Raw genomic sequence first — 144,179 nt, forward strand, 5'->3', positions numbered from 1 at the left:
GGATACATTTTTTTGACTTTAAAAAAATCTCTGAACAAAATATTTAATATTATTAAATTTTACATTTTAAAAAGGATTACCGAGATCGTTTTCAGGCATTATCAGTACACAGTGGCTTTTATTTAAAAATAAAAGTAGTTGGACGCATTACATTACTATTTGACGGGGTATAAATAATTATTAGCATAAAAAGTCAAGTTTGTCTTGTGCTGCGTATAAAAGTGATTATATACTTGATTATTTGGTCCATAAGAAGAAAAACAGCTTTATTTGTATATTTGTACACAAGATAGTCCTTGAATTAAAATCTTTGGGCTCTGCAAGCATAAAAATATTTTATACATCGCGCTGTTACGTGTGATGATGGCCTTATAATTTATTATATATGACTTTAACATTTCGGTAAAACATAAAAATTTCTACTCGAGGAAGAACCATCATTTTTATGCATTCAGTTCATCTAATACATGCATGATTTGACAGACAATCATACTAGAATTATTGAATGATTTTCGTAATAAGTACTGATCATTTATTAAAATATTTATATGCCACTAACGTTCTCTGATACTTCTTTTTCTAGATGAAAATTGATACTTCTGAATTGCAGAATACCTTGATCGTGCTAATGAATGACTCCGAAGAGATGAAACAGTTTCTTAAAGTTAGCATTATGTTAATTTTGGTTATTTTGTTTTGATAAAAAATGTTTGTAGTCGTGAACTTGATTAAAGAAACAAGAACCACTTTACAGATTTCACGATCTGAAGATAGTTTTTGCTAAGCAGTTTTTATTTATTTGTATACGTTTTTATACTACTTTTGTAATCACAGTAATTGAGTGTGCGATACGCTTTTAAAAAATATCCTTGTGGTTTGTAACGGACAACATTCAATGGATGATTTTTTTGAGTGAAAAAACAAAAGCTGATGAATTTTTCTCAAACAACTACATTTCTTTCAACTGCCTATTTCTCGTAGTGCAGAAAATTACGGGTATAAATGCTCGAGAGCTTAGCGAAGTTTACCAAATTGCAAGGGATCGAGAATTGATTAAAAGTTATTTTGGAACTTGGGATGAAAAGAAAGGATTAAGGGCAACTAATCTGACTTTTGATCAGCGCAGAAATGATTTTCAAGGACAAATAATCCGAGTCGGTTGCTTTAAGGTATTTTACCATCATAAAGAGGTAGAAAATAATGAAATGTATTGTTCGACGAGAAATTCTTTAGTATACAAGTTATTGTCGGTATCAATAAATGTGTGTTTGACCTTGTTGTGGAATTATGCATTTTATTTTTTACATCTTTAAATATGATTAAATGTAACAGCGAGTATTGAAATATTAGAATAATTTAATTTGGACAATTTTCAACAGAATAGGAGTTATATTTCATATGCAAGGTTGATTAAATTGGTATAATTCATACAATTAATACTGTACTTCAACTCAAATAAATAATTACAATATGAAAGAGTTATACAACAGTAATATAGAGATCTAGACATGCTGTTTATCTTGTTCTCCCATTTATGCGTGTTATTAGTGAATACCTGGAGATAAGCTTGTCATGAAAAAATCCTAATTGTTTTTTCTTGTCACGGATAAATTTTTCGTTGTCCGAGCGATAGAGTCCTGAGCGAGTATACAAACTATCTGTTTGACTTTGTTGCAGATTCCACAAATTCTTGAAATAGATACCGATGCCACTGGCAGGATAACCGTACGAAATATCTTTTTACGAGCAGTACTGGACAATTTTCAGAAAAACACGAATTGCTCGTCAGTATTTGTCAATTGAAACTGCAGTTTGAATTTATTAAACAAAATATCTGATTATTTGTTGGAAGAATAATTTTAGTTTGACGTTCATCAAAAGAGATACCCTATCGGAGTGCACGAATAATTAAATCCTATCTGAATTATTATCATACATTAATTTTGTGTATTAGTAGAAACTTGGGAGACGCCATATATTGTAAACCGTATCATCTCGTGATTGTTTAGAAAAACGCATGTATAGACGAGACGAAAAAAAAAATTGACTACTTTGACGATGAGAAAAAAAAAAGATAAAAGTAATTGAATTAACGAGAAACAAATAAACGAAGAAACAGAAAAAAGTGGCACCTCTTGTACGTATTTAATTGTGCGTGAACCCTCTCGAGCCTACGGATTACGATGTAGTAGATGGGGAAGATACGTCTGATTGTATTTACACAATACGCACATTTGACTGATCTTCAAACCTTCAACTTCCTATCGATGATGATGATGATATAAATATGTAGGTACGGATGGACAGCGGAGGCGCGTAAGTACACGTTACAATGGACACGTGCTCAAGCCTCGTCGTGTATACACATACACGTACATTTGATTCGAAACAGCCTCTTTCGGACTTGATTAACCGTCATCGTTCACAACGACCACAATACAATATCCTGTGTGCAGAACAACGCTTTTTATTATTTTACAAGTGAGCTTATACTTATCATAGCAAAGCTTATATGCCATCTATAGTGTGGAAAAATAATTAGTGATGAACATAATCTGATCTGGTAATTAGTATCATTAGCATTTTTCAGTCGGTCGGTCAGATTTCCATCGAGTTTTGTATATCTATATACCAGCGCAGCGTCGCGGCGAGTTGTTATGATAATATATAATAATAATTATGTACGTATAGGTATACTCAACACACGGAGGGATCCAGCTGACCGGCAAATGCACTTGCTATACCAACAAAACACGTGAGGCACCAGTTTTTGGTAAATTTTCAGTTGAAGATCAAAGATTCATTTTCTTTAACAAATAAATACGAAATATCCGCTCATTTGTCATTCAATAGCGCACGTCATACGCTTTTCATTTTAGTCAGCTGCACATTAGCTTCAATGTTACTTACGTAGACGCTTTGTTTTTCTCACGCAACGGGGCGTAGAAGATAAAACATATCATCTAAAATGCGACGCTTTTAACATCGCGTTGGCTTTTTGTTGCCACTTTTCTTCCAGTGTGATACAATATTATAAGATGATACGTTGTAATTATTTTAAGCAAACACCCACGGCTACGTTTGCACATCATTATGTGTCAGCTGGGTCTCAATCGCGTTGCAAAAACGGCGCTCTCCAACGAGAAATTTGATAACTATGTGGGCCTCGCATGATATCAGTATATCTGTATAACCGATTACAGTCAAGTTGGTCGGGCATATAGATATACTTACCGATACGCCAAGCAATCAACACATACACAAGTATCTCACTTACAGGCATTTTTTTATCTATACCAAACTAATGATTGAAATTTACTATTAAACAAGCCGGGCCGTAAGAGCTCAGTAGCTGCGTGGTTAAATGCGTATGAAAGCTTTAGCTATCAGATATTGAGTTGCCAGGGGGTCCGGGTTCGCGGCTGACCTTCGACGTAGTTTTTAAGCGGTGTTGGGTAGAAATTAATTAATCTATAAGCCTTAGTCAGTAAGCAAATAGATTTTAATGTAGAATTAAAAATCGTAGACTTAAGGTAGAGTAGTAAGACTAGATGTAAGGTAGAACAATAAGAGTAGATCTTAAGGTAGAATAATATTAGAATAATAATTAGAAATAACGTAGAATAAAAAAAAAGGTGTAAGATAGAATAAGAAAAATAGAAATAAGGTAGAGTTAATACCTAGATCTAAGGTAGAATCATAAGTAGCACATTGAGGGGTTGTAGGGTCAGATAGAAAGTAGGATAGGGAAACTGAGCCAGGAGCCTCACTTAGGGTGTTAGAAGATTGTAATAACAACTACTAGGGATGACAGGTCAGCTAATACCTGGCTCAAGCGCGGTTGTGCGCACCCAAATTTTTGCAATTTTTTTTTTTTCAATCCATACCACGTGCTTAATAAACTTATTGATACCATGAAAATCTATTTGCCGATGGTAAAAATATGTTTTAATTAGATAGAAGTCTTTAAATCAAGGGTAATGAAACAAAACTTTTAGTTAGCAACTGGATACATTTTTTTGACTTTAAAAAAATCTCTGAACAAAATATTTAATATTATTAAATTTTACATTTTAAAAAGGATTACCGAGATCGTTTTCAGGCATTATCAGTACACAGTGGCTTTTATTTAAAAATAAAAGTAGTTGGACGCATTACATTACTATTTGACGGGGTATAAATAATTATTAGCATAAAAAGTCAAGTTTGTCTTGTGCTGCGTATAAAAGTGATTATATACTTGATTATTTGGTCCATAAGAAGAAAAACAGCTTTATTTGTATATTTGTACACAAGATAGTCCTTGAATTAAAATCTTTGGGCTCTGCAAGCATAAAAATATTTTATACATCGCGCTGTTACGTGTGATGATGGCCTTATAATTTATTATATATGACTTTAACATTTCGGTAAAACATAAAAATTTCTACTCGAGGAAGAACCATCATTTTTATGCATTCAGTTCATCTAATACATGCATGATTTGACAGACAATCATACTAGAATTATTGAATGATTTTCGTAATAAGTACTGATCATTTATTAAAATATTTATATGCCACTAACGTTCTCTGATACTTCTTTTTCTAGATGAAAATTGATACTTCTGAATTGCAGAATACCTTGATCGTGCTAATGAATGACTCCGAAGAGATGAAACAGTTTCTTAAAGTTAGCATTATGTTAATTTTGGTTATTTTGTTTTGATAAAAAATGTTTGTAGTCGTGAACTTGATTAAAGAAACAAGAACCACTTTACAGATTTCACGATCTGAAGATAGTTTTTGCTAAGCAGTTTTTATTTATTTGTATACGTTTTTATACTACTTTTGTAATCACAGTAATTGAGTGTGCGATACGCTTTTAAAAAATATCCTTGTGGTTTGTAACGGACAACATTCAATGGATGATTTTTTTGAGTGAAAAAACAAAAGCTGATGAATTTTTCTCAAACAACTACATTTCTTTCAACTGCCTATTTCTCGTAGTGCAGAAAATTACGGGTATAAATGCTCGAGAGCTTAGCGAAGTTTACCAAATTGCAAGGGATCGAGAATTGATTAAAAGTTATTTTGGAACTTGGGATGAAAAGAAAGGATTAAGGGCAACTAATCTGACTTTTGATCAGCGCAGAAATGATTTTCAAGGACAAATAATCCGAGTCGGTTGCTTTAAGGTATTTTACCATCATAAAGAGGTAGAAAATAATGAAATGTATTGTTCGACGAGAAATTCTTTAGTATACAAGTTATTGTCGGTATCAATAAATGTGTGTTTGACCTTGTTGTGGAATTATGCATTTTATTTTTTACATCTTTAAATATGATTAAATGTAACAGCGAGTAGTTGAAATATTAGAATAATTTAATTTGGACAATTTTCAACAGAATAGGAGTTATATTTCATATGCAAGGTTGATTAAATTGGTATAATTCATACAATTAATACTGTACTTCAACTCAAATGAATAATTACAATATGAAAGAGTTATACAACAGTAATATAGAGATCTAGACATGCTGTTTATCTTGTTCTCCCATTTATGCGTGTTATTAGTGAATACCTGGAGATAAGCTTGTCATGAAAAAATCCTAATTGTTTTTTCTTGTCACGGATAAATTTTTCGTTGTCCGAGCGATAGAGTCCTGAGCGAGTATACAAACTATCTGTTTGACTTTGTTGCAGATTCCACAAATTCTTGAAATAGATACCGATGCCACTGGCAGGATAACCGTACGAAATATCTTTTTACGAGCAGTACTGGACAATTTTCAGAAAAACACGAATTGCTCGTCAGTATTTGTCAATTGAAACTGCAGTTTGAATTTATTAAACAAAATATCTGATTATTTGTTGGAAGAATAATTTTAGTTTGACGTTCATCAAAAGAGATACCCTATCGGAGTGCACGAATAATTAAATCCTATCTGAATTATTATCATACATTAATTTTGTGTATTAGTAGAAACTTGGGAGACGCCATATATTGTAAACCGTATCATCTCGTGATTGTTTAGAAAAACGCATGTATAGACGAGACGAAAAAAAAAATTGACTACTTTGACGATGAGAAAAAAAAAAGATAAAAGTAATTGAATTAACGAGAAACAAATAAACGAAGAAACAGAAAAAAGTGGCACCTCTTGTACGTATTTAATTGTGCGTGAACCCTCTCGAGCCTACGGATTACGATGTAGTAGATGGGGAAGATACGTCTGATTGTATTTACACAATACGCACATTTGACTGATCTTCAAACCTTCAACTTCCTATCGATGATGATGATGATATAAATATGTAGGTACGGATGGACAGCGGAGGCGCGTAAGTACACGTTACAATGGACACGTGCTCAAGCCTCGTCGTGTATACACATACACGTACATTTGATTCGAAACAGCCTCTTTCGGACTTGATTAACCGTCATCGTTCACAACGACCACAATACAATATCCTGTGTGCAGAACAACGCTTTTTATTATTTTACAAGTGAGCTTATACTTATCATAGCAAAGCTTATATGCCATCTATAGTGTGGAAAAATAATTAGTGATGAACATAATCTGATCTGGTAATTAGTATCATTAGCATTTTTCAGTCGGTCGGTCAGATTTCCATCGAGTTTTGTATATCTATATACCAGCGCAGCGTCGCGGCGAGTTGTTATGATAATATATAATAATAATTATGTACGTATAGGTATACTCAACACACGGAGGGATCCAGCTGACCGGCAAATGCACTTGCTATACCAACAAAACACGTGAGGCACCAGTTTTTGGTAAATTTTCAGTTGAAGATCAAAGATTCATTTTCTTTAACAAATAAATACGAAATATCCGCTCATTTGTCATTCAATAGCGCACGTCATACGCTTTTCATTTTAGTCAGCTGCACATTAGCTTCAATGTTACTTACGTAGACGCTTTGTTTTTCTCACGCAACGGGGCGTAGAAGATAAAACATATCATCTAAAATGCGACGCTTTTAACATCGCGTTGGCTTTTTGTTGCCACTTTTCTTCCAGTGTGATACAATATTATAAGATGATACGTTGTAATTATTTTAAGCAAACACCCACGGCTACGTTTGCACATCATTATGTGTCAGCTGGGTCTCAATCGCGTTGCAAAAACGGCGCTCTCCAACGAGAAATTTGATAACTATGTGGGCCTCGCATGATATCAGTATATCTGTATAACCGATTACAGTCAAGTTGGTCGGGCATATAGATATACTTACCGATACGCCAAGCAATCAACACATACACAAGTATCTCACTTACAGGCATTTTTTTATCTATACCAAACTAATGATTGAAATTTACTATTAAACAAGCCGGGCCGTAAGAGCTCAGTAGCTGCGTGGTTAAATGCGTATGAAAGCTTTAGCTATCAGATATTGAGTTGCCAGGGGGTCCGGGTTCGCGGCTGACCTTCGACGTAGTTTTTAAGCGGTGTTGGGTAGAAATTAATTAATCTATAAGCCTTAGTCAGTAAGCAAATAGATTTTAATGTAGAATTAAAAATCGTAGACTTAAGGTAGAGTAGTAAGACTAGATGTAAGGTAGAACAATAAGAGTAGATCTTAAGGTAGAATAATATTAGAATAATAATTAGAAATAACGTAGAATAAAAAAAAAGGTGTAAGATAGAATAAGAAAAATAGAAATAAGGTAGAGTTAATACCTAGATCTAAGGTAGAATCATAAGTAGCACATTGAGGGGTTGTAGGGTCAGATAGAAAGTAGGATAGGGAAACTGAGCCAGGAGCCTCACTTAGGGTGTTAGAAGATTGTAATAACAACTACTAGGGATGACAGGTCAGCTAATACCTGGCTCAAGCGCGGTTGTGCGCACCCAAATTTTTGCAATTTTTTTTTTTTCAATCCATACCACGTGCTTAATAAACTTATTGATACCATGAAAATCTATTTGCCGATGGTAAAAATATGTTTTAATTAGATAGAAGTCTTTAAATCAAGGGTAATGAAACAAAACTTTTAGTTAGCAACTGGATACATTTTTTTGACTTTAAAAAAATCTCTGAACAAAATATTTAATATTATTAAATTTTACATTTTAAAAAGGATTACCGAGATCGTTTTCAGGCATTATCAGTACACAGTGGCTTTTATTTAAAAATAAAAGTAGTTGGACGCATTACATTACTATTTGACGGGGTATAAATAATTATTAGCATAAAAAGTCAAGTTTGTCTTGTGCTGCGTATAAAAGTGATTATATACTTGATTATTTGGTCCATAAGAAGAAAAACAGCTTTATTTGTATATTTGTACACAAGATAGTCCTTGAATTAAAATCTTTGGGCTCTGCAAGCATAAAAATATTTTATACATCGCGCTGTTACGTGTGATGATGGCCTTATAATTTATTATATATGACTTTAACATTTCGGTAAAACATAAAAATTTCTACTCGAGGAAGAACCATCATTTTTATGCATTCAGTTCATCTAATACATGCATGATTTGACAGACAATCATACTAGAATTATTGAATGATTTTCGTAATAAGTACTGATCATTTATTAAAATATTTATATGCCACTAACGTTCTCTGATACTTCTTTTTCTAGATGAAAATTGATACTTCTGAATTGCAGAATACCTTGATCGTGCTAATGAATGACTCCGAAGAGATGAAACAGTTTCTTAAAGTTAGCATTATGTTAATTTTGGTTATTTTGTTTTGATAAAAAATGTTTGTAGTCGTGAACTTGATTAAAGAAACAAGAACCACTTTACAGATTTCACGATCTGAAGATAGTTTTTGCTAAGCAGTTTTTATTTATTTGTATACGTTTTTATACTACTTTTGTAATCACAGTAATTGAGTGTGCGATACGCTTTTAAAAAATATCCTTGTGGTTTGTAACGGACAACATTCAATGGATGATTTTTTTGAGTGAAAAAACAAAAGCTGATGAATTTTTCTCAAACAACTACATTTCTTTCAACTGCCTATTTCTCGTAGTGCAGAAAATTACGGGTATAAATGCTCGAGAGCTTAGCGAAGTTTACCAAATTGCAAGGGATCGAGAATTGATTAAAAGTTATTTTGGAACTTGGGATGAAAAGAAAGGATTAAGGGCAACTAATCTGACTTTTGATCAGCGCAGAAATGATTTTCAAGGACAAATAATCCGAGTCGGTTGCTTTAAGGTATTTTACCATCATAAAGAGGTAGAAAATAATGAAATGTATTGTTCGACGAGAAATTCTTTAGTATACAAGTTATTGTCGGTATCAATAAATGTGTGTTTGACCTTGTTGTGGAATTATGCATTTTATTTTTTACATCTTTAAATATGATTAAATGTAACAGCGAGTAGTTGAAATATTAGAATAATTTAATTTGGACAATTTTCAACAGAATAGGAGTTATATTTCATATGCAAGGTTGATTAAATTGGTATAATTCATACAATTAATACTGTACTTCAACTCAAATAAATAATTACAATATGAAAGAGTTATACAACAGTAATATAGAGATCTAGACATGCTGTTTATCTTGTTCTCCCATTTATGCGTGTTATTAGTGAATACCTGGAGATAAGCTTGTCATGAAAAAATCCTAATTGTTTTTTCTTGTCACGGATAAATTTTTCGTTGTCCGAGCGATAGAGTCCTGAGCGAGTATACAAACTATCTGTTTGACTTTGTTGCAGATTCCACAAATTCTTGAAATAGATACCGATGCCACTGGCAGGATAACCGTACGAAATATCTTTTTACGAGCAGTACTGGACAATTTTCAGAAAAACACGAATTGCTCGTCAGTATTTGTCAATTGAAACTGCAGTTTGAATTTATTAAACAAAATATCTGATTATTTGTTGGAAAAATAATTTTAGTTTGACGTTCAACAAAAGAGATACCCTATCGGAGTGCACGAATAATTAAATCAATAAAATAATTAAATCGATAAAATTAAATTAAATAATTAAATCAATAAAAGATTATTTTATAAATAAATCTAGTGAAAAACAATTGAGTTTCTAATCGCTTATGCTTACTCGTTTAAAAGATTATTTTATGAATTAATCCAGTGAAAAACAGTTGGGTTTTTTATTGCCGGTGCTTACTCTTTGGAAAGATTATTTTATTCATAAATCTAGTGAAAAACAATTGGGTTTCTAATCGCCGACGCTTACTCGTTTAAAAGATTATTTTATTAATAAATCTAGCGAAAAACAGTTGGGTTTCTTATCGCCGATGCTTACTCTTTTAAAAAATTATTTTATTCATAAATCCAATGAAAAATACTTGGGTTTCTAATCGCCGATGCTTATTTGTTTAAAGATTATTTTTTTAATTAATTGTCACATAAACAGTTGGGTTTCTAATCGCCAATGCTTACTCTTTTAAAAGATTATTTTATAAATAAATCCAGTGAAAAACAATTGGGTTTCTAATCGCCTATGCTTACTCGTTTAAAAGATTATTTTATTAATTCATCCAGTGAAAAACAGTTGGGTTTCTAATCGCCGATGCTTACGCGCCTCAAAGATTATTTTTTTAATTAATTGTCAAATAAATAGTTGGGTTTCTAATCGCCGATGCTTACTCGTTTAAAAGATTATTTTAATTATAAATCTAGTGAAAAACAGTTGGGTTTCTAATCGCCGATGCTTACTTGCCTCAAAGATTATTTTAATATTTAATTCCAAAAAAACAGTTGGGTTTTTTATTACTGCTGCTTACTTACCAAGGCAGATATTGTCAATAAATATACTGATAAGCTATTGGGTTTCTTATCGCCGATGCTTGATTGCTTAAAAGGTTATTTAATTAAATTAAATTTTTTTTTGTGATTCAAGATTTAAATCCTAATTGAATTGTTATTATTTCTTGAATCTTTGAATCCTGTGGACAGCCCTTCGGCTGTAAATACAATCTGTATACATATTACGTTTGCTACTCCCTCACTTTTGCTCAAGACCACACGAATTTTCTTAACGATTATTGTTCAATAATCCGAATTTTTTCTTGCAATACAAAAAAGAGATGATTCCATGTATCATTACCAATCGTATTTTTTGTTAACACATTTTTTAGCACATCTATTAAAGAGCCACAAAATTATTGCGCTGTTACTATTGACAGAGAAAACAACTGACAGAAAATATTAGCAACTAGCCTTCCCCCTTGAAAAATACATGCCTGATCTTTTTTGATAATCGACCTAATAGATTTAATACTTTTTTTCGTATTATTCTTTATTTTAATGTAATTTAAAAAAAGCGATTTCTTTACATCTCAGTTCCATAATATTGCAATACAACTTTTTTTTAAATTCCTTTCTTTCAGACGATGAAAATTCAGTTGGTTGTAATAAATTATATTTTATAATTGGTTGAAATAAATTATATGCTAAATGTGCTAAAATTTTTATATCAGTTTATTTTGAAATTTTGATTTTTTTTGTGTAAACGTTTTGGAAATTAAAATTTTTTTGACATATTTTTATAAAATCATGCATGACCAACAGAATATATTAATTACCCCAAGCAGAACTACCAAATTATGATTTGGTCTTTTTACAAAATTATTTTTTTAAATAAAATAGTTGTAAAAAAAACTAATAAAAATTTTTTGACTGGGCACAGTGCATTTGGTGGAGGTAAAAATGTGTAATTTGTAGTAATAACATGAAAATAACTTAAAATATCAAAAAATATAACACATTACGTATTTAATTCTACAGTATTTTAATATTCCAAAATTAAATAACTCGATCTTATCACTTTTTCAGCTTTCTGGAGGAATTCCATAGAAAAAAAAAATAGTTGTATGATAGTCTAAAAACTTTCCGAAAAATCCTTATTTTTAAGGTTAAAGTCTCTGGACAAATCGATTAACTTACGGTAGGGTATTAAGACATCAACTTTATCAATTACCTTAAAGTATATGAAATAGGTTCATTAAATAATCACATTAAAAAATTTTGAATACGCTTCTATATTCACAACATAAAGATGATTTATCATTCTAATTAATTATAAGAATGCTTAACTCAATTAAAAAGTCATTGAATTTTAAGTCTCAAACTTAAATATCATAAAAAGGACTTATAAGCATGTGCTACCAGCTGGTCTTAGACAGCTCCGCAGATGCAGCATCGATCTTACAAAATTATTACATCATTATGTCATCCTTGACGATATGAATTTCTTATAAAGAAATTACCAAAATTCCGAATGACAGGAATAATTACACTGCGATCTCAGTTATTGTGTTTGCTTATTTTCTAAATAATAACATCACTAAAACGTTACACTTGCAAAGGCCTTGCACCAGATGATGGCTTTGCTATGTAGAAGCTTGGTATTCCACTGTATCTGAAAATATCAAATTAGGTTAAAATCAAAGCATTTATTTATTTATATGTAAAAAATTATGAACACAATATTAGCATGATTTCAACTGTCAACTGCAAACAAACAAAATAATCACCCGAGCAATTATCTCATTAATTTTATTTATTTGTTTATACATCCATAACCAGAGCATACAAAACATACAGAGCAATATAAACATGTGAATTCCCTTGTAACCCATTTAACTTTTTATTAAAATAAATAATAACATAAAACTAATAACAAATAAGTAAGTCAAAATTGAGACTATAATAATATTTTCCTTCTCAATAATTATAATCAGTTAATATTTTATTATTTCTTACTGTAAAATGAAATATGAAATACGATTTTATTCCGTCATTAAATTATCTATAAACCATTATTATGAAAAATTAGCAATAATTTTAAGAAATTTTAATCAGTTGCTCAAAAATGTTATATTATTTGATAATAAATAGTACGTATAATCAATTATAATCTGTATAAAACGTAATATCAGTTTTTATTTTTTTCTTTACGTGCCAACAAGTTATCGTTTCTTGCAAAAATATAAGAAATAAAAATAAGTAATGACAATTAATAATCACAGTTATTAAATTTGATTCTCACTCTAAAATGTAGCTTTTATTACTTCTAATAATCAATTCTTACCACTTATTGTTAGTTATTCACTAAGAGAGGCTTAAACTATAAAAATACAAATTTTGACATCAAACCAAATTATTAATTTTCCCCTTGTGAAAAAAATACACGGCAAATCTCACCAGTTGCATTAATAGAAAAAAAAAAAAAAAAAAAAAAAAATTAACGATAATTCTGTGGTGGAAGCAAATCGACCTTCCAATATGCATTACCCGAGAACTGCATAAAACAAAAACTCCAACGAAAGAGAAAAGCGTAACCTACTTCTCCTTGACGAGCCGGATAACCGTATCCACCGCGTCCCTCTTGAGCAGCGTGACGGTGCAACCACCGAATCCAGCGCCCGTTAGCCGACTGCCGAGGACACCGTCGACTCCTCGGGCTATCGACACCAGAGTGTCCAGCTCTTTCGAGGACACCTCGTAGTCGTCGCGCAGTGAGTCGTGGCTCTCGTTCATCAACCGCCCGAAGCGCTCGAGCTCGTTGTTCTCGAGGCTCTGCGCTGCCTCGAGCGCGCGCTTTATCTCCGAGATGACGTGACGTGCTCGCTTGACCGTCACCTCGCTCGCGTTCTTCGACCTCAGCACTGCACGGAACAAACGAATTTTATTTGCTAATTCAACACGCGCTGTTCCCACCTTGAGTAGATGGATGTGTGTATATATATATATACCATCGAGATCCTGCAGGTCAGCTTCGCGCAGGCTTTTCTTGCCGAGGAGGTTGGCGGCCTCGTGGCAGGAGTCGCGGCGCTCGCAGTACGCGCTTGAGCTGAGCTTGTGCGGCGCATTGGAGTTCGTGATGAGGAAGACCTTGTCGCCGAGGTGCTGCATCGGTATCTGCTTGGCGCTGAGGTCCCGGCAATCGAGGAGGAGCGCGTGGCCCTCGAGGCCCATCGCTGATATCAGCTGGTCCATTATCCCACATGGCACGCCCGCGTACTCGTGCTCGGCTTTCTGGCATGCCAGCGCCTGTGATCGCGAATACCATGGATTGATTGTTTGTTTTTACTTCATGCGATATGTAATATTTCGACATCTGGAGTGTGAAAATAATGGTCACGATTACCCAATGTAATGGCTCTTTAAAATGGTGCTTTAATCTTTGACTTTTTTTGTACAAGATTTAAAAAATACAATTGAACTTTATTTGGAATTTTTTGTTTTAAATTACGACGCATTATATGACCATCTTTTTAGTCTCCTAAATTAAAAATTTACGGATTTTTATCGCGAAACAAATTATTTTTGTTTTCATAAATGCTGCTTTACTAACAAGAGCTATGGATGTATAGATAAACTTTTTATTCGCTAAAGTGCCCAGAATATATTAAAAAACAAGGGGTTGCAATAAAATAATAACCTAAACCACTTTGAGACTATACATTAAATGATGTTTACAGATTATTTCAAAATTATGACAACATTGAAATTATTCGCTTTTCATGTTGTTTTTTATATTATTAAAAATTGCCATTTTCCCTTTTTTCGAGGGTTAAACAAATAATATCTTGGAAAGTATTAACTTTGAAGTAAAATTGCTAGAGATTTTCGTTTGATGTCCAAAGAACATGGAACAATTTTTCCAGGAATCATAAACAATTTTTGAAATTTGTTAAAAAAATTTGTTTAAAAACTTTTGGATAAACTTTTAGATCTGACATCATGCATATTTATTTTCAGGAGATCATTTCACACGAGAAACTGAATCTAAATTTTTTTTTTCAACTAACTTGAAGTTACGGCCTGGACTTTGCAGTTTTCCTCGAAATTCTATATTTTCAAGTCGATTCCTCAAGATGAACGATAGATTCCGTATTTTCGTACAATAATTTCGAGATTTTTTTTTTCAAACTTTAAAAAGTATTGTTTTTAATCTGATATTAAAATAATTTAGCGTTTGCTCAAGAGTCTTAAGAATGTCGATTAATTATTTTTTTAAACAAATGTTTAAAGTATTGTTTTCAGGAACTCTTCGAGTGCAATATTTTTTATTTCAGGTTTAATAATATATATTTCGTAAAACATTAAAAAAGTATTTTTTTTTGTTTTGTTTCATCCCACCATATCTTATTTATCCCCCATTCCCTCCATTTTCTGAAAAAAATTATATCATGATTGAATTGCAGGTTTTATAATTTAGTAAACAGTGTACTAGCCTGATGGCCTATTGCGATACTGATATCTTGTTTTCGTAACTCGTCATTCATTCGATTACTAATAAAACCGAGACGCGCTTTACTGCGTTTTGTAGTTTGTTACTAAAGCATGGATGGAGTTAAAAAATGTAAGTATTATGGCGTAGTAAAAAAATCAATGCACAAATTTTAATACTAATGGTACTTCATGGAATTTTTATATTATTTTTCGTAACCCGTCTTTTTTTGTAACTACAAGCGAGACATACCTGTATAGGAATTACACAATAATTTAGTATTTGAATTTTAACTACATTGATTAATTGACTGTTATTTATTGAAGTTAACATCCGTAAATGAGTATAATTGTTAATTATAAAAAAAAATGAAAATCAACTACATATGTTTTCTGACTAATACCTACATGGCTACGATTTTTGGTAAATTAATATCGAAAATAGGAACGATTAATCTTAAGCTTTCATTGTTCAAACTATTTTACTTGCATAATCGGATTCTTGGGTCCATCGCTATAAATTTTAACAAGACCATACTATTAATCATAGGTACTACAACATTTTTACCTTCGAGATTTCTTAAAGATCTTTTTTCAAGTTACTTTAGCTACAAATAATGCGGTATCTCAAGTTTACACTTGCATTTATCATGCACTTACTTTCAAAGCAGTAAATTTTCATTTGATTCGAACTATTATCAAACAAAAAGAAGCCATAATTACTTTTACAAAATTTTATTCAGTAAAAAGGGTCATTAGGAGAATTAAAAAAGTAAGATAAAAAATAAAGCATTAATATCAAAAGACGTAAAGTAAAATAAAATAAAATACGTTTTTTTTTATGTTTTTTAAATATATTTTACATGGAGCCATGCTGATTCATTTAATACTGCCTCTTACCGTGACAGATATCAATTCATTTATTAGTGTCAGTGGAGAAAAAAAATTGAAGGTTTTATTAAAACTACAAGGAATCTACATGTCACTAGCCTCGAAGGGTGCATATTGTGACCCAAAGGTTAGTTTGACATCTAATCTTACAACTAACTTCAGCACATTTTATAAAATCTCAGGTTCAATTCGATGTAATTGAACTTTCAGTTCGATACTAATCGCTATCTCCTTTTTATGATAGGATTAATTAAAACAACGAAAAATGTATCAAATTTTTATTCGCTGCCAATGTTTGTATTTTAAGTTTAAAGTTATTTTTTGGACATTAGATGGGCCTGTTGGCCAGTATAGGTTGGAAATTTTGTTTCATCTAAAAAAATTTCACGATTGCTACCATACGTTTTTAACACGAATATTTATATCTAGTTAGTATGGATAAATTGAGTCCAAGTATCAATAATTTATAATAGTAGTTTTCGTCGGATAAGTGCCATGGTCTCTGGGGCTATATTGCGGCCCGAGGGACGTAAGGTAGCAGCGGAGCGATTGCACTTATGTGGCGAATCCTATTTTTCCTATCGAGGGCACACCCGACCTTTAAAAACGCCCGAGGTTGGAATGGTAGTTTTCCTACGAGTTTGAAAAGTATTTGTTTGCGGCCCGAGCCGAAGGCGAGGGACGTAACGAAGACTTTTCGAACGAGTTCCGGAAAACTGCTTTTTCGCCCGAGGAAGTACCAGCCTCCCAAAACCACCCGAGGGCGGAAAAAATACTTTTTCTAATAGAATAAAAATTTTACACAATATTTTTTAGTTTTCTTTGCGAAAAAATACAAAATACGTTGTAGAGTTATATAACCCGTGAGTTATATGCATGAAAAAAATGTTATTGGTATACAAGTGTAAAAAATTAAAAAAGGAAGATTCACCTTATTATTTTCTTGTACTTAGTCTGGATTGAAAGCATCCCATGCATTGACGTTACAAAATGCCAAAAAATTTTCGAAGGACGTGGTTGTTGTACGTGTTTTCCCGAGTCACGTGTATTGTTTTTCTTACCAAGGGCGCAAAGTGCAATTTTTCACTTGCGGGTACACTATGCGCCCAGTAAATCGCTTTCTGTCCGTGGGCACAAAAAGACAACAAGGGTGCAAAGTGGCAGTTGCACTTTGTGCCCATGGTAAGAAATGTAAATTTAAGCTTGTAAAGCTGCATTACTAAGGTAAAGTACCCAATAGTTGGACACTTTTGACAGTCGAAATTTTCTTTGCTGATTTATAAAAAACTAACAAAAAATGACGTTCAAAAAAACCTTGTATTAATTATTTTAAATTTTTTTTATTTATGAGAAAAAAATTTTAATTATCAGCTTAATAAACAAAGAAAAAATTAATATCAAAGAAAAATCATCAAGACCCAGTATCTGGACACTCATGACCAGGTACTGGAACCAACATGAGACTTTGGACTAGTAGTTTTATACCCTATGTCAATTAAATGGAAAGGAGGTTATAGGGTGGACCTAATTTCAAAATGCTTTTTTACATCTCTCAACTACTCAATGATTATAATCTTTTTCACTGCATGGTATAGTTTCTGGTCATCATTCAACTTTATTTTAGTTTTCAACAGTAACATAACTATGTTAATTTAGTTACAATCAATAATTTTAAGTGTTTTTTACTGTCCAAGTACCAGGTATAGGAAAAATCTTATGTTATCGAATGGAAGCTACTCTTGGACAGAGTTATTTATATTTTTCGATGGGTCTAACTCTGATAAACTCAACAAAAATTATAATAATATACATTTTGCAACTTAACTGTAGTTAGAAAATAACTTGAACGTTCTGTGCCCAACTATAAATTATAATTTTTGGCGATTTTTTCCGTGTCCAAGTCCTGAGTATAGGAACACTTCTATTTTATTCAAGGGATCTATTATTGGACAGCAAGCTTACATGCTTCGCATTTGAAAAATGTTTTTTTTTTACGTAAAAACGAAAAAGAGTTTTAAAGATAAATTTTTTCATCAGGCATTATTGTGCATTGATGGATTATAAATAAATTTTTTTTTTTCCTATTTGAAAACGTCTTCCATTCGAAAATGTTAATTATATTAGACTGTCCAACTACTGGTGCTATTTTTATTTCTATCCAACTACTGGGTACTTTACCTTATTAGATTTTGTAAAACCTGACAATTATGGATTAAAGAGGAGAAAAATCAAGAAACAATTCCAAAATCACATTGTAAGTCTAAGTAAATTAAAAAAAAAAAAAAAAATGGTAAAAAATTAGAAAAAACAATACAATAAATTACTACTTTACCTTGTCTTCTGGTCTTGTTGAAGTTTCACCCGTCATGCATTCTAAGAATGTGTATGTAGCCACTTCTAATGCAGCGGAACTACTGAGGCCAGCACCGACGGGAACTGTCGAAACAACCACAGCATTGAATCCTGGAATTGGCTCTGGAAAGATGATACATTTAATAGATTATTATTGGCACTCGATTCATACAGTCCATTTAATTGAAACATCCACAACGTCCTCTGGTTGTATCCCTTTCATTAAATTTCTAAATAAATTTCCTTTCCAGACATCATAAAATAAAGAATGCTTTAATGATCGCGAAACTTGATACATCGTGTGTGACATGGACATTAGTTTGAGCATATAACGGTTGGATTGTAATTATGCCTTACTATTAAAATTGATAATTTCATTATTATGAGCGTCCTCCATGGTATCAGACAATAAATTTATGAACAAATCCCTAGTTTGTTCTCTAATAATGAATTTGATTAAGACAACCCCGCAAACACATTTTCTCAAGATTTCTTGTAGATATCTTGTAAACTTTCAATTTCTATTTTAAAGACATTTTTGGGGTTCGAAAAAATTCACCTTCAAAGACGTCTTTTAGATGGACATTAGAAGTCTCCAAAATTCTAGATCGAGATCAACCTAATTGTAGGAGATGACTTATCTCGGAGATGATATACAGAAAACAAGATGAGCACAACACGAGCAAGAAAAAGATATTTTTACTTCACTGTATATACGTACCATATCCATTACTAAGAAAATTCAAACACCTGAGGTTTGGTTAATTTATCTATTTCTGTTTTGATTCTCATTCATGCATAGCCCAGGTAAGAAAAGAACATGCCTTAAATTGTCAACACACTAAAAGCTTTTGTTCATTAACAAATTTATGGAAATTTTTGCTTCTTCGAAATACCTAAAACTTGCATGAACTACTTTAAAAATTAAAAACTGGAGGTCTGTTTGAATTATTATGTGCAACAGTTTTTAAAAGTTTCAGACTTCCAGGTATTTTCATTTCCAAGATATTTAAAATCGAAAAAAAAGTACTTTTGTAACTTAAAACACAATTTGTTAATAGAGAAGCGGCTTTGACCATCATCATTCTTTCATGGGGTACAAGTGAGGTTTGACGAAACAGGAAGGAAAAAATAACATTACTTGAAAAATTAGCGATGCAGCCCTTAACGTAGTTTGCCCATTTGGGCTCACCAGGCTTCATTGTCTCACGACTGCTGCAATCGAATTCCGCCGTGCTTTGGGTGCCAATGGCCTCACACAGTGACACGATCTTGCAGCTTTTTGTATTGTCGTTTGGCTTGCCGGCAATCACTGTGACCACTGGCAGCGCCTGTAACATTTATAGGTACCTACAGTTAATTGAAGTATTTTTTACAAAGATAGACTAGTCTAAAAGGGCAGTTTTTTTAATACAATCAAAAGGACACAGGATTCTTTGCACGATGGTTTAGAAAATTAGCTGGGTGTTATAACCGATTCGTTTTTGACGGGAATTTGTACAAAAATAACTTAGGAAAAATGTATGATAAATTAAAAAAGAAGCTATTGGTTGACTTGGGGATTAGCATACTGGCTGGGGAATCAACACAGTTTAACGGGTTGTTGGCTCGATTCCTGATCAAGAACACTCGAATTTTTTTTCAAAAATTCTTACAAGGAATAGAATTTGCCATATCCATTAAGAATAAGATTTGATTTTGAGAAACTATGTATTTTAAACGTTAATGTTAGGATATATGTACTGTAGTAAATCTAAAAGTCTTTTCTTTTCTTTTTTTTTTTGTTGTAAGTAGCTTATTGTTCTTTTCTTACAAATAATCAAAAATTAAAATAGTGAAATGTTGCAATGGGTTAGGCATATCAATCTACACTCAACTTTTCGGAATGGTAACCTTAAGTAAATTAGTCATTTATGACAAGTCGTAGGCGGAAAAAAATTTTCTGTTCTTATCAATTTGGTATCTAAAAAATTCTAAAGCATGTTGAATTCAGAACGGTCCAGAAAAACATAAGGTAAATATCACTCAATTTCTCCGTTATTTTAACCTAATGAAATTTCGGTCTAGCCCCTCCCCAAATCATTCAAATACTCGCTATAGCCTCTCCCTCTCATTTCGATAAGCCTCCCCACACCCCCCTACAATTTGTCTCTTTTATTAATTTATAAATCGCTGCTGGATAAAGATGTGACTCCTATTTTTTCCACTATCTATAAGGCAAATATCAAAAACTATTTTTTCTTCGAGTGATTATAAAAATTGCTTAGCGTTCAAACCCACTTCAAGTAATTGAAATATTCTTGACACAATACGTTCACCTAATTTACTATACAAAACATACTATTTATATTGAAAGTTTAACTGTAGTATTTAATAAGCATTTTAATAAATATAAAAATCCTGATAAAAAAATGTTTACAAATATTGTATTTAGTATACTTTTGTTAATGATTATTTTTAATTTATTGCTTTTTTCGGTATTTTTATTTACTTTTTGTCCTCCATTTGAAATAATTTGTTAAATCGGATTTCTAGGAGCTCAAACTTTTATTTGCTGATAAAAATATACAAAGATTTGAATTGCACTCAAATATTTTTTTCACGTACAATATTGTAATGAATATTAATTAAGTTTGTTTTCAGAGGTTTGTGGTACAAGAAGTGTTTTTCCCAATTTCTTTGTTATATTTTATTGACATATATAATTGTTTAGTTATTATAAGCTTTGGGAGTTGACTATGTTGTTTCATACCTGTACCTCACATCATGAGTGATGAAATGATAAAATTAAAAAACAATTGTTTGAAACGGAATTAAAAAATAATTGTTTGAAACGGAATCGACTTCTAAATTAATTGAAAGACAAATTTATGTCTGTTACGTCTATTATTACTATACTATACGCAATGTCTTATAAATTATTTAAATAGACAATTTTAAAATTATATCAGGAAGTGTTTGTAAAATTCAACTTAACTCAGGTGTTATTGAAAAAAATCAAACGTTACAAAAAAACCAACAATAAACCGGCACTTTCTTGGCGTAAAAATGTTTGCTTATCTCAGTATTGGGAGAAAGTTATGGGCTGCTGTAAGGGATTTTGTTTTTAAATTAAATGAATATTATACATTAATTAGGTTAATTATACCCCATGTGAATTGATAAATTTTATATGCAAGTAGAATGAAGTAGCCGACTAAAAAAATAGATTTAGTTACCACAGAAATACCTACAAAATCTGTATAGCAATGAAAATCCTTGAAGCCTGATATGGATACCCACATTTTAGATGAAACTTAGAAAAGTAAAATGAGGAGTAACGAAACTAGCCGTACGTTAAAGACTCTGCCCTGAAACTTATCCTAAAAATCATAACATTAATAATGATTGTAATCATAATTTTAGTTTTTAACATATAAATAAACAGCTCTGTAAAATTTGAAGTTAAAATAAACATTATTCCCAAGTCCGCTGCACAGCCACTGCACAATACAATCAATAAGTAAAAAGAATTCTAATTGATGAAAAAGTATAGATAATGAGAATATTCTAGTATTTGGAACATCAGGTTTTGCTATCGTTCCAGTCATTGAAAAAAAAAGTAAGTGAAGCTTTGAATTCCATTCACGCTTTACGCATAAAATATTAATATTAGTACCAAGAGCCCACATGATAATCTACGTAACATTACAAATGATTTTTTAATGGCATTTTTAACGTGTTTTCGATCGTGTTTCCTTATGTAGTTAGCCTAACGTCGTTACACATATTACTCAGAAAGAAACCACGTGAGCATGTCCATATGAATTTGTTTTCATATACATGAGTGGATTTTTTTTACATCGATGGATACGTCGGCTATTCGTGATTCTTCCCACCTTTTTGTTCGATACAACTACGAAGTGATACGATAAGTGACGAGTACATCACGAGTGACAGTACCCTCTCTCCATTTCCTTATTGTCTTTTCTAGTTGTGTTTCTTCTGCCACTAGTATCAGTAAAAATAGGAACTCGACTGTTTCGTGAGGTCGAGAGTGCCTGGAAGAACATATCAAAAAGCTTCAATTCAAAGTTATCTGTGAAGTCTAATTTAATTAAAAATCGTAATAAATAGAATCCGCTTCACAATGGCAAGCAACAGTTCTAATTCACGGATTGTGTACACTTATGAGAATCCTATGTACAAGTATGCAAGTACCTCACAAATGAAGCAAGACACTAGATATGGCACGTTCTCCAACAGCTCAAGTTCTTCTACGTCCACGCGAAGTGCAAATGTACCTAAAAACTCTTTTGGAACGAATTTCTCGAATGTCAAGGATTTTGTCTCCAAATTATGTTGTTCTAAGAAATAACAATGAGTGTCTTGAAACAATTAAAATCAAAGATGCATCTAACTAATAAGACTAGATTTTTTAATAAATTTGGAAAAATTTTACGATACAAATGAAATCGAGTATCCGTCAATGTAAGTGTTCATTTATTAATCTATATAATCCTCCTCATCATTGCTCTTCCAAAGAATTCAACATTGTATCGATCACCTTTTATTTTTTTCAGTATTTTAAATTTACATCATGTCTATAAGTTATTCTAAACTGCTAATATTAAATCATTTACCGTGTAAAAAAAACCATGACTCCAGTAAGGATTTCACAGTTTCTAATTTAATTTACTAGTGATCAAACATTATTAAAAACGATAGTTGTATACTTTTAGCTGATCCAATACCATATCTGGTAAAAAAATTATTACAATTTATTGATGGTACGTAATCATTTATTTTTGTAACAATGACAAACTTAAAAAAAAAAATTATTAGTCATCGAAGTTATCGTCACATTTTACCTTTTAATTAACAGCCAAATAAAACAGAAGATAAAATCGTTTCAATTACCACACAGCTAAATATAACGTTATTACTTCGGTACAAAAAAAACTGTATTGACGTGAAACAAAAAATTTTTTTTTAATTGAATAAAAAAAAACGCTTGTATTGTAAAAGCGTAAAACGGTACAAAAATTGATGAAAATTAGTACATAGTTTGTACAAAGTTTTCTCAAAGCCTTATTTATTTCTTTGAATTTTTATTCAATATGCTAATGTGAATAGATAGTACGAGAAAAGAGGCTTTCACTCATCACATCATGCTTTGTTTTTTCTCCACAAAAGCTATTATTTTTTTTATTTTCTTGTCATGTAGTCAATTAAAATAATCACAGTGATACTAAAACTGATACGAGTGCCCCAAAAATGACGAGCCAAAGCTCTTAGCTCGCGGGGCATCGGCAGCTACAGCTGCCACAAAATAGCCCGTGATGTCTCGACGTGGTTACTTTTCGTCCCGAGCGAGGGTATACACAAACTACCTTGACGCGGATAGGGTTTATAAATTTTTGGGTGCGTCCTAGAGGCGGCTACTATTGTCCTGAACATCGATGCACCATATCAAATTTTCACGTGAACGAGATATTTAGTTAAACGCAAAGGTTGATGCTAGATCGTTGTCTCAGCCGTCCGGACCAATTATACAGTATTAAAAGCCACCGACTGTAAGGAGAGAAAGACGAAATATCAAAAACCAGTGAACAGTGGGTGCTTGGGTACCCAAATATTATAAAGTTATACTTCTATGAAATTTTATGGCAGATAATATAATTATAAATATAAATACACCTTACATGAAATGATATTATGTAGTAAGGTGGTGCAATTATCGTTGGAATGAGTATACCTAAGTTAATTGGGTGTGATTTTAATTAATATTTAAATATTTCGTAAATGAACGATTATGAACAATAGATTACGACACAGCTTATGAGAAGTCTGCATCAATTTTTCAACATTATTTTTCCAGTTAATTTTTTTAAAAATCGCAACACTTAACACATTTTCTTATGAGAAAGAGAGAGTTTTGCGATTAATAATCGGTTCACTATGGAGATGTGCTTGAATCATAAAAAAAAAAAATTGTTTTTAGAACCAACAGTTCAATTCAACCAAAGTTTCGTATTAGTCGTACCGTATAGTAAATGAACGAAATATGATTAAAATTAAAAAAAAGAAAAATGAGCCAAAAAAAATTAATGTAATAGCACGCAAAAACAATGTAAAAACTTTAACTGTAAACCAAGAGAACAAGTGGCTTTTGAGAAATGATAGAAGATATATTATTTGGTAATAGTTATGTATAACTTAAAAAATACAATGACTTTGTATTTTTAATTAAATGTTATTTCCTGATTGGTGTAAATAATTACGTACATATATGAGGAAATCCACAGAAATTATCCCATTTTTGTCCCCCATTTTCATAAACAAAATTTTTTGAAGGTAACACCGCGCTCATTTTACTCTCAATGTCATGTACTATGAGAAAAAATTATGAACACGGGTTTCACCTTTTTTCAGTGATATACATGCTATTATATCTATACATGTAATCTATATAAATACAATTTTAAGATGTAAAATGCGCTAAATGGGTGTCATCCTCAGTGACACCCGTATTGAAAATTTTTTCCTCGCAGTACACATTACGAGTTAATTAAAGTTATGTAAACACTTTTAATTACTTTATTTGAATAAAGTATTCAAAATATTGTAAATACTAAAATTTTCAATGAATACATTGATTTACATTATTTAAAATACAATATTTAAGATATTTTGTTCGAAACACAAAAGTTAAAAACTTAATATGAATGTATGTAACAATAAAGTTAATAAGATTCTCGATAAATATCGTAACGTATCTGTACATGCTCAGACTTAGGTGAAGTCGTATTTACTATTTAAAAAATTAAGAGATTCAATTACATTAAAAAAAAAATTTGTTTTATTAATTAAATACAGTTTTATTGTTAAAAAATAAAGACTATATGAAATCGTATATACAAATATTTTAACAAATATTTATAGTTTTTCATTACAATATGTAAAAGACACAAAATACAAGATTTTCAATCCAATTACTTTATTTCAAATACAACATTTAAATTAAAATATTTTGAGTGTAGAGAATTGTAACTACACTTGTGTTTGGTCAAATGTATTTAAAATACAAATATATTTAATGGTAGTATTTTAAGTTATATCGTCAAATACACATGTATTTTAAATTTCGCTTTTAAATACTTGATCAAATACAGTTGTACTTTACGTATTATATTCTAAATACTTGGTAAAATACATTTGTATTTTATATACTATAATCAATTACTATAATTTATTACAGGAATCACTATAATTTAAATACTATAATCAATTACAAACTTAATTTTTCAACGTCTTTAATCAGAAAATATAAGGGCGATTTGGTAAAGTACGATTTGCCTGTTTTTTTATCACATACTTCGAGCTTCACCCAGATGCGTAAGCGACACTCCTCTCATCCCTTTGAGAGCGAGTCGGCCTCCGAAATTCTCCGTTATTTTCCTTCTTCTTTCTTCTCCTATATGCTCTTTTGTCTTCTAGGGGAAAATATGTCAAATACATTCAACAAAATTTTTAAAATCCAAATCCTTTTTTGTTTGAAATACAATGTTTCAAATAAAATGTTTTAAATACAATAACTTGAAATATAGTTATATTTGGTCAATGTATTTTAAATTATGTATTTGAAATACAAATGTATATTTGATGACAGTATTTCAAGTTATTTTATCAAGTACAAATGTATTTTAAATAACTTACTCTGGATACAACTGTATTTAAAATTTTTTATTTGAAATATCTAATGAATTAATTGTATTTAAAATATTTCATTAAATTGTTGACTAAATACATTTGTGTTTGATAGAGTAATGGAAATAATTGAGTCAAACATAAGTATTATTTTTCAACGTGCTTGAATTGTAAACATAATTTTGCACGACAAGGTGCATTACCATGAAATTCAAAATTTATATTTTTTATCTTATTATATTTAAACGTAATGTATAATGTTTCAAAGCAAAATCAGCACTATCGTATCATGTCTACTAGTATTACACAAACCCAACTATATTAAATTTTTATAAAAGAACCTAAGGTGAGTTCTTTGAATAGAAAGTATATCCACAATCCTTGCATCTAAGATTAGCTCTTATATAATTTTTAAAAGTCGTGAGCATGAGTATTTATAATTTTTTATTTTTATATTCAATTTTTGAAACCATTACAGGACATTTTCAAGCCGAAAATTAAGTAGAGCTACTTCTAGTTCTGGGGTTTTTGTGTTCTGTAAAAGAAAAAACTAGTACCTGGTGAGCCATTATTTCATTAAAAAACATCCATCAACCTCAGCGCTTGGACATACATACAATATTGAAATTATTTAGGGAGCCGCTACGCATTCGTCAGGAGAATGAGTTGTGAGTGGGAAAATCACTCGGGAACAACCCATACTGGTGCGGTCCCGAAACGCTTTAATTTCATACATTCGTATTTGAAAGACAACATTTAAATATATTTTGAAATACAATTGTAATTCATCAAAGTATTTGAAATAATTAAGAAAATTACAAACGTATTTAAGCAAATCATTTCAAAAACTTCATCAAATACAGTTGTATCTGAAACAATTATTTCAAATAAAAATGTATTTCGTACAACTTATTTGAAATAAAGTACTTGAACTACTTTCTATTCAAATGTTGTATTTAATATTCATCGTATTTAAATACAAATGCGTTTAACATACAAACGTATTTAATGTTTTTATTTGAAATAAAATAGTTTAAATACTGTATTTTAAATAAAAATAATAAATATTATTTTAAACAATTTTTAATGATTAAAATATTCTATTTAAATTTAATACTTCTTTAAGTATTTTGTTTAAACTATTATTCTAGTATAATGACAAATACAGTATTTAGTTCAGATATTTAATTTAAATAAAGTAATTAAGTATTTGGGTAACTTAAATAAAAGCTGAAATAAAGTATTTCAGAGTATTTCAACTCAGTCAAATACCTACTGCCATATCTCTTAGTACGAACGAGCTTATAAAGTTGACACACATTACTCAAACAATGGATTTTAATGTTACGTAAAAGTTTGTACGTCAGACACTAAAATGATGTTTCCGGAAGATTTTTATACTTTACAACACTAATTTGGAAAATTTGTATGCATATTTTTTATCACCTTTGGAGAGATCATCACACGGACTGTAACCCTGCGTTTTTTGTCTACCACGATACTCATCTCATGAAGAAAACTTACCACTTTCACAATACCTTCCTCTTAAGGGCCCTTAAAGGTATGTTAAAAATCTAAACTTTTACTTGAAAATTTGCGTTGATTAATGTTAAAAATATAGGGACAACTTCGTATCACCCGATTGTACAAAACTTGTAAGTTTGAACACTGACTTAACTTTGGATTATATAAAATTTAAGAGCCACCTTAAAAATATGCAGCCACTCAATAAAACCTTCACTGTAGTTATAAAATTATTTTATTCATAGTGTATGCGGAATTATTATTGTTGTTGTTATTATTATTATTATTATTATTATTATTATTATTATTATTATTATTATTATTATTATCATCATTAAGCTGTAATAGATACAAATATGAATCCATTTGCATTTTGCAAGTAATAAATATTGTATTACCATTAATATTGTTAATATTTATATTTTAAATTGTACGTTTGCAACAAGCGTCCGAAAATAAAACTTTTTTTTCTTTTCAAAGTAATCCAAGCAAACGTAGGTGTAAAGCGTTCATATTGACCACTCACCGATAATAGAGAAAACTTTGTGATTAGCTTTTGATGCATATGCAAACCAAAATTTTTACATGAGAGATTAGAGATAACTACTTATTGGTACGATGATAAAATCGCTATCGAAGCACACTTGACCTTACGTCTCAGCAAAGGTTATTGGTGCATCTGCTTACACAGTGCATATTAGATGTCGAGCTCTTATCAGTATAGGCAATAAAAAGCAGGTATATTAGAGTCGGACACACTGATCTAGTATCTATTTTTTCTCTTGTTATGCAACAAAATTTTCAAAACGATCTTTCTTAGCTGTAGGTCCAACTCAACTGAGAGTATTTAAAAAAAAATAAAACTATACTACTGGAAAAAAACTCTTGGTCCACAAAATTCACGTCACGTATCTTTTATCAATTTCCATCTATAGTAGTAAATGTTTAAAAAATTAGCCCAAAGAAGTGAAAAAAAAAAAAAAAAAAAAATCGCCGAAATAAGTAAAAAAACGAAATGCAATGAAAATTTGAATGTACCATCGGTAAAACGAAGCCCTCGTTGTAGTCCGTGTGCTCGCCGATCAAGTTCACGCGGCCAGGCGCGCATACGCACACGGTCGCAGCCACGCCGAATTCCTTGGCGAAACTCTGCAGGGCCCTGGCCTTCACTTCCTCGACCTCGGGATAATTCGTGGCCATTTCTTCTGTCGTGAATTCTATTTCCCACGAAATTCGATGGGACACTTTTGCAATTGTTTGTGGGTGTCGGTCACTTTATTTTAAAAAACTACAACAACAAAAATTTAATTAAGTACGTAGTGCGTCTCGCAGCAGATCGGTGACTGTCAGCGAGAGATCAACTCGAGCGTGTATATATAACGAATTCATTCTCGAGCCACAGACGGGCTCAGATGAATTAGAGAGAAACAGCAACAAAAGATAAAAAGCCGGTACGCTTGTAAGTTTTATGCAAGCCAGTGGCGCCACTATTTACTATGTAACGTAATCTTGTATATCTTCTGATGAGCGATTCCACAAAAAATTAACCACTGTTTGGAGAAAAAAAATTTTAAGGGGCCATTTTAGAGCTATAGTCTGTCTTCAACTTTGATACATTTGATTTAAAAACTCACGGAGATTATTTTCAACAGTCTTAGTGACTTTTTTCATCATTTCAATACATTCTTTCAGTTTTAATAAAAAAACTGAATGCAATTTAAGAACTTTTGCAGATTGTACATTTTTTGAGGGAACTGGAGAGAAAAGTAAAAAATAATGGCCGTGCAATTAAAAAATTTTCAGTTATTCGGTCAAATTTTGCCAATTTTTTAATCAATTCAAACGAATATTTTTTTACTTCGGGCGTTGCTTTCATCTAAAAAAATTATTTATTAAAAGGCCCTTTTTACATACTTTGTACTATTTATTTGGACGTTTGATCAGTCCTTACAGTAAAATGATAAAAAAGACCGGGCTTACAAGTTTTTTGAAAAATCGGTTTTTAAAATTTTAAAATCACTGACAAAACATCTTACAGAGACTTTTTAGGATCACTACAATATTTTGTCTAATCGATACCAAAAAATGAGTCTGTACAGTAATTTATTCTAATTTTTTTTATGTTATTTAACAAATATTAATTTTTTGTAGAATTTTACACACTTACACAATCCTCACTTCTATGTCTATACCCTATACCTACACGCGTAGACGGTACCCATAATCTTGAATCAGATGCATATACATTCATATGCATATATTATACACTAGCGGTTAGAACACAAGCGTAGGAGAATGAGAGAAAACAGTTTTGACAACGTCGGCGATCGGCGTGCGTACTACTAAAAAATACAAGTTCAGTCAATAATACACTATTACCATTGTAACACATGTTGCGGGGCTGCCAGCTCCGCTTTTTCTTCGTATAAACAGAGTATCAGAGTGACAGCAGTTCGGTGGGGGAGCGAGAAGTGCGCGAGTGTGCGTTTCTGAGCTTTGGGTATCAAGTTTTTTTTTTTTTTTTTTTCTATCAAGGATCTGGTCGGGAAATGTGTGATGTCGGTCTCGGATCCTTTGATCAAAGAATTGAAAGGTTTGTTTTCAACATGTAAATTTTCCTCTCGTTTAGATAACATTCGTGTTTTAAATTTAAGGTTAATGTCAGAGAGACGCGTCAACTTGCCAGAGCTTATTACATTTTTATTGAGGTTTTATTAATTATATTTTTTATTAGTGAGACTTGAATGAAAACTAAGCAATTAAGTTTTGCAGTTTAATGTTTTACTTAGGCAAAAAAACTCGTGCAAGTTTCTCTGCAGGCACTTTTCACCTTCATTGTGTACGTTCAACTTATTGATTTTTGTGCAAAGCTCGGGGTGCTCAAGTTTCCCGCCGTTATTTAAAAATTTTTTTTCACTGTCACGAGCTTTTCTTCCATAAATAACTGGCATATTAGTTTATACATGGACACTTTACCTTTTAGTGAGTTCATTTTTTTTTTTTTTTTTTTAGATTGATGACATAGAAGTTAACAAGATTTTGTTTGTCAAGTCAAGTTAATTAAATTTGGGAGACACTTTTTAAAAAATTTCTTTAACAATATAAAATTAACTGTACTATTTAAAAATATGTCATAAGTTTTTCCGAAAAATTTTTTCCCGTTATTGTATTATAAATGATTATAAAAAAAAAGATTTCAGTGAAAATTGAGCATTGCATTTTTAAGATTTTTTCAATTTATTTAAAAGTATTTAAAAATCTATAAAATAATTATTCCTAAATCTAATTATGGAACTAAAAAAATTTCGTGTAAACTTTTTTGTTGAAATATAATCAACAAAAATTAATAAAACATTACAAAAGGTAAATTTATACCTATAAAAAAATACTGCTCTGTATGCGATAGAGAAAACGTAATTTCTTCTTCATGTAAATGAAACATTGAATTAATTGTTTCAGCCTACACGAGAATATTGACTGAGAGAGCGAGTAATATAACCGACGATACGGAAGATCTCGTGCATTTCTGTAAATGCCTGGAAAAATGTTTTCAAAAGGGAGTAGCCATGCGTTTAAACGCCTTTGGAGTTCCAAATGTTCCAGACCCCTGGCACTGTATGGAAGATCTAGCGAAAAGAAAAGACGAGTAAGGATCACTTTTGTTTAATTATTTACATTCGATTCCGGATTGGAATGAAAATCTTTCACCAACCAAGTTGTGCTTGTTACATATAGCTCGCTGATTTCGTTTACGAATATTGTGGAAAATGTTTGTGAAAATCAGAAAGTACAGGAAACCAGCGGTAAATTCAGACTGTTGATAAGGACATGCCTAAGTCGCAAATGCATGCACGCCCCTGTTGGCTATTTAGTGAGTAATGTAATTTTTTTTTTTTTTTTTTTTTTTGTTAAAGTAATTATTTGTCTAACCACATTTTTATCTTGCCTAAAGGTAAGAAATCCGTTTTTAGCATTAAGTTATTATAACACGGACAGTATTCTTGGGGATGAGATCCTTGGTGAGATATTGCACTCGGTGTTGTTACAAATAAGCAAGTTAAACTTTCGATTAAACTTGAGGAACGCAAGCTTTCTGGACGAAACGTGGAATTTACCGGATTGCGTGAGCGTGGAATTCGTGCCTTGCAAAACCCTTGGCATATCGGTCTGGTAATAACAAAAATTTAACAAAATCTTACACACATTGTTTCAACCATCTAATATGATAATGTACGGTTTCAGTTTTACTAAAGGAAAGACGTTGATTATTAAAATTGAAAAAAATTCCGTAGCTTCTTATCACGTGAGCATCACTGTGGAATGTTCATTTTATTATGTTCACTTTTGTCTGCTATATTAAAAACATTACTTTGATTTACAGAATGAATTAGAAGTTGGTGATGTTTTAGACGAAATTAACGGTACTGTTATATCGACTCGAACTCGAGGAAATTTACACAAAATATTTAAGAGAACTGCTTGTCTGCCAATATTTGCTCACATTGTTAAGGTACAAAAGTTTTTAATACGTTATTTGATAGACTTTTCAGCTGCGGGTCATATAGGCTAAGGGGGATCGAGCGCCAATAGATTTTTTACAGATCTTGACGAAACTTAATACGAAAAGGGTTTTAAAATCAAACTATTTTGGGTAACAATAGCTAAATATTCTTTTTTTTAATATATTTCATCTTAATGTCAACTGATATTTATATTGTAAAATAGAGATGTTCTGTTCTGATATCATGTAGCCTCAAGCGCTTGATGTCCCTTAAACTTTTTGATGTTTTTTTTTTTGTGTTAAAAAGTAAAGGAAAGCCACAGTTGATACTTTTTAACGCCAACTCTTTGCTTTCACGAAATGCTGATCAACCATCAAAGTATATTTAATTAACTTCTGTCATTTTTACCTCGAATGTATGCAACATTATAGTATTTTAAAGTGGATTTTTCGACACACAACTTGATTTAAGAATGACAAAATTGATGTACAGATGTTTAAAGTTTTTGGAACATACGTGATTTTTCAAAGATTTTTGCATCTCTATCGTTTTTTCTTACTTGGGCAATGAATAAATAAACCGTAAATTTAAAAGTAGAATGGATAGAAGTGGTCACAAATATCGGAACACATGAAATTTCCCGAAAATGAGCTATAAGTAAACCACACTTCACACTGATTCTTATACATAACGTCTATTATTGGTCCATGAGTGGTAACACTTTCTTCCACTGAACAGCTTCTCAATATTTTTCCATTAACCATTTTCAATTACTTTTACATTTACCAAACTTTACAATAACTTACAAGTGCAAAAAAGTTTGACGTTTCAAAAACTCACAATATAATTGCTGATTAAAAAGACCTTAAAAATGTTTACTTTCAGATTAAAATTTTTCAATCGGAAACCAAATTTTTGATCTCTAGGCAAAGTTAATAAAAAAAAACTGAAGTCGAATAGCCTTGAATTTTTTTCATGTTTTAAAGACAACTTTTAGGGTACATTCGAGTTTAACATTGTTCAAGTTTCTCGCGATAGTTGCGTCCTTATCTTATCGAAAAAACCACTTTACTCAAGTGTATAACATTAAGTGTATTTCGATTATTTGACATAATTTTGAAATAAAACAAATAAAACAGCGTTTAGTAGTGTGGCTGTTTTTGTGTTTTGACAAAAAAAAAGTCATCTTAGAGTTGTATTCGATTGGATGACCAGCATCCAAAAAGTTTTCCCAGTTAGGTTTAAAATATAATACCTTGTCTTAAATTAATAATGATTTTTTTTAGTACCGCAAAGATAAAAATGAGGTTTTTGAGCCAATAGCAGACCTTATAAAAAATTCCGGCCTCGAGGAGTTGAAGATATTACTTAGGAATCCAAAATTAGACCGCACAGAAAGTAATTCTCAAGAAATCGAAAAACCTGCCGAAGAGAGCGAAGAGAACAGAGCACAGCTAGTGGATGTTAAGCCTGGCTATCTGATTGATTACTGCGGTTCGATTGTCATTGGATGCGAGGGTGATGTTCGACAAATTGAGAATGCCATCCGAAAACTGTTACACCCGGGGAACGTCAATTATGTCCCAGTTCGATTGGAGTGCCTTGAACTTGGAGTCAAAATCACCCAAGAGTCTGACAATAAAGTAACAAATGAAAAATAATTCTTCTTTTTTTTTTTTTGTAAATTTAATTATGTCATTAGAAATAATTAAAATGTTAATATAATCATAGGAAATTTTAAACAAATATTACATGGAAATTTCGTCATGTGGAGGATCCAACAACTTTCCATATTATTTCGCATTTATTTCTGGGTAATCGAATTTTTTTATATCATTTGAATCATAAAATAAAAATAATAAATGTACAATAATAATAATAATAATAATACATATGTTTAGAGAAACGAACTGCAGCGTAGCTCTCAACTTTGAGGCGCATGTATTTTTCCATAAAAATAATATGGAAGTTCAAGCAATTCTACAGAGCTTAGGTCAAGGATTTTATCGCACTCATTTTGCAGTTTAATAATATTATTCTACACACTACATTACACATGGATTCTCAAAGAATGCACGAAAGCAGCGATTGTTTTAAAACGCAATACATGTACATCAGTAATTTTAAAACGTATTTAGATTATAGTAACATCATTTTTTTCACTTTTAAATAATACTTCACGATTCGACACGTTATTTTAATGAATTGAAGAAATCGTTGTCCGACATATCTTTTACCTACGTCACTGAATAAAAATATTATAAAAAAAATTAAACCATACTTTTTAAAATAACGATGTAATTCTTGCATGCCTCCTGTTGTTCACGAATTTGTCAACGAATGGACGTGTGAAAAAAAAGTAAGTGAGCTCGAAAATGGTCGTAGCGCTGAGCCCGACGAACAAACTTAATAGACCTCCAAAAGATGCTGAAAAAAAAAAATACATGTCATTAAAAAATGCAGCAAGTATTAAATGTTTGTTGTGCTGTACCAATTATATTGTTCCAGGTAAAATTTACGTCACGACGATATCTCGTAGTAACCAAATCCTCATAAAATACATTGATGATACTGAAATTCCCAAAGTTACCGGCGTCTCTGAAATAATGACCACTTGCAATCACATAATTTTCCAAGTTAAAGCAAAAAAAAGTTCTATTTTCTTAATCTTATTTACTAACTCCGATAATCTGGAAGAAGTGTAGGCTTTTTGCAAGTGAGCTTGAGTACTGTACAGTGGGTATGAATAAATCGTACAATCTGGCAAGCAGCCACAAGGTCTGGTTGTTATATCGATATCTGCCTCTAACAAATCATCACTATACATGTCCAAAGTTGGCCAAGACATGTCGTAAAGGCCTAAAAAAAAACGCCATCCTTTATTTTCGGTTCAAGTAATAACGACACGATTTTCAACGTACGTTGAATTTTCTTCATGCATATCAAATCTCGCAGGTTGCACACTCTGGTATCTAAAACAATAGTTTGCACGTGCCTATATAAAAATGTAAAAAACCATATCCTGTAAGCTATAAGTATTAAACTCGTACGATTTTGTGGTACATAAAAAGGCGCACAACCACATTCGTTAACAACAACCGACGTCCTACAATTGGTCAAACAGTTAATGTAAGTGTACTTTAGCATGGTGTAATTTCTCATTAGGAGTTGTAGTGGTTCGGGCACTTGGTCGTTCTCGGATAAGCATTGTCGGCTTCGTAGAGGGAGGCTTTTCGTACTTTGAGTCGAATAAAATTCTTGAGGCTTGACGTTCATGAAATTTTGGACTCCGAGGCTAATTAATTTATACTGGCAGTTGCGGTATGGGTGATCGTAGGGATAGTGTATCAGTGTCTGTAATTAATGGTGCTATGGGTAAAGATTTTTCACTAAAATTACAAGAGCATTCCAGACAGGTTTGAATTAATGTTTTCATCATTTGAGTTGCAAATGCTTGATGGCAATGTTTATAAGCCAACTGTCTATGCATATGGAATTATTTACCGAACTTGGTAATTGTTTATATTTTTACGTAAAAAAACATGCTAAAGTTTACGAATACCTACCAATAATTTTTTGATACCATAACAACTTTATAAATACTTAGAAATACAACTTTTTTTTTTAAGAATCTGTTTTTTATTACTATCTTTTTGTCGTATAGCTACTCACTTAACAAACAATTTCATGAAAGTATTTTAATACTTTATCCAAAAATAAAGACGTAGATTTTTCTAGTTTATTAAAAAAAAGCAGAGAACGGTGGCACCAGTAATCGATCTGAGTTCCAAATCACCTCTTAGCGAGCTAATATTTATATTGTGACAGGGATATAATACAATTGCTAAGTAAAACAATGGTTTCATAACCAACGCGTTAACTTGATTGCTTCAGAACTAAATTCGGTTAATGGTATTATTGCCACATTTTTTCAACCAAGTTGAACTTTAGAATTAACTGCAAGTTTTCGTTACTAAGATGTTGTGTATTTTAAGAAATACGTATACACGTAAGGTGAATGTCTCAATTGTCGATCATTTTTCTTTATATCTTAATTTAATTTTTTCAAACATTAATCAACTGACATTCGAGCCCCAAAAAATAATTTTTTCGATACAAATCCACCTTGTTATTCGTTGAAAATATATCCGAGTCCTGTAAAAAGAAAAATAAAATGACCGATAATTGGGACATTTCGTCTATTTGAGAGAGCGATAACTGGGACATTCACCTTATAATTATGAGGTAGTGGTAAAAAAGCCATGAGTGTGACAATGTAAAAACGTCATTCAATTGGCTAACACTATAAAAATTTTGTTGGTAGATTTTTCGTAAACAATTTTTCATTTAATTTCAAAAATGCTTTACTGTCATCCCAATATTGTAGAAAAATCTGAAATGCTCTTGTGGCGAGTATATTAACAAAGTTCAAACAAAATTAATATTAAAAAAAAAAAAAAATTACTTTCACTCCGTACGAAGGGTACAATGCTGCATGATAATCTTCAGGTTCTGGATGTACTTCAAAACTCAATGCTGTTTGGTAACCACAAGCGCTAACTTGTTGGGGTATCCTTGAATTTTTTTAAAGTTTAACAATGCAAAAAAATTGAATGTAGAAGAACAACTAATTGAAAAAAAAAAAAAAAAAAAAAAAAAAAAAACTACTTTACTCACCTTCCATTATTTATTTTAGTATTATTATGAAAGAAATTAAAACTGCAACAAATACCATCACGTACGTATACTTCTTCAAATATATCTTCACATGATTCGGTTTCCCCCCTCCATTTGCAGTTTCTCAATAGAACCGAGCAATCTTGTTTCACCTTGAAAGTAAACGCCTATTAAAATCTACCGAGTATAAGAATAATTGTTAAACTAATATGGTTTTAGTAAAGAAACAATAAACTTCTACGGATGATAAAATAGGTCGTCGACGCCACCACCGCTATCGAGTCAGTATCCCCCCCTTCCACACAGCCCCCACACACCAGTGTTCTTCCACCAAGTTTACCATTTAACTCTCATTTACACTAGCAACACCACCTTTATAACAATAAGAATAAACAATTACTTTCATAAACGCTATTATTCGTATAGCTATTCAAGGTGAAGAAACCCTGACGCAATTCACATTAAAAAACAAGTTATCCAATGAAAATGAGAACATAGTATGCATCAAATTTTATTTTGATATCAATTTTTTCTTTGGGTTTATGTTACATATACGGTGTTGTTGGAAACTCAAAAATAATTATTGATGCGTTCAATTGTGCTTGTGCTTGCACCATGTGCGAACCATATTTTTTCTACCGAGGGAACACCCGACCCTCAAAAACGTCTGAGGTAGGAAATAGTAGTTTTCGTATCATGACCACAAAGTAAACAATTCTCCCATAAAAGCATAGGTTTTTGTATGTTTGTGCCCAAGGTACGAATGTTACTTTTCTTTCTGAGAGAAGAAAGTCGTACTTTGTGCCCATTGGCTTACATTGCGCCCTTGAAAAAAAAAAACGTCATTCACAACTTGGACTCAAACATACAAGAACCCCATCCTTTATAGTATTATCGAATTAGTTTTTTGACCCCAAAAATTCTGAATAGCTCGAAAAAAATGAGTTAGTAGTTTCAATGCATGGTAAAAAAATTAACACAGAATTTAACAAGTAGAAATATCTGAAAAAGCCATAAGAAAAGTGAAAAAATGGCCAAAATAAATTTTTCGGGTCTAGAAGAAAACCGAAATGTCGCTCATAAAAAGTGATAGATCTTTTCTATAGGTTTTTACTGCGGTTCGCGAAAAATTTTAAACCGATCTAGCTGAAATTTGGTGTGTATATATTAAGGACTGAAATATCTACTTTAGGTATAAATTTCAGATCTCAATATTGTATAGAACACGAGTTGTTGAGTTTCGAAAAAATGGCTCAAAATGGCAGTTTTTTGTGATTTGTTTTAAAAACTTAAAAAACAGTTAGCGAAAATCTGTCGTTTATCTTAAACGCTTCAAATATTGTATCATTAATTATTAACAAATAAAAGTATATATATATATATATAACTCGTGACAAACATATAAGTATTTCGTCCCCAATTACTTACCAATTTCATGATTTGAGCGGCCGTGTAATTATTGGCATGAAAAACGTTTTGAAGAGCAGTAAGATTGAAGTAAACATCGTAGCCAAAGATACCAGGGTCCACCATCTCTGCCAACAACTGCATTTCTTTGAGCACGTAGTCTCGTGAAAATCCTTGCAAGTACTTTCTAAAATTAAATTCTCGGTACGTTATTTTTTGCATCATTTCAAAAGTGCAGCCGTTTAAAAAAAGTCAAGTTGTGATAATTTTATGGTCATTCGAGTGAAAAACGTTTACAATTCGTTGACGAATTTGCGAGCCTTTTTCAGGGAAACTAGGTTGTGGTTGCAAACGGTGACTGCGGGAAAGAGATAATTCCAAACTCCGTGGTGCGTGGTTTGGATGACCGCCAAAGTCGAATGAATCGAATTGTAGGTCCAAGCTTTGGTCATAGCTATTAGCGAGCAGCAAAGAAGAGATACCACTATTGTTCCCCATATGTACCTTTTAAAAAATAAAACAAGTGTCGTGCAACATGGGTGAGTTTCTTTTTTTAAGCTTTGATTCTAACGACAGCGAAGGTATACAATAAACGAATGAGTCTTATGGCATACTGTCGAAAAGTTTATTCGTGATTCCGAAAAAATGTGTACAACGTTTCGGTTGTGTATGGACATCCCTTTTCGAGTAAAAAATAAGCAACGTCCAATATTCACTCAAAATAAATATAAGAGTAGTTATATTTTGTCAACTTAACAATAACAAACTAGTTCTGCTTACTATACAACGTGTGGCTCTCTTATTTGTGTCAGATCGATTGCTCGAAATCCTTGTTGCCAAAATATAACTTTTCTTACATTTATTTTGAGTGAATATTGGACGTTGCTTATTTTTTACTCGAAAAGGGTTGTCAGTATACAACCGAAACGTTGTACACATTTTTTCGGAATCAAGAATAAACCGACAGTATACCATAAAATTCATTTGCTTATTATGGGTGAGTATCATTGTAAGAGGATTTTTTTTTTAATAAAAATAAAACTATGCAAAAAGCATGCGATTAAAAAAAATAACTGTACCTTTCAAATTTAGGTAGCTTGGATTTCATGACATATTTGTAGCCGTGTAAGCTTGTCATTAAGAAAAATTCCCTGATGTGGGTTTTAAATACATCCGATAATTTGGGCTTCTTTTTCCTCTTCATCACTTTTGGCTTCAATTTTAAAACGTTGCACATATTTTTTGCGGAGCAACGTATTAAAATTCCGGAGAAACGACAGACGCAAGATTAACGTCACTATAATATATGTGTACTGTTTCTTACTAATTCAACTGACGAACGGAGCAACATCGCACTCGACAAATCCACGCTTTCATGACAAACACTTTGTTCTTGCGTGTCTCACTCCCCTCCAGCTATGTAGTTTTACTAGCCAATACTGCTGTTTCACTCATATTTGTGCACGTCTTATCTCAAACCAAACTGCTTACATTCAATTATGGAGCCAAAAAACAAAAGTTATGCGATCGCTCATCCTATATGTGCTTTTAGGATATTGTGAATATTGAACAAATTGATTGTGATTGATGGCGTCGATCGTGAAGAAAAAAATATGCGGCGTAATACTGGCATCGACTACGCATCAATTATGTAAATTCAACAGTCATCCAGAAAACTCATTTTCGGGAGAGAAAAAAGAAAGTAGCCCTTTTTCTTGCGTGTACATGAAAGAACAATGAAATGTTATTTTGATCGAGGTGGTAATAAAGTAAGTATCTGAAAATTATATGATTATCTTGAAGATATACAGTTCTGAGATAAGAATAGCACGATGAAAGCAGCTAACTGCCCAACAAAAAACTTTACAATGAACGCCTGCAAATTGAAACGTGATTTGATTCGAGGATATGTTTTGAAATCTTGATGCAAAAATATTAAAAGGTCACGATCTTTTTTTTGGAACTTACGTCCAAACGACCGTATCAGAATAGTTGAACTTATTGGTATGGAGAATCCTAGTAAAAAATTTTTTTTTTTTAATGACTATATGATACACATACATACTAATGCACTTATAATGTTTTATTGGTGCATAATAAAAGGAAAAAATAATAATAAATAATTTTTTAATAGTAAAACACAAAAAATCAAGCAATAATAAGAATTCACTTGTTTAAAGTCTGACTTATAATAAACCTACCTACAACCTAAAAGTTAAAAAAAAAAATGGCTATTAGCGTTTTTGCAATAAATATGGGTTCTTTTGTAGATGTCAAAATTCATCAAGATCCAATGTTGCATAATTTGTGAGACAAAAAATGGATAAATTTACACAAGGAAAAAACAGTGCTTTTAAAAATAAGACTAATGCATTAGTTGTTAGTTCAAAAATGTAAAACACGTTATAATGTTATGTATGCGAGTAATATTTTCTTGTTTTAAGTCTCAAAAATTTTACAACAGCAGGGCAGACGTGGTCCAATCTTAACCCATCGATTATTGCGTAAACTTACCTTTTCTTGACTTGGACATTTCCTGAAACTCGGCATTTTGCCGGATTTTTCACGTTAAGGTAAATGGACAATTCCATAAGACTACATAATATGTACCTAAAAGTAACAAGTGGGACTAGCCCTCCCCTCCACCCATTTGCACACAGCGACTAGGAAAAATATTGTAGAACTAAGCTACAATAATGGTCCCTCGTGACGCAAAATAGCATTGGTGGCGATGTGGCGCTTCTGGGACGAAAACCACCATAATATGAAAAAAGTATTATATTTTTGTTATTTTATGATCATTAGTATCCAACATTAGTACATTATTTGAAAGAACAAACTATTTTAATTGTTAATTATAATGGAGTTACCATAGTAAATACAATTCCAGTTTATTTGGAGATCATCCCTTCGTGCTATCGATTCTTGGATCGAAGCAACAAATTCGAAAATTTAATGGTTTCTTATTGCTTAAAATTTATCCCTGCCATGGCTGGACCCAATGGTTGGGGAATAAAAATTTTCCGTAGGGACGTGACATTGGCGGCAAAATTGGGAATTTTCTACTACCCGAAAATCGACTTCAATGTGAACATATACGCTATATATGTATAGGTTTACTCTCATTCTCATAATGCGGGCGAAGTTGGCCCAAAGTCCCCCTCTTGCTGAAATCCCAAGAGCAGAAAGTGTAAGTACCTTTAGAACTTATCGTTTTTGTGTAAAAAAAGTTTTGGTAAAAAAAAAATTGTCATCGCAGACCTCAGCGTCAGGGGTGTATGTATGTATGTGTGGGCGTAATCAAGTTTTTTGATTAACTTATGCAGTTTTTATTGGATTGGGCTGAAATTTGACAGAGGACTTCGTCTTTTATGACTTACGTGATAGTTCAAAATCTGTAAGGTTTCCTCTTTTAGAAAAAAATGGCAGTTGTTTTAAGATGGCACTTTCAATGAAAAAAAAATAGTTTTTTGGCTATGACTTTATAACGTGATATTTTTTAGGTTTGCTGTGAAAGACAATATTCTAGATATAATTGAAATACATCTTTCTCGTATTCAACATTTTCGTCCAGGATGTAACACAATTAAACGTTCTATGAGCCGAAAAATGCTTAAAAATGGCAAAAATGTAGTTTCCTCCTAAATAACTTATTTATTTTGTATTTTGGATTATGTAATTTACAGTAAAAGTTGTAGATCTTATTGAAATACAACTTTTTTGTTTCAAACATTTTCAGATAATAAACTAAACGTGTTAGTTGTGGATCTCGTCGAAATGCAACTTTTTTTTACAACTAAAATTTATGTCTGTAAGCTAAAATTAACGCCATAAATTGCAAAAAATGATAAAAAATGATATAAATTTTTTACCAACCCTGCACCGAACAGTACCGACTTTCCACAGAGTTTGGTAATAACAGTTTTATACTCCCTCGTATCAGTCGTGCCTTAAATACAAAAACGCAGCTTCTTCAAGAATTTAACTGCTTGTTTCATGCATAAAAATTATTTTTAAAAAACGTTTGTCAAAATGGTGGCAAGTATTTTCACTTATGAGAGGTCCACTCACTTTAAAGTCGATTTTTGGGTAGTAGATAAGTTCCAATTCTGCCGTCAATGCCACATTTGTGCAACAACCAACAACTATGTATTTTCTATCCATTAGGCCTAGTTGCGGCAAGTATAAATTTTGTGCGTTTGGCAATTTTTATATACCGATGTAACTCGTCATAGCAAAACTACATCACAAAAATACTTTGGATCTAAATAAATTACAAAGTTCCTCAGCTATTACAAGAATGGGCGGCAGGTATTTATTTTTTTCTTCATCTGTACTTTTGCCATTTTCAGGACTAACCATATAGAGATACTATAGAATATTTCTAATATCTCTATGGGACTAACTAAAAAAATTTTCGTCTGCTACACAACATATACGAGCGTCGAGCCATAATTAAGCGGTGTATGAATACATACATAAACCGAAACGTAAATAAACAGTTTTTCAGTGGAGTACTTAATAATTATTATAAGATGCCGAAGTGCTCAGCCAGAGGATGCAGAAATTCATCAATGCACGGGGTAAAAATGAATAAATTTCCAAAAAAAGAAGATAGCAGGGAACTGTGGCGAATAAATTGTGAAACTCTATGTGGAATGACTGATTGGCATCCTCCAGAAACGTCTGCTTTGTGCGAAGTAAACACAAATTAAGAAATTTTTTAACTATATATTTTCAAACTTTACAGAAAATTTGGATGTAGAAAATGAGTCAATTTGATTTTTTTAGTATCACTTTACACCAGAAATGTGGGAAAAACCAAGAGTAGATGGAACCAAAAAGTTAAGGATCAATGCAATACCAACTGTATTTGGAGATGGTGTTCATCAAGTGAAAGCCAGGGTTCCTAAGAGTTAGTGATAAAGAAACAATGAAAAATGTAGTAGTTGCAATGTAGTATGTATCCCATGATCTAATTATGATTCCTATTTTTTAGAATCGCAATTCCAACCAAAAATCCAGGAGTTGATAGAGCATAGTTATGGTCGTTTCAACCATTGTGATCTGAATGAAAATAATACTGATGTTTCCCCCTTGAAAGTCAATTTGCAAAGAACTAATTGTTACGTGCCAGTACAATCGTCCAAGAACAAGTCTGCTGATCCTGGTTGTGCACATCCCAAAGGTGAATGAGGTCCTGGTTTTTCCAAACCAATTACTCAAGTCTTCAAAAAGAATGTCAAACTTGAAAAAAACTTTAAATGTTGATATTTCATGTATCTTTTTGAAAACAACTCCAAACCAAACTTCATTCTATGAGTGAAAATAAAGTACAAAATGATTTGATTACAGATGAACCCATGCATAAAGATAATGTACAACAGTCTTCTACGAAACACTCCAAAAACAGTAATACCTCTAGTCCTAATAATAAGAATATTAAAGAAGAAGAAAATGAGGAAACAAACTGTGAAAACTTAAATAAAAAAGTTGACTTTGAAAAAATGTACCATCAACTGCTTAAAAAGTTCAACAAGAGAGAGAAATTGACTGTTATAATGAAAGAGAGGCACAAAAGGCTTAATGATCAATTACGTTACAAAATAAAAAAACTGGAAGACAAAATTAAGGCCATGGAATGTGAAGGTAATGAACCAGCAGTATAAAGTGGGAAGTATAAGAAAATCTAAAAGCGTGGGTGTAACGATACCTCAGAGTTAAGGCCGTCCAGTTGAAATTGGCCTGTAGTATTTCATGGTATAAGGAATTGACAAGGAATAACCATCATGTTCCATGCCCAAGAGTTTTAAGACTTAAACTTGAAAATCGGAAATTTTTTAATTGTTCAGATTAAAAGTTTTACATTTTTCAAAAAGAATATATCAAAGACTGTTTGCTAATTGTAGATAAAATTTCTATTACGCTTAAATTGTGTTTTGTTAATTCAACCGCCTCCTTAATCAGTAATGTCACATTACCTGCCCATGACAATAAAAAATTGGCTACACTCGTGCATTGGTATTCATAAATGCTAGCAGGTATTTCATCACATGTAGATGGAAGCCAACTGTTAATTATGTTTACACTAGTATTGAGACTAATAACGAGATTAAACAAGCCAATTATTTAAATTATATTAAAAAAGCTCTTGATGTAGGTCTGTACATGCATGGGGTTGTTTCAGACATGGGTTCCACGTGAATGACGTTTTTAACGTTTCTGCACACACTCTCGATTCCTTGCAATCAAATTCAACATCCAACTGACAGCAATAAGTATTTAGTTGTTTATATTTCTTTATTTAATGATGCTTGCCATGTTAAAAAATTGAAGGAAAACATACTAAATGATATAGATATAACTATTCCTGATGAATGTGTAAAAATATATAACTTACCTACAAGTAAGCTAAGGCTCGCTCCGTATATATATATTAATGATTTATTTGAAATTCAAAAGAATTTAACTTCCAAAAAATGAGAGTTGAAAGTGCATTGCATGGTTTGAGTCATAAAGTTAGTATTTTGCAAATTCTGGGAGAATAGAAAACAAACCCAAGCATTTGGCTGGTGCATGTTTGGAAGAACTCTTTTCCAAATGGTTTAAAATTATGAGTGAAAGAAATTTTTTTTTTTTTTTTAATTTATTAAGCCGTTAAGACCGAAGTCCAATAGGCCAAAAGATACAAGATTTATACAATATATTTTATTTTGCCTTGAGTAAATGTAATGAACAAAAATTTACAAAGACAATTATGTTTTTAGAAGAGATTATCGATTTGATAACTCATTTGATTTTCGGTAAAAAAGATAATTAGGGACCATTTTAGAAAAAAAAGGAATCGTTATGAGGCTCTTTTACGGAAATGCCGACTTTCTTTATGAATAACATAAATTATCATTTTATTTTTGGGGGTCGGTTTACGCACGACTGCTTAAAAAATACATTTTCTGTACTGCTCTATAATGATTAATTGTGTTTCAACTGCACTCCAATTAAAAAACAATTTGAAATTAACAATAGTTTCGCAATCCATGCGACAAATTTGTCATTCCAGTCATGACGAAGATAATCGCGGATTCCTTCCAGATTTTCTGAAAATGGTAAAAAAAATTTTAAAACTTACACCGATGCACAAAGTGACAGTCATAAAAGCCTTTGATCTGATCGTTCAATAGATTCACTTACCTTTGTCGTTAAAAAATTTACATACTTTTTTCTTCCATCAAAGAATGTTTGCTTTTTTTTCATAATTTTTTATATTTTTTTATGCAGTAAATTTTCAAATTTTATATTTCACAACTATAAGAAATCCTTAACGAAAGTAAATATTCGACATTTTCTTGAAGAAAAATTCCGAGCGGTCCCATTTTACTTATGGAAATTCCAGAATTGTAAAGAAAAAATTATTCGCTGATTTTTTTTTTTTAAATAAAAAATACACGCTGAAAAATGTATCAATAACAAATTCAAACAACTTTCGATTTTCGAATTTAGATGATCAGTTGTAAAGATTCCATAGTTTTTTTTTTTTTTTTAATTGACGATAGGTTCTTTTCCATAATAATACGTAATATATAAAAATATTGTAGAACATATCAACTGAATACTTAATGTGATACACTAGCTGTAATAACTGGCGAAAAATATTGTTTTTCAGTGGTAAGCGATTATTATTACATTACTATTTACTATGAAATGAGATATAGCGCGTAATTTCTTACAAAGATTTATAGGAATATTGTAAAAATTTATGGATAAGAATTTTTATGATTATCAAACAGCCGTCAATAGTGATTTTCTGTTACGATTTATTGACTTTTGTTGCATATCCAAAGGTAATCTATAAGTGATGGATCGACATTATAGAGTGATGCGTTCGTCGAGGTAACAGTTACATTATTATTATCTACAACAGACTTTTCCTACACATTTTAACAATTTACTTATTCACTGGTTCTAACAATTATCTACGATTTTTTAACAATGTACACAATGCATTTTGATTCATAATTTATATCTTATTCTCTTATTTTATATTATATGGGTCATTTCACAATAAACTGCGATATTTTTACGCCCTGATTGAGATTTTTTTAAATTAAATGTTTAGAATTTTTCAACTATTTTTTCCAAGTTATATAAGGTCCAAACTAGTTGGAAACTTTTTGACGACTCTACGATCATTGATTAAAAACCTTTGTTAATTTGAATGCATTTTTAAAAAAATTAAAAAATGTAGCGTTACGGTGACTTGTTATTACCGTACGGTACTTTTTTTGTGATTGTGAAGCCCCAAGATGGAATTTTTCAACGAAATCTCGTTTGTCACATCTGCATCCCAATATCCCTTCGCACGCTATATATATAGTCATATAATCGATGATTTCAAATTTCAAATACCCCCGAGATTAGGGGCGTTACGGTAATGCATGACCACTTATTTTCCGGAAAAAACGCTATGACTGTGTTCTCTACGATACTACAAATTTCCCCGTTCAGATTTAAGGCTGCAAAAAAATTGACAGTATTATTCTGTACACATCAGAATACAAAACGATTAGTTCCAAGGGTCTGAAAATTAATCACTTGGCCAAATTATTTAAAAGTAGGCTTCACAAATAAAACGTCCCGTACATGAAAATACAATTTTTGTTTCGGTTATAAACTCAGATGAGGTGCTCAACGTCTCAAACTTTTAGATAATACATGTTTAAAAAATAAAAAAAATTTAATATCTAGGCGCCATAAGCCGCAAAAAATTAAATTTTTAGATCGCGTTACGGTAATGACTTTTTGACCTATTTTTTCAACCTTACGGCCATGCAAAAAAATTTTTTGACTCGATCTTAAAAATGCATTTAGGAAAAACTGGTTTACACCGTTTAAAAAAAGTTTTGATTCGAAATAATTCAAACCGTCGTTTTTAAACATATAGGCATCATGGAATATCGCATTTTTTGTGAAATGACTCATATATATTATGGACCCCTGATTTCCGCTGGATATTCGGGGGAGAGTCCTGAAGGTTTGTAGATTGTGTTTGTGAGAATATAAGTATAGGCCCAGGTCCTGCGTCCCAGTTGGATTTTTTGGTGTAAGACTCTACGACACGTTCGTGTGTCTCATTGGTTTTGATCTTGAAAGCAAATATGCATGTTTACGTCGGTATCTTGATTCATGGGGGTTGGACAACTATTTGGACTGTCTTGTTTCCCTGCAATTAAGTTGTCTTCCTCGGGGATGATGTCGTCTAGAGGTTAGCCCCAAAGGTGATGGTTATATGTCTTAGAAAAAAGAAATTCAATTTCACGGTACATACTTACTACCGCATTTGTTCTAAAATACAATAACACGGGGCTTTAAAATATGAAAAAATACAGAAAATCTTAGAACCATTTTGTAAATTTGTATATAAGCCGAAAACGTTTTTTGGAGCAGGACTAGCATCAGGAGAGCAAGCAGAAGACAAGCAGAGAAGACTGCATATATGTCATGTTAAGTATATATATATATATATATATATATATATATATATATATATATATATGTGCAACATGCGCACAAAAAAAGAGCCGCCGCGCCTCATCGCCGCGATTTGCAATTCGTAAACCATCAGTTTGAATTGTAAATATACTTAAAAGACAGCAGAGCATCGGTTCACCACACACAATATACACTTTTTACCTTTTACCCAGTGGGAGAGGAAACATTCGCGGAAATCGGAATAAGTACTTATAAGCATACTTATAAAAAATTCAAAATTCAAAGTGCTCCGTTATCGGTGTGTGGCAGGCAGGCAGGCGCGCGAGAGAGTTGCATGTTGCACAGTTGCAGTGTGCGAATATACCTATACTTATATCAGTTACTTATCAGTAGTGCACTGCTAGTGCAGAGAACAAAACAGTATTAAGTAACGATACCGGGAACAGTCCCGAGAAAGAGACGACCGTGCAGGACCTACTGTTGCAACGGCAGGAGAGCATCAGCTGGTCCAGGGGCCGCCGGCGGATCTTCGACCCTCGACTCCTGTTTTTGTCTCCTCCCCCCTCGAAGCTACGGAGCTCAACTTGTACAGCTTACGGGTATAACCTCGCCCGCGAGGTCAGAGATCCTCAAGGAGCGTACAGTGTATATGTCTCAATAGGTAGCTTATAGGTACACCGAGTTGATGCTGCAGCTTACATCACACCAGTGCATATAATACGTAGATACGATACCTAGAGCGTGATACTTGGGTAACACGCGCCAAGAGGAGGAGGAGAAGGAACACGGCACCACGTATAGTACTTGTACCTAAGAAAAAGAAGGAGAATAATACCATCATCTCCACGACGAGGAGCCGGAATCAATCGTCGCTCCCGCTCGTGCGCACACACAGAGCAGCCAGGAGAGGAGGTGGTGGGTGGTGGTGGTGGAGGAGGGACCCTCGTCGGTAGTAGTGAGAGAAGGTGTATTATGGCCGTACCGATAAACAACAGCCCCACGATCAACAATGTGGACACCCAGTACTTCTACGAGGATGTCGTCTACAGGGTGGACAAGCGCGGCAATGTCGAGTTCGGCATCGTCATGGAGAACGACGACCAGGAGCTGTCGGACGAGAGCAGCGACAACGAGGACAGTCCTAAGCGCAAGAAGGGCGAGATCAGGGTCGTCTGGCATCCGTCCGGCGTTGAGGAACTCGTCAACTCGAAAAAGGCAATACTTACTTATCACCTTGAATGATCCTTGTGTCTCGTGCACGCTTTAGCAGATTACACGGGTTTTGGGTGTACAAATAGTTTTTTTTCTATTTCCATAAGGACGAATAATTTATATTTATTGATCGATCGTATTTTGATAAGAATTATGTCTAAGGTAGCTTTATAGATACCCCAATCGTCAAAGTGCGTAAGGTTTGATGACCTTTTGCTTCTGTGCTTTACTGTTTTTTTTTTTTTTTTTTTTAACAAAATTAAATCACACCAGAACGGAAGAAGTCTGTTTTGAACTGTGTATAGCATTCAAGTTTGTTTTTTTCATTTTAACTCGTTCCTACTCTTGTGTTTGGCTCAGTATCAACAAACATAAAAACTTTATGAATAATTTTCATTTTATTGTTAGTTTTTGCAAAGATGTTCTTATTTATTGGTCGCCTTATTGTTCTCTAGTTGATAATAGTGACGTAAATTTTGGCAGGTTCATTTGGCAGACAGAACTTTGATGCCTGGAGATGTTGTCAGACGTATGATTAAAGGAAAAGATACACAGCGAGGGTACTGCAGAGATATTGAGCTGACTGCTTGTGTACAAGTTATTGGTACCAAACAAATACTTACCAACATCAGAAGCGAGGATTTGGTGCCACTTGAGGTAATTTATTATACAACAGTGGTTGTGTGTTAGAGTGACTTATTTGGAAAAAATAATTTTTGTACAGGAGTTTGCTGCAGATATCGCAGTGTGCATGGATTCTTGGGTGGGTGGAATCAGAATGGTACATTTCAAGTTATGGTTAGTCACTCCTGACGGCTCAAGATGTGTTATTAACGAGATAGACGCCAGAGGATTGGAACATTTTGAGGAAAAGCGAGAAACGGTATAAGCACTTTTTTTGATTTGCCATCCAAGTAAACGATTCTTGTTACGCCTGTGCATTATTAAACGAATGATATTGCTCTTTCAGGATAACGATTTTCCTCACACATCGGAGTTTTATCCCGGCCAAAGCCTGTGGGGCCCCATACATTGTCTGGAAGAGGCTCAGTGGATCCAGTGTACAAAAGAAATGAAGGCCAAACGAAAGTCAAAGCCGCAGCGTATCACAAAGGTCGTCGTGGAGAAGGTGGAGACCGATTGGGTCGGTGTGCACTGGCAGTGCCGTGCTTACTCGAAAGACGGCGTCTGGTCAAATCAGGCGCACCCGAAATTCGTTGTCGAGGGCGAGGACCTCCCAAAACTCAAGCTGCTCAACGTGTTTGAGCCTTCAACGCTGCAGGTTGGCGATCGCAACTTTTACGTGATCAAAGGCAACGAAACGGTGATAACGCGGGAGCAGTGGCGCAAGCAACAGCGTGAGATCTTTCAAGTTCCTAAGAGTCCCCGCAAGACGCGCAACATGTCCAAGGCGGCCGTCGAAGAGAAAATAAAGCGCGAGAGGAGAGACATGTCACAGGATAAGGAGAAGGACGTCAACGACGTGAACGTTGAGAACAAAGTGAACAGTGAGAAAGACGTGATGAGCAATAATCTGCTGGCACCTCCGCCGGTTAATGTTAATGCGGAGAGCTCGGATGATTGGGACACCGAGGATACTGGCTCGCAAAGTGATTCAGCTTCGGTAATTTTAATGTCCATCTTTGAAAGTTTACCTAATACCATTTAAAGTACGTGTTGAGCAAACTTTTTTTTTCACTCTGTGTACAGATTTCCAGTGGCTGTTCAAGCATGTCATCAATGGGAAAAAAGAAAAAAGGTCCTGCACTGATGACCAAGTTCCTTAAAAAACGCAAACTGTGCAAGGCTAGGAAAAAAGTTCCACCGCCTCCACTAGAACCTGGAACGAAAATTGTCGTGGAAACTGTTTCTACCAACACAAAGGCAAATGTAGTCTGGCAGGATGGTTCTGTAGAGTTTGGTACGATGATGATTCTGAAAAATAAAGAAAAAAAAATCGTTTCTTAATATCGATAGTACATGTAAAACTCAAATTATTCTTTAAGGTATTCCTTCGACTCAACTATACCCGATTCACCATCTGGATGATAAGGAATTCTTCCCTGGCGATTTCGTTGTTGATCAGAAAGAAGAATCGAGAATGTACGGAGTGGTGCAGAGTGTAGATCACCAAGGAAGGACCGCTAAAATAAAGTGGTTCAAAACATACACATCTAGTCAAAGTCCTCAGTAAGTTATTTCACAAAAAGAAAACAGTTCTAAACAAATTTTTTTGTTTGATTTAAAATCAACTCCCTGACGTATGACAAATTTTGTTTAGACCAACATTTTTGGAAGAACGTGAAGTAAGTGTGTATGATCTCAAGGACCATCCAGACTTTCAGTACCGGCCGGGCACTCTAGTCATACGCATAGCAAATTTCGAGGGTGAAGACGCAGGATGTACAGCAGGTCAAGTCCTCGACAATTATCCGGAAGGTCGAGTAAAGGTCTGGTGGGTGGACGGCCACGTGAGCATGTGCTGGCCCCAGGATCTTTACAAAGTGGGCGAGTACGATAGCGACGATGGCGAGTTGTGGGACGACGTATCTTCGGATGCCTCGTGGGAAACTGAATTGGAAGACTTTACGGCGGACAACGATACACCTAGTGCCGAGCAAGCCGAAAATATCAAGCCAAAACTCGCGGCGCACATCGAGAAGGCCCGCATAGCTATGTCACGGCTCGAGGAGATTTTCACGCAAAATCCGTCCTTGCAAACGACTGAAGTCATGAGGAGACTACTAGAAGTTTACAAAGATTGTAGGTACATGGACAGGCTGATGGGTACGTCGTTCTTCCACGAAAGCCACTTCCAAGGTTTGTTGGAGAGAGTCAGAGAAAGAGGGAGAGCGAATGTTGCTCAACGAATGGCTGATCAGGTGTGCTAAAATTTGGAATCGGTCTTTTATTAGTCGCGTTACTTTTTCTACCACTGTTTGTTTATTACAGGTCAATAGATTGTTCAGCCAGACTGAGAGCAACTCGGAAGGTAGCTCAGAGCTCGTCGAGTCCAAGAGTCAAGATGCCCAGAAAAACACGAGTGTCAATAACTCGCTCGAAAAATCTGCCTCTGAGGAAATCAGCGTTGTGTTCACGGAAGAAGATTCTGTACTGAACGACGATGAGAACAAGAACGAGAGTGCCAAGAACGTCGAGCCGAACACAAATCAGTTGTTCATCAACATCAATCGTAACCCCGAGGACTCGGGTCTGTTTTCGGCCGAGCACTCGAAAAAGGAGTCTGGCTCCAGCGACTCTAGTGGTGAGTTTCTGTTGAGCGAAGACGTCAACAACATCGACAAATCACCCGCAGCCGAGCCCCCAAAGTCCCTGCCTTTACCAGACAACATTGGAATTGTCAGTGTAGGCTCCTCGCAAGTATGCGTCAAACTTTGTAACCTCATCAAAGCTCAATTGGGTAAGTAAAACTTCTCGCACTCGCGTATCTTCTGAGAATGTCACTCTATTCATTAATGGTCTTGAAAACAGTTTTAGCGCACGCCGAAGTTTCAAAGAGATTCGGATTATCGAAAATGTCGCTTTCGGACGCGGCGAAAACTACAGCTTCGCCGGTGAAAAAGCTTAAGAAAGAAGACGACAAGATAATCGAGAACATCTTGTCGGAGCCGTCCGACTCGTCCATCGAGATCCCTCCACTAGTGTACTTGGAAGGCGAGGGCTTCTCGATAGAGGAACAGGCACCCGACAGCCACAAATTCAAGCTAACGATGTTCCAGCCGACGGATCGTCCAAACTTCTTTCGCACCGTGTCTAAAGAACTGAAGCTCTTGAAAAGCTCATTGCCTCCGGGTATTTGGGTTAAAGGTTTCGAGGACAGGATGGACCTTTACTCCGTCATGATGCGTGGTCCGGAAAAGACACCTTACGAAGACGGTCTCTTCCTGTTTGACTTCCAGTTGTCGGCCGACTATCCAACGGCACCTCCGTTGTGCCATTATATATCATACTGTAGCGACAGGCTAAATCCGAATCTTTACGAGGATGGTAAGGTCTGCGTAAGTTTGCTGGGTACGTGGGCTGGTCGCGGCACGGAAGTCTGGACGAGCGCGTCCACGTTGCTCCAAGTCATCGTTTCCATTCAGGTACGTTTTTCCCTATCCTGATTTTTAATTTGAAAAAAAAAAAAAAACGTAGATTAACCGAATCGACTGTCGCGCAGGGTTTGATCCTCGTGGCGGAGCCGTACTTCAACGAGGCTGGCTTCGAAAAGCAAAAGGGCTCGCAACAGGGCCGCGAGAACTCGCGCATGTACAACGAGATGGTCACGCTGAAGCTCGTGCAGTCGCAGAACAAGCTGCTGCAGTACCCACCGCCCGTGTTCAGGGACACTATAATCCAGCACTTTAAGCGCCACTCGGAGAAACTGCTGCATCGGCTCGAGCTCTGGATGGAGATATCCGAGCAGCACAACAACCAGCATCCGCTCTCCCCCGTCACACCAACTACGTTCAAACAGATTGCTCCCGTTGGTGAGTTAATGAAACTCGGCTAGGCAAGTGCATCACCTTCATGTAACCTTTCTTTCCTTGTTTTGCAGACAATCGAATTCTACCAGAGTTCCCGCTAATACCAGCTTCCAAGGGCTTTTGCATAACGCTGAAAAACACCTTGGCAAACTTTAAGCGCACTCTTATCAAAGAAGGCATAATTCAGCTGAGTCTTGAGTCTCTGTTGCTCAACGACTGCTCGCGCGATTCTCTGAACCGATCGAGTACTCGGGACTCGATGGAGGAGGATGACAGTGGCACCTCCGCTTTACCACGCACACCGTCAGCACAGCAAAGCGCCGAGGAAACAACCACCCAAGACTCATCTGCCACGAAGCCCGGCGTTGTACAGCAAAACGAGACGAAGAGAGACAGCCTGGAGCGCCAGATCAGCTAGCCACAAGGTAAAGCCAAAGCACGCTTAGCTTGCAAAAATAATCTCACGGCCATTCGGTAATACACGGCGATTGCCGATGTACCGTACAGTCCTACCGGAAATTGTTCGAGAGCAAGCCATCGCACTGATCGATCGATTGATTGATTGGTTGATTACAAATAAGAGACGAGCGCTAACCGAGCGGACAAGGCCGTCCCTAGTACCTATACAATATATTTATAGAATACCAAATAAAACAATGCTAATGTCGCGCCGCTACATACAGTTGTACTCTGCTGCGCGGGGGGAAGTGATGATAGCCGTAGAGCTGTAATTTTTCTCTGTTGTCCTGTCGAAGCGTCGCGTCGTGGTCCTCGAGCGAGTAGGCACGCCACTTGACATTCATGACACAATAATCATAGCGAATACACGCGTACGTACATTGTGTACACTTGTCACTATAGAATTATATACATAAATATATATATATACATTAAATTATACGTTTATTGAAACGGTTCATAAGAAATGAGAGGTCTTTTTTTCGTCGTTGTACGTAATTATTCGATTGTCTACAAGCGCAATATGAATTTCTGCCTCAAAGTTATTTCGTGTCTGAAAAATTCCAAACTTATGTATAATGTTGTTTTCAACAATCAAATACTTATTTGAAAGGTTTACCATCTTCTTTGTAAACGTTTTGTGGACGAGTCACTGAAAAAAAAAAAAATAATAATAAAATAATTTAATCGTAGGTCTGTCTTTGGATGTAATTTGATAAAAAAACTGTTTGTCTATTTCAAGTTTAACGAGTAAATTTTGTAGACTAGGAATTTCCTGAAAGGAGCTTTTCCATTCAGAAATTTGTGTTAACATTTCTTTCTTGAATATTCGTCGTCCCTACCGTAGCATCAAAAGTCAAGTAAATACAATTTTGAGGCAGATTTTTAAGGGAATCTCAAGCGAACGTTTGTAATTAGATATTTAAAACGAGCGCACGTAAACGATAAAAGGCAGGAAATAAAATGAAAAATAACGGAAAAAAGGTAGCGGAACAATCTGACTATAGTACAGTTTTCTGCTGTGCCATTAAATTGAGCAAAAGTTGTTTAAACGATTAAATTGCATTAGAGCAAGAGTCATTGAGTTGAAAAATTAAAACCTTGTTATTACAAAGTCTCGCGAGGTATTGTGCGAGCTATAAATAATTATAAGGTACACAAAAGCAATTTAATAAAGTAAGACCGTGCATTTGTCTCGAGCTCAATGTGAGCGTTTTTTTTCTTAGAGCAGCGTCGTGAAGCATTTCGCGAGCTCTCAGCTCTAGTCACAAATTTTAGAAAATTATGTTTGGTATTTATCGGGTTTTTTTTTTGTTTTTTATACTAGGAATTGGATTGATTTGTTTTTTCATGTTTTGAAAAAAAAAAAAAAATTACGATACAATCACTTTAGTGAGCGTCGGGCGTACAACTGGATGAAAAATAGATGAACGAATCGCGTTGTGGCACATTTCTTAATTAACAAAATTTTAAAAAGTACTTAGAGCCGCTGCATTTAACCGGCGTGAGTTAAAAAAAAATTACTAGGGAAAAATAAAAATCACATGTATACTCTGTTCACAACTCGTTAATGTCATCCATTTGAGACGAACGCTATCGTGGGTTCGGGAAAAAAAGGGGTAATAAAACAAGGTTACGAATAATTAGAGGAAAACTAATTTATAAAAATGACTTTAGTGAAAATAGGTCGTATAGAATTTAGATGAGAAAAATTCGATTCGTAGATCAGTCTATCGACGAGAATTCAATGTTATCGATTATTCTGTAGGTTTAGAGATCTGAAAAATGTATCAAAACATTTGAGAACAAAGTAAGGACTTTCTCATGCTCCGCTCTTCATATGACAGTTTTCCGTACCAAGTAACGGCATACGTGTCTTCTAACGTATACTGCGATCTCATTTTGATTCTTTGTAGTGCCATAATTCTTGCTTCAATGCTCTGAACTTGATTTGATAGACACGTAAGAGATGCAATATTTGCCGCACCCAAAAATAAATAAATAACACATCAAAGGAAAAAAGAAAGAGAGAGAAAACAAATATAACGCTAGACCGATATTTTTAAAAGGCTGAAGACAACAATGTACAACAAGCGTGTCGTATTCACTACCCATTTGTTTCCAACTGTCTTATTCGCTATAAATTGCTTGTTAAGTATTGTACAAATAAACACACACATACTTCCTTTCCAATGAGAAATCGGAATGTCAAAATAATCTGTTGAATCGATCGCGAACAAGTGGGAGGTATGCTTATTATGTTGTATCTATATTTATTGTTGTCTGCCCTCGTGAGCTTATACTTAAAGATTTTTTTGCATAAATCTGCCTATCACTGTGAAATACTTTTTTTTGATCACGTGTGCATGTTTTTCCTCAAACCAATTGGTTTGCTCTCAATACTAGTGGTTCTCAATAATTTCTCGTTTATGAATTTCGGTGTATATTTGTTTCTTTTGTACAAATTATTTGGTAATCATTTACTCTATGGTGTGTTACTATTGTCGAATCTTTTGTCTAAAATACACATTTATCTATGATTAAGAAAAAAAATTTTTTTAAATCATTATTTAGGATTATTTATTTCCGTATGAATAAAATTTGATATTTTGTTTCGTACTTGTACTGAATCATAATGGAGATCTGATAGGATGAAAAATGAATTTATTACCGAGTAATAAAATTATTTCAATCACATATTTAGATAAATTAACTTACTTGTGACTTACTATTTATTCGATTGTGCGAAATATATATTTAGATGTACGATATATTGTGATTATTTTATTGGAAATTTACACGAAAGTATTTGAAAATTTACGCTTCGATTAAAATTACTCTTACTCTAGATGTGCATCGATAAAAAAAATGCAAATCGATGCAGCTAAATATTGTAACAGAAATCGAGAGTTTCGTTCTCTATATATTTTTATTGAGCATTAATTTTCTCACGCAAAAACCAAAAATCAGAACAAATTGCAAAATGGAGTTTTTCTGTGTTTGTCTGTTCCTATTTACTTAAGTTACTAAAAAATACGCGAAACGTAAGAGACACCATTGAAAAAATTACAATTATTATTCGTGCAAAACAAAACAAAAAAGGCTTGTTTGAAAAGAAAAAGAAAAATATCGTCTTAAAACCAAACAAAAACAAAAACTAGGTAATAATACAACAAAAAAAATTAAGCAAACGTGTGTGTAAATTGTTTTTTTACGGTTCTGCCGTTCGCGCGTCAAAATGGTGCTGTATAATAAATAATATTTATAAAAAAAGTAATAATGCAAAACAAGCGTGGGCTGATGTCTGTAGTCTGGCAACTCTGAGTATGACAGAAAAAGGGCAAGCGCAATTAGTTGCATTATTACGTTGCCGAGTTGCGTTGGTGGGATTGCTATAGTAAAATGTGTACAGTAAATAAAGAAAAAAAAAAAAAAAAAAAAACAAAAAACATAAGTAAAATAATCGCGAGAGTGTAAGGGAAAGAAAGTAAAAGAGAACCGAAAGCGTCAAGGTCGAACCGACAAATTGAGAAATAATATGTATGAATAAACAAACAAAGCGTATTTAAAAAGAAAAAATGAAAAAAAAGAAAAAAAATACGTGATGGAAGAGGAGAATTTTTCTCGTTTCACGAGCCAAAAAGCGATGATACGGCGGAAACGTGATGTTTGAAATGCCTTGTATATGTGCCAGCTATTTACATTTGTATCATTATTACACTGTAATTCGTAAAAGTTGTCTTGTGAAGTTTATTTTCGCTGTGAGGTTTTCGGTGGTACGAGCGATTCCGAGACAAAAAAAAAATGGAAACGAAAAAAATTTTACTCATCACGAATAGTAATAAAAAAAAAATAATAATAATAATAACAATAATAAACAAATTAAAGGTGTTGAGCGAAGAGCATGGTGGTATCGGGTGCTTTAGTTAAATTAAAAGATAACAACAGCAACAACGCTTATTACGAAAACAAGTGGATCTACTATGTATACCTACACGTCAAGTGATGCTGACTGACGATAATCACGTTATTGCATACACTATTATAAGTATATATGATGATAAACGACTGTAAATTATTGTTTGTTAGCATAATTTTTTTCGTTTCTCTCATCCTTTCGTCTGATTTCTTTTTACTATTATTTTTACGATCAATAAAAATTTCAATCGATCAAAAACCACATGTTTGTAATTTTTTATTCCTCTACGTCCATCATCAGGTTTCCCATACTCGTCCCGCACTCTGCCTGTCCACTGTCGTCGATGGAAATTCCAGTTTGTCCTCTTGTGTGTGCATCGCATGGGCTGATTATATGGTTTTGTCCTGTCAAATTTAGCAGTTTGCATAGCCTTGTTAATTTGTCCACTGTCGTCGTCTCGAAAATGTAAAGTTTTGTTCCTGTAATGTTTTTTTTTATTTTATTTTTTTAACAAAAGTCACCAGAAATAAACAACTCTTCCACCAGATGTATGAGTTTTTATTTTAACAATTAACATTTTCTAAGAATAATTAGGAAACGAAACGTATTCCATGACAACGCAAACGTTTCCGGGAGATCTAAACTGGGACGCGGCTAAGAACCAATAATACGCCCATTATGAGCAACACGACGACGAGTACATTGTGCGCGAGAATGAGACAAGATCAGTTGCCGTATATATATACGAACGGTTAGCACACCTGTTATCTGAAGAAAGAATGGGGCCTTATCAGTTAGTTGATTCACGAGCTGCGCCTCCGGAAGATAAGGACGCGCCCAGTTTTCGATCGGCCTCTCAGTAACTGATTGTCAGTAGATTTTTCAACTTTTACCAAAAACGAGTGTGAAAATGCGCTCCAGAAGTGTTCTGTGCTTTTTGGCCATTGGATTCCGTAAGTGTTTACCTGTTTGTGAGCGATCATACATATTATTGCCTACAGACGAATGTTTGACCAGTTGTGTCAACTTGTGTAAGCAAAAAAAAAAAACGTGTTCATGTTTGTAGTGGTCATGGGAATCTTGATGAGCGAAGTCGAAGCGAGGAGAAAAATTTTGCGAGGGCGAAAAACTATAACCAGAAGATATTACAGTGAGTTTTTACGCCAACATGGATTTTTCTTCACGTGTTTCAAAGTCACTTAAGATTTGTCGTTTTAGCTGGATCTTTTCTTCCGGCGTGGGCTATTTCCGTCATCACTGGAATCCTAATGCTACTTGCCGGTGGTGGACTGTATTTCATTCTTAAAAAATGGCTTCTCGATTCGATAGAAGTCAACGACAGACCGTCATACCAACCAGCCATGCAGGATGACATGTGAAACTTTATTTTTTTGTACAAACGTAAAAATTACGAGTATTTTCTAGGTATTTGTAAATTATGTATTTTGTAAGCTTTTTCATACAGTTATGTTCAAATACAAATAAAACTTTTTATCATCTGTGTACAATTGCAGTCACCGTGTTTATAATTTCATTTGTTACAGAACACTTACATAAATTATAGTAAATTGAGAGTGATGCTACTTAAAATTCTCGACGATGATATTTGTCCGGATCGAAATATGACGTGACAACGACGCGATTGTTGAACTTGCGTCCCGTCAGAGTTTGCTGTGCCTTTTGACAATCTAGCACACTGTTGAATTCAACAAATACCTGCAACAAAGACAACGTCTCATTATTACCACGAAACCACCATCTCGAAACAATTTTTACTTCATCAAAGCCACTGACCTTCCCACACCCGGGAACATCGACGCCCTCGATGGGTCTCGGGATCTCCACGGACCGTACGACACCGTACTTGTTGCACTCCTCCTTGATATCCTCAAGAATGTCCTCGTACTCTTCCTCCTCCATCAATTCCTCTGGTGTTACCATATTCAACAAGCACAGCACCTAGGGAAACGAAATGCAGGATGTCAGGCACACTTTGTTTGACAAACAACATGGGGAAAAACAAAGCAGTGAAAAGAAGCCAAAGTATCAACTGACCTCGGTAGCTGGTCCGCTCGTTCCGACCATGGACAGGCCGGGCACCTGAATCTGCACTGGCGCCTGGGCGCCAATCATTGGGTTCTTGGCACCGACACTGGCCCTCTGCACTATGAGCTTCTTATCCCCAAGCTGCATTCCATTGAGGCCAGCTATGGCCTGGTCTGTCATCGACACGTCAACATACTCGCAGAAGGCGTAGCCCTTGGACAAGCCTGTCGCTGAATCCTTGACCAGATTGAACGCCCGCAACTGACCAAAGCTCATTAGCAGCTCCTTCACCTGCTTGTACGTGAAAGGGATATCGTACATTATTACGGGGGAACCATACAATACATTTGGTGGAGTCGAGATGAAGCGTATGTTGTGTGTATATACACGTAGTACACCGAGATAAGAGCTTGACCATACAAGATTGCCAAGGATGTACGAATTACTTTGCAAGAAGCTCTTCTTTGCTCATTGCTATAGGTACATGGAACTGATGGAACGTTTTTGGAATGACTGTTTAGTTATTTTGGAGTGTTTTTTAAGATACTTCATGTTTGACATGTGATTGTGTTCAGATAATAAAGATTTTTTTTTTTTTTATATACAAATACGTTAACTCAAGCTACAAAGATTAAATATCTACATTACAAGAAATTAGTGGTAATGAGTGTTAGCAAAGCAGTCCTAGGTAGCAAAAATTGCAGTCAAGCTCTACTGATTTTAATAATGAAACCTTACTTGTGCAATTTTTGTTTGATGAGATTGTGCAAGCAATGATTATGTGTATTACATGGAAAAGAAAATGTCATATTTTCCATGAAATATTAATTTTTCGCATATCCTTGACAACATGAATTTTACTGAGTCAATAAATGTGTATTTGTGCGCATGAAGCGTTAGATCTGTGTGTTAGAGAAGGAAAATGCTGATGAAATAATAATGAAATCATCAAATCTTTTTGTAACTACAACAAAGAGAAAGAAATTGTAACATGTTGAGTTTAGATACATGAACTGAATTGAAAACATTTATTAACAATGTAATCAAATTCTTTTCTCAGTGCAGCCTCATTTCATTTACAAACATTTTGAACTTGACAATCAAAATATTGTGCAATGAACGTTTTACTAAAGCACTTGTATTTTCGAAAAATAATTTATCATTCTTTCGTTGTTTACTGTAACTATCATTGGACTTTTTTTTTATTTAATCGTTTATAAACAGCGTTTGATTATTTTTCTCCCTAAAAACTCAATAACTTCAGACTTTTTGTTCTTGACTAGGGTATGTACTTTCAAACCCAACCAAATATGTCCTAGACCCTAAAAGTTATCTAAGTATAGTTGAGTATTAGCAAGTTGCATTGAACAGTGGCACAAAGAAAACATGGCTTGTCTTTTAAGAAAAAAGGAAACAAAAATACCTTTTTACTAGCAACTTGCCCTTGTCCCGAGATTGAACAATCATGATACATAAGTGTTTTTTTTGCTTGCACTCAAAAACGAAAGAGTTGCAAGCTTTAAGTGTCCCTATACCTTTGCTTTCACTTGTTTTTTTTTTTTTATAACTTCTTCATTTTATTTAACTTTTGTTCCCCAGAAAAACGATGAGATTGAATGATAAAGTACTTGCCTCGAGGGACTGCGCAAGCCTTTCCAAAGGCAGTGTGCTTTATTGTCATGTTCAGTAGTAGTAGTAGTGGTAGAAGTGGTAAGCAATTGCTTTTGATCGGAGCGAGCCTAAGCTAAGAAAATGAGGAGAAAGGGAAATCTCTGTAACATCACATGACAATGTTTCTTTTCTTCTTTTACTTTACAGTTTGCCCGAGACTTTTTTACAATTATGATTTACTGAACACTTTTTTTGTTTTAAAAATCTTCATCTCTTTGAAACACTTTATTTCTGTAAATTTACTGAAAAACGAATCTTTCCGCCTTAAACTTTTTCTCATTCGCGTAACCCTGTAAATCATTAAAATTGAGGAAAAAAAATAAGGAAGGCATTCTTGAAGATGAAGCCTGAAAAAGGTAAATGCCTGAAAAGAAAAGAGCTGCAAAAAAGGAAAAAAAATACTTTTCTTTTTGTCTCTCATTCTCGGCGTTACCTAGAAAATTCTTTTCGTTTCTTTCTCCCATTTTTTTTTTAAACTGCAAATTATCTGAATGACCTGAAAGAAACTGTCGATTCACACACTTCTCGCAGTTTTACCTAAATGCTGAATAAAAAAAAAAAAAAAAACAGAAGGGAGCGTCGTATGCCTTATAACTGGTTATCCAGCAGCAGGTACGATCACACTGTTTCATTTAACTTTGTGTTTTTGTGAGACTGAAGTTGAGATGAGAAATTCTCACGATCATGGAGAGCAATTCTTAAGTTTTTCCTGTAAAACAAACCATCCCACCCTACCCCCCAATCTGTGTACCTCGTTCGTTTCCTTTTTTTGCCTAAAAAACCTGTGAATGATGGAGAGGTCCAAGGTAATTTGAAGTTCATGCATAAATATCTAAATATGCCCAAACGGCTCTATGGGTATCCTAAATACCATCACATGATTATCGTTTAATTGTCGACACTTTTAAATCGATCACTATAAATGTCGTTTAACTTATTTTGTGCTACTTTGAAATAAAATTGAAAATAATCAAGATTTTTATAACAGTCTTAATTATTCTCATAATATTAAAATATGCAACAAAATGAGTCGCTACACTGACTTGTGTATAACAAAAATATAAAATAATGCACAGAAAAATAGATTCATTTATCGTGCTGTAATGTACGATAGTATAACAGTGCTCTGTTAATGAATTATTATACCACTTATGACTTTGGACTGAAATTTCGAATCTTTCAAATTTTTTCTGGAATATTATAAGCTTAAAGAAATGATTTGTTTAAATTACTGTTCAGAGTAAGAATTTTAATAAATTTCTAAACTACCTCGGTCTCTCAAATCTATTGTAAACGCGATACTTTTGACACTTCAGTACACCATCGAATCCAAAAAATCCACGGCGTGTCTAAAAAAAGGCTGTAAAAAAATGACTTCTTCGTTGCCAATGACGCGCGTAGTACCTGCAAAGTGCAACGTTTCTAAACTGATTTCATGGTGTCCAAATATTAAATTTTCGTTTTAGTAATAAATACAACATAGCCTTTTTTTTAATTTAACAAAAAATGCTACACAATGATAAATTTTAGTAGATATTCGTATTATGTAATTTTCGAGCTAGTTTTTATGAACAATAAACAAACATAATGGATTTACTATTATCCAATTGCAAGTAACAAATAATCCATTGTCATTTAATCTTTACATATCTGATTAACTAGGAAAAAACTAGTTTGGATATATATTTTCAAGTTTGACATATTAATGTTTATCAAATAATGAATAACATAAAGCATACCAGAAACTTGTTAAACAAATGTCAATAATAAGGCGAAAAAATTACTTTCAAATGTAGAATCATCATAGACTTTGTGAAATCAACTTAAACAAATGTGTACCTTTTATATTCGACGCCTCGGACGAAAACTAGCCCAGTTCAGATTTTTCAATGTTTTTTTAAATGGAAAAATCTGAACTGGGCTGGTTTTCGCCCGAGGCATTGTATAGAATACGTTTGAATTTAACCTTAAAATAAAGTTTAGTCTGCAGAACACCATGAATTTTCGCACCTATATACTGACTACCCGAATCTGCAAACGCGTGATGCTCTAGACAAAAAAAGAGTCAACCTGCCAGATGATTTATGCAAATACCGATGTCGTGTCCCTAAACTAAGCTAAACAATGCCCTGACCAACGCTAGAACCTGTATGGAAATACATACGTACCTCGATGAAACACTGAGCTTTAGCATCACTTGATTGATCAGTAACCATCGAGCTAAATAAGCTGAATGTACTCAAAGAAATGAATTTTGGATGGAAATGGATTTAACGTCAAGTACAAAAAATTGACAGGACCACAAGTGAGAAAAAAAAAAAAAATATCGTGTTGATTTGATGGTTATTGCACTAACGCATTTGGATATTGTATGAACATTTTTCTTTTGAACTCATAGTATTGTCATGCTTGTACTGTATGAAAAAAGGCGGCAGATCAAGCAAAACAAACAGAAATACAGAAGAAAACTGATCACAGCTATGCGTTAGATTGGGACTTTCATGAAGGTGGTAAATACATACCTGATCTTCGTTCAAATAATTTGGTAAGCCACCTATGAAGATTTTATGTGGAGAATCTGGGAAGGAAGAAAAAAAGAACCCAAATTGTTAGTAAACAAATACTATACATAATTGTCAATAACTGAAATATATAATTTATACCTGGGACATTCATGCTTGGATTGTCTGTCATTCCAGGCATTGGCTGATAATCGTGAGGTCTTCTGATTTTCAAGCTTTGCCCTTTAAAATTAATGCCATCAAATGCCATTGCTTGTGTTGTTTCATCTATTGATCGAAACTACAAAAGAAGTAAACTGACGATTAATCTGCTGGTTGATTATCAAGAGAAAGACAAATGAAACTTACCTCTAAAAAGGCAAAGTTTTTGTCAAGATTAATTTGACATGCAAGCACTGGATTTCCAGCTGCTTGAGCTAAGCCGGAGAGATGCATTTGTTGATTGAAAAATTCCATCATTTCTTCTTCTGTGACTCCAAAAGGAATGTTTCCGACGTATAACCTTCTTGCTTGCCTCGTAATTGTGCTACCTACAACTGGTACGGCAGCTTGAGGTGTGTCGGCAACAATGTTGGCTGGAATTTGACCAGCCGCCTGCATAGCCTTGTACTGGAATAAATTGTAAGCAAGGGTTACTTGAGCTTCTACATGGAAGATTACTTTCAAAAGGTACTCTCTTGTATACCTGCAGAGGCGTAATGTGTTCAAATCCTGGTGGTGGGACATCCCAGTAAAGCGAAGGCTTTCGTCTTCTGGAGTGACGACTTCTTTTGGGTGACCTACTCTTACCATCTCTGGGTCTCTTGTCTCTGCTTCTTGATCTTGAACGTTTTCTGCGTTCCTTGCTCCTTGATCTGTGTCTTCTGTCCCTTTCTCTATCACGGTCGCCCCTATCCCTGTCTCTATCTCCTCTGTCTCTGTCTCCTCTGTCCCTGTCTCCTCTTTCCCTGTCTCTATCCTTATCCCGATCTCTGTCTCTGTCACGATCTAAAAAATGAATTATAAAGTAAAATTAAGCTGAACAAATTATCTGTTATTATAATATTGATTTAATTTTAATTGACAAGAATAATGCTGCGTGTTTAAAGATTAATTATTACCTGTGGTTTTAAAGTATTTTTAGCTTACAATAAGTGTCCCTCATAAAAAAATAATGTATATCTTAAGGTTATCAGGAGTGTACCTGTAAGATTGTTTATAAATAATTACTTGCATTTTTAACATGATATCGATCCAAGCAATGACTATTTTTTTCAGTGAAGTATCAAATAAATGAATCACTGTGCTTTTAGCATCCTTTGTTTGAGAACTCCAATCGTTAGGAATGCTTGTTTCATCAGAAATGTTTACTTATATTTCCGGCTAACCGTTCGCATACAAGCAATAGAGGACAGGTGATGTCAATAAATTTTCAATCAATGGGTAGAGTCGAAAGAGTTTTAATTCAAGTGAGTAGCAACTTATCGAAATTCATTTTCTTAAACATGTAAACTATATAGGTACTTTAAACAGGATGGAGAGCGTCTGCACTCGATGACCCGCTCGAGTTGTAGGTTAGAAGACCACGGATTAATTGTTGACAGAAATATTTATGACACAATCAAGTGATTCTGGATCGAAAATGTAGCATGAGTATACCGCGGCTGAATATTTGTTACGTACAAGCTAATCGGCATGATTTGCTATCGACACTGTAGCACCAAGCAAATTAGCAAATCAGTCAAGTACAAAAAAACCCCAGGGACGCGCACGGCCATTGTAAGACCTCTTTTCGTTAAATCACAGGAGAAGCTCTCGTAACTTGTAAGACATGCACAATTGCTTCCAAGCAGACTCACCTCCGTTAAAGTCTTCGCCCATTTTCTTGTCCTGCAGATGATCTCGTCAATATGCAACCAACGTGATGTATAATACTCAACCGAATAACTCGTCTACTCGTCCGCCAGAAATTTTCGGCAGTCCACTCGTCCACTCGTCCACTGATGCTTCTGCCACACAATTGTGCCAGCTTGCCACAGTCACACACCACACCACTCTCAGCTCTTATACATATATAGCCTACGGGAAAACGTCAATAAAAAGATACTTCGCGCGGCGAGTCGAATATCGAATATTTCAAGTATCGAGTGATACTTATTCGATATGTCGATAGTGAGATATCGATAGTTTCTATTGGGTATCGAACAAACATCGATGGCAAGGAAATTTCAAACGTAAAGAGCGCGCTTTGTGCAGAAAAATTCCGTTGTATGTTTGTATCACGTTCGCGAAACAAGTGGTATAATATTTCATGTTTTACGAGATTTTTACACTGCTATCAACAAAAACTAGAATACTCGACGCTTCTTTATTTATTGTCCGATGATCGTGGCATTCATTCCACAATATTGCAACCTCAATAGTCTCTTATTTTTTACAACACCACAAGCCAAGAACAAGATGCCTGTAGGTAGATCATGTGTGGTTTGTTCACTGGAGGCAGTTTAATTCGTTGAGCGGGTAGTATAAAATTTACCAATGAAAGAGGTTATGTGATAGAATCAGCCAATGGGAATGGAATATTTGAATTTCCCGCCCATTAAATTAAACTGCCTCCAGTGTTCATAGCGGAAAAATTAAAAAACCATAAGTTTCATGTAATGATGAAAATTAGTTTTTCAAAAACAAAAAAAAAACAAAAAAAAAACAATTAATCAAACTGAGTTAGTAGATCATTAAATAATTGTCTCTAAATAAGTAAAGCTGATCAGGGGATTGTTTACAAAATGTAGTTGAAAAGAAAGTTTTCATTAAAAATTTGGAGTTTAGTGTGTGCGTAGCATCCATAGTTTTGTTTGAAAACAATCTGAAATTTAAAATAAATTTAACCTTATTTGAAACTCCCCTATTTAAATTTAAATGATTCTTACCTCTCCTACCAAAAACTATAGGTATATCCGTAGAATAGTTATTTTCGTATCATGGTAGACATTTTTTAACCAAGAAAAAAAATTTTCCAGCTTTTTTACTGCAGCATCCCAAGAACATAAATTTGTGTCTTTCGCAATAACTTCTTTCACGTAAACTTTACTCGCTCGTGTTTAATGACACAGTTACAGATCACAATGAAAAATAACTATTTGTAGCATACATTGTACTTTGTCACTCAATGCAAATTTTCTGTGCAAAATCAGCGAAAAATTTGTTTTTTGTCCATGAAAAAAAGAAATTGTTGAGCTCATTGACATTAAACGTTATTATCTAGGAAGTTTTTCTCTAATAGTATCGTCTTAATACTGTAAATAGTAAAAAAGGCCAAAAACACTTTTTACGGTATCTGACTTTTCTACACTTCATTTTTGTAGATAACAATTTAATTACAAAAGTTGTAAATCTTATAAAAATACACTTTTTTCCGCATTGGCCGTATTTATTATGCCCATATTACCAACTTAACACTGAAAACAAACAAATTATTTAAAAATATCCGCAAAAAACCATTTTACACACTCAAACGTTTTTATATGGTATTAATGAACTAAATTTTTAGTACAAATTTTATAAATTATATTCAAGTACACTTATTTGTGTTTCACATTTCCATCTATAATAGACAAAACAATAACTGCCCCTGTTTAATAGCTAAGTTAGTTAATGCGGTTAAGTGAACTCATTGGATTTGAAAGATACTTTTCACAGTAATTATTGTTTACTGATATTAGTTATGATTAGAACACCTAGAATAGACTAACAAGTAACAGGTATTACAAGAAATCTGATGATATTTCGAAGAAGTCTAATGCAACTTTATCGCTGTACAGATAAACTAAAAGCATAAAAAATGATGTAAAAATTAGGGTATTTAACAAATAGCCCAGCAAATGATTTGAAATTCCAATACATTATTTTTGATAATATTAAAAATAACATACTATAATCATATAATATTTTTCGATTTTTATAATACAATCAAGATTAATACTATTTGATTTGTTTGTACTGTAAAAATTAATTAAACAAAATCTTTGATTGAAGTTAAGATGAAATAAAATTAAGCATAATTTTTGAATATCCCTCATATAATGTACTATAATATGTTTCATACATTGGTACTAAAAAAGAATTTAGAAATAGTTATTTATTCATTTATGTGATAGCATTTAAGTTAAATATTATCTTAAAAAAAACATCATAATTAACCAAATGAAAATAATTCCATTTGATGGGTTGGTAATAATTATTTTTAAAAATTAAAAGAAAATAAAAAAAAATAATAACTGTCTTTAATGTCTAGATTAAGGACAAGTAATAAGCCTTATTATTCATAATTGTCTATTACAAGTTAGTATTAAAATTTTTTAATCCTTAATATTATTTTTTCTTTTTTTTTGTTCCTGAAATCAAACAGTACAACCATGCCTACATAGATTATTTTCTATTATCCTTTACTATTATTTTTTTATGTAATATAAAATGATAAAAATGATTTATTATTAACATTATTAATAGCTATTAGTTTCTGATAAGTCTTAAAAAGTCAAGTATTAGATAGTGATAATTAACCATAAAAATTCTTTCTAGTTTCTACTTTATTCCCATGTTTCTATGACATTTATGATGAAGAAAAATAAATAAAAGATAACTACTAATAGTAACACTTATTAAACTTTATCATAGCCTCAAATTTAGACTCTATGAAATATTATTTTTAATTATTTTTTATTTCCAATTCAAATTTTCACTTGGGTATTGAAAAAGTAAAAGTCAATTACTTCATGTTGTCTTACAGTTTGTAACTTATTTTTAATGAACATTTTTTTTTAATGTACATTAATTTTATTTATTTTGGTTATCAATTAAATAAATAAACAATTTACTTACAAGAATAATTTTTTTTTAATGTTTGTTTAAAAAACTTGGAAATTAGTATATTTTAGCAGAGCACCCTTCCAATTCATTAATAAATATTTATTCCTACGTATTCAGTTTATTACTTTTACAATACATGAATAATTTTTCGCAATAGTGGGCGGAAAATGGATATTTTCCGCGCTGGTATTAGTGTGGAAAATCGATTTTCCCACATAGTGTGCGACAAAGGTGTGTGGCAAAAGTTTTTCCGCACAGTGTGCGGAAAAGGTGTGTGGCAAAGGTTTTTGTCGCACAGTCTGTGGAAAAAGTGTGCGGCAAAGGTTTTTGCCGCACAGTGTACGGAAAAGGTGTGTGGAAAAGGTTTTGCCACACACCGGAAAAAATTTTGCTACACACTGGAAATCAAAATTCAAACCTATTTTGTACCTATTTTCCTCACACACTGCGAAAAAACTTGTACGCAACTCGTGCGGGACGATTTCCCGCACTCGTGTGATAGACTCGCACTCGTGGCCGGTGACGGTAACTCGTACCTTGCGATCACACTCGTGCTACGCACTCGTGTGCTCAACTGGTACTCGTTCCCGTCAACTCCGGCACTCGTGTGAGTCAATCACTACTCGTGCGGGAAATCGTCTTTTCCGCACTTGTTACGTAAATAACTATTTTATACAATTTTTTCATATTTTTTCAAAATTTTCAAAAATTACTAAAAAATTTTTTGTACTGTACACATATAATAATTAATTTTTATTGTATTTGATTTTTTTTTTAATTTTTTAATTTTTGATTAAAGTAGTTTTTTGACTTAAAGACTTTCTTCACGTAGTTTATGGGGTAAAGTGCAGAGAAATGACAGGAACGCTAATGTGTACAGTAAAGCTAGCAATTGTTTTTCTTATGTGCATGTACTCATATACATGCTTTTACGCACACTATATCCCCTCTTTCTAAATTCATTTAAAAAGCAAATTGTGGGTCTATTGAAAAGTTCGATAGGTTTATCTAAAAGAAATCTCTTATACCCAAAAAATTGGGAGATTCCTACAAATCATATAAATGCCATTTGATGTAATTTTTTCTTATGGTAACATGTTAAATATCCATTTTTTTAAATGTGAGATGTATAAAATAATAGCTAAGTCAAACGAGCTGCAAATGTTCGTGGGTATTTTTTATGCTATTTCAATATACGCTTAACGTTTGAATAATATTTGTCAAAAAAACCTATGTGTAATGAGCGTCTTGAAGGGACATTCACTGGCATGTAATATTACCCTGTTGAAGAAAGCTATACCACAGGATGGTTTTTCTTAATTTTATATATATAATTATTTTTTGGGTATTAAATGGAAAAAATTTGAATTCTACAACAAAGTGCAGCTTATTCTATAGTGTACTCTTAATGTTATAAATGGTAAAAATCATTTCAAAACGGCTGAAAACCCGTTTTACAGCACCTAAATGTTCTACATTACATTGGTAGATAAAATTTTAAGTACAAAAGTTCTGGATTTTTTTAAAATACACTTTTTTGTATTGATCATTTTTTGTTTATAGTATCGTCCTTACACTTTATAAAAAGAAATCGTTTCAAAGTATCCAAAAAATCGTTTTATAGTATATAAATTTCTTACGTATCATTTGATGATCAAACTTTTAGTACAAAACTTATAGATCTTGTTAAAATAGATTTATTTGTGCTTGGCCTTCACGTCTTCAGTGATATCCTAACACAAGGTACAGCAAAAAGCGTTTTGAAGTAGCAGACAAATTGATTTGTGATATGTAATATTATTTATTATTTGACATTTGGTGAAAAATTATGAAATCTATTTGGACATCATATTAAACTATAAGAATGACCTGCAACTAAAATCCTATGGTTAAACTTACTTTCTGGTCTGGCAAACCTTGGATTGATCATGCCTCAAATGCAAGACACAACGTTTTGCATACATTTAGCCAATTCTTATCGTTTCATTAAAATATTTAGTCTACACTTTTTCAAATAAGTATTATTGATAAAGTTTATCTTTGTAGCTTGCATTTTGTGCCATTCGGAATTAAATTGACTCAACAACTATAAAGTAGTTAATAATAATTATGGCTAATTATTACCCACGCAACACAACTTAGAAACGAAATTTTATCAATGGTAAGATTACAATATCTTTGCTTATTCAAATTAGTTGTATGGACTGCAGACTTTTTCGAATTTACAGCTTCTTATCTTATCAATAAAGTATGAAACCTTCGTAAATGTTAGTTATCGTAAATTTCAATACCACCTGCAAATGTTAATAATTTATACTGATCCAACTGGTTAAAATCGATGTATTTATCTTTTGGTATCAAAAATCTTTCTCGATAGAGAACATTAATATTCACTCTAAATATTGTGGAGTAAAGTTTTTTTTCATGACATGCGTATACAAGTAATTTAAACTACAGGCATGCATGTAGACGCACTGCTTCATGCTAATTTTTTTTCGTTACCCGTTTGCTAACTGAACTAATTAGTGATTTGAGCCTAGCTCTTGCATAGCTTATATTTCTGCTGGAATTATTTTGTTATGTTTATTAAATTTTATGTACCTACTAAAAATTAATTACTTTGTTGATCACGTTTCTGTTTTAATTTTATTTCTATTGATTTTCATTAACTGTATGGTTTGCTTTTACAATATTAACATTAATTTTAACGTAAAAAATTGAAAACGATTTCATGTTTCGGTATTGAATATCACCTAACATTAATTTCATCTTCACAAACTAAAATAAACTTTTTAGTCATTAACGGTGTCAATGCATAAAATTCTAAAGTATTTAATATACTGTGAATAAGTTTTAATTGTCTTTCAAAAACGTTCAACGGTTACCTAAAAATTGTTTACATAACAAAAATAAATTTGTTTTTATTACATTTGGATTCAAACAAAAATAACAGATACGCATATGTATATATAAATAAGCTACTTTAAAATTTAAAGTTTTATGATGTAGTCTGAATAAAAAATGAAAGAAAAAAAATGTGTAAACATGTTAAATATTTCCAATCAGCATATGTATTTGAGGTAAAAAAAATACTTTTTGGAAAAACACGTATTAATGTTAGCAACACGAGTTATCACAAGTCATCTTAATAGGTTCGTGCCACAGATCAAAAGTTAAAGCAGCTCAAAAAAAAGGCAACGAAGATAGGTACAAATAACATTTATTTCAGTGAAATTCATCAAGAATCTGTGATTGATTTTGTTATTTTGATAAATTAAAAAAAAAATTTTTTTTAGCTGTACAACTTACCGGTGGTGATAAATTAAACAAATATAATAAAATATAATAAAATGCGACGATATTTTATTCAATTGAAAGGGTTTTATTTAATTTCAGTGGTGACTATCTAAAATTATTATCCATGCAGTGTTCGTAAAAATATTTTTCTTCAATTTTTTAGTTGTTTTACGTTTTAATACTGGATTTTTTGAAAAACATTAATTCATAATATTGAAACTGTACTAGAAAAAAAGGTAAAATTTACTTTTACAGATTAAATATGTATATTATTTATTTTTAAACCTTACATTTTTTCATTCATGGATAGTTTTAATGTTATTATTTTTAAATTTAATAATAATATCCCAACAGTACTTGAAATGTAACAATAAAACAATAAATAATCATCCCTCATTAATTTTTACTACAATCGGAATTTTTTACATTTTATGAAAAATTTTAAATAATCATAAAACTATTTTATAAGCTACGTAATAAGACCAAAAGCTAACATTTAATGTGGCAATCACTGATACAACAATTTCTAATGCATCAAGTTTAAAAATGGTCTAATGTGTATTCTTTTTCGTAAATGTTGATAAAATAATATTTTCATTACTCTTAAGAGGTAATCTACGTAAAATAGGTCAATGAAATATTTTGACATGGTGTTCTACAATAAAGTATAATCGTAATGTTTGTTAACCTTTCACAAAAGTGCCCCAACGAAAGTTACCCAAAATTGCCCCGTGAGACAAAATTGCCCCCTTTACTCCCTACCGTAGATATTCACCGCGCGTAAAGTGTAGCAGTAGACAGCGTGTGTTTGTCTTCTGCTTTCAGTTGTAATGGTGTGGCGTGTAGTGCGCCGTTACCCATTGTTGAAGCAACGCCGGAGTGCCGTGCCGGATGGACGCGGACGATGAATTTAACAAGAAAATCAAAGCAGTGATATGTGCACGCGTTAAAATTAAGGGCTGATTGTTGGTGCGGGAGAGTGAACGTGACCCTTGGCCTAAAGGAAAATACACCACGCGATGATGCGTTGGAGGATGTCAGTGCCGAAGCTGTGCAGGCTTCTATTTGCCTTCGTCGAAGTAGTCCTTGGCATTTCGGCTTCCACCCACTGGGTTGTCACCGAAAATGGTAGAATTCAGTCCATGGTACGTATTTTTGATACATTTTTTTTCTATTCTCTTCATCGTTACAGAAAAAAAAAAAAAAAAAAAAAAAAAAAGAAAGAAAGAAAACACGATGTAGTGGTAGAACCGTATATTTTTGATTGCCTGAGCCGATAATTTCGAGGTTAAATATAGACACGCGCCAACTCTGATGTTAATACATACGTGTCAAGTATGTTTATGCATGTGCGCATGCTATTCTACACTTGACGCATATTTATTATGTATACATAGTACACTGTACACTCAGCTACTAGTTTAGTTAGATTTTTTTTCTTACATTGATTTTTTTTTTTTTTTCACCTGAACACAGTGAACAACAGTGACAGTATTATTTTTCAATAATTGATTTTTTACAGCAATAAACAGATGAATTGATATTTTTTGATCGAAAAGTTTCTGTTTCGGATTTTTTGGCTTATTTCACACAAAAAAAATTCTTGTAAAATTTTTGGAAACTTATTAGTTTTCGTAATAAAAAAATTTCTAAAGTTCAAACAAGTGCGTTTTTTAAATAATTTTCAACCACGTAAGTAGTAGTTAGCGATCACTGCATTTCTTACAATTTGCCAGAACTCAAATTTTACCCTACAGTGTGTACTTTCAGATAAAAAAAGATTTATGATCGTTTACTCTCACACACTTACGGTATTGTTGACCGACGCATAGTAATTTTTTTTACCTTCACGTTCCATGTAATATATACCTGTATACACCTCATATACAAGTATAGGCTTTCGTATATACTAGGTACAAAAACGACCATGCCTTGATCAACAATGCCGTACTCCTCTAGCAATAAACGATCATGAATCTTTTTTTTATCTAGAAGCATAAACCCTGTAGAGGAACATATAATACTGTACTCGACCATACGTGGTTGAAAATTAGAAAACATGCATTTTTTCAAATTTCAAGAATTTTTTACGCGATATCTAAATTTACTAAAATTCCACGAAAGGTCTCTTTTTACGAAAAATTAGCCAAAGGATCCAAAAAAAATTTTTTCGTGACAAAGATATTAATTTTGTCATGCAAATTATTAATGTATAATAATTTATGATTAAAAATGTCAAGGCAATCCTTATTATTTACCATGTGCAAGTAAATAATATATCAGTTTCAGAAGTTTTACTTGAAAAAGGCTGTTTTGAATTTTATGCTGAATCTTGCAATTATTTGACTGGAACATTCTTTTTCTTCGATGTGATTAATTCAATTTAAAACAATCAGATTGTGGCATAAAAATGAGTTGTATGCTTACAAAATTTTTGCTTGAAAATTAAGATATAATTTTACATACAAACTACAATGCAGACAATTCTTACATGTTATATTTGAAACTTATTTTACATTAAAAATGGACGACCTTATTTGTGCTTACACTTATTGCTCTGAGAGAAAAATAATTCAGTTCTACAATAAATCATACACTGAACGATAAGCGTTTGTTGCGTATCCAATGTACATTAAACTTTATTATGAGCATTGAAACAACAGTAAAATTTAGTTCTATCAATTCGCAACAGATAATATTTTGATGTTTTAAAACGTATTCATGAATGTTAATTATTAAACATCTATGCTCACTCAAAATCCACTAAGTGATCTTACTAACTAAATCATCTTCACTTTGTTTCAGTTACGAATTTGACAAATGAGACAAACGTTATTTCCATCTTAATTAAATGAAAAATGTACTTGAAACCACTATCACTTCATTAGAATTTTTTCAGAATAGACTGTTCTCATTTAGATATCAATGGCTAATATAAAATATGATCTTCTTTAAAATTTTTGGAAAAAGTATACTCAACAAGCGAACAAATTTATGCAAAGCATTACGTCATATCACATGCAGTGAAAATTCTGGTAAAATGTTTGTCTCTTATGAAAATTGCCTGAATGTAAACTGTCAGCTTTGATGTTAAAACCCAAAGCTACCAACAAAATTTGAACCAGCTTAGATAATAACTACTTCAGTTCGTCAAAAAACTTTGTCACTTTGTTTTTTCATCTTTTTTTACCTTTAAGAGAACTACAAAGATGACTTTGAAAAGAAACAAGAGGCAAAATGCAAAACACTGTGTCTTGCATGTAAGGCATGACCAATGTAAAAGGTGCCAGAGCAAAAAGTGTTCGAATAATAGGATTGAATTTTAATATTATCCCGTTATCATATTCAACTGAATATTATTATCAATATGCTAACTTTGAACAAAAAAGTGTATTTTTAAAAGATCTACCATTTTTTGTTATTTATTTTGTCTAAAAATGTGCTGATTTGGAATTAGACGGTGTAAGATGATTTTTGGGCTATTTTGAAACGATTTTTGCCAATTAAATCAAGACGGCACTTCAGAGAAAAACTTACTGCACAAAAAAAATTTCATTTTAATGAGCACTAAAACTTTTGTATTTAACATTTTGTTGTCGAATTAGAATTTAATACTGTAAAAAGGCCACAAAACGTTTTTTTCGCAGTTTTCGCATACAATGTGCTCTATAGAGCGTATTCCGGATCAATTGAGTATTTTTTTGAAAGTGAAATATGTGAAAGTTTTTCTGTTTTATATGTGTGGTTAAATGAGAAAAATGCGTTTGAATGTAAATGCCGAGTGTTGTCATGTTAAAAAGAAGTTGTTGATTTTGGTTAAAAAAAGACGTTCAATTGGCGACCAACTACAATGACATTTTGTTCGTTAACAATAAATTGTCTCTTTATTTGATATTTTTCTAAAGACATTTCCTTCTTCGCACGAAGCTGATTTTGTCAGTTACAGAGCGTCTGCATTGCGATTTAGAGCAAAGTGTATAATACAATAAACTGTATTTTATACGAGATTCACAACTCTAGTCTTTTAACGTGAACGTGTGAAATGTATGTTAAAAAAGTTATCGCTTAAGAACTATGAACAAAATCTTAGCCCATTTGGATCATCATTGCTTGAGTTAGTCGAAAAACTTGATGACGTATACACATACTTCTACACGTACCATGTGACTAACTCAGATCACCCTCATATTAGGTTCAACATTTGTTTTATATTGAAAATAGACGATTTATAAGTGGTTACACTTTTTGCTCTGACAAAATTATAAGGCACTCCTATAATCGTTGGTCAAGCCTAAAAACTGTTCCACAGCAGTTTATATTTTTTAGCAATCATGATACGTTACTTTCAACTATTCTGGTGTAATCTTAATTTTTAAAATAATATCTAAATATGTCACCGAGTCGTTTAAATTGATTTTTAGTTACGTGTCGTATTTTTATTACAACGAAGGTTCTTCTTTAATTTCGTCGAAATACTAACACGGCTATCAATACTTGATGCATTTTTTAATAGTTTAGTAAAATTTAGTTGCAATAAATATTTTTACTTTGCGAACTCGGTGCATAAAAAATTTTGTTACAGCTGAGCTCGTGTTTAAGTAATTTTCTAGACACCATCTAGAAATCAATAGTTTAGTTATTTTCGAACTGTATGAATTTTTCGCTCTGTCCTCGAAAACCTTATCCCTAGATATATAGTTGTAAAATAATGTAAAATACAAAGTTACTGTTTTAAAAAATATGTATTGATTGATTGTGTTTTATTTTTAGCCTGAAACTGTTTTTCAAATGAAAAGGCCATACGATTTAATTTCATTTATGGATCAAGAAGTTAGGCGGGATTCTATAGAACAACTGGTGAAGAGTATGCAAACCAGACGGGCCAAGATAGATGATCAGTTTTACAGTTTGCATAGCACAAAAGATGTAGAAGATGGCATAAAGATGACTGATTCTGATTGCTTGTTACGAGGACATTATGACGCCGAACTGGACTTCCATTACAGTACAGTGATAAATGTTGGACGCAGAGAAGGAATAAGGTAAAAATAATTTTTATTCATGAAACTTAATATTTTTTATCTAGGATGGGGTATAAGTTACACACGCAGCGACAAATCTGTGATGCTCAATAGTTACCGTGTTGACATTTTTTGTGCTAATAATTATGTACTCAGTTAATTTAGTAAAGCCAATACAAAACAATTATTGAAACATAAAATCAAATGAAATATTGAGCTAAAACAAAAGCGTAATACAAATCATAATGTCAGAAAAAAACAATAGATTTCTGATTTTTCAATAAATATTTTTGGTAAATAACTTTTTAGCGATGTATAGTTTTTTTTTTTGCAAGTAAAAAAAGCCGCCTCTTCTATCGAGTTTTAGGAAAAAAATAGAAAAAATGACCTACTTTTATAAATGAGACTATATACTATAGGATGATCCTTGAGAGCTGCTTTATGTAAAACATAACTCGTACCAAATATTTAACTTTACAATTTAAAATTAAAGTAACACTTTATTTATTTATTTTTTTTTTAATTGATACTTTTTTAATTTGCTAAATCCCACATCAATGCATCCACGAGCACTTCACATAAGGACAAAAATTCTAATTGTCTTTTTTTTACACCCCTACTAAATGCATCATTTACTTCATGTCCGTCACGCATTCCTTTTTTTAAGGACGAAAAACTATGTAGTAAGGGAGACCGGGGTAGTCTGGCCACCCTAACTTTATCACGTTGTTATGAACGACTACTTGATTGTAGAATAATTTAAAAAACGCAAATAAAAGGGGCCGGATGTGTAGAAATAGTATCCAATTTGTTGAGTTATTTATTTATAATAGATGTAGTTTAAATATGAAAAAGTGAATGCGTCTCAAACTGGCCATTTTACCCAGGGCCGGGGTAGAGGTGGCCATACCCCGGGGTACAGTGGCCATCGATTTAAAAGGTTGTTATTTTAAATGTTGCTACTAAACTTACGTCTAAAAATTGAAAATTTATGTAAATTAATAATTACTCACATAACAGATTGATAAATAAATATGTATATCGACATAAATATTTTTCTGTCAGTATACACATAGAATAAAGAGAAATATATATTTTTCGGTATATCGTAACTGCAATTGGAATTCATTCCAGCCTTTATCCACAGTTTTTCTCTTATACTTACGCACCATGACTTATTTTTATTGCACCTTTAATACCGAATTGACTTAAAATGTGACTAATTACTTAAGTACTACATAACTTTCACCTGACACTGTTTGTTTTGTTTTGGCTATAAGTACGATTAAAAAGTTTAGGTTAGGATCCGCAGATTAGCAGACTGACTCAGTATTGACGTAAACAACAAACTCGATGGCCACTGTACCCCGGAGAGATGGCCACCACACCCCAAAATAGGACTATTTTAAATTGCTTATAATTATATTTCTAAATAATATTTGGTAAAATAAAAAAAAGCAGATTGTAGATTGAGGTTCAAACTTTCAATTTGTATCAATTTTGAATCGATTTAATGTATTTTCCGCTTCAGGCAAGTTTAATAATGTAGCTGTTCCTCCAAATTTTTTAACTATCAAATTTAATTATTTAAAAATTTAACAAAAAGTAATTCTATGGTTTTATTTTATTGACGACATGTAAGTAGAGATATATTTCAATAAAAAAAAAAATATATTACATTTTTATCTCAATTAAATGGTTGAATATATCCAGTGGCCTGTTTACCCAGGTGGCCACGATTACCCCGGTCTCCCTTATCTATTATGATACTAAATTTTATATCTCCGTATTATCGCAAGGTATTAAGGAAGTTCTGTACGTATCATCGAAAATGCTTGGGGTCTGTAATTTATTGTGTTTTTGATACATTCTATGTTTTACAATTAATATGTGAACGTTTTTTGGGCAATCTCAGCCATGTAGTTATGAGATATCTTGAAATGAAAAATAAGCAATTTAACGTGTGATATTATGGGAAAAGTGTTATGAGCTATAAATGACATACATTATTTATATATGAAAAAATGAAAAGAAAAAAGTATTTTAGAATAAAATACAAAAGTTTTGGGAGTTTGTAGATTAGTACAAAGTACTCCAGATGTTAATATGATTTTTTGATTAACCTCTATTTCCATACTAAATGACGAGAAAATATACATTTTGTTTACCAAGACAGAAAAATTCAGTTTTTTGCTTAGGTTAGTAACACTAATACAATCGTGCCTTGACTAGAGCTATAGCCGCGCACATTAAAATTTCATATTTACATCGAAAAGTGAGTTTATATAAATATTTCTAGATCAAAAAGAGAAAGAAGTCATAATGTTCATTGAATAAATAATATTGCACAAATGAAGTGATTTATTTTTCATTTTATCTTCCAGTTTGGTTGTGAAAAATTTGATTTTAACACATTTTTTATACAACAATACAAATTATAGTGATAAAACGAATTTTTTTTTATTGTTCGAAAATAAACACGTTCATTCATTATTTGTATACTGTCATATATTACTATGAAATTGATTTTTCGAATGAAATACACTGAAGTAATGTACTTATAATTCGTTCTTTATTTTTTTTGTGTTACGCGTTTTAATCTTCCAAACACTTACGGACATTATTTAGTCCTGTTTTTTTTTTTTTTGATAATTGTTTGAATACCGCCTACATCATAACAAACACAGATGTGAACTCAAAAACAATAACTCTCTGTCGGTGATGCGGCACCACTCCTCTGAAAGACAGAATCAAACCTCCTCAAAGAGGCTCATACTTTTTATAAATTAAGTACGAATGAGATAAAATTTATTTAGGTATCATTAATTAGATTTTATGGAATCAGCATCAATTTTTTCAGAATTGTTTATGCAGAAATTTTTCGATTTTCAAAACAATACAAAAATCTCATTGTAAGATTTATAGGAATAGACACAGTATATTTGCTTTATAATATTAAATAACTAATGCACGAAAGTTTATTTAAAATGTAAACAGATAATTTATCATTAAAATGTTTTCTTCTTAATATTTTTTACGTCAGAAGTACATATTCACAACTTATTTTAAAATGAAGACAAATGAAAAGAGAGAAAAAAAAAGAACACAATTATTGGCAATTTTTAACAAATTTTTATCGCTTCAAGTTCTCGTAGCTTATTCCAAAAATTCTATTAATGCTTTTGAAAAATGAGACAAATAACAAAAACATTTTTAAGGTGGCTTGAGTTTTTGGTGCTGTACCAAACGGGAGACCCTTTAAATTTGTATGGATTATGAAAAATATTTTTTGTTCATTGTCATGATAATATTGAATATCTAAATCACATTTTCAAATTCCAGAGTTTGGCCTAAAAAATTATAAAATATCAATAAAAAGATATTATACAAACTCATAATTTTAATCCGTGCATGCGCAGAAGATGATACATTACTTTTCTCTAAATTTTCTTGAAATCTAAGTGGTTGACATAAAATTTTTATAGTTGTAAAAGATTATTTATAAAAAAAGGTACAGTACCATATTTATTTATAGAGGTTTGTCATTTACTTTTAGAGTTATAGTCGATTTCGTGATAAATCCCATAAAACTGCGTATTAATTTGGTGAGTTTTCAGTAGCGATCTTCTGAAAAATGAAGTGGTTGACCCTAGTATTTTTTTTATCGCAAATGAATTAGACACACTTTATTAACATAATTTCAAAATTTTAGAGATTATTATTATTCCGAAAACCGTCAAAGCCACCTGACGGAAAATATTTTGTTGCACTTTTGCCCTTCTGTATAATTCTGTTAAAAGGCTCACAGGCTGGGTGGATAATTTTCATGCCAGTGTTTAGTTTTTACTTACATCAATGAAATTATTTCGTAGAAAGCAAGTATTATTAAAATAATTTATCTTACAAGTTGAACGAAAAACAATTTTTTTCAGTGACAAAGATTTTGACTTCGAAAATGTTCCACTTGAGAAACAAGCAAGAGTTCCAGACTGCAAAAACACATTTCCACTAGACTTTAGCATGTATACATTCGAACATCTCAAAGTAAGTTAGCTTCTCGTAATTTTTAAAGACAATTTAGATTGATCTAATCTCACTATCGATTCTCTCTTTCTTATTTGTTCAGCCAATGCGAAACAGGAAAACGTTGAATCAAAAATTCGAGATAGGTTTGATAAAATACATCCCAACTTCGGTTGATTTGAATCTATTCGGTCATCAAGTTTCTCACGGTCTCATACGCAACGCAACATCATGGCTTCATCTACACTTGGCCAGTGTATATTGGAGGATAAAGGGTAATGCTTACGATGCCCTTGAGTGCTCCAGAAGAGCCATTGTCAAGGCACCGAGGTGAGGAAAAAAAAAAAAAAATCAATCACATGCTGTGGTTTGAAAACGCTTTTACACCGAAATCCCAAAAATTCCACAGACGATACCGCGACATACCTCTACAGACCACCGGTGGTATTTTTCACGCGGCCAATTACTCCAAAGAGGCTGCCGTTGTCTTGCACAACGCCATCGAATACGCGCCTACCGAACCCTTGCATCATCTAACTCTCGCCAACATTTACGCCCACTTGGGCGAGTACAACAAGTCCGTGGAGTATTACGACAATGCCATCAAGTACAATCCAGATTTGGATGTGGCCAAAAAAGCCAAACACACCATACTGTGCAACTTGAAACTCGAAAGTTCCCTAAGTGCGTTGCATCAGTAAGTAAATTTTATTAAGCCTTATTCTGATACATCGAGTAATTTTGCTTACATGAAAAAAACTCTGATTCCAGACAGTTGCTGGATATATTAAATGAACTACGTGCCTACCACAACGAACAAACTGAGTACTTGAGTCACCAAGAAAAACTTAAAGCCGGTTACCTGAAATCGCTCAACAGTATACTGTTGCATCCTCACGAGGACATTCATTACGAATCTTTGGACACGCTTTTGTCGCATTACGGCCAAGCTTGTGCCCAAAGGGGTGTCGATGACCCTGTACTGTCGTGCGACGTTACCACGGAGAAAAAGGCGATAGCTCAACAGTTGCAGCTTGACTACGGTATTAGCCTTCAGATTTTGAAAACTGTCGAAGTTCAAGCCAAAGAGATCCGTAACAAGATGATCAAGGCGAAGTTTGCGAATGGTACGACTCACGACAATTTTTTCGATCCATAAAAATGCCACGACCAGTGTTAATTTGTTTCGACTCTTTTTTGTGTTACAGATGATTTGGAACAGTTTCATCAGCTCCCGGATTACTCAAAGTTTTCCACGGTCTTCATGAATCCAACCGACAGACCAAAGTATCATCAGTTGCAAATAAAACAGTCGAACGAGGCGTTCGAGAAAGCAGAATGGCCATCGGAATCTTATTGCAAAAGATTGATACCGTTCGATGTTAATGTCAAGCAATACGTGCCGGTCTACTTGCCACCGGAAAACAAAGGCTATATGTGAGTAATCGTAGTTGTCAACAGTCAGTTTTTCGCGGTTTTTTTTTTTTTTTGTTTTTTTTTGTTTTTTTTTTTTTCTTACGAAATTTGAAAGCTTTTTGATTATTCAGGGACAAACAGTATTGTTACTATAATTCGGTATGGCATATGCTACCCCTTACAAATAGTGATACAATTCGAAAATTTAGAAAATTTTTGATTTGAAAAACGTTGCACCAAAGTCATTCTGTGAGAAGAATAGTTTTCTCTGTTTTATGTGGGCCTCGTGGTCCTCATGATAGTCGGTATGTCAGAGAGTTCTTCCTTACCGATTAATGATTGCCTAATTTAAGGCGATCAATAAATTTTGCATACATTTGCATGAAAAACATGTGATTCACACTTTCAATACAAAAAAAAATTAAATTCATGAGAATATTGAGAATGCATTGTATTAAAAATTGTTAGGTGGTGCATGGAAGTTTTATGGTGTTATAGTATCGTTAAATTTCATAAATTTTTGCTTCAGATTAGTTATGAATGACTCATAAACCATGAAAGTAACATGTGAAGTAACAATTTAGTAAACAAGTGGATTTATTGATGCAACAAACTACGTCTTGCATGTAAGGCACGAAAAATTTACAGATTACCTGAGCACAAAGTGACATTCAAATTATGGAATTTTATTTTGAGACCATTCTTACAGCTTAATACCACATCCAAACTAGTTTTATATAAATATTTTGAGTTTTTCGGAAATTTAAAGAAAATTTTTGTTATTTGCTATTTTAAGACGACACTATACACCGAAATGATAATCACAAAAAAAGTTTTTCAATAAGATCTACAAATTTTTGTATCAAACATTGTGTGTGCAAATGAAGTGCAAAAAAAAAATTTTCCAGCTATTTTGAAACAATTGTTTGTTTAAATTTTTAGGCCTTCAATATGGATGAAAATTGCTGATACAAAAAAAGTGTGTTTTCATAAGATTTACAACTTTTTTTAACACACATGTCCATGAAGGCAACATAGAAAACTTTTATATAAAACGAATTTTTTGCTTTTCGAAAGCAATTTTTACCGTTTAGAGTATGAAAATGGTACTATGGAGCAGAACTTTCGTAACAAAAAAAGTTAATTTTAAATGAACTCTGCAGTTTTTGTATTCAACACTGTTATAGAATTTGAATTTTTTCCATTCGTTGAAAAAAAAATTTTTTTTTATGCAGTATTCGGTCAAGAAGTTTTGTTATATTGTCGTCTAAAACTTTATCCTTGAACATAAAAGTGTACAATGCACGTGATAAAAGTTATCGCCCAAAAAAACTGTTTTTTTCTTTTTTGAGCATTGCAGTAAAAATGCTAGCAAAATTTTTCTATTTTATAACTGTCTAAATGCAAACCGTAAGTATTGATGCTAAACCTGAAGATACCTTCAAAATTTGAGCCCATTGGGATGATAATTACTTAAGTTAGTTAAAAAACTTGTAACCAACTCAGATCATACACTATAGGTTCAAAATTTGTCTTCCATCGAAAATACAGGATTTATGTTACATTTTTTTAATACTTATCTTTTAATATCCAACTGAAGGATCTACCACAGCTCTACGTTAGTAAAAATTGAAGTCATGAAATTTCTCCCCCCAATAGTTTTTAGTAAAGCTAATCATTTGCAATTAAAAAAAAAAAAAAATCAACTCATGCAGTAATAATAAGTTAGGCTCATTCGCACACTTTTCAGAACATATTTATTCGTGAGTGAGTTGATTGGGCTGGATCCCGGCAAAGAGCATCCTCTACCTTGGCGACCCCCCACGTGTCAGGCATCCAAGGCTTTTACGTGGAAGTACATACCACCAGAGTTGATCAAAGCTACCACTGGCTACAACTTGCCCGACCTGAGTCTTACCTCATTCCTCACTGGACTCGTTCAGGATGCCGAGGTCCCCGAAATCGGTCAACGTATCTTAACGGCCTTGAACTCTGTACGTAAAATACTCTTCAAAGACCTTTCCAAACATATAATACTTTTAAAATGCATTTTTGTTTTTTTGTGGCAATGATTTGGAAAAATAAGTATTTTGATTAGACTAAAGGTTTATCGCCCGGAAAGTTTGAAGGCGTACATAACTTTTAGTTACTATTTCAATTACAAATTTGTAATCTCAATAGTAAATAACATCGTTTCAATATAAGTGTTTTTCTAATTCAGTAATTTGCTCACCTAACTTTAATACATATTTATTGAAACAAGTTTTTTTAGTTTGAAAAATAAAAACAAATTACTCGATTCACTAAGGTCCTTTAGTAAAAATAAAATTTATTCAAGCAAGGAAACTTTTTAAAAACTGTATAAATATTCTCCTAAAACATAATAAACGAGATTTTAATGATTATTTTGTATCAACAAAGATTTCTAATAAATATAATACATATCAGCGGTGTCGAATTAAATAGCTCAATGTAATGGGAATCGTTTAAATATGAATAAATTGATGATAAGTTAGAAATTTTTGGGGGACTAGGACAAATTTATTTTTGATACCAACTGTAATTTTCCCTGGATCAAATCTCGTTTTTAAAGTATACATAAAATTTTATTGTCAAATTAAATTTATTAAAATGCATGCTATATTCCCGCTCTTTTTCTCGATGTGCATAATTTTATCAAACGATTGATTAAAAAATAAATTTCATTTGACTTCAGAAAGTAGCAGCGCCTTGGGTGTTATCGATGCTGGCTTCGTTGTACTGGCGGGTTGTTGGGAAGCCTCGTAACGCACTAGATTGTCTTCAACTAGCGCTCGATACCGTGCCCAACAAATTCAAGGATGTACCGCTGATTAGCATTGCCTCAATCAGTCACAAATTTAGTGTGATTGACAATGCACTGTTTGTCACCGAAGAAGCCTTTAGGATTAATCCTGTTGAAGTAAGTTACATTTAATATAATTCGATTACTTTATTTTTAATAACATTGAAAATAACTTACAATGGTTTCATGTGCACGATAAGAAAATTTCATTGGTCTTACAAAAATACAACCATTTAATAATCTTAGTTGACAAAAATAATTCTTAGTGTGGTATTAAAGTAGACATTTTTAAAATAACACAAAGTAATGCAATTAAGTAACATATTTAGTATCAATTCAAAGTAATCGAAATAGATTTTTTTTAATCATTAATTTTCTGTGAGTTATAATTAAACATCATATTGAGTTAAAATATACGATAATCACATTTCTTAATCCAACTGATTTTTCTATTTTTAACAACTGTTTATAGCTGATACATTATTAAAAAAATTATTTTAGAGTAAATTATTAAAGAGTAAAGTAGTAAATTATCAAAAAAATAATCTCTTAAAAAAAATTAAGACCAACTTATAATTTAACGAATACATTTTCTCACAGTTTCTAATATTTAGAAATACAAATAGGTTAATTTAGTTTTTAAGTATATATTTATATGATTATGAAACTTTTTTTGTTCGTGACGATGGCGAGGACGACGGGTAGTGTGGTAAAATAGCCTTTTTTTATATAGTTAATAGACAATAGCTGCAAAATACGTTCATAATACAAATACTTATAAATGTAATTCTTGATCATTGCGGTGCAAAGAGCTAATTACAAAAGTCTGCTTTGATAAGTATTTATTAAAGTTAAGTGGGTAAATTGTTAAATTAGAAAAACTTTTTTGTCGAAACAATATTATTTACCATTGAAATTAAGTACGAATTATCTTTTTGCCAAATTAATTTTACCACCTTTTTTTCTGCCAATTATATTGTCACGAGTTTTTCAAAAATATCGAAATACCCTATATCGTAACTATTTTCTATATGTGAGTTGGATTGGAGGGGATAAAAAAGTTGATCGAAGCGCTCATGGTGGCCAAAATATTGTTAGTTTTCGGAACACTGAAGCCTAAATTCCAGTTAGTGTACTTACGATTGACCTTTTTCGCCTCGATCTTAAAACTTGGCATTATTTTGACATATAACATGCGTAAAAGTTATAGATTAAGAAATAAGGAATTCCTGTAATTGTATATGATAAAACAACTCGTAATAATAGTAATATTATAAATTATAAGCGATTATGATATAGTAAAAGGAATAAAATAACACGTTGCATTCTCTTTCTCATCTGCAGTGCAAGTTTAGTGCATGTTAGTTTAAAGACCTGCAGGCATTTTCATGGTTGCATAAATAATCATGTATAAAATTACAATTACTGAATATACCATCGTCAAATATGTCTGTATAAACTCCTTGTTTACTTATCTATAACTTTCACCGATACTGTTAGTCAGAATTATGCTTTGACTTTAAGATTTTCGTGTAATGAGTTATGCGGGTTTTGCCTACTTTATACTTACTAGTTATGTCAGGTTTTATTGCAAGCGCTTCGCGTGCCTTAATTATTTTGTTACTCGATTTGATTTAGATTTACGAATATTTTTCTATTTCGTTATTAAATTTTAAAACACAACCAACCAAAATAACTTTCTTGCATTTTCTATCATGTAAAAAGCTGATAGTGTATCTAACTCCAGATGATCGTAACAACGCAGATTAATTTTCTTTCAATTATGACTTCAATTTAACGCAATTTATATTTAAAACAATTTTTGTCAGTTAACCATTTGATCTATTTTAATCTAAAAATATCATCTATTTAGTTATCTTACATTATAAAATTTTAACTACGTCAAACATTGGCTTTTTAAACTATATTATATAAAACTCATTTTCAAATTCACCCGCTCTTCGTGAGTCTCGTCCAATCACAGGTCGTATAAAAAGGCTTCAATCACGTTACAATAAGTTTTTTATCGTAGGATACAGAGCTATACGATTTTTTTGGGAGCTCGTCCGTTTGGAACTACCAGAGATCGCTCAGAGGAGTTCATATAGCGAATAACTAGGAGTAAAAATTCTCGACTGTACAGTAAACCTATTCATGCTCTGAGTTATCCATACTCCATTACTTTTAATAAATATAATTATTTAATTTTATGGATTTTATGAAAGATTACATTTCTGGATCATATGAATTAATAAATCTTTCATAAGAATTTTTTTCATGATTAATAATTTGTCGTACAATGTCAATTTTTCGTGAACAAATTTAATAAGGCCTTAAATTTAACTTGTATAAAATTATGAATACTTATAAAAAATTTTTTTTGGTACTGTGGCACCTACAGCATATTGGAGTAGACTTTGTCTAACTACTGTCATTTAAAATAACTACCACTCTTCTAATACGGTTCCGTAATACACTTATAACATAGTCTACTTTTAACTTGTTTTAATGATAACTACGTTGACCGCTATAACCCAATTTTGATACAAGTAGAAAACATTTTTTTAACAAAGTGCATATATTTACTTGGAATTGAATCTATTTCGATATCAATAATAATTGACAGTACTCGGCATGTTGGTTATAAAAATAGCCAACTAAATTGTTTGATAATTGACACTTGTGTAATATTTCATCATGAAGTGTATTATTCACAAAAAATAGGTGTGTAAAAAGTGAGGATATAAAAATATCTACGTACAAGTTATGATAAAAATACATTGCATAACAGAAAAAAGACTTTAAAAAAAGGATATCATAAAACTTGAATCGCGTTGGAAAATTTTTTTTATTATTTTTTGAGACTATTAAGTATTAAACAGTGTCAATAGAGGTACTTTTTATAAATAAATTGAAATCTATTTCTTCATCCCCAGAACGTTTTTTGTCATGACAACATAATGACTGATACAGATCCAAGTTCATGTTACATAATATTATAAAAACAAATTAAGCTTTTCATAGCTTATAAAATACTTTTCAAATTTTTATGATAGTTACACAGATAAGAGAATGTTCTTATGGCGAAGTGTCAAACAAATTTTAATATTTTTTTAACAATCGATGATAACGGATTTTCCTTTTATTCAAGAACTATCATAACTTTCATGTTTATCAGGCACTATAAATGGCTGGCTTACCTTTTTTTGTTTCACACCTTTGCTGCTGATATATTTGTCGTTATTATAATGGACTCTAGAATTGAAGAACTCAGAATCATTTATAATTAATTTAATATCCTGGAATACGGAATTTCACATATATTTATTTATTTTTTTTCATTAATATAATGTATTTTATGCTTATGAGTACATTCTTTTATAAATTTTTTCTACCCATTTCTGTAACTAAAAACGTTTATCTCTAATAATAATAAAAAAATTGATATTGAAGAGAAAAATTTTCAAAATTGAGAACATTTCGATAGTTTATTTAAAAAATTATATTTTGCATCATTTCTTCTTAATGTGAAATTTTATATATATATATTTCTTAGTTAACCTTAGGGGACAAAGTTTTAATGAGAAAAACTCATTACAAGGAAACGCTTCGCCTACACATGGCTTGACCTCTTCAAGCTTTATTCATAACATAAAATAAATAATAAATACATAACTGATACGTACGTATACAATAAAATCCGAAAAATACTGCAAATTACGAGGCAAATTACCTTTGACAAATACTGAAGCTATCACTTGACATATAGAACAGCTCAATCGTACATAAGTCGAATAAACAGCATCAGCATAACATGCTGTGTTGTCCATTTTTAGTTGAGTAAACACACGTACGTACATATTTCAAACGAAGTATAATAACCTGAAAACTTACAGTACGTATATATAACCATATTAATATTTGCAAGTAAAATTAGAAATGTTCTAGTTCAAAAAACTTTTTATATGTACGATTCAAATTGTTAATGTCCTCCTTTCCCATTAATGTTATGATGGTTTGATTGTTTCTGGAAGTCCTGGTCCAGTTTTATAATTTTATGAAATTTGTACGTATATTCTAGAAACCGTTGCTATATTGAACTATTTAAAGTGTTTGTAAAAAAATTTTGAGAAAACGGTCGAGATTTCACAGCATTGTTAGTGAAGATCTGCGGTAAACTCATGAAAGTATGATTGTTGTTGATTTAACGACGTATTTATTACGTGAGAAGAGATGCAGTAAGAAATAAATGCAATTTTATGCAACAGGGAGGGAAAAAAGAGTCATAGTCTTATTAAAATGATGGGCATTAGTCCCAATGTAATTATTCATAAAAAATTTTCAGCCAATGACGAATTTCCTCTACGGTACGCTACTGCACATAAAGGGCAACTACTCGGGTGCCATTCACCACCTGAAGCAAACCTTGCGCGTGGAGTCTTTCGCGATGGAAGGTAAGGCAATGTCGATGCTCCAGACGATCGCTTGCCAGGAGAAGTTCAGTACTCAGCCTTCAGGTGATTATCGAGGAGAACTTTTCTGACGACTGCATCCATCCACTTTTTCGTCATTTACACGAGTGGATTATCTTTTTTTATGCTATGTGTGTTTTTGTCATCACCAGTTATTGTCTTAATTTTGTACCGAAAAAACAGATTTTTTTATTTTTCGCGCAAAAACCACTTGTTTTTTTTCGTCTCATTTTATTTTTTTTAACCATGTGTGTGAACTTGAGACTTCTACTTACTTACCACGTTTTTTTATTTATTTTTTTATTTTTGTATGAAATTTTTACCCACGTGCATTGACGTACCGATGTGTTCTTTTGCCTGATGCACCGCTCGCGTGTTTTCGCAGCTCACGCTTTTTCAATATTCGCCACGTGACAGCACAGCCAAGCCTTTTTGTTGTAGAACCGAGTGACAACGACGACGATGGTAAAATGAGCTGGTGCATCGGCTATTCCGCCGACGATTTCGATAATTACGACCCGCGTCGAAGCAAAACGTTTTGCGACGACGACGGCAATAATTGCAAGCGCATCGAGTGCTACGACACGTTAGACAAGGATTTTGACTTCAATGCCTTGTTTGAGATGTGAGCGAGGAGTCGTTCAGTCTTTGTGATATCTACTGAATATCATATGCATATTTTCTCTCGAATCGCGTGTTTTTTAATAGACTTTCTTTTTTTTTAACCGACCAAAGTGGGGGTGTGGCTAGAATAACTTTAATGAATACGGTTGCATGGGCTCAGGTAACTGGTGCGAGAACCATCTGCATTTTTGAAAAAAATTCTCGTAATTGAACACCTGTGCCTTGTTTTATGGGATCATTCCAAACACACAATTTGTGTTACATAAGTGAGGAGCAATAAAAAAAAAAAATACATACTTACTTTGCGTGTATTAACAACGAAAATGTTCGTTACTTTTATAATTTGTGATAGGCGTGAAAAAAAAAACAGTTTCTGTATGATGGTGCAGAACAATGATTTTTTTTTTTTTTTTTTTTTCAATGACCAAAATGGATAAAAATTTTTTTATCTGATTGACGTTGTACTCGACATTATATATACGGTGTTACATTGGTTGTTTATTGTGGCAAGTTTTTTGTACCGCTGGCGATTTTCTTATGGCACATGTACTGTGAACAAATATTTAAAAAATTTTTATAATTCAACTGTGTTAGTAATAAAAAGCAATTCCAAAACTTATTGAATAATTTTCTTTTTAAATGTGCATCATAAATCATCTGTACTTCCAAATATCATTCAATCCATCCTAATCTCTTACCTTGCACTTGTAGTCCATATTGACTAGAAAGTTATATATGCTCAGATTAATTCTTTATCCAAAACATAATTTATTTTTTACTGAAACTAACTTATACTTATTTAAAACACATGAAAGCATACATTAAAGTTTTATGTACTTACCAGATTTTGATAAAATTCAACACATTAGATTATAAGTACTTGAAAATTATCAAGTTATGTTTTTGTGTAACTTGGGTGCGTCGGAAGGAAATCATGGGCATTTTACTGCTCATCAGTTTAACACGTAATCTTATGGAATATGGCGGTTTATTTCGTATTTCAAAAACTGACCCACAAGGTATTTATAAAAATTAATAGAGAAGAATTTATTAAATAAAATTACATTTTGGTCACTTCAAAATATTTTTTAGGCGCCTGTGAAATTTCTAATTAGTGATTGAATGAACAAAACTAAGAGGTTAAGCACGGGTATCATATCTATATATTACACAAATTATATGGATATACTAACGTGGTGCCATGGAGATAGAGTACGTATTTGACTAGTGTAGTAGTGTGGTATCGACAGTACTTATACTTTAAGGTGGTTCTTTCATGACTCCCGAGTCAAAGACGCGACTATTAAGTTTATATTTATCAATTCTGCTCAAATGTCAAACGACTGTTTGTAAATATTGTTTATTGAGGCAAATTAAGTACTGATTCAAAATTTTAGATCATAACATACGATATAAAAGTTCGTAGGAATGATTATTTAAAATTCGCGCTTAACCTCAAAATACCAAGCAGTGGATGTGCAATATGTTTGGAATTGCATAAGCTTTATCGTGTCAGTTTTTTACTTAATTACGTTGAGTATATAAGCAGCTAGGCAACAACTTCCAGTAAAGGAATGCTAAGTTGCCATAATAGCACATGTTTGGAATGATTTACTTTTCATTAATCATTTTCTTGCGTTTATATTCATCAGCCTACTCTAAAGTTTTGAGGGCTAGTGTATTGTAACTTAATAGATGACTCCTTAACCTCAAAGTTTCATGTTATTCTATTCATAATAATTTCATGAAAGAATTACCTTAAAGATACGTACAGAAAAATTAAAAGCACTTACGAATTACCTACATGACATGAAAAATGTCTCGAAATCGTTACCTCATAAGCACGGAAATAAGCCACCTCGTATAGAGTCAGCCACGCTCTCTTGTTCACGTAGGAAGTCATCACTTTCGTGAGTTACGTTAGAGCACCGAGTCAAACGCGAGAGTAAGTATATTCGTTTCATTTGAGCTTTTCTCGGTAAGCACACGACTGCTATCGTCGGCAAGCCTCGCATTAGCAACCTTTCAACGTCAGACTGCCGTTCTTTTAATCCCATTATGTACAGCTGGTGTGTGCGCGCTACTTACCCAACCATGTTGGTCTTACGTACCGTCCTTCGAATAAATATTTCTCAAGGAAAAAAGATGTCGTTTCGTGAAAGCAAAACAGACGACGATCAACAATATTTTTTTAATGTTTACTCGTAACAGATCATATATAGACAAAGTTGATTAAAAATAATTACGAGAGCTCGCAGTGGCATAGTGGTAGAGCGCTGGCTTTTCACCTGGAGAGGTTGGGGTTCGGTTCCCCGCTCCGTCCACTTGCAGTATCTCTGTGGGGTTTTGTCTTCGCGTGTCCTGTTCCACTGCGAGCTCCTGGTTCATCGATGTTAAGACCGAGCCTATTTTAACCAGCAATCAAAAACGGTCCCAAATTGAAATGCTCAAAAACGAATATGTAAATGTGGCATATCGGTGTCCATCAGGTAGTCAAAAGCTAAATAGCAAATAGCAAATATAATTACATCATGTTCTCTTAAAGAATCGAAAAAGGAAAATCCTCTTTTTCAAAGTTTTAAGTGCAACGAGAGAAACGGTTATAGAAATTGATGTGATGTATCTGTGAACTGGCAGTGTTTCATTGTACAGACATTTTTTGCTTTTTAAAACCCAATGTCACCGTTCAGAAAATGAATTTTTTTTCATAAGTACAGTGATTTTTGCCGATTTCTTTGTAACAATTAGGTTGTTGTCAAACAGTTAAATGCCTCTAGACGACGAAATTTCTCTAGCTAACGGTAGATAATTGTAATTTTTGTAACTTTTCTCTGAGTATATACAACTGATAAAAATAATTGAAAAACATAGTTTTAATCGATATGATTTTCATTATTATAAGAAGTAGAATTTTTTTCAAAATTTAAAAATATTATATTTAATGCTGCCAAACGTAGTACTAATTTCTTTAAGTATAGTTTTATGTGATTTTTATTGATGTTATTATTCCTATAAGATACTAACTAAAAAATAATTTATGTTGCCACTAAATTATTCAGTATCGTAGAAAATACTTTTACAGAAAACATATAGAGCATCGTGTAGATTTATATTAATTACGCTCAATGTAAAAGAGCTATAAAAAATCATAAATAACTCATATTGATACGTAAACGAAATAACATATCATTTCAAAAATTTACATCATAAAAACGTATCATCTTCAAAAATATCTTATCTATTTAGGTTTCTAGGATAAGTTCAAACGTCATGAAATGTACATGAAAAAAAAATGCTCTAGTCAAAAACAAACTTAAGTATAAATAATAAATTTTTATCGGCTTGTATATTATATACTTACTATTTATTGTATTTTTTATAATGAATTTTGAACACGTTTGTATACTTTAGACAAGATACTTTATACTTCAATCAAGATGACTTTTACATTACTGTATAGCATAATTTTTAACTAATTCAATGGTAAATTACATTTATTATCATTTCCAGACTTGGGTACAATTATTTTACAGATTTCGAAATGCTTGAAAGAAAAACTTTTTTCTAAATATGTGTTGCACTATTGTTGTTGAAAAACAAATATATTATATTATATTATAGTGGTGACCAAAAATTTTTTGCGCTTTATAGAAAAGCGAAGTTATTTGCAGATAATAAATTTCTTTGGTTTTAATGTATTGGAACAAAAATTACCATACTTTTGTTTCTTTCAAAGTATAATCCATTATTTTCTTTAAAATAAGCTTTTGACATCTACTAGTTACAAGTTGTAGTACAAGTTTTCTATCAAAAATAATGTATCAAAGTAAAAAAAAAGACGTGCAACCTTAACTTGTTAAAAAAAAGCACTCACGCTTACGTCCATCTATTTCACGTAAATAGTGCGCGTTTACGACTCTGAAATGGTGATTCCTTTCATTTTAAATATTTTTTACCCCGTGCAGGCAAAGTGCCGTCATCTCTCGCACTACAAAAAAAAAAAAAAAAAAAAGAAGGGGCGACAAAACAGTCTGCCGGCAAACAGCGCCAGATCGGTACTTCGATCTACACGTATCCAGTTTCTCGCACAGTCGCGCGCCCGTGTAAGCGATAGGCAGTGGCACCCACGGTAGGTCTTCGCGGCCAGAAAGAAAGAAAGAAACGCCCTCACCTCTTCTCCGCCGGGCGCGTTTATTTCCTTTCCGGGCCTACCTACCTGATGCAAACGTGCGCACGGCGGACACCCCTAGCAGTCCCTGGTGTCCCGTTTCCCTCTGCCGCCGGCGCGGTGAATGCTAAGCTGTATCATGGAAGCCCCATCATAGCCGCTGTCACACGCACAAGAGTCTTATGTCTAATCTTGTGCAGTGGCCAGCAGCTGCACTGGGGTCCATTTTCACCGGCTAGCTTTCTTCTTCTCTCCTTTTCTTGCTGGTCACGATGGCGAGGATGGTGTTGTTTTTCCAGGTTGGCTGGAAAATTAAAAATAAGCATCGATGAACGTCACGGTTTTTTTTTTTGTATCGTTTTACGTAGTTAAGAAGGTTCCAACACCAATCGTATTTGTTGAGTATGTCATGAAATTTCTAAGAGTTTAAGAAATCAATTTCGAAAAAATTACGACTAAATGTGCAGTTTGACTTATGCCACTTCGACATTTTAACAATGTCATATGATATCTTTTAATGGTCGCTAAAATTTTAACATAAATGCAAGTGCCATTAATCAAGACTTTCCAACTGAATCTTAAAACATGCATCTTGATGCGTTTTTTTTTTAAGTCCAAGTTGACTGGTAACTCAGATAGAAGCTTCATAACAAACAATATTCGCTGCTAACTTATAAAAAAAATCAATGTCATGAAAAAGTTATTTCCTCATTTTTATCAACGTGTTAGAGGTTGATTTGTTTGAAAATCCGTCGATTCGTGATCGAGTTGTTCGTATAATATATATATATTACACTCGCAGCACAGGTGTAGTATTACCGTAGCCGTTACGTAAAAAGTCCAGCGTGTTGGCGGTGCTCTTGTAAGGTGTCATTTCGACCGTACTTATTGATTTTAAACGCGGAGGTAATGAATACCCGGATTTAACTATTCAAGAGAGAGAAAAAAAGTCATGCGGTGATTATTTATTTTCCTTTCTATCGAGAGAAAAGAAAAATTTCCAATTGAATACAACTGGGCTACGAAGGCAATGCTGCCATCGGAAAAATCGACCGATCCAAGACAGGTTGGTGTATATGGAGGGTGTAGTGAGAAACCCTGGTGACGCCCGGACCAATTAATATACGACACTCGAGCCTCTTGAATAATTGAGGCTCCCGGCTACGGTCACAAGTTATTCCGTCCGAGTCGCGGTGAAGGAAACGAGGCCTCGGGTCATCGTTTGGTTGGGTGTAGTGTGTAAAGACACTCGCTTTCTGAGTGGAAAAGTCGATGAAGGTGGTTCCATTACGGTCAGTTAGAGCGTTACTGTTTCATGTATGGAATATTTTATTTGGTCACTTATTGGGTGTAGGTGCAAAGCTGATTTGTCATTCCGCCACGTTCATAAAAATGAGGGATTGCTGAAATGGTTATACGTTTGAGATTCTTCTGGATAACCTTCAAGTCACTATGTTCACCCAATGATTTTCTAAAATTACGGATGTAATTCCTGTAAGTTTTCCCAATAATAATCACGGTATCTATACAAGTATCAAGAACAATTCAGATGCTGGACAAATCATTTGACAATTGCTTATTGTTCTCATAAATTTTGACATAAACTTTCCTCGAGGGCCAACGAAAAATTTAAACTAAATCCAGATGTCTTTAGTAAATGATTTCTCAAAAATATAATTATTTTATTCTCAAACAATGTGTCGAATACGGCTAATTTATAAAAGCTCTTGATTCTAAAATAACATGTTTATAATGGGTACAGTGTCGATTTGGATTAAATCTTTCGGAGTTATAAATTTTTGTAAATTAGTTATATTCGTTCATATTGTTTTCGTAAGACAATAGTTCTGTGTTTGGTTAGTTGTTAACTCATGACTTTGGTATTGTTTTAAATTTGGAACATATATATTTTCCACACACACTCGATGTACTTATTCCATCGAGTCAAAGCTCAGTAATATGGAGTGAGATCAACAAGAATAACTGTTTACGAAAGGTGCATTCATCTTTCTAGTATAGTAAAAGTAGTAGTGCTGGTAGTGTGGCTATAGCAGGGGTATAGACCTCCCCCGCAAGAGCTATGTGAAGAAATAGTCAGGCAGGTCAAACACGAATGCAAAATTCATCGTCTTCGATCTTAAGCCTACACGTCACGATTCTTGCTCCTCTTTCGACTTGTAAGCCTCACTGACTCGTGTGTTACGGTAGATAATTTTATTGCGATCGCGAGTTCACCTACTTTACTGAGTAATACTCTTTGGTTGTTGGGCTCGCAGGATTGTTTCGAATGTTTTGGAAACTTGAAGAATTTGTGCCAGCTTCAATGTTTTTGGGGATGGAATAATACGACACATTCTAATGTAGGCCTACAGTTTTGATCTATAATACCGCATAAAACAGTGGAAAATTCAGGAAATCCTGAAATTATAGTTAATACTTTACGACAATATTAGAATTAATTGCATAAAACTTGGAGTTGACAAGTAGATTAGACTCTGAACAAATATTACTACATGGAAAAATTCAACGAGGCAATTTGTAAGGGGTCTTAAATTTCTCAGTTTGTAATTTCGCGTAATCTGGATGAAAATGGTAGGCAAAGAACATGTTTTGTTCACTCATGGCGAATCATACTGCAGGTTGAAATTTTTTATTTATTTCTCATCGAAACAAGTGCGTATAATGATTCTGAAATAATGATGCCATATAACGAGGGTTATAATTCAACATCCAAATTATAATTTACGTGAAATTTATCTTTAATTTTGTTACGGTAATTTACATCAACTTAGAATTTGTTTTCCAAATTTATTGAAAGATTTTTATTACGCGTTTCTGTATTGTTTTTTATTTAACATAGTCAAATTGGTTTGCAATGAATCCTTCCACAGCACATGAAATTTTATGAAGCAAATACAGGCAGTAGCTGCAAAAATTTATCATAAAATGGCGTGATTTTAAAATACTTGCCAACCCGTTTATCAATGCACTGCGTTAAAATATACATTTTGTAGTGAAAATTTAATTAAAAAAATGTTTATAGGTGTAACTTTCAACATTTTTTCAACAAAACTATCAAAAACTAATCCCTTTGAGCTTTAATTAGTCTTTTATGAATATTGATGTTCAGAAAAGAAATTCCAACGATGGCATGCTATTAAATAAAACACCAAATTCAAGAAAATACATAGACGATCACAGAAGGTAGGTATTAATAGACAATATTGAAAGACACAAAACAAGTCTTCATCCAGATTCACGTCCCTAAGAATATACGAAACACTCTACAAGTATAGACAAGGGTGTCAGTTTGTGGAGGATTGGGTACACCTATACATAACCTAATTCGTGAGACCAAAGATGGCGAAGCTCTACTTCAAGTTTCTTTTCGATGTTGGGCTTGTGATAGTGAAAAATACATAGATATAACTATATAGGTGGACGTATTGCACAGCGATAGAGGGCCCTGGCGAAATTTCGAGTTAATGCAGAGCCCTGCATGTGCACTCACGCCCACGTCGATCGCCACACCGAAATTGATTTTTCCCGCGCAAACCACGTAAGTATACATATAGCCGTGTAAGAGTAAGACATTACTCCTACGTCGCACGATATGACAGTGCGATCGATTTCTCCTCAGCCGGTGCCCTCCACTTCTATCCTCCTTATCTTTTCTCTTGTGTATATTTTACTTTAGTTGCATTCTGGTATCGGTGAGGTTTTTGCAGTGACGTCAGTTATGCCCTACGAATCTTTTTCTCTCTTCATTTTCCGACATGGCTTCGACTCACACGAATTATAGACAAAAGATCTTCTCCCTCTTTCCCCCGTTGGCTTCTGTTTAGATATTTTATTCCGGAGGAAAAAAAATTGTTTCTCTGCCAAATGACGCGTGAATTTTTGATAGTTCGCGGGTATGTATCTTGTATTTTTGAGCATTGCTGGCCTATGGGCATGTCTGAGCTTGCACGTCCGAGCAGTTAGTTTCCATAAAATCTGGTACCTTCGCGTACATTATGGGAAACATTTATGCGCCGTCAGATTTATGTCATGGAAAAACTTGTGTGGTGCATCAGAAAAGGTGTAACGAGCGGAATACGGAAAAAATTATTGCGGAATGTTGTGATGTTTTTTTTTAATTGTTTCATATTAAAGAATTTTCAAAAAAAATCTTTGGTACGTCATCCGAAAGATTTAGACTTTTGCACATTATCAAAAATGGTTTTTGTACCAATTTTTTGAGAAAAAGCAGCTAGTCCTTATTTTTCTGCTGTTTTTTTTAAGAAAACTGATTAAACGACATCAGAGCCGTAGATTTTTTTCAGCATCACAGAAACCCAGTTAAATATAATGAACCGAGAAAAAGATGAGTCTAATATCGACTATGAAAATAAATACATGAAATACAAAGCATAAATCGCATACCATGCGGTGCTATCGATTTCCTAGATACCGCTTGAGAAATGGACAAGAAAAAGAAAAAAATAAGCGAGTACAATACCTTCTGTCGCAGTGGCACGTCACATCTGTATATTTGGCCCACGAATACCAAAAGTTCTGCAACCATCAGACCAAAAGTAAAACCCAAAGTGTTTGTTACGGTGAAACGGCACGCCGTTTGGTCCGACGAATAAGAAAAACTCGTTCACATCATGAAAATCGCCACTGACAGTTCGAGATTTGCACACTTTGTTACATCAACCCATCAATAATATCCAGAGTCTGTTATTTTTTGTCACGAGCAATCGGGAAAAAAAAAACCCACCTTCGTTCCAATGCGTTCGACTCGTGCGAAAGGAGGTCGTAGCGTGTAGGGGTACGACACCCCATGACTGTACACGACGAAAGGCTCGCGAGCCGCACCGTGACCCATCCTCGGCTTCGAGTGCACCACTACCGGCGCTGGCACGTCCGCCGGGGGGCTTATATAGCCAGAGGGGGTCCACGTGGTCGGCGCTAATCCGCCGACCAATGGCACCCGCCGAGGCTGGGCGGCGCGCAGCAACCCAATCGCGCTCCGCGGCCCCTCTTTGCTCCGCGAGTGTTGGCAACAGACCGCCCTTTCGTTGTTCCGGGAAATCCGTGCGAGAGTTACCCCTCGTACGAGATGCAGGGGAAAATGGAAAAACGTCCGGGTCCCCCTTTTCCTAGGGTTGGTTTGAGGAACATTGGGCTCGGGGGAGAGGAATCGGCAAGTGTGGGCCATTTATTTTTGCTTCGGGACTCGAGGCTTGTCTTCTTTGCCAAAGATCGGAGGGCCGTTAAGCTTTTGCGGCGGGCGAAGCCTCGCGTTTTTAGTGGGGCCCTCGCTGTCTACTAATTTGGAAGAGCGCGAGGGTTCGCGTGTGGCCTTGTTTTTCCATCTTTTGTCTTGAGATTGCAGGAGTGCTGGAGGCATGCACGTTATCGTTTTCTTTTTTTTTTTTATAACGTTTTTATGATTTTTGGTAAGGAATTATTAAATTTGTTTGTGGAGAGTCACTATACTTGTAGAGCAAGCACATGGGATGAAGATTTCTAATTTGAAAAATGTGGACAGTAAAACTTATCGTGGATATTCGTTGGATGTGAATATTCAGACATTGGCGTAAAAATAAAAAAGAGAATCATGGTAAAATTTACAGAATGTACGGAAGAAAGGCATAGTACAAGTTTTAATTCCAAAAAAAAGCAACGAAGATTTCGCGATCATGGAATTATAGCAAAAATACTATTAATTAAACAAACCTATGATTTTAAAAAATGTTGACCGTTTGTTGCACAAACAAAACGATATTTTAAAGAAAATTTAGACGTAATAATGATCAAGTCCAAGCTATAAAATTATCTGCAAATCATGGCTATCTATGTTAAATACGGTAGGAGAAATTATTCTGTTAAAATAAGTTGTTTAGTTTATGTAAGCTTGCAAGTAGTGAGACAATTACTGGGGTAATTGAGTTTCACCTGCAGGTTTTCACTGTACTTTATTTTTGTACTGAGCACGATTTTTACGTTTGATATTTTTTTTGTAAAAGTTTGAGTTTATATTCTGCACGAGAAAAACTGTTTCAATCTTACAATACTTTATATACATTTGTATCCAGTCCATGTACTTGTAATCAATAACTTTTCCTTCATTGTAAAAATCAATTAAAGTATAGGAAACAAAGGAATTTTTATTTTTAATTAATACAACAACCCTAAAAGCTGTACATGGAAAATTTATGGTTGGATTACGTTATTTAAGCAGTTCGTCATACTATGATCTTTTTTCTGTAGATCAAACAAAATAAATCTGGTTGTACAGATAGTCGCGAATGTGTGTGTACATTAAATAAATTTTCAAATATTTTATATGGTACAAAATTTAAGTTTTTTGTGAGGATTTTTCATTAAATAACAAACATCTATTTTCAAGGATTAATTTCAATTAGGATTTACTTTAACTAGGTTTCACATCAAATCCTACGTGACATGATTGGTTGACACCAATCCAATAATTAAAAGTGAAAAAAACTATACATATAAATAAATAAATATATATATATTACTATTGGAATAAAAACACATGTTTATTTGTTAAAGAACACAGTAAAGCTCCTCACTAGTACTCAACGCGAGGAATTCCAATTGTATCCTCTGCTAAGACGTATTTTTCAATGAAAAATATATCCAGAATTAATTTTTATTACTTTACTCGGTAAGCTGATTGATAATTTATGCATAATTTTTCAAAAACAGTAAGACACTTTATTTCAAAATGTTGCAACCTGATACAACATCAATTTTTTTTTTGTTTTGCTCTATTAATGCACACTTTCAGCAATTGTTATATTATCGTATCAAAAGATTTATTAAAAATGATTCTGATGGAGTGAAAAAAAAAAAAAAAAAAGAAATGTAACAAAGAGCCAACGAACCCTGACCAAAATCCAAAGTCCATCCAATCACTCCGTAACTGACACAGCTCGCAACACACACAAAATGGTATATAGCCCATAAACTCAAGGAACAGTTTAACCATGCATGACCCCTCCCACTCCGTATCACCCCTTCCAACGATGCTCGCAGATTGGAATCCTTAAAAACGCGGCGAGCCGACGGCCTACCTGCAGTACATGTACTTTACGTTAGCGCATACCGTCGCTCTGCTCTGGCGTCTTCTTCGACGGCTATTAGAACCGTGGAGGCTATTTCACCTCGTTCGAGTCCATGGCGGGATTCGGCATTAGAGCGACCCAATTGGCATTCTGCGGCCGGATTTCCCTTTTTACCTCTTTTTTTTTTTCTCAGTTTTTATGTGGAATAGAGTACTGTATAGGGCACCGGAAGTCTTTGGTACATCAATGGTTGGATAAAATAAATTAGTAGTGAGTCGAAGAACCTACACATGTTTTTCTCAAGTGTTGTAGATGCATTGCACCGCTATTTCATTTTTGACCCCAACAGAGACGAATTTTCTCTGTTCTTAAGACGTTACACTGAGTCTCAGTACTCATTGGTTTCAGCTATCAGTTTCATACGTCCAATAGATAATAAAAGACGACTCATACATGTCCAATGCATCTTTTGTAGTCTTGGAGATAATCTAGTTCTTATAAACGAGGAGCTTTGTACTCTCACTACTTAAGTCACAAATAACTTTTGAAGCCTTTCTATGTCATCAAAAGTCATTCAAACTTATACAAAGATTTTCAAATGTTTTAATTTCGTCTAATGGCTTTAAAGTCATTCAAAGTTAGAAAAACACAGTATTTGAATTGTTTAAAAGATTTTTAAAGTTATTTAAAGTCAATTGTTAAATATCATCGTGATTATTGAAAGAATTAAAATTATGAAATGTCTTTTAAATCGTTTAAAAACGTTTAGAGACTTAAAAGTGCGCAACTTTCAAAGTATATTTGAAATACCTTTACAACTACGTCATTAATTTCAAATAAGTATTTACAAAAATATACATGCACATTAACAGTTCCATGTACCACATATTTACTTTAATATTCTCCAAAAAAATTACTCATTTTTCCTCTTATTAACTTCGGAGCAGTTGTGTAGCAAACACGAAACAGTCACACTTTTTATTATTGTAGGTTATTATATGTTAAAAAATTATTAAGAAACTGTTTACAACTACTTCTGAAAGTTTAAAAAAATACACATTTTTTCGAAAATTTTTCACCATTTAGTTTTTAGATAGTAGTTATAAAAATTGCTTTTCCGTTTTATGATGCTGCATTGTCAGCTATTTGTGTCGCAGAAATAAATCTTTTGGTTTTCCATCTCACCATTGCTAACAATCTTATTTCAATACGTCCATCACTTACGTAAATCGATAACGTAACTTTAATATTATATTAATATACATCTATGTATGAGATTGACCTATACATTGAATCAAAGGGTGATTAATAATTTTAAAAATTTGTAGTTAATACCTATCCCATAAATATTGTATGGATATGTTATACTTAGCCACATCAGGTGGAGCTATTGATTTATGTCAATCCCTAGATCTACTTTAAGTAGACTTTCCTAGTGGTCCATAATTAATACTTAATAGAAAACTAACTTGAAAAAATCGTACAGTGATTAAGTTCCTATTCATAACGGCATGAAGGAATACAACGTTAGTTTAGTGCTCAAACCCTGAAATGATCCCAGTAAGGCTTTCCTCCGATTATACGTATAATTTATCTACAAGGAAGAAAAAAAAAAAAAAAAAAAGAACGAGCGACGTGGAAGAAGAAAATTAGCTCTCGACCAGTCCGGACAAAAGTCCATGTATAAAAAAAAAAAAAAAAAAACAAAACAGCGGAGTAAAGCGATAAAAGACGAGAGAGTAGTAATGCGTTTACCCGTGCATTATTCCCGAGAACGAGAAACAAATGTAAAAAAAAAAAAAAAAAAAAAAAAAAGAAGAGAACACTCGAGCGAGCGACTCGAATCTAATAGGGGCAGAGAGTACGTGGAAAAGGGTGCCCTGTACGTTGCATGGGCTGCGTGTCGTGCACCGGCCACGAGGACGTTATACATATACTCATCCCGGCTGGGGGTAACACTAGCCGGGCGTAAGCTCTCGGGCGACACTTGTCCGGGTTCGGCTTAGCCCACCTCGCTCCCTCGCTCTCTTGTGTGCCATCTTCCCAACGGCCGAGGCTTCCTTACGTTGGTACACGCTTACCTACGCCCTGTTGTTATCATCTTGCAGCTCTCTAGTGTCGCGTTGTATGTATTGTGTCTGTCGCCCGCTGCTGTCGCTGTTGGGCTCGTACATGCGATACACCTATGACATGTGCTCTTCCGTGGTTTGGCTGACTATACTTGGTCGTTTACTACTTGCGTGTGATGGTTGCAATGGGGCCTCGTCAACCGCACCACATTTCTTTGGATTTTTTTCCCTTTGTAACTGGTGCTCACGCAATCCTATATTTTCATCGTGAGCGCACTCTGTGGTTTTTTTTTTGTTTTTTTTTTGTTTTTAGCCAAAAAATTAGTTACCTTGTCGAACCCTGGCTTTTATCGTCATGTACAGAAATAGGGCTTTACTGATCTTGTCTTAGCAAATTTCAGATTAACAAGTATCGTATTGTTTCTATATTGTTTTGATTGAATTTTATTAACTTTTTATACCATTTTGATCACGTAGCTAAATATTCCCATACTTTGTACATCAGAGTAACCGATAAATATTAATTTTATTGCTTTTTACAACTTACAACACTCTACAATGTGTTCGTTTCATTGGGACGTTCAACTCATTGTGTCATGAATAGTATCATTTATTTGATCCCACAAAAACTTAAAAAGTAGTATTTTTTAGATTTTTACGTTTTTTAAACTGCTCATAAACATAAAATACTGCAACGAAGCTAATATATTTTTTTTACAAGTTCTCTAAAAGTATTGTTAAATTGGCCATCATTTATTTAGCACAATCGAAAATAATTTAATTATATTATACTCGGTCTGACTAAATATACAGTTTTGTTCACAATTATTGCGTACAAAAAAATTGCAAAAAATCCGTTATACAACTATTTTATTTATTCATTACTAGTTTTAGTAAAAACTATCTACGTTCTCGTTGATTTTACTTTGCCTAAGATATATAAGGATTTTTCTAGTTAATGTTTGATAAAATTTTAAAAAGTACGTGCAACTTGACGATATTTGCAAACAGTTACATTATGTATGGTTTGCAATATTTTTTTTAGATCTTCTAATTTTAAACTTGTTTTATGATTTTTACAAATGCATACTTATCAGATGTATAAAATATTATGTTGATTGCTTTATGATTATTAAAGTTGTCGGTAGTCTTCTTCACAGATGAATTGATCGTTGGTTATATAGGTAACCACCTTAAGTTTATGTCATATTTCATATCCCAAATGTACAATGAAATAAGACAGAAACATAAGACGGCTTGCCTATTTTAATCATCATTCCCATTTCTTGGTTTGGCGAGGTTCTTGTGGCTGAAGCGTCGTACTTCTTCTTACAATTCCTTTGTTCCTTAATTTCCTGCGAATTCTCAAAAATTTTACTACATAAAAGGCAAAAAAATACATAACGATAAGTTTCGACACATTTTAAAATTCTTTTTCCAAAATAATTTAACGGTGTTACAAGTTTGATGTTTCGTACAAAATAGTTGTAACAGTAGTCTGTCATTGCGAAAAAAAAAAAAAATTTCTTATTCTAAGAAGTAATATCTTCGCTTTTAAAATTATAATTGTATACTACGAATTGTATACTACTAATAAATATTTTCTGATTTTTTTATGAATCTACTGAGTTATCGATGTGTATTCTAGTTATTGGTTTATACGAATATTTGAATTTTCAATGAGATTACTCGATTCAGTTTACTAAAACAATTATTTTTTATGGTTTATCCATGGTAAACCCATACAACCAAGTACAAATGACAATTAAAAGCAAAAATACATACCTTAACAAAAACTTTGTTTGATCTCTAAATAATGTTTTATAAAACCTGTTACGTGCAAACATACATATGTGTTAATTGTACAACATTTTTCTCTTTACGTACATGAACAGACAGAATTTATGACCACTTCCATGAATTTTGATTTACTTGGATCTTTTCTTTACTACTATTATAATAACATTAGAATAACATGATTTCATCTAATTTTTCAAATTTGATTTCATGCTTTTTTAGGAATAATTTTCTTATGGAAAAACATTCTCCCAACCTTTCTTTAGTGCTTAGTATAACTTTTAGTTACAAAATTTACAGATTAACAAAACATTTTAGACATAACATCCAGTTTGGAACGATTATGTACGATGTAAGTTTTATCGATTTCATGTATTAACTTGTGTTTATGGATATAATTAGTCTTATTTAGTTGAAAATAAGTTTATTCTTTCTCAATACATCAACGGCAGTCCCTATTTTGCAAAAGTGTCTTTTGTTCACTCTAAATTTTCAAAACATGTTTTGTATTGGTTCATGTTCATGTACTTCAACAGCCAAGTTACAAAATTAAAAAAAAAAAAAAAAATTTAATAAATAGACAAAACTAAAAATACTCTTAAAACATTTTTAAGCTTCAGAAAACACATTTTGTCGAGACAAAAAGAACGAACTTTTTCTGAAATCATTTCCGTATACTTCTAGCAAATCATCTGAGAGGTACAATTCTAATCAAATAAAGATGTAGCGTTGAAGCAAAGTGCGAATCTTCGATACACCCATCGATGCAATTTTATTGGACTCCCACGGTACACTATTTTCCCAGAGTTGAATGACATACGTACCTGCAATTCCCCGCGTCAACCAATACAGTATAGACAGTAAAGAGAGAGAGAGAGAAGGAGACAAAAAAAGAGAAAAGTAGAAACACGGCGAGTCGCGCAGCGACAAAAGGAGAGAAAGACGGAGGAGTGCATAAGAAGCCCCGGGGCTGCGCGCTAGGTAAACTGGATTAATCCCAGAAGCGCCCCCGGGAAGCCCCGTAGGACTCGTTGGCGCGTACATAGCCGCCGCCGAGTAGCCTAGATCATCGTTATTACGTATACAACCGCACGTACATCTGGGTACGAACGTAACGGGCTATCGCAAAAGTGTATTCGTGTACACCCGGTTATGCGCGATTTTTTACACGTTGATTGGGAACGCGGGTTCAACTTGGGGTCAAACTCCGCGTCGCTTCTTTTTCTCTCTCGCTATTACTTCCCGTCCGAGCGTATATTTATGGTTTTGGAAATGCATGTCGACTGTGCGTTAAACGCGTCCGTGCTCAATCCAACGGCGGGAACGATTCTTAATTAGTTTCAAGAATTATTTAATGACATTATGTACTGACGAGGTTGTACAAGTTACTTTACGGAATGGTGCTAAGACTTTCTTACTGAAAATTACTAAGGTTTTTAGCACAGCGTTTCTTAGTGACCCGTTGTTCTTTTTATCGATCGATGCTTCGATACCAGTGCGAGTAATTCGTCGAATAAACGAATAAATTATCATGACACTACTGTATTTTTAATGCCTTATTGCAATCAAAAGTAATGTAATTATTAATGTTTTTAAGTTTTCCCTTCGATGAATTTATAAGTGTTTCACGTGAAATACGCAATTTCTTAAAATTATTCTTAACTCCTGTTTAGGACTTTCCCGTAAAATATGTATAGTCGGAGGAGCTCATACCAGTTTAAAAATTATTATTATCGATTGGTTATCCACTTACATCGTAGTTGTAAATTTTAAGTAGTAAAGCTCAGTTACGGTCAGACTTTTGACAGGGCCGTATTACCGGCCAAACACGCCATTGCTTGAGGGTAACGATGGGGATGACAATAATGAATCAATGACAAAATTGTCAGCTAAATTTTTATTGGGTAGAAAATAATTTATAATTATCTAAAAAGATTAAGGAATTAAAAATGTATTTTTATACTACAAACCAATTTGATGACAAAAATTACAGAATTTTAGTACGGAGTAAAAATTTTTCATTTTTAGCATTACTTTCCTTGATTAAGATTTAAAAATTCATTAATAATTGGCTTGTAATTGATTTCTCAATTCCATTTCACTTAAAAAAAAATATCGCAAAAAAATTAAGTCTAAGATTTCCTTGCTTTGTTAGTTACTTTATGAGAAGTTACTCTTAAACGGCCCTGGACTTTTGACCAGGAAATTCTCAACATAGCTGACATCTAAAGGTGCCAATTAAAGTCTTTTGTGTTTTTTGCGCTCTTTTGATAACTTTTGATAAGATAATGTTTTATTTTATCAACGACCGTTATGAGACCTCGAGCAACTGCTTACTTTATCGACCTGTCACGGTATATCAGGTTTTTTTTATTACTATGTCAAATATCTTCATAACGTGCATGCTAAAACAACTGGAAATAAGTACAGTTGATTGATCTTCAGGCAATATACTTACGGTTTCTTCCTATATCGTATTCTTAAAAATTCCAAAATCCTAAGTCTACAGTACAGTTGCAAACGCAAAAACATTCATGGATCATTCTCAGGTATGCAAAAATTATTATAATTCCAAATGTGTTATAAGAAAACAGGATATAAAGCAAGAAGTTTTCTTAATAAGTTGATTGAATAATGTGAGTATTTTTTAAAACTCTTTTATAAGAAAACAAAAGAGAAAAAAACATTTTTATTTGAAATTTTATTTGCCTTTTCCGATTATCGAACTCTCATGAGTTTACATCGATTTACCCCTTATGAGGAATAATAATTGTTGCAACTTCACAAACTCATATACAATTTAAAAATTCAGTGGAAGTTTAGAAGAAGCATTTTCTCTTCCTCAAACATTTCTTCTCAAAAGCCAAACCATATTCACGTCTTTTTTCTTGCGCCTTGTCAGCCAAAGACGTGCCAAATGTGAATTGCCTAAGTTCGAAAAATCAACAAAACAGTATTTAGGAAGCAATTCAACAAAAAAATGATAAGCTAAAAGAAAACAAGTGTCTAAATTACACAAGTCAGTTTGTCAGCCATTTCAAAACGTTTTTTGTTGTATCTTGTGTTAAGATGACACTGAAGACATGAATGCCAAACACAAATAAGTCTGTTTTAATAAGATCCATAAGTTATATACTAAAAATTTGGTTAGCAAACGACACGTAAAAAATTGTATATGCTGTAGTATGTAGAACAGTTGGATGCTGTCAAACAGGTTTTTAGCCGTTTTAAAACGATTCATACCATTTATAGCATTAAATTACACTATAGAAAAAAACTCACTAACCAAAAAAGTTTCATTTTAATGAGCTTTACAACTTTTGTATTTAACGTTTTGTTGTGGAATTTTAATTTCTTCCATTCGCATTTATAAAACATTTTTTTTCGCTGTTTTCACATCTACTTTGCATAACGTAGCATCTGCATTGCATGACAGAATAAAAATATGTGGTACAAAAAAGTTGTATTTTGTTGTGATCTACAACTTAGTCGTTGAACACAAAAGTGTAAAATGTATATGTTAAAACTTACAGCCAAAAAACCTGTAATTTAATCTAAGAGTGCTATGATACAAATGCTGACAAAATTTTTCTCTATGACAAAAACTGTCCGAATAAAATATACATTAGCTTTGACATTGAACTTGCAGTTACCTACAAAATTTGACCCCATTTGGATAACAATTACTTGAGTTAGTCGAAAAACTTGAGTATGTACATACATACATACACTGTGTAACCAACTCAGATCGCCATTATACTTTGTTTGAAATTTGTTTTATATCAAAAAAAGGTGATTTGAAACTGGTTTCGACAAAAATTCAACAACATTGGCCGTGTCTCAAAAAATTAAATTCCGCAGAAACGACTAAACCATGAAAGAAGAGTTGGAGAGGGGTCGTCCTCGACTGCGACTGTGTACCCGCATTATAGCTGTAAATGCACTTGTATACACAAATAATATTTCAAGAGAGGTGCGCGCGCGCCCACGACCTGGCCTGCATCTGCATGGGTCGCTCACCAGTGACGTCACCACCACCCCTTTGCGTGACGTCAGAGTCGAGAGGGAGTTGTGGCACACGCCTGTGCCAGGCCACTGACCCTCTCCACCCTACTTGATGCTGATGATGTATAGTGTTACCGCACAGTATTGTGTGTAAGGTTACGGGTGCACGTCAAAATCTTTCAAAAATTTTTGAAAATGAAAAAACTTGAAAAGATATTTTTACATGTGTACGTGTATACTCAATGTCTTTAGCTTTATTTGGTTAATACTAATTACGTGACTTCCGATTGTATGTTTTTCGGGAACCCTTTCAAAAGTTTCAGCGTCGAATCGTTCCTGATTTTAGCGGTTTGAATCCTTGCAGAATCAGTATTGAATCTATGCTGAATCAGGGTTAATTCAATAAGGGTAAAACTAACGATATCCGCAGTGAAATATATCATTGATTCTATACTAAATACAAGTTGAATCTACGTCGTATTTACGTCGAGTCAGCGTTAAATCAACAACTATTACATACCCTAGTAGTACTGAATACTACGAAAAAATTTTACGTGACGCAGAAATATTATTTTTGGTACTAAGAATATTTAATAGTGTAGGTAAAGAATCATGGTCCAAGTCTCAAGTTACTGGATATTGTATAAGTAAATGTAAATTTAGACAATTAAAATTCTTGTATTTCTCTCGATGATATCGTAACGCTTTTGACCAAAACGTGATCCACTTGTAACAATCAACCTGATGAGGACTAAATGCTATGCACGTTCTAACAAAACTTTAGATTGAGTCCCTTCCAAAGCTAACCAATATGTATACATCATATCGAACGGCTTTTTTTTTGTTAGCTTCATTAGTACACTTTTTATTTGGATAAACAGTAACAACACAAACTTGATGGATCAGACCGAAGCGAGACAATTCCTTAATAAAAACAATTTATAAAATGTTGTCCTCCTCTAACTGATTTCGGCGTCTACTTCCCTCTTTTGCTACACTACCAGTACACTGCCTCGAAGGGTTATCGACTTTTTTGTGGCAGCGGATAGTGCTATACTTACTTTCGTGTATACAAACGGTTAGTGATGCGGTATAATCTTTGTGGTGTGTAATATGAAATCGATCGTACTGCGTATTGCATTAGTTTCATTTTTTAAATCATCAAGGCAAACAGTCTTTTGTTAATGCAAGTTAATTTACTGCAGACTATTAAAAACAAAAAAAGTTAATATCTATATCATCTAGTTTGAAAAGTAAATTTTTAAAAGTTACAACTAGAACTTTGTTTGGTGATCTTTTAAGAAAAAATCAGTTAATGATTTTTACTACACTGCATTGGGAAGTAAGAACTCTCGACAGATTTATTTGTACTTAATTTCCGGATCTGTAAGTTGAGTTTGGAGCAAATTTGCGATACGCAGTATAAAATTGGTTTCGAGTCCGCTCGATTGATCCCCACAATCTCCCATCGACACCCATGCACCTATCGATTCTACCGCGTAATCGGATGCAGTTGGAAAGTGACGCAAAGTGCAATGTATAAGGGATGCTATTTTCAGAGCCCATATTCGCTGGTAGTGTATTTCTATAGCCCTTCTTTGCTTTGAGGGTAAGTACTTTTTATTATTCGATCATGTGCACCTATGCACGCGTGTATTTTGAGTAATACCAATATTGCATTACGCTGCTTCTCCTTTGCCAGCCAATCTGATCACGTGTACATGAGAGCTCGAACTTCAGCGGAATTGACGTAAGGGATGGCACGTGCCCTACACCGATTGATTGCAGTGCCATTTGGTTTGTGATCGAAACGTGTTATTCAGTGTATTGACGCGCACAACGTATAGCGTTTGTGGGCTCGAGTGTGCTGTTGCCGAATATTCCAACAACAAATTCTCATCGAAACGGACAAACTTTAGGTTATTTTACTCTACTTTTTACAGCACACATTTAAAGAACGTGTCAATCGGTTATGAAATCCAATATGGAGTACAAAGCCATTCTATGACAATGATTTATATTGTTTTATTTGTTTGAATAACAGCAAGGCTACCAAACAAATACACCAACATCTCCAGATGGTCACACCTCATTGACCCAACATTTGTAAGCAAAGTGAAAAGTAAGAAGTAATTTTAGCCACAAAGATTAGTCAGAAAATTCGACGTTTCCACAATGTTCATACAAATTCATGGCAATATTTTATTGTTCAAAGCGTTGTAGGGTATTTGCAAACAAGCTTTTTTCAACACCGTGTTCAATTGGGAACGACTATTTTTCACTTTTGCTTTGCTAGTAAAGGGTGTTTTGTTGGTTTGTTTGAATGACCAGATTGATCAGATCATGTTGAGTTCCAAATCTTCAAGACTAACTATACTCAAAATCCTACGTTTTCAGTTTTGGTCTCGTTTATCTCATATATTTTGGAGATCTCGGCGCATGTATATACATTTTTCAACGCAAGCAGCTTTTGAGAGTAAAAATGCTTTGCATTCATAAGCCACTTTTATTCAGGAAAGCCTTGCAGAAGTCACCAAAGGTCGTTCATCGCGAGATTTTTCGAAAGCACACTACACGTGTGGGTTACGTGTATACACTGTGCAGTGTATGCGAGAAGGATGAGGAGGAATCGAAGAGGGTGGCAAAAAATGAAACAGGAGGGGGTGGGCGTTTCTATAAATAAACTGGTGCCTGTACGTATAGCCATTCAGGTCAGCGAGGCAGGAACATGCGAAGCCAGAGATACATGCATGTAAGACTACGTAGCCAAGGGCGCCGGCTCTTGTCGTCCGTGTGTACACGTAAGATGTTGTACATGTCCGTAATTATAGGTTGAATAAAGTTGCCGATGTCTCGTGCCCTTCTCCCAGGATCGCGAGTTATTTTCGCTTTCGTTTGTTAATAGGTACCTGCCCAAGGGGTGTTTTTTCTGTTTATCTCCTCATCATTTCTGCTTTATTGAGATCATGATGAATTCGTACATTTGGTTGGACGGTATTTTGTTAAATTATTTTTACATTATTACTTATGACCGCTGTATATTGGGTGGACTTAGTTTTATTTCTTTACTACAGATTCCACGGATAAGCAAGTTCTCTTTGTTTGTAATATATGAATTGTTGAGATTATCAGAATTTCTCATAAAACACGTTCAAAAAATGGTTACGTCCCTCGTGCAGGTGAATTTGTATAGTGTAGATTATTGTACACTCCGTAAATAATCAGTTGACCTCAAGCGAATTTAAATAGCTTATAAGAAAATTAATATTAATTGTCAATACTTATCGGGTGATGGATTGAGTAACAAAATTAATGATATCAGAAAATTACGAAATCTTGAGTAGATGACAAGTAGACACATTATTCGACTGCCCTGCCTACATTAGCAAATTACTAAATTTTGTGTTTGTTTTATTAACAGTGATGAATATAACAGTTATCTCCATACTAGGCGTTATTAAAGCTGTTTCTGGCAAAATGTTCTTTCTAGAATCTAAAATATGTTGATTTTCCAGATAATATTCTTTATTGAAAAACATAAAAAATAAAATATAGTAAAAATAAAATTTAATCAACAAACAATACATGTCGTTTACGAGCGTCTGACCAATCGTTTATCTATACTACTGATTTAGCCTTTAACGATTCATAGTATTTCTAAACTTCATGGTATCACATTTATTTCGTCAAAACTCTCAATCCTATGTATTTCTCCGCACCGGAACGTATGAAACAAATAGTATATCTTAACTTGATTTTTAGTACTAATTTCAAAAGAAAAACATGCGTTGTCCTTAAACTTAAGGACTTAACGAAAGTAATGTTTATGTAACGTTTCTACCTCATCAATAAGATTAGAGGTTCTTCCATCATTTATCTCACGTGAACTACACAACTCGGGTTTTTCAGAAATGTTCACTTTCGAGTACGGAATCGTGTATTTCTGGTGCGCCGAGACTCCAAAAGCCAATGGAAAGCCATTCACAAAGAAAGCCCACGAGCCACACCCGCATTAATGAACGAACGAGATCAAACCCGAACCATGGCGTGCTATTGGCTCATTTTCAGATGGAGCTCTCGAAGGTATAGAATGGCTTGCTGCTATATATGTACCTACACGGCTGCTGGGCCGATATTGTGAATGACGCACACGTGAATGTGGGTCAGCGGGTCACAGGCGCTCTCCCCATTCCTATACATGCGCCCCCCCCGCGCATCGACGCTGCATCAACCCCCTCCCCCCCACCGTCGAAATCCTTCCGTGATGGCTCGATGTTTAGGGATGCGGTCGCGCTATTCTATTTTTGGACCGGATGCTTTTCGGCTCGATTTATTTCGAGACTCCCGCTTGTGTCTCTATCCACCCCACGCCCCGCTCACCCCTTTTTAATGTGTGGTGGTGTTGTGAATTCCGATATGCACATCACCACACGTGTAGCGTCCCAAAGTGTCTCGCGGCCTCCGATGCGCCGTCGTAGCGGGAGAAGGGGATGGTCTGGTGGGGGGTGGAGAGGGCGTTGCTTACGTCAGTGACGTTAGTGTTTGGAGCAAGGTCTGTGTTTGGAACGGGAGAAGATGGATACACCGTCGAACCGATAAAATTGCGAATCAACCGTCGTCGCATCCGATACACCTTTTATTATTAGTTTTGAGATGTTTGATGCCGATTGACTTTATCGATTGATGGAAATAATGTGTTTCACACCCCCCACCCCTAACCTTCGGATTAAGGAGGAAAAGATGTCGTGTTTTTAGGTAATAGTTCTGCGACACGTATACTTTAAATCATTGCCGTGCACAAAAAAGCAGGTAGATCTCATTGATCGGGATGGGGCAAAGTCTTTTCTTTGTTGATTTTGTTTTTAAAACTGAAGGTTTATTTTTGTTTTCAAAATCAACTGTACTTGTTGGTAGATCTCTGATTAGGATTTTGTTTGAGAATTCACTTTTGGCGTGATGTTTGCAAAAAATTCAAGTGCAATTGACGGCTAAGCGTTTACTAGAAAAAGTATATTACTTTTGATAGGTGCGTCAAAGGAATTCAGAAAAACCAAAAGCTTTAGTCAGAAATGAGTCATTTTTTAAAACTGTACATACTTCTGGCTCAATATTTGTGGGGAAAAAAAAATAAAAGTTATAAAAATTAAAAGCAAGGGATACTGTTTCACTTCGAAATCTTGAGTGAACCAATGCTTGAAATGCACTTGAAATGGTTCAAAAATGTACATCTCGCATATTCCCAAGTAGACACGATTCGAGACTCTCACACTCAAGAACGCATTGAAAAAATTTAGTTAGAGAAACATTAAAATCCCTTCGATGAGCGCACGAGTCGCTAGGGACAAACGCGAGGAACTTCATTGAGCTGATGTCGCACGCTCTTCGCCTTGATGGTGGCCTTCGTCGCGTCGTTGGCTGGTACTGGCCTTGCACGTGCGATCGTTATCAGGACTACCAAGGACACGGGGGTAGAAGGACGCGTTGAAACTACGGCAGAAGGATACACACCCTCCCCCCATTTTTTTTAACCAGGTGATGCAGTTTATGGATAAAATAAAGAATGGTGTACAGGGACATCTCGTAATCTTTTTTGACTTGGGATTTGCAAATTTCTCCTCCAATTCTATTACATTTGTATCAAGAAATTCTTGTTTTTACGTGTCTGATTTATTAGTTGTATAATTGGCTCCAACTGAGCGAATACTGTGACTAGCGAGGGTGATTTGACAACTTTTTTTCAAAATCCATTAAAAATGATTGGAAACACTTGGTTAAATCTCGTAATGAAGGGATGGAACCCCCATTGTCTTTGAAAACTTCACTATTGATAGTTTTCTGGATTGGCAGGAATCAGCTTCAAAGATAAGCTCTAAGCTATTCGAAAAAAAAAATTTGCAATCGATATTCCTCATTGAATCCAAATCTTTCTTCTCGATATGTAACAAACTACAGCAATGAATAAGGAATCATTCACAAAAGTATGTACAAACATTTTTCAAAAAAATGGAGCAGGGATGGTTATTCATGCCAAAAAAGCCAAAACAAAGAGAAAGCAAGCTACACTAAAAGAATAAATCATATTTGAGCTCTAGTGCGCCCAAACATTCAAAAAACCGATAAAGGTACAACACAAGAGTAGCCGTGGTGAGAAGCCGAAAAAAGGGTGATAAAGCTAAGAGGGAAGAACAAGCAGGAGGAGCTGTATGTGCATGCACACGCTACCTAATAGACGCGAGCAAGTGGCGGCGACCTCTCGACTCGGGCAGCCTTGGGAAACTGGGGCTTTGAACCCCGTTGCACCCGCTAGCGAGTCTATTCCCACTGCGGGCGCGTGCAGCGATGACGTCGGAAGCCGGGCAGCCAATCGCCACTCGGATCCGCTCTGACGTCATACCTCCCCCCCCACCCTTTCGTTTCCTTTGCCAACGTGAAATGCATTTTCGAGAGAGAGAAGGGTTACAGGGTGGTCTCGATACCCACCTCGAGCTGCGTTGCGCGCCGATCAACACTGCTGATGCTGCCTCTGGAGGTGCATGCTTTGACCCAATTAGAAAGCGGCTTTCTGATGATGATGCTCGAGGGCTGAAAATTTTTCGCTCACCCCCACCCCTTTTGTTTTACAATTTTTGGTCCTATCATTGATTTAACTTTTTTTTTACCGAAATGAGGAAAAGAAGGAAAAAGTTGAAATCATATAGTTTGAATTTGATTATTGCCATTTCAGGATGAAATACATATAAAATTCAACGGCTGTTCGAGGTAAAATTAGATTCGTCAAAGTTTTTCGAGCACAAAAGTATGAAATGTATCGTAGTTCACTGCGTCTGACCACAGCTTGAGGTCTACTACTTGCTCGGTTTCCATACGAACAACGCATTACCTAAGTGATTCTTAGCGTAAATTCTCTTACGTTTACCCAATCGTACGATTTTAGGGGAACAGACGTATAAATTTTGCTTTGATGCGATACATTCAGCCTTGCAGAAACGTGCAGTCTAGAGGGTGGACAGAACATTGATGATAAAAATTTTTTTAAAGAAAATACTTTTTCACTTTCTATCGTGGAACCACACTTTAAGCGTAACGAAGTAGGTTTTGCTGCTCAAGTAGACCCTCGCGACTAGTAGGATATACAATCGTCTTTAAACAGATGGACCATAGCACCGGTGCGACCCACAGCGAAGCGCGTGAGAACGACTCTCAAGGTATCAGTGGTGAAATCGACCATGTACTGCTGGATTTGTCATCAAAACGAATCGTAACTTAAAACGTTCGGATGGAATCAATATTCCGCAAATCGCGTGATGGAATGGAAGCGCAAAATAGAGAGAGATGGAATGCTGCCGTTGGCCTTTTTTTCAACTACAGCGCGAGAAAAAAGTGTACAAAGCGCGACAGGAAACGAGCAAAGTTTGCCGTGCTACCTTATTCTTTTTTTTTTTTTGAACCCCCAACTTTTGTGATAATTTATTTTTTGCTATATTCTCTTGGTGAGGGGGGAAAGGAGCTTGTTTGGACTGTGGGAGAGCAGTTCGTTTTCTCAAATGTACCGGGATGATGGAAATCTTGGATGGCTCCGAGCGGTTCTCGCGCGTTTGAGAAACATTCGTGTGGGATTTACTTTGTCTTCCTCCCTTAAAGTGCGGGAGCGGTGTTTATGCGATTTTGGATTAAGTGCTGGATAAACGCCAGGGAATGTACCATGGAAATTTTTTATGATAAATCGGAGGCTGGTACAACAGGGTCTTGGGGTACTTGCTACTATACGTCGTTTTTTTAATCCATATTGTATTATAAAAAGATTAAACCGTCAGTTATTATTGATTAGTGATTCAATATAAAAATATTAGGCTTTTATTTAGAATGTTTGCTTGTTTTTTGTCATTTTTTTCATTTCCAACAAAAGGATCTGAATCCATTGGTAAAAGGTTTATTGTAAGGCACAAAATATTTATTGAAGAGAAAAAAGCAATAATTTTTAAATTAAGAAAGTAATACATAACATTTTTCCGTCTTACTTTTCAGAAAATTAAAAAATTTTTTTTATGCAATGCATTTGCAGCCAATCATTTTACTTACTTTCAGCTTAACACAAAATAAAAAAAGAATATGGAAAACATAAGTCCTTACGGAATATCATGAAAAATATTTGTAGCTTAGAGTCAACCAAAACTATTAAAAAATGTAATAAAATTCTAAAAGTTGCAATAATATTATCATTGTTATACTATGTACGTAATAAAGGCAAAAGAAACATTTTTCAAGGATTAGTACGTCTTAAAGCCGGAACATGAAAGGCTATTTATTGTTTCTTTGATACATCTATTAAATTTATCACTTTTTGGCTGCTTAGTTAAAGTTGCACATATTAAAAGAGTCAACTATGAGGTTTAATATTTTGACTTTCTTACGTGACATCTTGATAAAACTTGTGTATGTGTCATAGTGCTGGATGGGTGATTTGATTCTTATAACATCCATAAGTTAAATTTTTTTCTACCAAGTACCATACCGTGAGAGTAAAATAAATGTAGAAAAAATACGTGTAAGACCTTAATCTTTCTATAAAATATTCGTCTGCGCTATTTTTTCTCACACTGATTTTATGACTATAAACATAAAAATCAATTTATCGTATGAACGATTTATTGAATCAAAATCAATAACGTTAATCTCAATTCTTTAGAATAAAAATGAAAAAGACGTAAGGGGCTTTTAGTAAAAACGCGATTTAGACCATACTATATTATCAATATTTTACCATTACTACCCTGAAAAGGTTGGTAGTACTTAAACTGATTAACTAACTGAAAAAGTAACATATATTATTTGGATTCAATAAATTATACTATACATATTTTAAGTCGATGAATCGGTGTTTTTGATAATATTTTTGTTCAAAGACTGAAAACTCATTCTCATTAAAAAACAAAAAAAATAAAAGTCTACGAAAGACTATCTTTCACTCGAAAAATTCTGCACTCGGTAAGCAATACACCATACACATATCCATTTGACTTACCGGAGCTCTGTTGGCACATTGATTCGATCGTGCGCGTTGCCCATAGTCATCTTCACCTCTGGTGCCTGTAGCAATCGATAAGTGGACGCTGGCAGAGAGTAAAAGTCCCACCGCAGAGCCGCCGCACGTATACATATACGTCCATCTCATCGCACTCGTTTTCACGCGTGAAAAAGCTTCCGAATAGCCAGCTCTCGAGAGTCCCAATTTAATTTCACGCGACGGCAAAAATGGTTCTCAACCCCCTCCCCCTACAGGTATACGTTTTTCGAGCGAAAAATCGAATTTCCCTCTCGTCAGCCTGTCTGCCTTTGGCTCTTGAATTTAAAAGAGATGCTCCAGATTGTCACTAGGCTGAGATGAAGGTATGAAGCCCGATGCATGTTGGCGTTGGGATAAGATCGCGCTGTCGTGTACCTTCGAATTTTGCATTTTTTTTTCTCTCCAAACTTTTCTCGTTTCTACGCGTTTGCAAATGTGTGTTTGGATGGCATGTGAAATTCGACAGTGAGTTCATGTACTTGCAATTGTATCATAATTGAAATTTCTGATCATTATTATTAATGCACGATTGATTCTGTCCAACATTTACAATACAATCAATTCAATTTTTTTTATTTGACGCAAAACAACAATAAGATACTCCATTTACATATTTGAGCTGAAACCAGCAGACACTAAGCAACAAAAATGTTAGTGAAACATCTTGTTATTTCTTAACTAATAAGTACTTTTTTTTTTTTTTGTAAAATTACTTTTAAATTTCAAAGGATAATCGCGTGACATTATTGTAAAAACTTTACCATAGCTTATCAGTCGACGCGATATCCGGGGCTCGATTCAACGACAAAACGCAGGAAAGATACGTGAAATAATCGAGAAAAAATTTTCAACCGAGTACGAATCGAATACATGCCGTTCCACGAGAAATCTATCAAAACGGGACAAACGTATTCGGGCCCAGAAAAATCGTAAAAAAAATGAGCAAGGCTCAGTGTGGTAAGAGCCGAGGCCAGCGAGCGAGCGCGAGCCACAGTAGTCGAGGTCGAACTGCAGTCAGCCGCTCGCGGGCGTCTGACGGCAGCCACGGACTAACTACTGCGACTGCGGCAACCCGAGCCGAGCGTCGAGCGCAGTGTTATGCTGCATGTACGGAGGGAGAGGGAAGGTGAGCTGGACTGCGCTTTTGAATGGAGCTCTTGGCCGATTGGCTGGCTCCTCTATGACGTCACCGCGCTGATAGCTCAGCGCGCATCTATCACCCACGTGGCCTGTACACCTGGTACACTGTGGATGTGTGGGCCTCTGTTTGATGGTTTTACATAATATTTGCTTGTATGTTTCTTGTACGTGAACCAGAAAATTTATCCTTTTTTTTGTCCCTTTCTTTGCATAAAAGCAAAGTATCTGACTAGGAATTCCAGAATTTCGGGCTGCTGGATTTTTTGGAGCTAGCAACGACGAATCAGAGCAGCATTTCCAAATTAATTGGATTTCTTTGGATTTAAAAGTCTTCTTTCTATCAAAATTTTTTTCGTGTAGTTGATCGTATAGACTAACTGCAAAAATATAAGTTTAAAACAACTAAATATCTATATGACAGTCAATTGTAAAACTAAAGTCATCAATCAAAATTTATTTTCATTGTACCTGTCTTGTAAGTACATACAAATACGTCCAACATAAAAAATTGTAATTCAATAAGATCCATAAAATTTTTATTAATCGTCTTGTTCGTAGATAACATAAGAAAGTTAAAAGTTATAGACCGAATTTTTGGTCTTTTTGTAACGATTTTTACAAATTATAGTATAAAGATGGCACTACAGAAAAACGCGTAATTAATTAAAAATTTTCGTTTTAACAAATACTAAAACTTTTGTATTAATAAATTATTGTAGAATTTGAATTTTTTTCATTCATGGGTAAACAAAAGTTTTTTTTGCTGTTTTTGTATTTATTTTCCATAATAAAGCATTTACATTGCATAACAGACTAAAATTAATGATACAAAGAAATGTGTTTTATTAATATCCATACGTTTTTCTTTATACATGAACGTGTAAAATTTTTGTGAAAGAAGCTATTACAAAAAAACAAGTTTTTTTTCTTTTTAAAGCGCTGTAATATAAACAATGGCAAAATTTTTGTCTCTGATAAAAAATATTCAAATGTAAACCTTTAGCTTCGATATCGAACCTTAAGTTTAACCGATTTGAAATGCTGGTGTTCAGTTCTCGAAGCATCTAATGTCAGCTATTCATACTTTGCCGACAAAATCAAGGTTGATTTTAACATTAGTTTATCAATAATATGTGTTACTGAAATGACATGTACTAATTTTGTACCAATGATATAACTGTTAAACTGTTATCCCTAACAATTTTAGCCTCTTTGTTTGGAAAATAAAGCGTCAGGAATTTTTATAAAAAAAAAAATAAAAAAAAAGATTATCACAGTTCCGGTTTGCCGTAGGGCGTTATTTTTGTTAATTAGGAGAAAAATTCTGCCAATCAAATGACAAAAGTTTCGAAACGATTCCGTTTATTTTCATTAAGTTACATCATTTTGCAACTTAGCACTTTTTTTGTACTTAGATTTGCAAAACCCTGTTGGCCAAAATCGACTAGGTATGAAAAAATACTAAAAGTACAAATCTTAAGAAAGAAAATGAGCCCAAACACAACACTCTACAATTTACCAACGAGGTAGTAACTAGGTTGCAAAAAAGTGCTTTTTTAATCAAAAAATATTGAAGGAAACAGTTTTAAAAAAAATACCGCTAACACTTAACGTCGGAACCTACAGTCAATCAGAGTTTGGGACGTTCAGGTATAAAATTGTTCGTTTAAAACTTTATTCAAGAAACATCGATTTTTAGCTGTTTTTTGCATTTTGTAAGAAACCAAAAAATCAATTTAAACTTAACTGGCTTCATTTTATAGAACTTTTTAATATCTACAAGTTCTTTACTAATATCTCCTCGGAACTTTTTTTTCTAAATAGTCAAGAAAAAACTATGATTGTGAAAAACTGTTTTCGCAACTTTACTGGCGAATAAAAAAAAACAAGCAATAATTCAGCCGTTAAATTTTCGGTTCATTATTGATACGTACGAAGACTAACCTAGATCTGTCATAATATCTTAATTGGCATTTTTTTTTTTTTTTTGTTGAGTAAACCCCTCTTTTCCCGATCTATAAATTAACAATTAGATTTTTTTATTTTTCTAGCTAGTTAACCAAATTAGTTAAATGAATAGCTGTTTAATTAAAAAAAAAAGTATTGCTTCACAAGTTCACCGTTTTCAATAAATAATAAAATCTACATTTTGCAAGATAATTAGGAGTTTAAGGAAAAAAACGAGAATTCAGATGACATTCTAGTAAAACGTTATACCTGTTTACATTTCACTTATTATGTGTCGTGAGTAAAAGACGGAAGTATGAAATTTAGTAAAATAATTTAAGTTCAATAAAACAAACGATTGTGCGCCTATGTTAATTATTAATCATGTTACGCATTATTAGTAATAATTAATCATGTTACGTATTATTAATAATAATCAATCATGTTACACAGTAAGAAAGTCAAAAAAATCCACTCGGTAAGATGGAAAATTCTACCTTCACTTTCACTCCTTGATTAGATTTCTTTTTTTTAATAAGTGATAAGGCATATACATTTAAGTTAGCTGTGACGTTGTCACATTATTTTAAAATTGGGAACCAGACAACTAATTTCCAAGCATGATTGTATTGAATTAATGAGAAACAGTATTGATGACTTACAACGAAGTCAAATGTAATTAGTAAAAATATGAGTCGCTTTTAGAAGTTGTATCCTGTTCGTTCTTTGCCAGACACATTACTTTTTATGCCTGTTAAGTATAGCTGCTATTCAAAAGTATAAGTCTTCATGTCTCTTATTAAAAAAATAATAATAATAATTTTCAGAGTAGTGTGTAAAAAACACTATAATAATCAACAGACACGTAGATGTGTTGTTATTTAATTGCATCGACGTAAAAACAGCATTTGAAAGTCAATTGCTAATTTTTTTTGGTATCTGCAACAACATTAAGTATCTTCAAGAGAAAATTTAACGTATTGATTTCTAGGACAACACAAAAATCCCACCACTAGGAATTTAGAAATACAAGGTAAATTTTTATTTTTATATCAAAAAACTGACTTATGATGCGAGAAAAAAGAAAGCTGTCTTAATTTTTTCGGAATAGATGTTCATTTTAATTTAGTATAAGAAAATACTACTATTGTGTTTGGTATTGAACAAAAAATTGTGATGCCATAAACATTCTTTGAAACTTATTAATTTTGTTGTCAAAACATTTATCTTTCTTTCTAATAAATAAGAGATAGTTTTTTTTTTCAATCAAATCTAAAATAGCACTTTTTCCAACAAATATAAAATTGTACTATGTAGCTCCAAGCCGTAAGTTAGCTCGAATAAAATTAAATGTACACTATTCGTTTTTTATTTAAAACCTGTGAGTATTGCAACTATTGAGTTTATCAGTAATAATAGATTTATATAAATAATTTCTAACATATTGGATTCTCTTCAACTCTTTAAATATACGTAATCATTTTATAAATTATATTGTACAGCATAAAAAAAAAAAAAATACACAGTTCTCTATGAAATAGCAAAAATTTTTTTTAATTTATGTAGATCAGAGTACCAGTTATAGTGAACCGTCCACCTTATCAAGTGGCAGCTGGAATATTTTTACTAAAAAAACCATCAGCAACAACGACAGCAAAGCTACTACTTACTTGATTAAATCCTGGCTAGTATAATTTCCTGTGGCATATCATTCACGAGTATGGCTGAAGGCAACAATCCTAATTTTCATGACGTGTGTGGTAAAATTAGCAGAACACATGAATCATATTGGAAATACGGACATATTCACGCAGGTGATCAGACCTATACCTATGGAATGTCTAACAAAAGTTTCACCAGTAATAATAGTATGAGAATTCATGAGTCAACTTACACGAGTAATGGTGTCTATGTTGGCCAAGTATGTTTTCAAAGTTTCAATACAAAATCCAATCTTACAAAGCATCAACCTACTCCCACGGATGAAAAGCTCTACGCTAGCAAAGTGTGTTCAAAAAATTTTTACCAAAAAGGTTGTCCAATAGATCACGATAGGACTCATACGGGGAATAATTCCCTCATCTGTCAAATATGTTCACTCAGTTTTATTCAAAAATCGAATCTTATAAGCCACCAACGGACTCATACGGGTGAAAAGCCCTACATTTGTCAAGTATGTTCAAAGGGTTTTCCCCGAAAAGATAGTCTTATAGTTCACGAACAGACTCACACGGGTGAAAAGCCCTACGTTTGTCAAGTATGTTCAAAGGATTTTTCCCGAAAAAATAGTCTTATAGCTCACGAGCAGACTCATACAGGTAAAAAGCTCCACGTTTGTCAAATATGTTCACTCGGTTTTATTCAAAAATCGAATCTTATAAGCCACCAACGGACTCACACGGGTGAAAAGCCCTACGTTTGTCTGATATGTTCACTCGGTTTTATTCAAAAATCGAATCTTATAAGCCACCAACGGACTCACACGGGTGAAAAGCCCTACATTTGTCAACTATGTTCAAAGGGTTTTCCCCGAAAAGATAGTCTTATAGTTCACGAACAGACTCATACAGGTAAAAAGCTCCACGTTTGTCAAATATGTTCACTCAGTTTTATTCAAAAATCGAATCTTATAAGCCACCAACGGACTCACACGGGTGAAAAGCCCTACATTTGTCAACTATGTTCAAAGGGTTTTCCCCGAAAAGATAGTCTTATAGTTCACGAACAGACTCATACAGGTAAAAAGCTCCACGTTTGTCAAATATGTTCACTCAGTTTTATTCAAAAATCGAATCTTATAAGCCACCAACGGACTCATACGGGTGAAAAGCCCTACATTTGTCAAGTATGTTCAAAGGGTTTTCCCCGAAAAGATAGTCTTATAGTTCACGAACGGACTCACACGGGTGAAAAGCCCTACATTTGTCAAGTATGTTCACACAGTTTTGCTCAAAAATCAAGTCTTATTAAACATCAACGGACTCACATGGGTGAAAAGCCGTACGCTTGCCAACTGTGTTCAAAGAGTTTTTCCCGAAAGGTTAGTCTAATAGATCACGAGCGGACTCACACGGGTGAAAAGCCCTACGTTTGCCAAGTGTGTTCAAAAAGTTTTGCTAAGAAATCGAATCTTTTAAGGCATGAACGGACTCACTCGAACGAAAAGTCATGTATTTACAAACGCTGTGAGCGAGATTTTAGTGATATAAGCAATATAACGGTACACGAACGAACCCACGCGACTGTTAAGTTGCACAAGTGTAAACTGTGTTCGAAAAGTTTTGCTCAGAAAGATAGTTTAAAACTTCATGATTGGATGCACTTGAGTAACAATTTTCATACCGGCCAAGTCAGTTTCAAAAGTTTTACTAAAAGATCAAATCTTGCGACACCCGAAGGATCCCACATAGTGGATAAGTCATATGGCTGCCAACTATGTTCAAATACTTTTAATCAAGAATCGGATTTTTTGAGGAACAATCGGAGTGAAACAACCAATTTGCCAGATGCAAGTTCGGTACTACCTTCATTTTCCAGTGCTTTTCATATGAAGTCTTCTGGGATGAAATTTGTTCAAGCAACCAACGTCAGTGTTATTGCAGGACTTAATCAGAAGTGTACATGTCATAGAAAGTAGATAAACGGGGAGAAAGACGTATTAGATGGAATATAATAGGTATTGGGTGTGGGTAATTATATCCTCTGATAACAAAAGTTAAGTTAAATAATTTCAAACGTAATGGATTATTATAAACTTTTTGACTTGATCAATATGAGAAATTGAATTAAAATAATTTGTAAAATAAATAAACTTCGTAACATGAATTCTGTATTGGGTAACTTTATAACTATTTTTCAGATAAGTGTTTCGATCACACTTTATTGACATGGACAAATATAAGATTTATTAAATTGTAACTCTTCTTAAAAAATGTTGAATAAATAAGTTGAACCCCAAACGATTTTTAACTTTAAGAGAGTTTTCAAAAATTGTAGAGAGAAGTGTACAATAAGAAGTTTAAAATTACTAGGGACTAGAGGTTAAGTGCCTAGTAATTGTCCGTCTACGAGTAGTTTACCGATCTATGTAAAAATTGATTTTAAAAAGTAATGCACATCAGATATGTATATATTATTTTTAATCATCATTGTGGGAATTATTTTGAATGTTATTCACAATATATCAATTAATATATTAAATATTGTGCGTACATAGTAGCTGTGCTACCATAACCTCCAAAATCTTTCACTTCAGTTGATACAGAGCGAAAAAAAGAAAAAACTGTTAAGTTTTAAAAACTAGAATTATATTGTTGTTTACAAATGAGATTATGGTTTTAGGAATGACATTTGAAAGATAAGAGAGAGACCACTTCTCCAATTTCTGACTGGTTTCCACCAGTTGTTGGCTGACGCGACGTCAGATATTACGTTAAGTTAGGCTGAATAGGCTTAATGTATATTTATTTAGATTTAAGAAATGTAAATAAATAATGGAAAAAACTTTTTTTTTAATTGAAAAAATAAGTTACGGTAAAATTAACAAAAAAACAAGGATTCCTACGATTCTCATTATACATTAGAAATTTGACATGAAGCTTTCGAGCCAATACTGTACAATATCAAAAGTAATGTTAGTAAATTGCATGTATTTCAGATGAATGTGCAATAGGGTGCCTTTTTTACCAACTTTTTTAAAATTAGAAACTCAGGTTTTCAATTAGGCGATTTTTAGGCACGACCAATGTATGGGTTGAAATTTTGTTGATGACTTTGAGTTGGATGATTAAGGTAGTCAATCACCCACCACTTTTTAACTTTGGTTGCCTTGAAAAAAATGTATGTTATAGATTAAATTTTTCTTTTTTGGAAAAAATTATAAAAAAATATTCCTACCACATTGGTTTTTGAGATAATAAAGTTGCAAGCTCAAAATTTTCACATAGGTTACAATGGAACTTTTCGAATACAGGCTAAAAGAGCTACTTAAGTAACTAAGAAAAGTCTGAGAAATATACCGTTAAAAAATTTACAATTTGTACTATTTTATACAATTTTAAAACTGTTTGGTTATCAGTATAAATACAAAGTCGTGAATCATTTAACAATTGTTATGTAACTTGTCTGCTGCAGAATGTAATAATAAGCCTTTTCTACATTTAAGCGTTATGCGTATTTTGAATGCACTAATAAATTATGCATTGTAAATAGGCCTGTGTGTGATGGACTACCTGAAGCTCATGATTTGGACAAATTTTATCGAAAAGCAAAATTTTGACAGCATTTTCAATGCAGTGCTCTGAGACAAAAAAACCAGCTTTTGAGCGATAAATTTTTTTACATACATTTTACACGTTCGCGTTCAAAGATAGATTTGTAGATCTCGTTGAAATGCAACTATTTAGACAACGAATTTTGCTGTAAATCGCAATGCAGACACTATATATAATAAAATGTGTGCGAAAACAGCGGAAAAAACGTTTTTTGTCTGTTATGGAAATAAATTCCAATTCTACTAAAACTAAATTATAAATACTAAAGTTAGAGAGCTTATCAAAATGAAACTTTTTTGTACAGTAAGCTAACCACGGGAGTTGACTGGTCATTTGATTATAATTATGATTTATGAAGCATTATTTGTAGCACCAATCACCAAGTAACTCAAAGCGCTGACTGGCTGTTCAAATAAATAATAGAAATAAACAACAAGTTACATAAGAGCCAATTACCACGCAATTTGGCGCGTCTACTTGCTACTTAATAAGTTAAAACAAAAAATTGAAATGAATAACACAAATGTCAATTACTTACCAGGTATAATCTTACTCTACTCACAGAATATTGTCTTCTGCTATGTGAGGTCAATAGTTCTCATTTTTTCTGATTGGCGTTGTTTCAAAATTGTGTTCGTAGCAAATAGACACGTTATACGCGAGGGTAAATCAACGATTTCAGATTTTTACCTTGAGAAAAAGTGTGACAGAAGTGGATTTCGCTTGATTCTCTCCCCTTATCTCGTCCCCCCTGACGTACTTCTGGCTTCCTCTACACCACATGACGCCACATTTTGAATTTTATGAATTTTATTTCTTTTAACCAATCCTTAAGAAAAAAAAAAAGAAAAAATCAGTTTGCAAAAAGATTTAGACCCCCAACCTCTTGTATACTGGCCACGACCCTTACGCACTCTGCTACGAGCAGGCCCTACAATGGAGAACCAATTACTTCATCTTATCTTACAGTTCGTAACTTTTTTTTAATAGAAATTTTTATTTAATGTATATAAATTTATATTATTTAGTTATAAATTAAATTAATATAGTATATTACTCACCTAGGAAAAAAAAAGAATATCTCAGATCGCAGGCAATTAACGATGATAATCATACGATCTGATTGATTCTTTGTTTCCTCCCGTGGATTACATACAATTTTTTACCAATTCGAAGCTTCGAGGGACAAAAATTACTTCTTTCAGCACAGTATAATGAAAAACAATTTACTTAATAGAATAATTTAAAAAAAAATGTTTTTTTTTTTTTAAACTTTGAAATGAGTATGTTTAAGCAGAGTACATTTCCAATGTACTCATAAGTATTTATTACTATATATTTAATTTGTTACTTTCACAATAAATAAATCATTTTTTATACAATTCTTTCATTTTTTTCAAAATTTTGAAAAATTACAGAAAAATGTTTTTTTTACTGTGCAAAGATAATAATTGACTTTTATTGTGTTTTATTCTTTTACAATTTTTCCATTCGTGATTAATGTGATTATTTGATTTAAGAACTTTTTTCACATAGTTTGTGGATGAAAAGTTCAGAGAAGTGAGAGGAACGCCAATGTGTACAGTAAAGCTAGCAATTGTTTTTCTTATGTGCATGTACTCATATACATGCTTTTACGCACACTTCATCCCCTCTTTCTAAATTCATTTAAAAAGCAAATTGTGGGTCTGTTTGTAAATTCGATAGGTTTTTCTAAAAGTAATCTTTTGCACCCAAAAAATTGGGAGATTCCTACAAATCATATGAATGCCATTCAACGTAATTTTTTCATAAGTTTACATGTTAAATATCGATTTTTAAAAATCAAACATGTATAAAATAATGGTAGTCAAACGAGCTGCAATGTTCGTGGGTATTTTTTATGCTATTTCAATATATGTTTGACGTTTGAATATTATCTGTCAAAAAAACCTATGTGTGATGAACGTCCTGAAGTTATATTTACTGGCATGTAATTCTACCCTGTTGAAGAAAACTATACTACAGGATGGTTTTTCTTAATTTTATGTATACAATTATTTTTTGGGTATTAAATATGGATGAGGAATAATTGTGGGATCGTATGTGATAGGTGTGAGCCTGACGTTACAGATGAAATCAGCATAGGCAGTAAGAAGAAGTTGTTTTGAAATCACTGGAAGATTCTATGAGAGCTCACAGTCCTTGACTGGCCAGTCTATATATTATTTTTATTACATTACGCCGTAACATATTGCTTATAATCGTTAATTCATTGAATATTAATTAAATTCACACTCAGCTAACGTAAGCATACTCTTTCCAACGATAATTGCATTATTTTCATATACCATATTGTTTCATCAAAGGCATTTTTATACTCAAAATTACATTGTTTACCATACAATTTTGTAGAAGTATAACTTCATACCTGGGTACCCAAGCACCCACTGTCCACTGTTTTTTTTTGCTAAAAGCCCGTAACACTATTACGTATCGCATTGTATCTTCGTTTGATGTTGGATTATCGACTCACATAGGGACTAGTACAATTACTAATAATTATTACATAATATAAATGGAAGAATAAAGTAAAATTTTCATTAACAGCGCCGTTACCTTTATTACAATAAAATTTTATATGAGCCCGTAACAACGCTCCTATTTTACTTAAATAAAATAAAAAGTCGACATAAAAAACTTTCTAATGCAGATCGAGCAGGCTCCAAAGATTTTTAGCTATTATTAGTCAGGGACAATGCAAAAAAAATATTTCAACAATTAAAAATCCATTTTAAGTAGTTGTCCATTCCCGCCTTTAAAATATTCCAGTTTGAGTAAAATGGTCGTGTGTTCTAATTTAATAGCAAAATATGATGTCATTGGGTTACTGGCTTGAATTTTTTAGCTTGTAACATTATTGGGTTAAATAGATTTGGCTCTCGTTATTGGGTTATAACATTTTTTTTACCAGAGTGCGCCGAAAGAAAGAACTTCCATCCTGCTTTGACGAACGAAGATTCCTTTTCCCAGTGGGTAGAATAGTATTTAACTCATCAGTAATAATAAAGAATGCTTAAGATTGCATGCTTATTGCCTAAGATCTGAGACATTCTTTAGTTTTTCACTCTAGGTGACTTATTACATATGATTTATTATTTCCTACCGGTAACATGATTCACTATTCTCTGCAATCAGGAATTTACGGTTAGGGAATTACGAACAAATTTGTTCATATGTTTGAGTAACTTATTCAAAATTTATAGCTGTCTCAATAAAAGTTGGAGGTAGGTGTTATGTCAACTAAAAGGTGTTGTACCATTTAACATTTTACTTTTGTTTTTGCCTAATAGAATTGAATGGAATTTTGTAAGTCATTATAAATCAAGTAAGGAAGGGCACTTTTTTCTAAAAATACGCAATAGAGAAGCTTCATTTCAAACATAACCTCTTCATCTGAAGTCTTAAGAAATTATTAATACATCTCATACCTTTATTATAACGTACTTTTTCTGTTACGTCTGTTACTCAAATCAAGTTTTAGTTTTGTCCAGACTTTACGAAACTTGATGTAAAAAGGTAAGGTAAGGTAAGAGATATTTTGCATAAATATTTATTATACTACTAATATATAAACCGAAGTCACTAAAACCGTTGTAATCGCTAACCGTGAAAACTACTGAACCGATTTTGCTGAAATTTTGCAGACTGATTCTTGATGACTCCGAGATGGTTTTCGCATAGTTTTTTTTCTCAAAAAAGTTGATAATAATAGCGATAAATAAGTAGCTAGGTAGCTAGGTAGCGTCTAAATAAAATTGAAGCCACCCGCGATCAACGATAGTAAAGAGTGGTTATAATATGCCCCTTCGAGTCAACAATTATCATAGTCGATCATCAGCACTACACCAAGAACAGAGTAGTCCGTCGTGCAGCTGGGCATTCCGGCTACCGATGACACTCTTCTTTCATGGGAAAGCGAAAACAATCGGGTTTAACCCCGGATCGCCAAAATAACCGACTGCCACGGAAAAATAGGCGTGTGGAACGTCAACGTCTCCGGTGGAATACCAGGAGACGTGTATAGCCAGAGCATAACTTGCTCTTACACTTTGGCCGTTTTGGGGCTGTTCAACCATTTGACCTGATGCTGTCAGAGAATTTTCTACTTCAAATGCTAGCCAAGGAAGACAGCCCTGCAGAGTACCAGCAGCCACAACGGCCTCCTTCTTAGTGGTCGTCCCAACGATATACCTACAGAGAAGGTATTCTCCAGGCCCACTTTCCTGACTAACGATGAACGGTTGGTTAAGATATTCTTTAGTCAGCGTCGTACCTCCCTCCTGTATGGTCTCCGCACACAGAGACTCAAAAGATAAGAGTCAAGCTAGCCGCAGTTGGTTCTCCATCATCAAGAATAATAAGGAATATCTGCAAGTTTTACCACTGGTGATGGCCCTTTTCAGGGCCATTATAAGTATTTACGTTCCCTACTGAACCATCAATCTCATCGGTTATTTTAAGGACCACTTAAGTTTAAATTACCTTACCAACAAATACATTGTTACTACGATTTCCGGAGACGATTTCTTCCTGATCAGTGTAGTCCTGCAATAACAGGCCAGAAAAGATTACCCTGAGGTATGGAGGCAATCACGTTTGCTGGAATCTTCAGTCAAGAAAGAGTTTACTTAAGAAGCTTACTGGTCCTTTTCAGGGTCATCGGTCGTCAAACTACCTAGCCAACAAATATTTTACAACCTTACAAAGTTGACAAAAAATGGCATTGAGGACTCACAAGAGTCTCAACTATGCCAAAAGTCACAAGAAGTTGAATTGGAAGTAAAACTTCAAATGCATCTTATGAATACAATTTTAGGCGTTAAAAAAATGATGAAAGAATTTATTAAATGAGAGATCATTTTTTCACTATAACCCTCATAGTAATCTCTTGAATCTTCCAGATTTTTAAATAGATAGAATTAGGACGGCCCTACCTTGGTTGCCCAGTTAACCTATAAGTGTGGCTAACTTAGGGAATGTATCAAGTGTTAAAGAAGAAAAATACAATGTGATTTGCATACTGTAAAATATTTTAGTTCTTTTTTTTTTTTAGTTTAAGTACTATCACACTACAGTTTTTTGTAATAAATAATAGACTCGTATGTAATACAATTCTAGATTTTGATTATTTTTATGGCTTGACTCTTTACTTATTGACTGCACTAAAATTATTTAGTTCTTGAATTTTAAAAAAATAATATTTTTTTACTCTTTGGTTTGTTAAGGAGGTTGACTGCGTTTGGAAAATGGTGTGAGAGAGAAAAAAGGTCTGACTGTGCCTTTTTTAGTTTTGAAATGGTGCGCATGTCCCGTAATTTAATGTTGAGTTGCATTTACACTCCAGATTATTTTTTAATAACTATTTTTACTAGGACCAAACAGACGTGATTATATATTTTACATAATAAAAAGGCAGATACCAATTTATTGTTGACTACAGTTTTGTCCAAATCTAACTGTTGATTGTAATAAAATTTTCTATCATAAGAGTCGCTTTTGAGGATCTCCTGTAAGAACGCATGTAAACTTCATAAAATTTATTTCATTAATATCTCGTTTCATCAGCACCCAGAGTTGTTGAAATTTTGCGTAAATTTTTTTTATAAATTATTAAAGTTCTGCACAAATTCTAGTTAAAAAATGACTGTCAATTGCTTGAGGTAGTCAACTTCCTCAAGTATAAGAAGCAGGTAGGCCTTAGCTTGTTAGCCAACCTTGGGGTCGTTAGGCCTACCGACCTCACGGGGTATCCCAGTTAACTTTCCGATCGGGATGTATCATAAATTCATTTCCTACGACATGTCGTAAATAAAATATTTTACGTGCCGTAAACCGAATTTGTGACATAAAATTAATGACACGTCCATCCCTGAGATTAACTTAGAGTCTATGAACCAGTGTTAGCAAAGAGGATCTTTGCATACCCCCATCGCTATCGGAACTTTCAATCAGAGACAATCAGAGCAGAGCTACAGCAGGAGTGTACAGCTGGGCCAAAAATCATTCGTGGCTTGGACTAAACCAAAATAGTTAAGGTATTTGTACTATCTGCTCATGATGCATGTGAGATGTGAGCGAAATCTAATATCAGCGCTTTAGACTCACATAAACTGAAATCGAAGCAGGCCTGGCTTTTCCCCTCTATTCTTACATCTCTATACTCTATGGTTGCGTTCCATGGGCGCTGTTGACGTACTGGAGCTATTCTCATAGACATTTTTTGCTTATTTCGGAGCTGTTCACATAGACATTTTTTGCTTAATTCAATGTGAACGTTCATATTGAAAAGGGGGTTCCACTATTCCGCCAAACTCAAATTGAGTGAACAGACTGAACAGACCTATACCTCTTTTTCCATCAGGCAACAAAGCCTATGGTCGCAACTACGTTGACTGACAGAGAACATAGTATAGGTCTGTTCAGTCTGTTCACTCAATTTGAGTTTAGCGGAGCAGTGGAACCCCCTTTTCAATTGAACGTTCACATTGAATTAAGCAAAAAATGTCTATGTGAACAGCTCCATAGTAGACCGACGTCGTCTGCTTTACTGCTGGTGAGATTGCGGATCACATCACCAGTAAATCGACAGTGGCGCTCCCAACCACGCAACGTTGTCACGTCGTACATATGTAACTGCTGGCGGCGATTGCGGATCACACCCAATGAAATAAGCAAAAAATGTCTATGTGAATAGCTCCGGACTTCCGGCTTTCGGTAATCCGGTAACCGGAGTCCGGCCCAATACAGAATAGTGTGGGATCATCCAGGTATAGAGAGTATAGGCAAGCCGAAGCCGAACGGTATGCTGAGTTGCTGAGTGATGCTCTCCTCTGATGATCAATTGTTTGTTGCCTCTCTCCCTGATTGTCATTTGTATCATTCCTCAAAGCTCATTACCACATTAACAGATTAATTACAACTCAGCACTCTTCCAGCATCTATAAAAAAAAATTAAATCTCTGGTGAGATACTGAGACTTTAATAGTTCAAATAAGTTTACGTAATCTGGGTTGAAGCCGAGATCGAGGTACTATTTCAGCTGAAGGGGTTGAGTAAAGGTATTTCTAAAGTTAAATTTAATTGTCATGGCCACGGTTACGTAAGCCAATATGCGAAACGCAAGTGTATTCATGTGTTTACTTTTATTATTTATTAGGAAAAAATGCTTTAAGGATTCACGACTACTTTCTAGATATTCTTGAAATTATTTGCAAAGGTTAAAGTACTTGTATGGTTATTTGTCATAAGAGCATCAAGATGAGTGAATTTCTGCAAGCACCATCAGGGCATACTGATGTTTTATCTAACAGTTTTAGTTTCACATGGAAAATAGATAATTTAGTTGAGTGTTTGATAGGTGAATTGATATCTCCCAAGTTTCTCGATCCTCATCTCAAGTGTCATTGGCAATTGATGCTACATTATTATAAAAATATTGTTCAATCATCAGAACCTGAATATGTTCGATTATCGCTTTATACGGATTTTGAACTAGAATTAAATGAGACCATGTACTACTATTTAGAAGATTGTTTTATTTTATTTAGCATTATTGATAACAAAAATCAAGTGTTGTATGAAAAAGGAGTTTCAGGTAAAAGCCATTATCTGAAAAATTGGAACTCCCTATATATTCATAATTTTATCCTGAAACATAAATTGCATAATAAGTCCAACAATTACGTCTGTGATAACACTTTGATTATTTCCTGCAAAATATGTCCATTGAACAAAATACAAGGTTATGTAATAAATGATGTAGATAAATCTGATCAAAACAAACATCTTTCAGAGATGAGCGACAGTTTGAATCTTTTTTTAAATAACCAAACACTGACTGATGTCACATTGGTTGTGGGAACAAAAAGATTGCAAGCTCACAAAATCATTTTAGCTTCCACAAGTCGAGTCTTTTCAGCAATGTTCATTAATGATATGAAAGAAAAAAAAGAAAATGTCGTGGAAATTGTAGATTTTAGCTCTGAAGTAATTGAAGAGATGTTATATTATTTGTACACAGGAAAAATTAGAAAGATTGATGAACTCGCGTTAGATTTGATAAGGTGCGCTGACAAGTATTCAATAGAAAGATTGAAAGAAATGTGTGAGCAAAATTTGTGCAGCAAAATTTCTCATGATAATGTATTGGATATACTTCTTTTAGCTGGTTCACATAATTGCGAAATATTACAAGCAAAGGTAGCTAGTTACATACAAGACCATAGAAGAGATATTATTCAAACAAAAAAATTTAAAGCACTGTCAAAGACTCATCCTGTACTTATAAATAAAATTTTATTTAAAATGGTATGTCTTTAACGTTAACAATACCATAGCTATTTTGTTGATTAGAAATAACAATATAACTTCGATTCATCAAACATTCAAAATCAAATAAAACCTAATTTCTTCAATTATAATGAATGGATGTAAAGAATTTTCAATTTACATTATTTAGATCAAGGATACTGTATTCATTAATAATTAAAAATATTAAGGCACAAAATATTTTATAAACATATTAGTAACTTAATAATAAACATAGAATTCTTACAATTTTAGTTCAATAATTAAAGCATGTTATAAGACAATTGTTAAAGTTAACATGCAAACAAAGTTTTTGTAGTTTCAGGCAGCTTTTATATCATAGTTTGAAAGACGAAAAAAAATTAAGATGAGTTCTGAGACTCTGTCGAAGTGTCAACATACTAAATAGTATTCTTTACATCCAAAACTGGTGTTATTCCAACAAATAGTTATAATATCTTGATGATTAACTTGGAACAAAAATAAACAAAAATTAGTAAAACTTTCTTTATTCAAATACTTTATCAAGTCATAATAAGGAATACTAGCATGATAAAAAAAACACAAAGTGTGACATTGAAAAATAACAATAGTTTTAAAATAAATGAATATGGTGTCAGTATGGAAGGTGTACTGAAGGGTGTTCCTACTCTCTCCATAGTGGTACACCTTGCATATTAAACATCTTTTACCATGGGTAGCTATAGTAGTATATGTGGTTTTTTATTATGTGTAATTTATGTAAAAGTACAGTGTAGTTATATGACTTTAGACAAGAATTAATGTTTTATCAGTTGAGAATAATTTTTATAAAAAATCAACAATTTCATTGTACAATTATAGTTTTTTGTTCTGTATCTTAGTAAAACAGCTCATATCTCAAGAAAAACTTGAAACTAAAGTAGCTTACAGTTTTTTTTTCTGTTGTATGTTTTTCAAAAATTATTCAACCAGTTCAACCTAATTTCATTATATGGTTTATTAGCATTTAAGGGAATTCAATGTTTCAAATAAATGTTCAATGCGCATTCAATAACTGTTTATGCAACATTTCAATGTACCAATATTAATGTGAAATAAAAGTTCGTTTAATTATCCTGGAATATTTTTTATATCCTTGGTCGTCTATTATAAAATGTTTAGCTATATGAATGAGTCATACACTTATTATTCACAGCTTGAAAATCACAGCTGGACTTACAGGCTGATGCTGGTAGATTTTTTATCAAATAGCAGTGGACATCCCATACTGCTGGGGTGGTTTTAAGATTACGTTTGCAGCAAGTTAGGTGGTTTTATGGGATTGACCAAGTTAACTTTTCAGACTGTGCACCTGGATAATTATACCCCGGAAATAAAAGGAGGCCTTGGAAATCGACTCGAATACATCTGGATGTGGATAAAACGCTTGGATAGCTGGAAAATCCACCTATATGGGCTACTTAATCTACTAAGATGGACTAAAACATTCACCTGGATGGATCTATAAAGCTGTATGCAAGGGCTGGAAAAAATTAAGAAAATAATGACTCAGAGCTTTCTTTCAAGATCCGAATCCGAGGAAGTGCATTTTTAATTGCAATTTTGGAGTAACGATTTCTTAAAAGCAATTTTAGTGTACCAAGTAAGTTAGTTGACAAGGTATGTTCTCAAGGTTAAATGACTTTTCATTTTTGGCAAATTTTTGTAATGTTCCCTTCAAAGCAACCCTTTCCCCCAGACACAAAATAGTCTACTACCAACTCGTCTCCCAATCCTCAAAGTACTCCTGATAAGCATTTTTGGTACAGATTTGAGTTCTTCCAGCGATGCAGTTTTCATCTCTCAATGTAGCCCATCTCCGTTCTATCGTGGATATCTTCAGTTTTGAAAACGGAAGCTAAATTCGGTGCATATGATGTCTGCTGCAGAGGTATGGTTGTGGTGTTGTTTTTGGCTGAATGGGTACTTGGGTAGGTGCATTTTATCTTGATGTGAAATCCATGAATTGTTTTTCCACCAACACAAGAATAACATAATTTGAAGTTAGAATACCACCTTCAATTTTGAACAAACCTCATATACTTCGATTTTTAGTTGTCTTATGAAGGAAGCTTCGTAATGGCAAAAAAAAGTTTTCTCAAAAACTCAGTAAATATGGTTCTGTTGGTGTAGGGAATGATATTATGACATCGTTTTTTAAGAATGTCTGTGTTTGTGTGCATACCAGTGCAGAAACCCGTTGACCCATTTAATATAATAATTTTAATATTAATAACACTTTATTTCGTTGACTCTTTTATTAGCAGGACACTAAGATTTTCTTTGAAAATAAGACATATCATCATACCCATCGACGGATTATCAGAATCTGAGTCCAAAAGCGTTTGTGCCCTTGTAGGACATTAAAAAAAAAAAAAAAAAGTTAAGTTTAATACCCTATGAAAATTGTTATTACGATTTTTTGACTTAGAAAAATTGTTTGTTTCCCACTTTAAGGGTAAAAAAAAATTTGATACCCGATTACTCGAATTCAAAAATAAGAAAACTGACGATTAAAAACTTAGACTTTATGTTGAAATAGTCAAAGAAACACAATACCAAATTACGATATCAAAAATCATTAATGGAGGGAGCGTTACGCTAATTTATTCGCAGTGTTTTTTTTATAAGTTCGTAGGAATGATTATCGTAAATTCGCGTTTAACCTCAAAATACCAGCAGTGGATGTTTACCTATGCTTTCAACATAGGAAACGAAAATATATGCCTGTGTTTCTTTTAATATCTTTTAATCAAGTCCGTGAACATGTATATTTTGAAATAACAGTATATTTAGTATTACATAAGCTTTATTAAATCAGTTTTATACTTAATGTGTTCAGAGTATATAAATAGCTATAGGCTAGAGCTTTCAGTATAGGAATGCTAAGTTGCCATAATAGCACATGTTTGGAATTATTTAGTTTTTATTAATCATTTTCTTGCGTTTATATTTGTCAAGTCTAATCTGAAACTTGGAGGGCTAGTGTATTGTAACTCAATAAATGATTCTTCAAGATTTCATGCCATTCTGTTCATAATCATTCCATGAAAGAACCACCATAACACAGTTTTATGGAAATGGGCAGAGAAGTAGAGAACTCATCTCTGCTATGTTATAACACTGGCCCCCGAAGCGCGAAAAAAAGTTATATGGTACGGCCACTGGTGGCTACCACGGGAATTGTTTGCTTCCAAACATATGGGTTGGAGGTATGAAATGAGGGGGCAGCACGGTGTATGCACAGAGTCAATAGGTATAACCACAACGGCCACACTTGACCAAGTGACAACTGACGGAGCTTCACCGTTCTTGTTGAGCTAGTCACTGAGCATAAATGAAAATGTCCACGAATTAGAGGGACGTAAAACTGAATGGCCTTATTGTTTTTAGGCCCACCGCTTTTACCAGTAAACCCTATTTCTCCCGAACCCGCATCAGCGAACAACACTCAAAGAGTCGATCCATCAAAGAATCATCGAAAGGACGCATAGAACAGCAAGAGAGAGAGAGAAAAAAAAAAGAAAAGAAAAAAAAGACAGATTGACTGTGTATATGTGCAAGGGGCGCGTATATCAAATGCCACGCTTCGTCCCTCGGAACAAAACGAGACGAGAATGGAGGAGGAGCCAAGACAGGAAGGAAGGAAGGACGGAGACGTGCCTCATTCACCCAGTTTCCCCGCTGCATGACCCGATGCCCCGCTCCACTCGTGAATGAAACGATCCCTCGCGGCCTTCTCCGGTGCACCGATGACGACACAGCTAACTGCCTGCGCGCCCCGTGCTCCCACCCACTCGCAGTGTAGCTCTGACAAAGCTGAGCGAACGAAAAAATGCGTTACGTGCAAATGCTCAGCTCTCCGGCCAGGATGGCTGGGTATATTTGCGTATGTGTGTGCGAGCGAGGGAGGGGGGTTTTCTAGGGCTACGAGCTGTGACGTGTTTTGCAGTGCTAACAAGGTCTTCTTCTCTGGGCAGAGCTTTTTTCTTGTCTGTGCCATTGCTCAAATTGATGAATTACCTCGAAACAATACACGCTCTTGAAGCTCTTTTATGTTGGTATTTGTCTTTTGACTGTCGAATCGTATATTCGATCGACTACCAATCGTATACTTAAGTAATCGAAATTTAATGACAACTTTTTATTGGGAAATCCTAATGTTTGCACACAATGTGTTGTTACAGTGCAGCGATTGAGAAAATAGAAAGTTAGATTAACACTTGAAAAAAAGAGGTAGTTTGTTTGATGAATCCGAATTTTTCTACCAAGGGGTGCTACATATGCTGAAATGTCACGCAAAATGCCTGAAATAGGAAATAATATATGTAAACGTATAAACGCTTCTCTAAAAAAATTTATAAATTGTTTGGCTGCTGTACCCGATCTCCTTTGGCAACAAAAATGTGCGTAGCTGTCAGGAAAATAGTCAGCGTGTAATGATTCCTTTTATAATGAATTTTCAAGTACTTTGAAGAAACAGTTATTTTTCTTAGAAAAAATAGAAATAAATGGATTTTCCAGTGAGTCAACCAAATCAGTATGAGTCATCAAGATCTTGCGATATACTTTTTTTTAATATATTATAGTGCTTTACGTCCGGCTCCTCAAAAGGTACTACTGTGAAGGAACTTGGCACTTGGGAGAAGGAAGGGAAGAGGGATGGGAGGCCCTCCATTACTGGTAGGGGGGTAGGGGGAAATTAGGCAATTTTGCTGTGTTTTCAAATTAAACACTAGTTGGTATTTTTGTACAACACAAAATACGTATAAAATTACGTTTTTTTGAAAACATTGATTCATACATTTTACAAAAAAAAAAAAAAAAAAAAAATTAATTAATTTTCACACAACTTACACGCACTGGCTTAACCAAACACAACATTCATTTAAATTTTACACAAATGTATCTTTTTTTATGGATCCACGCGATGTGGTTACGTCAAAGAGTTTTATAGACACCGAGGCATACACGTTTCGAAAGACTTTGTTCATTATAACTCCCATAAAATAATTTTGACTCGCGTCAATCTTAAGTATATCAAAAGGGCACTCCAGTGAAGTGGGATGTGCTCGTTCCTTTTGACAGCAAAAACTTGCCGAATACACACTTCCTGTGACAGTCGAAATTGTACAAAATACATATATAAGTACATGAGATGTATACAGTATAACTTAGATGCAAAAAATCACTGAAAAATATATAATATCTGCACGGCAAAGATTTTTCCAGTCACAGCTGTGTAGAAAGCACTCCCTTACTTGTTTGTCCTTGGCACATATTTTCACGGGGAGTTCATTGCTAAACCGCGTTTCACTAACCCTTTCGTCAGCACAATATATATCCACAAAACGCCTCATTGAGTATGAACGCCTGTATGAATGTGCTCGCAGTTGCCCTTAAGGTAAATGATTATGCGTTTGGTGTGAGCCACAGATTTTACAACTATTTGTTTGATTACTCAACTAAAATACTGGTTATACTGCTCAAAATTTACTTAATTTAAAAATACTATACTGAAGCACTGTACTTCGAAATACGCATTTAAATGTACATTTGTTGATGCATATATTTTTAAATCCCATATCGCATCGTACTATTTACTTACGTAAATGTGCACTAGTAAAAACGTTTTTTGAACAAAATAGTTGTAAATTCGCGTTTGTGGATCACGTTATGTACAAAATTATACGTCAACTACATAATAATTAAGTCATGAGTCGTCAAATGCAATACTGACTTGAACAGTTGAAGAAGGAGGTATTAACATGTAAACAGACTATACGTACATGTGCCATCAATCACCGTCGTTTCACCTGGTCAGGTGGTAAGTACTATTTCGGATTACTGCACACATCGAACCCATTGAATGGATATAATCTCTATTTGGTGGAAATTCGTGGTGCCATGTATAGGACTTTTCAAATAATACACATGCAATGTTTTCGATCACAACACACGAATAAAACCGATGAATCCTCGTAAAAATACAAAATATCATTCGAAACGTGGTTTTCGAACATTGGACCGATAAACATTGCTAACTCCGAGCGCCAATCACAGGGGGCATGATATACCTGTAAACTAAGATAAAAAGCGAGAGGGAGCACACAGCGCAAACTGGGCTTTCAGGTCGGTGCACCTACGCGATGACGTCATTGCCGAAGCAGCGGGAGAAGAAGCCGGGAGGTCGCGCGCTTGGCTCTCTTTTCTCCGGCCGTCGCCGGGGCCGATCGAGGGACCGTTTCTCCACACACACACACACCCCTGAATTTTGAAAAGTGGAGCGCCATCGACGTCGGTCTCCATCCCCCTTTTGCCGCCCCCCGGCTCTTTTGGCTGTACCTCGGGCCAGGGGGGTGGTGGGGCTTGCGCTGGTATATATAGGTGTGTCTTGTATGTGGAGCACTGAAGGTTGACGAGACTTGCGTATAGGTACACCTTTCCTCGGTTGCCTTGAATCAAGCCGAAACGCTTGGTCTGCGCCCTGAATGGATTATCAACTGGATGTTATATCTCGATGAGGTTTGACCAAGGGACGAGTGATTTATTGTGAATAGTACGATTGACGAGGTCTTGGGTTACTTCGAGTTACTTGAAATAAGTTTGGATTTTTCAGTGAGAAGATTTTTATCTCATGAATTATGAATTGTCGTTTGAGCTTCGGTGCGAGTCCAATTCCCAGTTGGCGTTATTTAAGTTGGGAAGTAAATTTTAACGAGTTAAATTTTCTTTGTGTTTATAATTATAGCTTTGTTTTTATAGAAATTTGCCTCCTATACGTGGAACATTTTCAACAAAGTTTTATAAAAACTTTTAACGTGTTTCATCGGGAAAATATGCAATGAACGGCGGCTCATGAAATTGTTTCTTTACACAGAATCAGGATTTTTCATTGAATTTTACATTGATACACCTGAATTCAAAATAATAACTCTAATACATAAAAGGCCATTGCCCTTATTTTTTTCGAAACAGGATGTATACGTAATCTAGCTTATGCGAAAAAATTTAAAATCAGTTTAGTAAGGGCTCAAAAATAATGCGCAATTGTAATTGAATATGTTGATACAACAATCGATACACTTTTTTTGACACTCGCAAAATTAAATATTTGTATGAACTAATCAATAAAATTGCATGTTATAACTTCTAAATATGCTATAAATTAATTTTTCTTGATGACAAGTACAAGCGTACACCCCAGCAGATGCAAAAAGCAGCTTGAGAACTCTTTACACCGTATACGTTTGAGGTAAATACTAATCGTTCAAAAGCTGTAATCTCCTGGCTGTGGTAAATGTTATGTAATAAGATACTGTATGGTAAATATATCCTTACTAACAATTTAGATTTATATAGCATCGAGTTGTTATCGTTAGTTATCCAGTCACAAAAAATAATTTACTGAGATTATGTTTATCATGAGATTAGTTTTTGACTACAAAAATTTAGTATATTTTTATAGAATAACAGTTTTAACTACTTTGACTTATCAAACTACAAATCCTAGAAAAAGCCATAGTACACACAAATCATCAAGAGTAAAATAGATGAAGAATCATTAGATGTCAGACTGTCGCCCCACACGTTGACCTGTACTACTGATTTCCCACTCTTTTATCCCTTATTTAACTCCTACCACGATATTTTTGAACTCAAAATTCATAGGATCACTTTTGCGAAGGTGTAAGATATTATTAACTATGTAGTGTTAAAAAAATTTGACCAGTGTATGCAATGCCATGTATTGTGTTCTTGTGGACCTTAAGAAAGACAGCTTTGTACATGAATGTTTTGGTCCAATATTTTTATACAATGGTGTACATGAAATATAAATATTTATACAGTTTCAGATTTTCTTCTCTTTTATATATACCGTATGGAGTGCAAAAATGTTAAAAGTACTGGAGATTTCTGCAACATAGGGCATGCTTTAAAGGAGGTTCTCTCCATGGCCAAAACAGTACGTGTTCTCCGCAGTTGTAACTTTGACCATTCATTTATGTCTTATCTCGCAAAAAAACCTCGATTCAAAGTAAATCTCATTTTGTCGACTAGCAAATTAAACTGTATCAAACATTGATCCACCACAGGTATATTGTTATTCTATACATAAAAAAAAAAAGAGAGAGAAAGAGAAAGAAGCTCCGGGCTCGTCGAGGCCTCGGGATGCTGCACGCAGTCAATAACCCGCTCCTCTGACGTAACAAAACTCCCCCCTTCACCTGCTCACACCGAGAGCTGGTGCAACGGAAGGACAGAGTGCTTTTGCTTCATCTGGAGCAAAGTGGATCCAAGCGGATATCGCGAGGGTCGCGTGCGCGCGCGCGCGGGTGGTGCTCTCGTTTGCCTAGAAAACTGGGTCATTGGAGCTTCATTCACATTACGGGACCATTCATGAGAGCTCTCTCTCTCTCTCTCTCTCTCCATACAGCCGCTTTCTGCACCGGCTTCTCTCTCCCTCCCTCCGGCTCTTGTTTACAAGTGCGAGCTCGGCCTCGTCCTTCGCACGCGTCGTGGTGACCGCAGGCGTCAATGCTGCTGTTGCTGCTGCAACGAATTGCATGCAGCTCGGGTGCTGGGCTTGCGGGTGTTTTTTTTTTCATTGGGAGGAGAACTCGAAACTATTTCGTTGATTCCGAGGTTGTGATATGCAATATTTTTGACTCGAGTTATTAAAATATACAACTCTGTTGAGTAAAAT

At 33.6% G+C, this 144,179-nt stretch overlaps 9 protein-coding genes and 1 pseudogene across 14 annotated transcripts; 7 read left to right on the forward strand and 3 right to left on the reverse strand.

Moving 5' to 3' along the window:
* Positions 1–11,977: 11,977 nt before the first annotated feature.
* On the reverse strand, positions 11,978–29,934 carry LOC106643884 (galactokinase). 2 transcript variants are annotated; one of them, XM_089589937.1, is made up of 7 exons: positions 29,806–29,934; positions 28,677–28,926; positions 19,567–19,756; positions 18,406–18,548; positions 13,703–14,000; positions 13,294–13,615; positions 11,978–12,366 (listed from the first exon to the last, which is right to left on the reverse strand). In XM_089589937.1, exons 2-7 carry the CDS (start codon positions 28,836–28,838, stop codon positions 12,300–12,302), a joined length of 1,182 nt encoding a protein of 393 aa, XP_089446063.1. In that variant the 5' UTR covers positions 28,839–28,926; positions 29,806–29,934; the 3' UTR covers positions 11,978–12,299. The 2 variants fall into 2 exon arrangements, with proteins under 2 accessions (XP_089446063.1, XP_089446062.1); XM_089589936.1 differs by lacking the exon at positions 29,806–29,934 and having other exon boundaries at positions 28,677–28,993.
* Positions 29,935–30,037: 103 nt separating this feature from the next.
* LOC106646477 (uncharacterized) lies at positions 30,038–34,403 on the forward strand. The gene is made up of 9 exons (XM_089589935.1): positions 30,038–30,231; positions 31,098–31,284; positions 31,374–31,509; positions 31,591–31,808; positions 31,881–31,941; positions 32,020–32,148; positions 33,427–33,783; positions 33,872–33,954; positions 34,042–34,403. The coding sequence occupies exons 1-9, from the start codon at positions 30,195–30,197 to the stop codon at positions 34,166–34,168; spliced, it is 1,335 nt and encodes a 444-aa protein (XP_089446061.1). The 5' UTR covers positions 30,038–30,194; the 3' UTR covers positions 34,169–34,403.
* Positions 34,404–34,546: 143 nt separating this feature from the next.
* LOC106643873 (uncharacterized) lies at positions 34,547–38,676 on the reverse strand. The gene is made up of 6 exons (XM_089589988.1): positions 38,522–38,676; positions 38,246–38,411; positions 35,191–35,494; positions 35,062–35,112; positions 34,818–34,999; positions 34,547–34,567 (listed from the first exon to the last, which is right to left on the reverse strand). Exons 1-6 carry the CDS (start codon positions 38,674–38,676, stop codon positions 34,547–34,549), a joined length of 879 nt encoding a protein of 292 aa, XP_089446114.1.
* A 3,992-nt stretch (positions 38,677–42,668) lies between these two features.
* LOC106643875 (uncharacterized) lies at positions 42,669–44,100 on the forward strand. The gene is made up of 4 exons (XM_014359161.2): positions 42,669–42,924; positions 43,016–43,139; positions 43,224–43,412; positions 43,580–44,100. Exons 1-4 carry the CDS (start codon positions 42,691–42,693, stop codon positions 43,891–43,893), a joined length of 861 nt encoding a protein of 286 aa, XP_014214647.2. The 5' UTR covers positions 42,669–42,690; the 3' UTR covers positions 43,894–44,100.
* A 3,755-nt stretch (positions 44,101–47,855) lies between these two features.
* Positions 47,856–58,051, forward strand: LOC106643888 ((E3-independent) E2 ubiquitin-conjugating enzyme UBE2O). Its single transcript, XM_014359198.2, has 11 exons — positions 47,856–48,928; positions 49,409–49,582; positions 49,650–49,808; positions 49,896–50,549; positions 50,636–50,846; positions 50,932–51,115; positions 51,207–51,807; positions 51,878–52,346; positions 52,418–53,031; positions 53,109–53,418; positions 53,487–58,051. Exons 1-11 carry the CDS (start codon positions 48,686–48,688, stop codon positions 53,831–53,833), a joined length of 3,966 nt encoding a protein of 1,321 aa, XP_014214684.2. The 5' UTR covers positions 47,856–48,685; the 3' UTR covers positions 53,834–58,051.
* A 558-nt stretch (positions 58,052–58,609) lies between these two features.
* On the forward strand, positions 58,610–59,300 carry hoka (membrane protein hoka). The gene is made up of 3 exons (XM_014359170.2): positions 58,610–58,746; positions 58,860–58,943; positions 59,012–59,300. The coding sequence occupies exons 1-3, from the start codon at positions 58,704–58,706 to the stop codon at positions 59,170–59,172; spliced, it is 288 nt and encodes a 95-aa protein (XP_014214656.2). The 5' UTR covers positions 58,610–58,703; the 3' UTR covers positions 59,173–59,300.
* Positions 59,221–66,068, reverse strand: U2af50 (U2 small nuclear riboprotein auxiliary factor 50). Of its 5 annotated transcripts, none has more exons than XM_089589945.1 (8): positions 65,871–66,068; positions 64,718–64,947; positions 64,381–64,641; positions 64,174–64,312; positions 64,033–64,088; positions 59,849–60,133; positions 59,588–59,752; positions 59,221–59,509 (listed from the first exon to the last, which is right to left on the reverse strand). In XM_089589945.1, the coding sequence occupies exons 1-8, from the start codon at positions 65,890–65,892 to the stop codon at positions 59,378–59,380; spliced, it is 1,290 nt and encodes a 429-aa protein (XP_089446071.1). In that variant the 5' UTR covers positions 65,893–66,068; the 3' UTR covers positions 59,221–59,377. The 5 variants fall into 5 exon arrangements, with proteins under 5 accessions (XP_089446071.1, XP_089446069.1, XP_089446068.1 ...); XM_089589943.1 differs by having other exon boundaries at positions 64,718–64,953; XM_089589942.1 differs by having other exon boundaries at positions 59,849–60,130; positions 64,718–65,007.
* A 6,973-nt stretch (positions 66,069–73,041) lies between these two features.
* LOC106643876 (tetratricopeptide repeat protein 17) lies at positions 73,042–90,971 on the forward strand. Its single transcript, XM_089590060.1, has 11 exons — positions 73,042–73,322; positions 76,948–77,219; positions 81,131–81,242; positions 81,325–81,551; positions 81,631–81,918; positions 81,993–82,348; positions 82,430–82,658; positions 84,388–84,631; positions 85,354–85,578; positions 89,807–89,978; positions 90,375–90,971. The coding sequence occupies exons 1-11, from the start codon at positions 73,197–73,199 to the stop codon at positions 90,560–90,562; spliced, it is 2,439 nt and encodes an 812-aa protein (XP_089446186.1). The 5' UTR covers positions 73,042–73,196; the 3' UTR covers positions 90,563–90,971.
* A 28,709-nt stretch (positions 90,972–119,680) lies between these two features.
* LOC149375200 (uncharacterized) lies at positions 119,681–125,466 on the forward strand. The gene is made up of 2 exons (XM_089589989.1): positions 119,681–119,868; positions 123,933–125,466. Exons 1-2 carry the CDS (start codon positions 119,681–119,683, stop codon positions 125,464–125,466), a joined length of 1,722 nt encoding a protein of 573 aa, XP_089446115.1.
* A 9,408-nt stretch (positions 125,467–134,874) lies between these two features.
* LOC149375201 (speckle-type POZ protein B pseudogene) lies at positions 134,875–135,469 on the forward strand (annotated as a pseudogene).
* The last annotated feature ends 8,710 nt before the right edge of the window (positions 135,470–144,179 follow it).

The sequence above is a fragment of the Copidosoma floridanum genome, unplaced genomic scaffold (assembly GCF_036245765.1).
Source record: "Copidosoma floridanum isolate Cflo_tuat_1 unplaced genomic scaffold, Cflo_Japanese_pri ptg000011l, whole genome shotgun sequence".
In the NCBI taxonomy this organism is placed as follows: Eukaryota; Metazoa; Arthropoda; class Insecta; order Hymenoptera; family Encyrtidae; genus Copidosoma; species Copidosoma floridanum.

What these genes read in the sequence shown, in the direction of transcription:
- U2af50 (XM_014359169.2), bottom strand. Translation starts at nt 65,892, where the DNA reads ATGGGCGAAGACTTTAACGGAG. An exon ending in AACACATTACGCCTCTGCAG is followed by an intron (nt 64,642 to 64,717) that starts GTATACAAGAGA and finishes AATTTATTCCAG; the next exon opens with TACAAGGCTATGCAGGCGGC. An exon ending in TCCAAGCATGAATGTCCCAG is followed by an intron (nt 64,089 to 64,173) that starts GTATAAATTATA and finishes CTTCCTTCCCAG; the next exon opens with ATTCTCCACATAAAATCTTC.
- LOC106643888 (XM_014359198.2), top strand. Translation starts at nt 48,686, where the DNA reads ATGGCCGTACCGATAAACAACAGCCCCACGATCAACAATGTGGACACC. An exon ending in ACATCTAGTCAAAGTCCTCA is followed by an intron (nt 51,116 to 51,206) that starts GTAAGTTATTTC and finishes AATTTTGTTTAG; the next exon opens with ACCAACATTTTTGGAAGAAC. An exon ending in CCTCATCAAAGCTCAATTGG is followed by an intron (nt 52,347 to 52,417) that starts GTAAGTAAAACT and finishes TCTTGAAAACAG; the next exon opens with TTTTAGCGCACGCCGAAGTT.
- LOC106646477 (XM_089589935.1), top strand. Translation starts at nt 30,195, where the DNA reads ATGTCGGTCTCGGATCCTTTGATCAAAGAATTGAAAG. An exon ending in ATTCCGTAGCTTCTTATCAC is followed by an intron (nt 31,942 to 32,019) that starts GTGAGCATCACT and finishes TTTGATTTACAG; the next exon opens with AATGAATTAGAAGTTGGTGA. An exon ending in TATTTCGCATTTATTTCTGG is followed by an intron (nt 33,955 to 34,041) that starts GTAATCGAATTT and finishes ACATATGTTTAG; the next exon opens with AGAAACGAACTGCAGCGTAG.
- LOC106643876 (XM_089590060.1), top strand. Translation starts at nt 73,197, where the DNA reads ATGATGCGTTGGAGGATGTCAGTGCCGAAGCTGTGCAGGCTTCTATTT. An exon ending in ATACATTCGAACATCTCAAA is followed by an intron (nt 81,243 to 81,324) that starts GTAAGTTAGCTT and finishes TTATTTGTTCAG; the next exon opens with CCAATGCGAAACAGGAAAAC. An exon ending in CAAGGCGAAGTTTGCGAATG is followed by an intron (nt 82,349 to 82,429) that starts GTACGACTCACG and finishes TTTGTGTTACAG; the next exon opens with ATGATTTGGAACAGTTTCAT.
- LOC106643875 (XM_014359161.2), top strand. Translation starts at nt 42,691, where the DNA reads ATGAATACATACATAAACCGAAACGTAAATAAACAGTTTTTCAGTGGA. An exon ending in AAACGTCTGCTTTGTGCGAA is followed by an intron (nt 42,925 to 43,015) that starts GTAAACACAAAT and finishes TGATTTTTTTAG; the next exon opens with TATCACTTTACACCAGAAAT. An exon ending in TGGTTGTGCACATCCCAAAG is followed by an intron (nt 43,413 to 43,579) that starts GTGAATGAGGTC and finishes ATTTGATTACAG; the next exon opens with ATGAACCCATGCATAAAGAT.
- LOC149375200 (XM_089589989.1), top strand. Translation starts at nt 119,681, where the DNA reads ATGAGCAAGGCTCAGTGTGGTAAGAGCCGAGGCCAGCGAGCGAGCGCG. An exon ending in TGTACGGAGGGAGAGGGAAG is followed by an intron (nt 119,869 to 123,932) that starts GTGAGCTGGACT and finishes ATGTTCACTCAG; the next exon opens with TTTTATTCAAAAATCGAATC.
- LOC106643873 (XM_089589988.1), bottom strand. Translation starts at nt 38,676, where the DNA reads ATGACCAAAGCTTGGACCTACAATTCGATTCATTCGACTTTGGCGGTC. An exon ending in CGCAAATTCGTCAACGAATT is followed by an intron (nt 38,412 to 38,521) that starts GTAAACGTTTTT and finishes ATTTAATTTTAG; the next exon opens with AAAGTACTTGCAAGGATTTT. An exon ending in CTTCCAGATTATCGGAGTTA is followed by an intron (nt 34,568 to 34,817) that starts GTAAATAAGATT and finishes TTTTTTTTTCAG; the next exon opens with CATCTTTTGGAGGTCTATTA.
- LOC106643884 (XM_089589937.1), bottom strand. Translation starts at nt 28,838, where the DNA reads ATGGCCACGAATTATCCCGAGGTCGAGGAAGTGAAGGCCAGGGCCCTG. An exon ending in TGACCTGCAGGATCTCGATG is followed by an intron (nt 13,616 to 13,702) that starts GTATATATATAT and finishes TGTTCCGTGCAG; the next exon opens with TGCTGAGGTCGAAGAACGCG. An exon ending in ATCCGGCTCGTCAAGGAGAA is followed by an intron (nt 12,367 to 13,293) that starts GTAGGTTACGCT and finishes TGATATTTTCAG; the next exon opens with ATACAGTGGAATACCAAGCT.
- hoka (XM_014359170.2), top strand. Translation starts at nt 58,704, where the DNA reads ATGCGCTCCAGAAGTGTTCTGTGCTTTTTGGCCATTGGATTCC. An exon ending in CTTTTTGGCCATTGGATTCC is followed by an intron (nt 58,747 to 58,859) that starts GTAAGTGTTTAC and finishes TCATGTTTGTAG; the next exon opens with TGGTCATGGGAATCTTGATG. An exon ending in TATAACCAGAAGATATTACA is followed by an intron (nt 58,944 to 59,011) that starts GTGAGTTTTTAC and finishes TTGTCGTTTTAG; the next exon opens with CTGGATCTTTTCTTCCGGCG.